Genomic DNA, 144,179 nt, shown 5'->3' on the forward strand with positions numbered 1-144,179 from the left:
TAAAAATCCTACAAGATCCTATTAAAATCCTAAAGGTCTGTTTTGGCCTTGCTTGTTCCTTGGAAAAAAACCCTGTAAAATCAAGTTCTGTCATGGAGCCTATAGTCATTTGTGAGGGACTGTACAATCTTTCCTAATGTTTCTAAGGGCTGAACACAGTGTACCTTGTGCTAATACCCACCATGTTCTACAGAAAGCTCCCTGTCATCAGCTGGTTGACCAGAAATAAGAGATCTAGAAGCAAAAGCAAAATGCATAGTCCCACCTAAATTTTTAGACAAACAAATTTTGATCAGTAAAGTTTCTGAGATGCCAGGGAAGCTGGCGTTCCCTGTGTGTGCTTTCACGCTGCCAGGGCTGAGTGCCTAGAAACATTCCCTAAAAGGGAGGCAGTGGTATTCCCCAGTTCATCTTCCCTGAGGCCACTTGATAGCTATGCTTTGAGCAGGCTGCTGGGAATGAATCAACATGACACACAGCAGCCTTGGGTGCTTACATTTAAAAATACAGCCAGTGAGGGAGGCAGTAATGATGTTTGTTCCTTATTTAATCTCCTTGTATTTAGAGTACTCTGCCAGGAGATGGAAGATATGGGTGCCGTGTCCTCCATCACAGCCATCAGGGGTTTGGTGTCAACATTCTCCTCATTCCAGAGGAGCAGCCAGAAGAGGATGAGGCTGTAGACCATGCTGTGATAAGGGAGTGGCGTGGTTGGATGTGAGCAAGAATCATTAAGCTTCAGTTGTGAAACATGAAGCTAAAGCAGCTTCCCACCTATTCCAAAGGAAGCTTCCCAGTCCACAGTAGGGTTAGGACATTAGCCACATGCATATTTCAGCAATTTAGCAAGTCGTAGATTGCTGGATATTGTGGATCCCAGCTTGCAGCATCCAAATCCCTTCCACACCTAGGGCAGGAAACTTAGGTAACTAACTGAGGGGTTTTAATATTACCCTACGAACTGAATGCCTGAAGCCTGTGTGAAATCATGCACTGCAGTGGTCGAGGTCCTTTCAATTCTCTGCCTTTGAGTAGCAGATTATGGGTGACTAGTGTTGTGGTTTTGCGCCAGCTGGGAGCCGAGCACCATGCAGTCACTTGTTCTTTAACAGGAAGGGAGTGGGGGGGAGGGGGGGGAAGGGGGGACATTGGGAGAGGGGAAAGGGAAGGGAAAGGAAAAAACCAAAACCAAGAAACCAAAACCCCGCAGGCTAGGATAAGGACAGTTTACTAGAATAGCAGAAAGATAAATATAACAATGATAACAGGACTTGATAGCAAAAAATACATGAAACTGGTGATACACAATGCAGTTTCTCACCAAACCACACAGCTTGCAACCCAGAGCCATCCCAAAACCTGACCATCCCCAAAAACCGCGTATCCTGGAGCCACCTGCTCCTCCTCCCACCAGCCCTGTTTTATGCTGAGCATGACGTAATTGGCATGGAATACCCCCTTTGGCCAGTTTGGGTCACCTGTCCTGGCTGCGTCCCCTCTTTTCTCGTTAGTGGGGAAACATCAGGGTGCTATGGGCACTGCTCTCATCCTAACTCCCAAACGTGGCATTCAGTCCGCTGCTAGAAAGGAAATTAACTCCATCCCAGCCGAAACCAGGACACTAGACAGGCATTAACAAATGACGGAAGCAAAAAAAGCGAGTTCTGTACCAGTCCCATCAGCTTTGCCTTCTAGTTTTCTCTGTGGATTATAGGACCTGGATGGAGAGCCACCTTGTTTATTCACACAGACCCTCAGATGTAAGGTCATTGGCTAACAAAGCAATTGTTCATCATTAACTAATGAAGAGGGCATGTGTGTACAGAACTGCACATATGGGAAACTTGTCCAGGAGATGTGATAAGCTCTTATCACATCCACTGAGCATCTGCTTAAACAGAAAGCAAGAAATGACTGAGACAATGCATGGAAGACAGGAATGTGACTTTCTCCTTACAGAAAGTGTTGCCACTTGAAAAATGTATTTCAAGTAAAAATGAAAAAAGAAAAAAAAATCTGCAGAACTGGCTTAATTACTTTGTAATTTGTTGTTTAGACTTCCAATATCAGAGTGTCATGCATTTGTAATGCTGAAAACTACAAATGTTTCAGCCAAAATAGTTCCAAAATAAACACTAGGAATAATCAGTAGGTGAAGTCTAAAATGGGAAGTATTTATGATTCATCCTAAAAAGAAATTCAGTAGAGACAGGGATCTGTTGTGAAACATGCTCCTTTAAATGAGTTACCTTTTCAATGACAGAAGTGCTTTGGGGAAAAGTTCTCAAACTTTCTATCACTTGATAAACGGTGGCTAATACCTATCAAAAAAGCTAACATTCATTGCTGAGCTCTAAATTACCTTCAGCCAAGCTGTGGCTGCCCTCGCCCTGGTGGTGTTCAAGGCCAGGTTGGATGGGGCTTTGGGTGACCTGGACTATTGGAGGTTGTCCCTGCCCATGGCAGGGGGGTTGGAACTATATGGTCTTTGAGGTACCTTCCAACCCAAACCAGCCTGTGATTCTGTTATTCTATAAATGTAGCATCTGACTTTTAGAAGGCACATGAATAGGCATCTACTGTAGGAAAGCAACTGGAAGCTGAGGGACTTTCAATTTAAGATACATAAATTATGGAATAAAAAGTTGTGTTTTATACAGAAACAAAACCAACATTCACATAACTTTTGTTTTACTTTTAGAATTTCAAAACACCTTCAGAGGATGATTGCTCTCTTTCCTGAGCTGAAACTTTGCTTAATTTTTGTTTTGGCTTCCTTGGGGAATAACCAACATAAGATTTGCAAGCACAGAGGCAGGGTTTGCATGGTGACCAGTGTGGTGGTTTGACCCTGGCTTAGAGGCCAGACACCCACCAAAGTCACTCTATCACTCCCCTTTTCAGCTGGACAGGGGAGAATATATATTGAGAGGCTTAGGAGTTGAGATAAGGACAGGGAGAGATCATTCCGCAATCAGTGTCACTTTAAAAACAGACCCAACATGGACTTAGAAGAGAAAAAAAAAGCATCTAATTTATGACACTGCACTACACAGCCTGTGGCACCAGAGTCAGGTAATGAGAAATGTGACCAGATCTTAAAGCATCTCCCCCCACCCCTCCCTTCTTAGCAGACTTCACTTTAGTCATGATTTCTCTCCCTTCCTCCCCCCACAGGGTGACATGGGGAGGAACAGGGTGCATGTGTCTGTGTGCGTGTGAATGAGGGTTTCAGTCAGTTCCTCAGGAGTTGTTTCCCTTCTTAGAGAAGGGGGGGTGCATTCCTTACACCCTTCCCCTGCTCCATCATGGGGTCCCACCCACAGAAGACAGTCCTCCACTACCTTCTCCAATGTGAGTCCTTTCCCACAGGGCTTCAGCTCTTCACCAGCTGCCCCAATGTGTGTCACTGCTATGGGGTGCAGTCATAAGTCACAGAATGTCTCTCAGTCTCTCAGGCACAGACTGCTCCAGCCCGGTCCTCCATGGGGTCACAAGCCTCCCTCCGCCCCAGCAAACCTGCTCTGGTGTGGGCCTGTCTGTCTGTCTCTCTCCGTGGGCTGCAAGTGCTGGCAGGGAATTGCTCCAATGTGGGTCACAATGTCTTCTGTATGTCTCCACCTGCTGCAGCGTGGGGCCTCTCCATGGGCTGCAGGTGGGGTCTCGGCCTTTTCCATGGGCTGTGGGGGGACACCCGCTCCACCATGGGTTTCTCCACAGGCTGCAGAGGCATCTTTCTCTCCGGAACCTGGGGTGCCACCTCCCCCCCTTCTTCCCTGGCCTTGGTGCCTGCACAGTTCCTTAAATCTCACTCCCTTCACTGGTGGCAAAAAGCATCTGCTTGAGGGGCTTTTTTCTCCTAAATGTGATTCCCAGAGGCGCTGTGACTGTTGCTGATGGGCTCCGCCTTGGTCAGCTGCAGGTCCGGCCTTGAGCCGGCTGGTGTTTTGCTCTGTGGGGCCTGCAGAGAGCTTCTGGCTGCTGCTTGCAGAAGCCACCCCTGCAGACCCTTTCTCCACCAGAACCCCGCCATGCAAAACTACAACAACCAGTGACACAGAAAGTAATTTTCAAATGATGATTTAAAAGGTGTCTTCCATGACTAAATAGCTTCTTCAGTGTCAGTTTTTTAGTTTTCAGTTGGCTGAACTAGTTATGGCAAAGCAAAAAGGCCAAAGTGAATGTGCTCCAACATGGGTTTTATAAACGTGAATCTAGAGAAACTCATTCTAGGGTTAACTGCAGAATCGACGTGTTTGTAGTGTTCACAGCATGTTTAAAAAGCAGTGCTGCCTCATGGCCAGCACAGCAGGTTACACATTGGGGAAAAGAAAACCAAGAAGTTCTGACTTGTGCTTCCCCAGCTGTAACCAATGCAGCCACTGTATAATTAAAGCCCTAAATAAATGATGCACATAATTAAAGACAAAAACCAAGCCTATTGAAAATTGAGGGAAATAATGAGCTATTTCTTGTTGTACATGGTCTTTGTATATCATAGAACATGTGTTGAAGTGTTTTGTGGTTGGCTGGCGTTTTCTTGGCCCTTTGCAGAGATGGGAAGACAAGAAGCCTAGTGGGATCGACCATGTTTTGCATCCAGCTGGCTGTGTGCATATCAGAAAGACACCATCACTTGCTGATTTAAGAAATAGGTGAAATGAAACTCAAGGGGTACCGTTGCTGAGCCTGCGTCACTCTCTGGGGCAGGCACAGCTGTTCATACAGCCAGTCAGTGAATAATTTTGGGGAAGTGATCTAGCAGAAGAAAACAACTGGTTTAGGGGGGAGGGGAGGCTGTGGTTATGTTTTGGGTGGATCTCTTCCCCAGCACTGCTGGCGAGGAGGATGACATGCAAGCAGGGGCAGCCTTGCCGTGGGGACCAAGCAGCTGGAGGCAGAGGTTGTGCAATGCATCACCAAAGGTTTAACAACCAAACCCTGTAATACTGTTAACAGGTGAGGAGCAGTGAAGTGGAAATATGATAAACTTTTAGGAAAAATAGCTATACCTTATACTAATTAAGATATTAAAGGTACATTAAGGTACGTTGCCCAACTTATAACCAGCAATAAGGGAAAGGAGAAACAGGAGGGGATAAAAGAAGAAACAAGAAGAAAAGAGAAATAAACCTCAGCTCTGAAGACTCATAAGCAAATGTCATCATGCTGCCTCTGATCACTTTTCTTTCTGTGCACTGGCACCATCAATGAGTAGCAAGAAAATGCTTGCGGCTGTGGAAGTGTGACAGCTAAGTGATCGCTGCAGACTAGCAACAGGAGCTCAGAAATTTAAGACTGTGGGCCCTTTGTTAAGGTAGCACATCTCAGAAACAATACTTACAGGTACTGCTCTGTAGATTAGCTGACATTGCATCAGTGAAAGAAAGCAAGTCCCCTGTATGATTCTTTTTGTCCTGTACCAGTGGAGGTGTGACACCTTTTTGAACCTTAGGTTAACATGGTGAATTCTCTGCTAGGGTCACCCAAAATTCATCCAGGCTTCAGTCAAGGGTATTTGAAGGCAGTAAAGGAAGAAGTGGTGAAACCAAGCAATCTACTATTTTTAATTTCCTCTGAAACAATAGTTCCTTAATATATTATAGACACTAAAGAATACTTTCTAAACTGTGGCCCTGACAAAATCATTCGTGTTTGCTGATGAGGTACAAATTCAAGTCTTGTGCACAATGTACTTCGTATAGAGCTTGTGCCACAAATGGAACATGAAACTGTTCCGTCTGGTTTCCACCAACACCATATGTACAACAGAATCCTGATTTGCATAGCTCAGATTATGTCAGTATTTCAATGATAAATCCCTGTCTCAGGAGTGGATTGCTCATCCTTGCTTTATTTTAAAGAAAGTGTGGAAGGGGAGGAGCCTTTGAATTGTATCTTTCTTTGGAGGAAGCAAAGGAATTTAATGGAACATAATACTTTGTCATCCTATCCTAATTTGAGGCAAATTGGACAATAAGTAAAATTTCTTTCCAACACTTTCTTTTTGGTCAGATTCTGTATGTCCATTGAGTTAAGTAAAACAGAGAAAAGACCTGAAAAAATCATTGCAAGAGAAGTGTATTTTTAAATGCTGCATTAAAGCTAATATTTTCAAATAATATAAACAATAAATAGCTTTGATGAAAATTAACTGAACACAAATAGTGCAGCCTATGTCAAAAACACAGTGTAGAAGCTGTAAAACTATTAAAAAAAAAGCAGGACTATATGTTAGAAGAGAAGGAATAGATGTAGCACTCCAGCACGTCAGTGCAACAGAAAACTTTTCCTCAAAAAACCCCAGACTATTACTGTTACCTTTCTTACAGTAGCCATTGGTCTGAGCAGAGAATTTCCACTCTTATGCCCAGAAAAGTAATTTGCAAGCCATTTCTGATCTCATTTCTTGCCTTCGACACAATAAATTCTTTGGGGACATTAATTTTATAAATCGCCTTCTAAATTGCAGCATAAAGGGCAATAACATTAAACCCGATACAATCTACGAGCAACAAACCTTAGAAGACCAAATATTGATCAGATTGCAACATCTCTCGCACAGCAGCTACAGCGAAACAAGGCAGCATTTGCAGGTTGTTGTGAGCTGTGCAAAACCCAGCGGTTTTAGCTCAAATCCGAGATCCTCCAGTGACGCTGTTACCTGGTAATCTCAGTTTTGAAAAGACTAGTTCTCTACTGTGGGGAGAGGGTGGGATTGATTTAGTCGCAAACGCCAAGGCTCTGGGCGACTGAGGAGCGGTAGCCACAGTTCACTTCACTGCTTTAGGCTCCCAGTTTACCGTGTTAAGATACTTGGGGCTGTCAGAACCGTGCTGCTCTCCACAGCTCTTCCTACGGACCAAGCTTCATCAGCTTGAGAAACCTAACCCAGACACAGCTACCATTTATTGTGCGGGGATCCAAAACGGGGGGCGGGTCCCTCTGTTCCCCCTCACCCGCTTCTGTTCAAACGCATTATGGACGGCCCAGGGCCCCCGGGACTTTGCAAGGCCGGCTCTCCCCTCCTTGTGCTGATGCCCAAAGGTGACCCCTTTCCCTCCCTTCCCTTGACTCCACAGAGGGACAACCTCTTCCCTAGCCACGTTTATCTGCGGTGCCAAAATTCACTGTGGCTTGCCGAGACCTGAAGCCTTCCCCCGTACTTTTAAACAGCACTGAAATAGTTAAGGACGTTCCCCTTTAATGTGATCGCCGAACACCATCACCTCACGGCTCGCCCTGCTAAACCTAAGCAGGGAGAGGAAGATCTGCAACTTTAAGTGCCATTCGGCGACAAGGTTCGCTGTGGATGCGAGCGGCCAGCGCCGGAATTGGTCAGAGACTCCCTACAAAACCCCTGGAAAGCGCCGGGTTCTCGAAGCCGAAACACGCTGACGACTGTCAGAGCCCGCTGGCTGCGGGGCAGCCCTGGGAGAAGCCCGCAGCCGGCCCACGCAGCCCCAGGGCGGGGTGCCGCTTCTCTGTGGGAGCGGGGCGCTCTGGGTTTCGCTGCGGCCGGACCGCGGTTCTCCCGGCCGGCTGCTGCGGAACGGAGGAAACTTCGCTTTCCCTCGGGACGGGGCGCGGCGGGGCTGCCCCTGCGAGCGGCTGAGGGAAGTCTGCGCCCGCCAGAGGATGCGGGATCCTCCCCGGCGGGGCAGCCCGGGCCGCCCAGGGGCTCGGCTGGGCTGCTCCCTCCGGGGCCAAGGCCAGGCCGGTGCCGTCTTGCGGGGGCGGGCGCCGCCACCAAGATGGAGGCGGCCGGTGTAAATACCGCGGGGAAGGGCAGCAGCGCCAAGCGAGAGAGGTCGGGGGCTGCCGCGGCGGTGCCCGGCGGCGGGGAGGGCTCCGCCCGGGGCAGGTGCGCAGGGCGGCGCTGCCGGGGAGCTGCCGCCGGGCGGTGGCGGAGCGGGCCGAGCCGAGGGCGGGGCCGGCGGAGCGCTCGGCGCTCCGGCCACGCTGGGCGGTGGCGGGGGCGGCCGCGCTGGGAGTGACAGCGGGGCCTGAGCAGATCCGCGCTGCCCCATGGCGGCCGCCCGCCTCGGCGGCCCGCCCGCCTGGCGGTGAGTCGGGCTCCCCCTCCCACCTCCCCTGCTCCTCCTCCTCCTCCGCCACCGCCTCCTGCTCCGCTCGCCCAGCCCGGGCCCGGCCCAGCCGCTGCCGCACGGCGCTGCCGCCGCCCGCCGAGCCCGGGGCGCAGCCGGGAGCCGCGCGGGGGCCATGACGGTGGAGCAGAACGTGCTGCAGCCCGGCGGCGCCGCCAAGGTGAGACACCGGCCCGGCCCTGCGCCGCGGAAGCCCGCCCGCTGCGCCAGGGCCCGGCCTGGGAGCCGGCTGCGCGCCCCTCGCCGCGTCCCTGCCCGCCGGCCTCGCCCGGGCCTGGCCCCCACCCCCTTCCGCGGTCGCTCCTCTCCTGCGCGCCTCCGGCGGCTGCCCCCGCACCCGGCCCCCGCCCCGCCGGCAACTTTTCCCCCCTGCAACGGGGGCGCAGCTTCCCCACCCCCCTGCCACCTCCCGGGCCCGTGGGAAGCTTTCCCCGACCGAGGCGGGGGGCTGGCCTTCCCTGTGCCGCGGCCTCTCCCTGCCCCCCGTCGCTTCAGCCCCGGGCTGGGGCCGGGACGACCGCGAAGCTGCCGAGGGGGCGCGGCGGGGCCGGTCGCAAGCGCTGAGTCGCGGCGGGCAGCGTGGGCTGGAGGTGGGGGTGGCCGGTCGTCGTCGCCCCGGGTCAGCCCCACTCCGGGATGGGTCTTTCCCCTAATGTCCCTTGGTTCATGGGGAAGACCCGCCGCTCCCCGGGCTGGGACGGCGCCGGGGCCCCGGGCGGGCCTGTTGCACTTGCAGAGCAGCGGGACGGGGAGCAGCGTGCCGGTGAGGACCTCGAGGTCCTGCCCGGCCCCCCGGTGAGCGCCGTGGGCCGGGAGGGAGATGCTGCACATGCACGGCGTGACCCCGCTGCGCCGGCATCCATGCCTGCTAAAGGTGAACGCTATTTCCAGCGTGTGACACACGGCTCGCCGTGACGCGCTCTTGCCGGAGTAAAAAAGTGGTGGATTCAGGGACCGGTATTAACTAACGCGCATCATGAAATGGGGCTCAGCGAATAGCAGCTCTTAGGAGTCTTTTACTGCCTGCTAGGAGTTGATAGGAAATGTTTCTCTGTCAAAAAAAGCAAGGAGACCTTCTACAGCTTCTCTTCCCTTGAAGTGAACTGAACTGGTGAAAGAGAAAGAGCCCAACAATTAAATCTCAGTGCTTTTAAAATTAATTTTTAGTTTTTAAAGGTTACTGTTGCTGGTTAATGCAGCTGCTATGGTTAGTGATGTGGCTTCCTCCTCTTGTCTGATTATTTTAACGGCATGCGCTGGTTTTATGAGGATAAAGGTATATTTGCTTTGGTATAGTCACTGTAGAAGTTTAATAGCTCCAGTCGTGACAGTGGGCAGTGGGAATGTGTTTGCAATGGTATAATTGCTTAAAATGATGCAACTTAAATTCAAGAAGCTCGTTTGGAGGGAGAGGCATGCCTCGCCAAAGACGGCTATCGTAGTTGGAAGTAGTCAGCACTGATTTTGGCTGCTTGAGCTGGAAGGCAAGGGCTGAACAGACTAATTTTGTCTCATCGTTCTTCAAGTCCAGTAGTGTTGTAAATTGAGGCGTGCTAGCAGGCTAATGTGGCAGGGTGTTACTGCCGGGTCCCGTGCTATCTGTGGGTCTTCTGTGCTTAACAGCTTCCTTTGGTGCTGCAGTGCACCTGATGACTTTTGTGAGCGAGGTTATCTTTTATAAAACTGGTTGTTGATTGTTTACTTAAATATCCCTTAATTGTTGTATCAGATACACTGTTATGTGATACCTTGTTGGCACTGGTCAGAGCTGCTTGTTTTCACTTTCTGTGAGTAGTATCGAAGGAGAAATGTTAGTGTTCAGCTGAGCGACTGCTTGCAGGTCAGTAGTTCGGGATTACTTCAGTTTCAAATAAAGAGTAAGTTTAAAAGGTGGTTCGAGGTTGATTGTGATAGATCACCTGATAACCCATACTGCAGTAAAAAATGAAACTAGCAATAATTCTGAAGATGTAAGGAGCATCTATGAATGATGCCTACTTGCCTAAGTAGGTAGAGAAACCGAGTAAAATAACAAGGGGGGTTGTGACAGAGATTGTTTTATTTTTGTTGAATCATCTGATTATTATTATATTACGTTAATTTTCTTGTTACCTACTTCATTCCTTGCTGCATGCTGGGGTGGGGGGGAGGCCAATCTTTAGGGTATTTTGCAAAAAAAAAAAAAAAAAGTTGACTCCAAAGTTTAAGTATCTCATTTCTTAGGGAGGCTAATGAATAAGCTAATTGTGTGACAGACTTCAGTAGTGTTCAACTTGTTTGCATGTAAGAAGGAAAACTGTGAAGCTGATGTGTAGTTTAAAGGTGATCTAAAGGTGGAGAGGCAACCATACCACAAAGTCATCGTTTTTCCTCAAAAGAAGAAAATCCGATGCTCTACAAGTAATGAGAGTGCGTTCTGGAGACCTCGAAGTTTGTCATGATTGTTTTCTGTTAGTGTTAGAAACCACATACAAGCAGAAATATATTGACTTTCCAAGAGACGTCTGAGTCATCAGCATACCTTATTCAGAACTGTGGTTCCCAACATTGTTCATCAGATGTTTTTTTACTGTCATACAGGAAGTGTGTGTCAAACTTCAGCGGTACTTGGAGATGTAGGTTTGTATTAATAAAATGCTCTAAGTACAAACAGCCCATTTCCCACTGGAGCTATCTTTAGTTTATTGTGTTGTTAAAGCATCTGGAATGGGTCAGAAAGAAACTTTGTCTTTCATGTCTCCCGAGGAGTCAGGATGACCAGTAAGACTTGTAATTTATCTCCTGAAGCAAATAATTAATCACATTGTTCTTCTTGCTCACAGCTCTTCTGTGCATCTCTAACATTGTTAGGTGTCTGTAGGTTATCTGTGTTATTCATATTAAGGCTAAAGCATGTGAATAAAGGTAAATGGCCTGGGAAGTTAAAATCCTTTCTTATTTTGTCCTGTCTGTGTTTCTCTCCAGTAAAATCCTTTTTGTCAGGCGTTCTAGTGCTGAAGAGCGATTCCCCGTACTCCAGCCAGTCCTGCACCCCTGCCATGGGGGCACCTTGTGCTGGGGGTGCATGTGTATGTTGACTTCCCTCACAGAGGAAGACCCTCACAGGCTGTTCCTTAGCACTGTGCAGGCCTGTCCCTGGGCCAGTGTCCCTTACACAGTGGGTACAGCCATGGCAGGGGGGATAATGGAGATTTTTCTGGTAACTTGAAGACATGCCGTGGAGACAGGTCCTGTGTGCTTTGTTAGTGTGTGAGCTCTAACTAGTAATTACTGCGATGGTCATCTCTGAACAGCAGACTGAAGAAGTTGGGTTTTAAAGGGTGACACTTAGCTGGCCTCTGTGTATTATCAAGCTGCATGGCTTCTGGAGGGAGACCAAGTGTTGGTTGATAAATGGATTTAGCGTCTGTTTTATCTGTCCTTTGGTTTCCCACACTCGCTGTTATTTCAGACCTGTGATTCAACAGCCAATTGGCAGGATAATCATAGGAGTAGTAGAATAAAGTTAGGTGTGTCAGCTCATCTTGGGTTTTTTTTTGTTTCTTTTAAAAGAAGCACAAACATTGAAGGATATTTACCACTTGAAATAATGCATGGCATTAAGCTAGGTCTAATACTACTTCCCCTCTCTTGCTCTTTTTGGGGGTACTGAGGAGAAAATTCTGCTAGCTCGTGTGTGCTGCTGCTCTGCTTATCCAGTGTATTTGATGTACTTATTATTGAGAGTTTGAGTTGTTAATATGGTGCTGTCTGCTTTGCTCTTCTGAAAGCAATAGCCACTGACTTCTTAGAGCAGCAGTAGTTCTCCATACAGAAGATGATAGTCTTGCGTTCCCTGCAATCTTAATAGGGATGTTGAAGCGCCCTGAATGGCGGGAGGTGGTCAGAAAGACTGACTCTTCATTGAGGGCTTGGTACGCAGGAGTAGTATTTGGGAGTTGTGCTTGTGGTGTGGTTGCTTGGGGGGGGTTGTGTGTTTTATTTTAATCTCAGTGGGTGGCAACCTTCCAAAGATAGAACCTTTAAAATCTCTGTTTTGATCAGTTGAGTTTGGGGTTTCCTCACCAACCATTTGCTTGATCAACCTGAGAGGCCACAGGCTGCCACTCTCATCCTGCGGCCAGAGCCACTTTTGCCTGTGACCAACATACAGCTGCCCTCCATCATCGGCACCCTGGCTCATGCCATGAGGATGGCTGGCTGTATTTGGACTGTGGAACAGGCAGGTTCCATGCACTGTGGGCTTGAATATGGAGGGACTTATACCTACTACTGCTGTTAATGCTAGTTTTATGACCCATTCTGGCCAGGATGAGCAGAAACACCAGTTTGCTTTAAGTGTTTGCATCAATTACAAAGTAATTTCTGTATTATTTGAAGTGCTATGGAGTCACATTTTTAGATGTACACATCTTGGTATGTACTTTTTTTAAAAAAAGTTCATTGGAAAATTGGTGCTGTGTGTAGTCACACATACTGCATAGCCTCCTGTTTGTACTTCCTGAAGGCTGTAGCAGTGTTTAAAGATCAGTGATTCAAAGTACCTTTGAAAGCTCTTGTCAGACTGGTACGCTGAATGGCTTCTGGTTTTGTAAATGTTCTCATGGTGTTTGGTGTGAGGGGTGTGTGCTTATGTGGTTAGTTAGATGTTGGGGCTTTTCTTGGTAGCCATGTAGAATTGCTTTTTCTGGTATGTGCTATGAATCTGCACGTTTCTGAAATGTTTAACAGTAGTTTAAAACCCACTGCACTCTAGAAAATCTTCCATAAAAGTTAAGCAATGATTTCAATTGTGGTAGCATGAGTTTACAGTTATAGTAATAGTATTATTAGCGTCTGTCCTAAATAATGTCTTTAGGTCTTGGTCCACACCTTGAAAAACACAAACAAAAAAACCACCAAACCTGCTTCAAAATACTAAAACATAAGGTTTATATGTTTTTCTGTTAATATTTTGTAGTATTATTAAAAATAACTTTAGCACCTCCTAAAAATATTCATTTTTAGACTGTCATGTATCGACAATTACAGGAACAGCAGCTACAGAAGATGACAAAACCCATCAGCTTATACGAAAAGGTCAAAAAACAAATTACCCATGTCTCAAAATAGAAAAATATTTCGCATTTTTAAGTGTAAGGATAAGTGGGAGGATAATTGAACAGTTGCTTTTCTTGCACTCTTATGCCTGAAAGGATACGTCAAGGCAGGAAGTAGCATCTCTATTCCTCTGAATTAAGTTGGTGTGCATGGACTTATCTTTCATTCATCTTCAGTCTGATATAATTTCTATTCTGCATTTGGCTAAATCTTCTCTTCTTCCTGGCTGAAGAATGCAGACAAGTGTGAACAGTGCGATGATTCAGTCTACAAGAGGCTGGCTCCATAACTTCAGTGATGTGAGTGTTTGGCTGGAGGAACAATCCTGGACACTGGGGACCGGTGCAGTGGCCGAGCTGTTGAATCGACTTGACTTGGAGGCTGCCTTTTCAGGCTGTGCCAAAAGTCTCTGCAGAACTATCTGGGAGGTGTCTAATCCTCGCACATCACCTCCACCAGGAATTGTTCTGGGGTGCTGCATCAGTCACCCCTGTACAGCTGTTGCTAGTAGTGCCAGTGATGGGGTTGTTATCCAGGTGCCCAGAGGTGCTTCCAGGGCTCTTTCAAGTTTCATTGCTCTTCACTTTGTGTGGCGAAGGTGCTGATTTGCAGTTCCCAGCTGGTCACCTGGCAAAAGTTAAGAGCCAAATGTGCCATTCCTGATACTCCTTGGCAGAAAAAGTAAACAGAAAGGATAACATCAGTGTCTCTACTTTCAGGTTTTCATGTAGGAATAAATTCCTTTAAAAGCCTGACTCTTTGCATTGGTTTATTTGTTTTGTAATTTGCTTCTTGCACTTATGATGGAATAGAGCTCTTAAAAATCTGAGAAGGAGGGTGTGTTGCCAGGACCTGGACTGAGATAGGCAAGTCTTTTCTAGTTTCACTGGGTAGGAGAGCCACGTGTGTGGGAGCATCTTTTCTAGGAAATGAAAGTATCCTGAGTACTTTCACTTTCTTGTTCTTTTGTGATGACCAGCATGATTATGTAAGGGTGGGGAAGGTCACAAGTCACAATAAAGCATTATGTGTGCATCAGGTTTTTGTTTGGTTTTTGGGGCTTTTTGTTGTGTTTTCTTGGGTTTTTTTTTTTGGGGGGGGGGGGGAGTTGTTTGGATGTGTGGTTTTAGGGTGTTTTTGGTTTGTTTTTTTTAATGAATGTGTTAAAATTTGCCTATCAAAACCCAGTGACTAAGGTATGGATGGAGTGGTCTTTAGTCAGCAGAGACGCACCTGTAATCTGAGAGTATTCAGTTTCCTACTGGGGGCTGTTGACTCGTGCCTGGGGTAGCAGCGTAGCATCACAATGCAAATAGGAAGCCAGAGTATTAGATGAGTAATATAATAGAGGCTGTTTTGACAACGTTTCAAAATGGTTTTATGAATTCAGGGTAGGTTTCAGTCTTTTTTTCCCATTAAAAAATAAAGACTGCTTCTGTTAGCTGGTGATTACGCTTCATTGGCTGGGGTACTGGTAAAAGTGTCAAGGGTGCTCTGCCAAGAGTAGAAAATACTTGACTGGAGTGTAACTGAACTAACATTCACTAGTTCAGTGAAACTTCTGTCACTTGCTTGTGGCTTGCACCGGAGCACTAAGGGTGCATTTGTTGGAGTGGTAATTCCTTCCATTCACTTTGCGTCTGCGATGTGCTCAAAGATCTGGTTAATTGGTGATCAAATGTACTGTGAATCTCAACTGTTCTTGTATGTAAAACTAAGTGTAGTGGTTTGACCCTGGCTGGAGGCCAGACGCCCACCAAAGCTCCTCTGTCACTCCCCTTTTCAGCTTGACAGAGGAGAAAATATATATTAAAAGGCTTAGGAGTTGAGATAAGGATGGGGAGATGATTCTGCAATCAGTGTCATGGGCACAACAGATTCAACACAGAAGAAAGGAAAGAAAACTCTAATTTATGACACTGACTGCATACCCAGTGACACCAGAGTCAGGTAACGAGAAGCACAACCAGATCTTAAAGCACCTTCTCCCACACCTCCTTTCTTAGCAGACCTAACTTTAGCCATAATTTCGCTCCCTTCTTCCCCCACAAGGTGGTATGGGGAGGGGCAGGGTGTGTGTGTGTTTGTGAATGGGGGTCTCCGTCAGTTCCTCAAGAGTTGTTTCCCTTCTTAGCAGGTGGGGGGTGGTGTTCCCCTGCTGTACCGTGGGGTCCCACCCATGTAAGACAGTCCTCCGCTACCTTCTCCAATGTGAGTCCTTTTCCCCGGGGGTTCAGCTCCTCACCAGCTGCATCAGCAGGTGTCACTGCTATGGAGCGCAGTCATAAATCATAGAATGTCTCGGTCTCTAAGGCCTGGACTGCTCCAGCCTGGTCCTCCAGGGGTCACAAATCTCACTAGCAAACCTACTCCAGCGTGGGTGTCTCTCTCCATGGGCTGCAAGTGCTGGCAGGGACTTGCTTCAGTGCAGGTCACAGTGTCTTCCATGTCTCCACCTGTTCCAGTGTGGGGCCTCTCCACAGGCTTCAGGGGAATCTGTCTCTGGATCCTGGAGTGCATCCTCCCCTTCCCTCTTCACTCAACTTGGTGTCTGCAGTTTTTTACATCTTCTCATTCCTTTCTCTGGTGGCAAAAAGCAGCTGCTTGTGGGTTTTTTTCCTCCTAAATGTGATTCCCAGAGGCGCTGTGACCGTTGCTGATGGGCTCGGCCTAGGTCAGTGGCGATTCCGGCCTTGAGCCCAGCTGGGCTCTGTGTCAGGCCTGCAGAGAGCTTCTGGCTGCTGCTTGCAGAAGCCACCCCTGCAGCTCCCCTTCTCCACCAGAACCCCGCCATGCAAAGCCCCAACGCTAAGTAAAGTTGACAGTTTTCTGATAAATTATGAATTACTTCACCACTATATATCCTTATCATTTTTAAGTAATCTGAAGCTGTGAGGTTGAAGTAAGGATGAGGTGGCGAGGTGCTTTGCTGCTGAACAGGGTAGCAGAGGCAGGCCTTGCGTACTGGGATGTACTCGGGCACCTTTTATGCCAAGTAAGAGGAAATACTTTTTCCTGTTTCCTGCATCAGGCTAGTAAATGGCACGGCTTGTTTTCTGTGAACGCTTTCAACTTTTGATTTGGCAACAGAGCATTCTGAAAAGCGCATGTCAGGGTTTTTTTTGCGTTACCTTACATTAATGCTGTGCCAGATGGAATTGTTTGCCATAAGCTGCATCATGCCAGCACACCTCAGCCGAACTTGCTCGTCGAATGGGGAGCAGCCGTGTTGAGCACAGTCACAGTCTACACGTTGCTTTCTTACAGCTTTAAAACTTACACCCTCTTGTTGTATTTCAGGCGTTAGATCCCCTATCACTATGTTGCTTTAGCACTTCAGAACATGTAGTATATACTAAGGACTCTACAGACCTTCAGTGGAAAATCTTCATGAAACTTCTTTTTGCATAGTCCTGTCCATACTGCCAACTTGTCTGTTTCCATTCCGGTTTTCAGAAGTGAATAAGGGGAGTGTAAGTCTGTCTGTGCTGCTGCTCTGGATGTTCAGGGCGAGCATACTAATCTGTGATCTGGAGCAGCAGAGGTCTTGTGCTGTTTTCTGCTGATAGCTGTGGGGCTGGAGCTTCTGGTAGCGGGTGGTTTTAACTTGCAGAATCTGGGGTTTGAGGCTTTAACAGGAATACAATGTTAAGCAACATTTTCAGTCAATATTGAGATACCCATGAAGTGCTATGAAGGAAGACTTGAATCCTAAAATGGTGTGAAGGGCAGCCTGATGCAGTAGGTTCAGAGTAGGACATGGATAACTTCAGTCACCTGTGGCCTGCGTTGTGAATTCTTGTTTGTTCAATTATGGACTGGTGTATTTAGTAATGTCATTAATTCCAATCATTTGAAATCACAATGAAGATATTTAATTTGTTTAGATGTAAATGCTTGCAATTTAAGAAGGCCACTGAGCCCCTCCCTTAGTTTTTGTAACTTTCATGCTTTTGAAAATGTCATTAGGTACATACTTTTGCTTTTCTTTGACATAATAGATGAAATTCAGGTGCATATTGAAAGCCATCAGTCTGAGAATTTTCCTGAAATCTGCTGTTACCTGGTGATGGGATTTTAACAGGACCAGCACTGTTCTGAGAGTTGCAACACTGATTTAACATAGCTCTCTGAAGTAAGGGTGTTGGAGAGGTGGACTCCAAAGACCATACAGTGTGGAACAGCTTGAAGCCTGGAGTGCAACTAGGTTAACTTTGAAAACATCACCTGACACAGATTTGTGTATGTAAAACATGTCCTTTTTTTTTTTTTTTAAGACAGCAGAAATATTGGTATGCAAACTCTTACAGTTTTCATTCTAAGACGTACAGCTTTGACTTGATGCTTTTGTTTAGAGTAGGTTTATGAATTATTTTAAGTGGTGGATTCTAGCTGAAAAAAGATTTAGTCTGCACGGTGTTTCCTTTAAAATGTTTATAGTATCAACTAATTGGCAAAAGTCAAGCTTATCAAAGTTTAGGTTTGTAATATTATTGACTAAAGCTTTTTTAGCTGTCAGATGAAAGCATATTTTTAAGGTTTACAGTAAGCATATATAGACAGAATAATGTATTTAAAAAAACCTTTTCAGAGGGGCATTAGTGTTTTGAGGGCATGATCCATAGCTATTTACATTTAATTGACCCTGGTATCTTACCGTAGTCTAGACGGAATTCATGGAGATTAATGCATGTGATAAAATGGCATTGTATGCTTCTTGGCTCCTTCCTACCAACTGATGTGTCATCATTTCCCTTATGGTGTAGCCTGTATTCCAGAGGACTCCCTCTAATTAAAAAAGGATGTTCTTTTGACATTGTGGTCTGAGACATAAAAGCTTTGGATTGTGCATTGTGTAGCTTTATTTTAATGCCTTCTGTTACTTTTGGTGAATAGTCATCATTAGGCTTGAGCTTGTGCATGGTTTCTATGATAACTGGTTTCTCACAGCTGTGTGACTTCAAGAGAAGTCAGATACCTGTATGAAAATTTCTTATTGTCAGACGAAAAATAGCTCTTCCTGAATTTCAGGAACATTTCAAGTAAAACCCCATCGTTTTGAGAAGTGGAATTTAGCTGTGGTTTTGCTGGTATTAAGCCAGAAAATAAAAAGTGCTGTGTGGAAGTTAAAAATAGTTTTCATTTACGTTCAGGTGTATGCTTTGAATGTGCTTTAAAGTAAGCACAGTATGCACTCAGTAAGGCTCAGTAAGCACAGGCATGTGCCGCTCTTCCTTCTTTTCAGGAGAGGAGGTGTGTTGTCTTAAATCTTTTTGTGGGGCTGATTTAAAGATGACTAGTAAATGTGAGGTGCTGGTGCTAAGGGGGGCTGTGTGCGCAGCCTGCGAACTCTGCTGTGGTGGTGGACACCAGGGAAGGAGATGGCAGCTGCCTGCTATCCCCAGCCAACATACCCCATACCCCTTCTACTCAAGTCAGCCCATAAAGTTTCAGCTAAGAGGGCAGTGGAAAAGGATGGCAGAAAGTCACTGTTCCTGACATTGCCACACAACCCCTGAGGCAGGGAAGACTGAATTGTCACAAATAGCAATTACAAACAAAAGTTGTTGTAAGTTTCTGGAGACTGTGTCCTAAGGTATTGAATATAACATGTTCAGCTCTCTGTGGGATGTCAAGTGAGTGCGTGTTTCAATATAAGGTACTTCATTAAAAGACTAAAATCAACCAAAAAATGGACCTAAAGACTTAAAAGATTGTTGTCTTTTTTTTTTTTTCCCCCCTCCTTGAAAGAAAACAGCCTAGAAGATTTCAGTTGCCCTCTGTGGAGTCTGCCGCTGTATTTAGTGTTTCTTTAATTGGGAGATAGCAAAATTAGGTACTAATCCTTGATACGAATCTCAACAGATATTTAAATAGTATAGCGTCTCCATTGTGTTTGAGGTTCATTTGAGTTCTAATATCCTCATCAGTTGAACTTATTACCCAGTGATAACACAAGCTGCTCCCTGACTTTCAGAGGCCAACAGTCCGTGGTGCTGCAGTGGCCGTTCCTCAGGGATGCAGCCTGTGCAGCTGCTTCTTGCTGGTTGACCCAGGAAAGGCTGTCTCGCTGAACAAGGTGGAACTGCTGTCAGAAACCCATCACCTTGCAGGCAGCCTGTTAAATACTGACATGTTTTTTGGGTGACTTGATATCTGTAGTTTTTAAATTAGTAGGGGGCAGGATAAGCTATTAAATAAGTTTTACTGGGTGCCACAAATGATACTGCGTGACTTTGCTGATGGAATTTCATCTTGTAATGCACTTTGGGTGATCAACTGAGTCTGCGGGATGGCTTCACCTCTGGAAGACCTCAGTGCAGTGGGGTGGAGGTGATCCCCTCTGCTCTTCTTCCCAGGCCCCCAGTGTTGTCTCGCCTCGTTTCTCATGGCCTGGGAAGTGAGCAGCAGCGGGCAGCTTGGGAGGTGCTGTCTGGCCAGGCTCCATGGAGGGAGAGGGTGCTGCTGAGGGTGTTGGAGAGCACTGGGGTCAGGCTGAGCTGCTAGGGGGTGGCCTTGGGCTGCTGGGGCTGCTGCTCTTGAGAGTCACAAGGCCCATTCCTTTAGGAAATCAGGTTTAGTTTGGTTTGGTTTGGGTTTTTTTTTTTTTTTTGTAAACCAGACTAAATGGAAAGGGCTTTATTGAAAGGCTTTCTGTTGTTTGTTTTTTTTTTTTTCTCTTAGGTCAAAACAGACAGCAGACCTCTGCCCACGTGTGTTCCTGCTGTTGAATACTGTGGACTCCTTGTAATACAGACCAGTTTAACTTCTATTTAGGGTTTCCATGCTGTACCATACTGAATTTTGCATGAAAAAGCTGTTTGTGAAATCTTCCCTGGTATCACTTACCTAGGGCCCATACAGACCCTATTGAGGTGAGGTGGCGTCTTTGATACTTCTGCCATTAGCAATTGCAGTAAATGAAACAATTTTGGATGTGAAGACCTGAACCAGGGAGCAGAGAACAGAGTACAGGGTTTCAGCCTATGCCAGAGTGAACCTGGGTGTGTGCATTGGTTTGTGGTGCACAGCACTGACCATTGAGATGCAGCAAGAACGCCAGATCCCTCTTCCTGGATGAGTTTTATGTTCGTCTCTTGTTGGAGTAAGTTTTCCACAGTAATGCTTCCATAGGACGAGGACTGCGGGAATCCGCCTTCTCCTTCAGTTTCACTGGATAAAAATAGGATTAAAATAAAGGCAGAGAAACAATTTGTTCTCATAAGGCTGCTGCTCCGCAACAGTGCAGTCCAGTGGAAATGAGCACAGCCTTGGTCTTGTCCTCTCCCTTGTCCTACCACTGGTCCTCACTAAGTCAGCAGGAAATTAATTAACAGCAACGAGTGGCTTTCTGGTGGTGTAATTGAGATCCGGAGTTGGTTTGCTGGAGGTTCAGGCTAGTGGCAGTGATGGCTCAGAAGGAGGAGTGACTTGTGGCCGCTGGCATCTGGCAACACCAGCCTAGGCTGGCCAGTGCTGGCAGGAGCTACAGCCTGGAAGGACAGACAGCTGACTCTGCAGACACAGTTTGTGGTCTGACAGTCGCTGTAAACTTTTTTATTTGAAGTATTGCAGAGACTCGGATGCTTGCAGCTTCCAAAGCTGATCTGTTCACTCCTGAAGTTGTTCTCAAGCAAGGAGAACGAGGGGGCTAGCGCAGTGTTTTCTTGGGAGCTATTCTTTATTGTGCAGAGCAGGGTGAGATTATCTTGATGGATATTTGGAAGGGAAAAAACCAAAAAGGAAACCATAAGAAAGCTAAACACTTGAGTAGGCTAGCGGGACTACCCTCTTGAGTTGAGAGGTAGGTCTTAGCCTTTCCGTGACAGATAATAAGTAGGTGATGAAAGGACTGTGAAGAGCCTCAAACGTGAGTCGGAACAGCTTGTGTTTGGTGGGATAGGTTAAACTGATTGGGATGCAAGGGAAAGTATTTCCAAGCAGGAAGTTTTAAGTGTAGATCCTTGCAGCATTATTTTAGACCTCAGCAAAACAAGATTTCATTCACTGTTTGAAAGGCCTGTAAAAGGACATTTTTCATGTCTGCTGCGGTAAAATTGTGATACCTTGGGCGGTATTTTTTCCTGTGAGGAGAAAGCTTGGGTCTTGGTGATACTGCATGGGGAGACACTGAAAAGTTTAGTGTTTTGGCATCATGGTAAATGTTTATGAACAGAGGGGAAAAAAAACTAAGGATGAAAATTTTATGACAGAAAGGAGTGACTGGAAAATATCTGTGTATATGTATATTTATATACAAAGCACAGCTGTAGATCTGTCATCCTCCAGAAGCCTCTTCCTTTCTGTCTGTATAACGTCACCTATCACTGAGCCTGTTGGCTTCTGTTTGCTGCGGCTTGTGCCTGCTGCTGGCAGCTCTCTTGATGCTGGGGTCTGAATGCGTTGAGGTGGGACTGGGACATGAACTGGGGCAGGGCTGTGCTGCCAGGATGTGGCACTGCCCGGTTGTTGCCCACGGGTGGGCTCTTGGGGGAATCTTACTGGATTTTACATGTAGTTTGCCAATAACATGTGATGGTGCTTTGAATGACCCACCCCCTGCTGCTACCAGTCACTCCGGTCACCCATCAGGTTTGGATTGGAGCAGAGGTATTTTTGCTGATGATTGTCACAGTTGTTGGAGCTTGTAAGAATCAAAAGGGGGTTTTGTGAAGCAGACTTTCCTGTGGCTGTCCCACTGTATACAACCTGAAGTTTGACCTGCATCTAGTTAAAGATTTCATTGGTTTTATGGCAGCTAATCAATTTTTAGAGCTTTTGTCATTACTATTGGGCGTGAGAAACCACGATGGTGGTTCAAACACAGAGACTTCAAAACTCTTGATAATTTTACATTTCTGACCCCTTTTGTGTATTCAGTAGGTACTAAGGCTCTCTTGATTACAATCCTGTCACTGAACCTCTTCTAGGAGTAGCTACCAATAAGAGCTAGAAACGCGAAGCTAAGCAGTTTTTTGCCTGCTGTTTCACTCCAGCAGCATTGTTGATTATTCAGTTCACAGACTAGTTTTAAGACAGAACTGCAGTTATGTGTCTGCTGTTTGTCCCTCTTTGGATTTGAAGGGTTGTTTTTAAGCCTTGTTGCTTTGATGGAAATGACAAGTTTCTTGAGGCAGTCTCTGCTTCTCTTGTGGTAGATCACACCATTTTTTATTGTGTTCTTGTAAGTTAGTTTAAATGGCTTTGATGCCTTGCTAGTGTTTGCTCTTTCTTTGTCCTTATAATATCTACTGGCGTTGCCTTCAGCCACTGTTTTCTTTATTTTTTTGTTGTTCTCAGTTTTGTTCTTTCCAGCGGGGAAACCCAAATCTTGACAATAAAAACTGGGTATGGGGTAGTTGTAATCCAGGCAGTAGACCTGTGGGGACATCTAGTAGAAGTCCAGGGTGGAGTTCTAGTACTTCTGTCGTTGGAAAGGGAGAGACAAAATCCATGAAGTGCGTTGAAGGAGGTGTGTTTCTGTTGCTTTCCATGTTACTGTATTTATGTACTGAGTGGTGCCTTTTCCAGCTGTTGTGCCAGCTCTTTAGCACCCCAAAATTTGCCTGTGGAGATCCATATAGTAGGGTGATGCTTGCCCCTTGCTTTTTCTCTTCTGCCCCCTGAGCTGTGTAAGAAATCTGGCTTTAGGGTTTCACTCCTTCCCTGTGCAGCCCGCGTGAATGTGGAAGAAAGGCTGCGATGCCGCTGCTCCTGCCTATGGGTTCCAATGGTTGAGAGAGTTGCAGACTCTTCCTCTGTGAAGTGACAGGGCTTTCTGCTCATTGCAGGAGTGTTCTGCATGTTGATGATGGTACGGCTCACACTTAACATCTGGTTTTGGCTTTGTTTTTTGCTTTGTTTTTTCTTTGTAAATATGTGTAATGGTCAGAGGTGAGTTTGCCTTATGTTCAGTGTCACTAAATACAAACCAAACTCCTCAAGCCTCCCTTTAAAACCTCATTTCAAAAAGTTCAAATGTTAGTTTGAATGAAAATGAAGTGTTATGTGTTCAAAGAGACTTTTTTTGGCCCCATCTGTGAAATGCAGTGAGCGTTTACATTAATGTGTTCTCGTGTTGTGTAGAAACCTTAATACCAAACCTTGAAATTCATTGAAAAGTCACTTGTTAAAATAATTTCAATTGAAGTAGCACAGCTCTGTTACTCATGGAAACCATAGAAATGAGATGAGAGTATTCTAAGTGTTGTTTTATGATTAATACAGGTTATATAACACTATGATTAAGCAGGATCCTTCCTTTAATTTTTCAGGGAGGACTTGTATGCATGTAAGCAATGCATTCAAGCGCTTTCCCTGTTAAACTTTTATTGGGTCCAGGCTGTCCTTGGCTGAAGGTTACTGCCGTAGAGTGTGTCCTTTGGCTTCCTTGAAGTAAGTTTGCTCTCAGCCAGCTGCAGGTGGGTCATTGTGCAAAGGCTGCTGCTGTAACTGGCACGCTCTGGCAGCCTGCGCAGAGCGGCCCCGGCTGAAAATCCGCAGTCTCTGTGCGTGTCCTTTGCTCTCCCTGGGTGATTTCATCCAAGCCAAAGCTCAGGTGCGTTTTGCATTTATGTGTGTTTAAAAATACATCGTTACCTACTTTTCTTAGAGGGTACAATGTCATGTAAGAGGTTTCTCTTTTCATGGCTGAACAAAGGGAAACCCCAGTTAACCAACAGCGGCCAAGGGAACCTAATTCTGCCGTGCGTTAGGAGGTACTGCAAGAATGAAGCTGAAGCCAGTGCAGAGATTTAACTCGGTCTTGGTACTTCCAAAATACTGCTTTAAAAGTATCTATATGTATACATCTATCCAGTTTTTAATTTACATATTTATGTAAATAAAATCTCGGTCTGTGATGGTAAGAGCATAGACATGCAACAAAGGGTTCTGGGGTTGACTGTGTTTTCCCTGTGTTTCAACTTAGTATCTCCATGGAAGGAGTTAGTTTTTATTTGCCTATTTGGAACTTGACCAAGAGTTTATTTAGAAGATGGTTAATGTATCCGTGTTGCTGGAAGCCATAATGCTCAGCAGTGTATGTGGGCCTTTTAACCATTCCTGGGAGATATGATTAATGTGGCAGAAAATGACATTCACAGTAGTAATTGAGGGTCTTTAGTATGCTCGTGCTTTGTACATTAACTATTTTTTTTCTGTTTATTTGTTTGTAGCAGAAACTTAAAGCCTTTTTACAGAGGATTACATTCCTCTAATCTCGCTGTTCTTATTACAGCGACATCATACGAGGAAACTGGCTTATTAGCTACTCGACTGCAAATGTTACTGTTAGGAGGTCCTCTGCACCTCAGGTTAAGTTACAACTGTCTCTAATATAAAATACTTTGTGCAGTGTCATTTGGGTTTTCCTCCAGCAAACAGCACTTAGAAATCGGTGTTGCACCAGAAAGCAAAGTACGCAGCTTTTGTGTAGAGGGACTGAGTCAGGATGCTCTTCTTGGCATTTGCATTTTTCCCCCTCTTTCTTTGTCTCTAGTACAAGTATTCATCCCCTGAGAAGGAAGGGATTCCCATAGTTCATTTTCATTATGTACTATTTAAATGAACTGCACAGTGAGGCAGTAGGCCCTGTTTTCTCCTGGTAATGGTTGAACTATCTCATTTATTACTAAGCATACAACTCTGTGTGTGCTTGGAAACGGAAGAGGGTTGTTGTATCTTCCAACTTTCAAAGTGCTTGTGTTGCAAATACAAATATTTGGATGTTGCCATGAATAAATCCAAAGGTTGCATGCACTAATTCAGAAGCTTGAGAGATGAGAAGATAAACAGATGAAAAGGTGGCTAACTATTTTTCCCAATTTAATCAGCAGTATTAACTCAGAACTAGTGGACTTAACGAGATTTACTTACTTAAAATGGCCAAAAAAAGCCATTTGTGTAACTTGTCTTTTTGCTCTGATTTTGATAAGTTATCAGAGTTTGCAGTACTGTCATGGAACTAACTTGCGAAGAGTATCTCCCTGAGCAGATAATTGTGCAGATCCTTTTCTGCTTCACTAGCACTGGCACAGCTATTGAATATACTATTGTGTGAGGTTATAAACCAGATAATCTTAATTGGGCATTTCCTGAGAGGAAGGGAGGGATGGCTGAAAAAGGAAAGAATTGGAAATAAGGGCATGCATTCCTAATACAAATTTGGCTTCCATCCAGGAAAATAGGAGAATTTCCTGTTAGTTAAAATCTTCCAAGAGCTGAAAGCCCGGAGATACATACCACATACCTCGGGGAGCCAGAGGAAGAGGGGAGGCTGGGAATAGCTCATGCGTGAAAGCCCTGGGGAACCGAGTGCTGTGTGATGTGGTGGGAGTGAGGGGTGTGAGCAGCTGCATCTCAGGGCAGCTCTAGCATCAGCAGGCCCCCTCCTTCTCCTGGCCAGGGACGTGGGTTGCCCTGCAGTGCCTGCACCAGCAGAGCCTGGTGTCATAGGCCAGAAACTTTTCGGAGTGGAGTCAAACTGAGTTCAGGCTCCATGGGTTCTGTGTGTGTGTGTGTGTGTGTGATGTATACATGCACGTGTGTAATGGGACGCGTTTGGGGGTGCCTGTACGCTGCAGGTACACATGGAGTATGGGCTCGGTAAAATGGAGGATCTCTGCTCTAGGTTAACTGTGGAATGTCATGTAAATCTGAGGAAAGGGTAGCGAAAAGAAGCAGGTATGGGCAAACTGAAGTGGGTATGTTTGAACCAGTAGTTGCACCAGGGTCTGTTGGAATAATCTCTCTGGACCTATGTTTGAAGAGAGAGGTTGCTTATTAGACTGAATTAATGTGCAGTGAGTTATAATTCAGAATTTGAACATTACATCAAGGTGGGGAGAAAACAGGGAATCAGGGAAGAGTTACGTTGAGAAAAGGAAACGGCTTGTTTGTTAGGAGTGCCAGTGTGTTCTGAATCTCCCTCACTGAGCTGATTTAATTTATGTACACTAGATGCTTCACACATTTGTAAATACTTCTGTCTGCTTTCTTAAATTTTTAGCTTTCCTTTAGCAACGTGTGAGATTTTTTGGGGCATTTTTGGTAAGCCTTTAAGTGAATTTTGATCGTAATTGTCTAGAATAACCACATTAATGTTCATGGACATTTGAGGGTCACTTCAGCTCCAGATAGCCCTAGCTCCATGAAGAGTAAAGCTTCTGGGGTGGAGCATCGATAGCATTAATGAGGGTGGCTTGCTTTGTGTGTGTAAGTCTGTCCTAAGTATACTATAAATATCAGTTACAGTGCAGAAGAGAATCGTTCAGTGATTGTGTTAGAAACTTCAGTCATGGGTGAGAGTAAAAAATAATATTTTTTTTTTTTTAAATCACCCTATGTGCCACAATAGCATGTACTGAAGAAATATAATTCAGAGCAAATTAACTCCACCTGGTTTTGACTGATAGTCTAGTGCAGATGCACTAAATTGCTTCATTCTTTATGCAACTCCAGTCTTGGGTCTCTGAAAATGGGTATGATTGTGTTTCTTAAACTTCAGTGAGAAGAAAAACAGAACAAAAATTTGATCTCAGCCCTCTTGATTGACAAATGAGGAAAGGGTTTGGTAGTAACTGGCTGCACTGTCAGTTGTAATGAAAAGAAATAGAATTACCTGTGTTAATCGGATTTCAGGAGTGATAACTTACTGTCAGTGTAACAGTGAAGGAGAACGGCAGAGTTAAACGTGCCGTTGCAAGAAAGGTCTGTGCAGAGTACGGATGATGCCGTTCTATCAGGCGTGAAAGGATGAGGGGAGAGCAGTGAGTGCATGGAAGAGGCCACCGGTCTAATGCCACATTAAGGAGTTTCAGCTGCCTTATGCAATGTCAAAATTGTTTCTGAAGACCTGTTAGACTATTAGCAGGTATTAAGAGAACACACTGATCAGGTAGAAAAAAAACCCGACTTTTTTTTTGTTGCTTTGTTTTTCTTTTTCCTGCTCCTCCTAGGATGGGAGGTGTATTGTTATTCTTGGACTTGTGTGAGACGAAATAGTTCAATTGGAGATTAATGGTGGCTTGTCCACATGTACTTGACAAGCCAGTAATGTCTAAATCAGGTGTGTGTGTGGCCCTGAAGCAGTTTAGCTTCATTTGAGTTATTCAGGATAAGTCCTTAATTTTCCTCTTAATTTCTGTCCCTTGTAACTAGGATGCTTATGGATTCGCTGTGGTGTTCATCTAATTACCAGTTAGAAACTTTGGAGCCAAGTACCTTAAACTCTTGGCCGTAAAGTGCAACCTCTTGATGAGCAAGGAACATCTCTGGGTCTGGTTCTGACATGCTAAATGTGTATGTCTTTGGGAAAGGGGCTGCGAACTAGAGTTTTACACTGCAGTATTGCAATCTGGATATAAACTACAGACGTCCAGGTTTATAAGTCACAGCTGTGCTCATAAATTAACAGTCAATATTGGAGCTGTGAAGAGATTGTTTGTTGGTAAACTATGTCTCTTCTGTCTTTTCCTGTTCTCTGCAAACAACGAATATCCTCCAGCCAGTCTTTCCAAGTGTTGTGTATATTGTGGAAGATACAGAAATCTGTTATATCTTGTTATAATAATACGTAGTGAAACTATGTTCCATTTTATTAACCATCACATTGGTAGCAAATGCAAAAAGAAATCCATTTCGCTGCTGTGTGCTGCCCTTGAATTGTGCCTGCCAGTTTTAATGCTGGCGTAATTACTTTTCCCAAATACCCTTTCGCTTTGCTGTGCTTCTTGCCAGAGCCAGGGGCAGGAAAGCAACTTTACAGGGGAAACAAGTCCTGCCTTTGTACAGTGCTGTGAAATGCACAGAGTAAACAAGCGAGGGGGCGAGGAGAGGGGGTAAAGTGGGAGTTTGTTTTCCTGCATCGCTTCACTTTTCTTGTGCCAATAGCAGGGTTTTTAAAAAGAAAAGGGGAAAAAAAACCCCAAACCAGCAAATTGGATTGTTAACAGTATCCCTTAGGATCATAAATGAAGGGAAGATTGTGTACGTAATTCATAAACATCCTGAACTATACGCCTTCTATTTCAACTTATTAGGGCATGAAGTAGTGCCTGCCAGGTTAATTTCACACTGGGGAGTTCGGCATTCATGCAGCTCTTAATTTCCTCCTCTATACAAAGCTGTGATAAGGAGAGAATAAGGGTATTTGAATATTTGATTCCAAATAATTCCTTTTAAAGAAAAGTATTTTAGAAGTAGCCCCAAGACAATTATAGTTCAGGGGTTTTTTTAATTGAATTTGGAGACTAATACAAGAATGTTTCTTTGCTACTTATAGGAAATACACTTTTTGTCTAGCAAGCAAAACCCTGTGCTTTACAAAATCTTCGCTTTTGTAGATGAAATTATTGGTTTGAGGTCAGGATGTGGTGGGCAAACAATAAAACCAAAAAAACCCCCACTTGTAAATACCACCAAACTCCTCGCCTTTTTCCATCTGCCAAAGGAAGACTGGAATTGGTTAGTGTGGAACAATAGTCAGTCTTTTAAATAGTTTTAGTGGTCAACTGGAGTTCAAGGATTGTTCCATCCTAGTGCCTGTTTTTCCTTCTGTGATGTGTTACCTGAGCATGAATGCAGGGAATAATGTGTTTGCTCTGAACAGGAATGGGACTAGGATTTTTGTGTGTGTGTGTGTTTTTTTTCTTAGGCCTCACAAATTACGTTAATTGCGTATTTTAGAGACACAAAACCTGTTGCTCTTTTGAACTCCCAAGTGTTACTTCAAAATCCGTCATGGATGCTGACTGATGTTGTGATTTGAGAGAGTTTGATTCGACTGGTCTGGGAGGGTGGTTAAGATGGATTCCTAAGGTTTTGCTTTAGTCTTGAGAAACTCTTGTTCATGTGGGTATTTTCATAGTATTTCTCTTAAAACACCTAAATGATCAGTAAAGAGCAGTTTCTTAGTTTTGAGGTTGGAATGGATGGGAATTGTGTATGTTAAGGAAATAATGGGATCAAGAAGGGAGCTGGTTTTGATGGGAGTTGGCTCAATTATTTCCCATACTGCTTTTGAAGATCAAGCTAGGAAGTTTTATTTGTGTAGGAGGACCAATTGTGGCTTTATATAGACTCCTCAAACCCATATTGCATAAGCTCACCCATCATAGTTTTTTTTTTTTTTTTTTTTTTGGTAAAACACCAAACCCAACCAACCAAAACCATTTGGGAATTAAAAGTGCCCACGCTGCAGAAACTAAGACAGACTTGAGTGATGAAAGCTCTGCTCCTCTGTGGTCCACAAAGTTTATATGGAGATACTTTTAATGTTTGTAGAGAGGCATACTCTCTTATGTAATTGCTTTTGCTGGTATTTGGCACTTACCTTATTTTGGTGATCTGTTTTTTCTTTTTAGCACCAGCAAACATTTTTAAATCAGCTGAGGGAGATCACTGGTATCAATGACATCCAGGTACTACAACAGGCGCTGAAGGTAAGAGGGATGAGTGTGCCATGTAGCTGAATGCATACATCTTAACTGCCTGTGAAAGCCATAAACCCCACCCTTTGTTCCTCCCTCCCCAATCCTTTTCAGATTTATTTTAGGGGGAAAAAGCTGCTAATGATGGCTTTATCACTTTAGAAGGTGTCTTGATCTGTTTTGGTGCTGGCATAAAAATTAATCTGACGTTCAAAAATGGAAAGGCAGGAATGGCCTGACTTGCCCCTAACCTCTGGCCCAACTGTTTTGTGGTACCTTGGTGCTGCTAGAGCTGGCCAGCTGCTGGTTAATTAGTTAACTGTTGCTTTCCTGTCAAGATGTAGTTACGTTTTCTATCAAGGACGGTTCTTGCTCAGTGTGTAGAATGAAGAACTTGCTGCCCTTTGCTAATTTGCTATTATGCCACTGTTTTGTTTGGGGTTTTTTGTTGTTGATTGTTTTGTTTTGTTATGTTGTTTTATCATTATAAATTCTTTAAAAGCGTGGAAGAGCTGCAAGTAAAGAATAGCAGGTCTCTCACTTGTGTTTCCCAATACATATATATATTTATATATATGAATTAAAAAATAATTGAAAAGTCTTCCCTCCATTGCCATTTATAAAGAGTAATTGAGGAGTTAGTGTATTTAAATTGTGTATGTATACAAGTTGTTGCTTCAGATTTTATACTGAATCATGTATACACAACTGCCTCTCAAAAGCCTGTATTTCTGGCTTTAAAAATGAAATGGTAGATTTCTGGAAGAATTTAACTGATGGCTGTTGAAGTCTGTGAGTGTGCTTATTATGCTTGTTGAGGGATTCACCAGCCCTACGAGACCTTTAATCGCTATTTTTTTTAAAAAAAGTGGAATTCTACCAAAGAAGAAATTATTATAAAGTGTTTTATCTTTCCTTTAGTTCAAAGTAGTGAAGTATGTGGAATGTGTTAAATTTGGAGACTTTCTTTTCTGATCAGTATTTCACCTGAAAAGACAGTGTGTGATGGATCTTACAAGTTGCTTGTAATGTTGTCTTCTGCTGTTAAGAAAAATGAGAAGCAGGTGAGGGGACTCTCACTTCTCTTTCATTGATGCTTGAAGGACAGCAATGGTAATCTGGAGCTGGCTGTGGCTTTCCTCACCGCGAAGAATGCCAAGGTTCCCCAGCTAGAGGAGGCAACGTACTATCAAACAGCCCTTCCTGGAAATGACAGATACATCAGCGTGGGCAGCCAGGCAGACACCAGTAGGTATTTTTTCTTTTTGTAAACTTAGTTTAAAGGCAAGGAAGCTGAAAACTTAACCTGTAAAATGATAATCTGCTGATAATTCTCACTTAACGTTTTTTAGGTTATTACTTAGTCTGTCTTTCCTTATTTCAAGTGTTATGGGGATTTTATTTTTTTTAAAATCTGTTTCAACTATTCTTAAGCATTTACCTTTACATGTTGTATGGGACTGATGAGAGGGGGAATAACTGGGTTTTCAGTCTCTTTTCTCTTTTTTTTTTTTTCCTTTTCTTCCCTACTGCAGGATTTATTTGGGGTCCATGTGCTAAATAATTGAATGCAAAAGCTGGGTTCTCTTCCATAAAATAAAATTGGAGAGAGTCTGTGAATGTCTGACTTAAGCACATTAAGAACAGCTTTTGCCTGACAGGGATGACTTTCCCAAAGGGAGAAGTGAGAAGTTAAGAGTGCATTTTGTAGTAAAAGAGTAGGTATTTCATTTGTGAAATAGACTTAATTTTTAACAACTTTATTTGATACAAGAGATCCCACAGCTTGTATATCCTGGAGCCTTGTAGGTTCTATTCCTTTGCTTAAAGTGCATAGCTATTTTTATGAGGGGGAAAAATGTGTTAAATGCATTCTGCAAATAAATATTGGAAATAACATGAAAGAAAAAAATATCAAAGGAAGTTCTGTACTGGGGTTGACGTCCGTGAAATCTGAGCTTCTTTATATTGCATTTACTTTCCAAAATTCTAAAATGTAGAATGTTTTAATTATGTGTTGATCCCTTGACCATAAATGTATCATTTCTATGTAGTTAAAGGAGTAGAATTACTTAGCTTCAAACATAGTATGAATTTCCCCCCCCCACCACCTTTGTTTCACTAATACTGGGGTGGCGCCTGTGGCACCATTGTACAGTTTAGGTTAGATCTCCTTGTCAGTTGTACAGTTGTCTTTTTGTCTCTGGTACCTTGACACAAACATCTTGTTTTAAACTTTTTTTTTTTTAATTAGAGATGAGTTTATTCTCAACATCTCAGATCTGCAAACTGCATTTTAATCATTGGTATTACTTAGCAACCCTGTGTAAAATGCCCCGAGTGGATTAATAGGTAGATGTATTACCTCCTCATGATGTTGTGTGGGGTGGCTTGTTGATTTTTTTTGTTGTTATGGGTTTTCTTTTTCTTTTCTTTTACTTTTCTCTCCTTTGGAATGAAAACACACACAACCCCCTCATATGTGTTTAATTTTCAATATTAGAAAGTTGACACTGAGGAAATGGAGAGTATTTTCAACAAACTGACCCCTGTTGTTGTAGTCTACACTACTGAAGATACACTATGCCAGTGGAATAGTAAACTGGATTGCCTTGCAGTCTCTGTTAATTAGATTATTCAGCAATCCCATTAATAAAGTGGTTAGTTTTGTTGTCACTTACTGTGCTGTGTAACCCTATTGAAGGGGTATGAGAGGAAGAGTCAAGCCTGCAGAAGAGTCTACATTACCTGTGACTGGTGGTTAAACTGATGAGAGTAAGTCTCAAGTTGCATATTCTGAGCTGAATATCAAGGTTCTGCCCTCTTCTCTGGAAGGCTGAAGGCAGACCTAGGTTTCTTACAGCACTACAAGTCAGGAGTCAAGAATCACCGGCTGCTATGGAGAAAGCAGACACACCTTGTGTTTGTTTTATTGTTAACACTTTCAGTGTCTGATCTAGTCCTCACTGGCAGCACTGAGAGCCCTTTTCTTTCCCCTTTGCTGTTTTAGTTAGACTGAAAGCATGGGATGACATAAAGGCATCTTGGCCAACTTCACATTAGAGGGCTTGTGGGGCAAGAGCTAAGCACCTGCAGAAGAAAAGTCTTAACCAGCCTAATCATAGACCCCTTCTGTAGCAAAAGCTTCTTGCAGAAACCTCTGGTTCTTCTGTTGTGATCTGCTTTCCTGTCATTATTTTGATTGGGAATTAATAAAACTGCAGTGTACTTAAAGTGGGCAGGTTTCAGGGACCTGTGTTAGCGAGTCCTGTCATGTAAGGGAGTGTGGTGAAAGACAGCGGATGCCTTGGGAGAAGAGGATGGAAGTGCAGGCATAGATGGAAAACACATCCAGCAATGACAGCTCCAACCATCAACACTCCTTTCTGCAAAGAACACTATTAGCACTTCTCAGTAACTGTGCTGAGTTGCTGACAGTATCTTGCCTTTCAAACTTGACTCCCTGTTACTATCCCACGTAGGTATAATTACATGCAGATAATTATAACTCACCCTTACTGCTTCACTACACGTATGAGCGTTATGAGTCACCGAGCTTCGCAGTCCTTCCAAGCTAAATCGCCCAAACAGGGGATGAGAGGGAGTTGCCAATAAGTATCTGAACCTCTTCTATGCAGCAGAAAACCTCCAGCCACTTATGAAGACATTTTTAAATGTGTACCTTGCATAAAGGTGAATCAGACGTGTTCTGTGAGCTTGAGTGGCTGTCTTTCTTTGAAATGGTTACTTAGTTAAGGAGTAAAAATAAAAAAGGTAGATGCAGTTAGCCTGGATTGTGCCCTGGCTCTTCCAGAGGTGACGGCGGTCATTCAGCTGTTTGAGACTTGCATTCTGTGTGGTAATAGGCATAAGGAAACTGCATTTCTGTTACTAGCAAATGCAACATTACAGCAGCTGCAAAAATATTAATACCCTTGCATAAAATTCACTCCATCTTTAAAAGCAAAGGCTGACTTGCACAATCTTGTTATTCAAGATGTTTGCCTTTTTGCCTTTTCAAAATGGCATGTGCAAGAGCCTGCCTCTGATCCTTACGGGTTCCTTCCAGCTTCAGGATATTCTGTGTCAAAAGTGATGCACGCAAAGTGATCTCTTTGCAAGGTGTTACTCTCTGGGATATGTGTGTGTTTGGGTTTTTTTATTAATTCCTGCAGTTTGTGAGCAGAAGGTGCTTAAGCATTAGGGCTGCAATGAGCAAATGAACACCTTTTAATCCAAGATAGCTTAAAGTGTTCTGCTTAGTAGCAGAAATCGTAGGCACTGCACTTGAAACAACTTTAGGAGTACTTTCCAGCAATTTTTTTTTTTTTTTCCAACAATTCAGTGTATTTTCACCTCTGGCTGCGCAACAGAACTGTTGCATTGCTATGTACATATCCATTCCCCTCGTATTTGAGGAAGCTTGCAGAGCTCAGGCTTAAAGGAAGCATCAGAATGAAGAGAAAGACATGTATTTTAGAAGCTGGATTGCCTTCAAATGAAATAGCTGACAAGACAAATTCTCTTCCTCCCTTCTTTTGATAGCTCAAAATTCTTTTTTACAAAAACTGAATTATTAGTCTTTACAACAGCACATTTCACAGCTGAAACAAAAGTATTCAAACCTTTTTCTAAGGACATAGTACAATATAAGATGTCACACACACAAGCGTGGGGATTGTAGACTTTGTTGCTTCTGATGACCTGGCTTTTTACCCCTTCCTGTTTTAGAGCTTGAGCCTTTGTATAGGTTTCAAAAGGAATTCAGTCAACCTTGTCCAGTGAGGTAGACTTAAGAGCACCTAAAACCTCCTGAAGTGATATTTGTCACACTTCTTTAAAACCCTTACATTTTAGAGGCTCTGAAAAGTTTAGAGTAATATGTTTTGATGCTTCACTGTCCTTTCTTGTAGACTCCTAATGTCTTGCCTAAATCCCTCTTCCTTCAGGTTAAGTTCTTTATTCTTTGTGCTATCCCCTGTGGAGGCTATAGTATGCTTCATTCCTTTTATCTCAGTTGATGGAAGCATTGCATGCTTGAAGATTGCATATCACGACGACCCCTCAGACTCTTCAGAGATCTAAACATCTTTTCCAAGTCATTTTTTGATGCAATTCCTAGGCCTGTTGTCAATTTCTTTTAGACCTTCTCTAATGGTTCTGTGTTTTTAGTGAGCCATGGCTCTCAAAACAATAACCACACTCAGATGATTTCTTAAGAAGAACTTGGGTGGATCTCTCTAAATGTCCATGTAGTATTCTTACAGTACACCTCAGTGTAACACTTTGTATTTTCTTCAGCACTGTGAATTGCAGGTTGAACATGAATCAGTAGTAGTTCCTAGATCCTTCTTGGCACAAGTCTTAGTCCTCATGCTATAGCTGTGCATTTTATTGTTTCTGTAAGTAGAATTTGACACTAGTTTCCTCTGTCACCTTACCTAACTCGATATTGCTATGTGTCTTCATGACATTTCCTTCTATTTCAGGTTCCTGGGAGTATCTCCAGTTTCATATGGCAGGGTTTGTGCTTCAGAATGTCAGGAGTCTTGTACCATGTGGCCCTTTATCTCACAGATGTGATTCCTCTTTTGTTCCATAACTACCTCTCTCCTTCGTATCCTGGCCAGTGTGAGAACTGTCAGTTTAAGGTGTTACCATAGGACAGTGTAAATGCAGCTGAGGAAGTTCTTGTGAGATAGTTGTGGCTGACATTTTGCTACCTCTTTCATCAGTAGATCTGTTTGGGTTGGCTAAGCAGCTGCTGGGATGCTGTGTATTCTTTCTTCATCTAGTTTTAATCAAAATTACCTTATACAGTCAATTAAATGTCTTTAGATCTTCATGTAGGAAACCAAGACCATCGTGACATTTAACATCACAGAATAGATCATAGAATCATAGAATGTGTTGGGTTGGAAGGGATCTTTAAAGGTCATATAGTCCAACCCCCCTGTAGTAAGCAGGGACATCTTCACTAGATGATGTTGCTCAGAGCCCCGTCAAGCCTGACCTTGAATATCTCCAGGGATGGGGCCTCTACTACCTCCCTGGGTAACCTGTTCCAGCGATCTACCACCCTTACAGATCATGTGGATGGTAGAATATAGGATTTTGCTTGGCTCTGCTTGTCGTAAAACGTTTATTCTCAATTTTTATTTTCTTTTTCCTTATTTTCACACTGTTGGGGTGTTACAGTTGGAGTCTTTCTGCTAGATTTCCATACTTGGCACCTGTCCATTGAACCCATCAGGCATACCCCTTCGTTTTCCTCTCCCAGTGCCAGTGGTTGCATCATTATGGTTGCTTATCGCGGGTCCCTGGGTTCAATTGCTACTCCAGATCTGTCCCTCATGCTGAGTTTCCCAGCCTACTCAAGTTTGAAGTTCCTACTCTCTGCCTCCTCCTCATATAAGTAACAAGTCAATAGCACAGTAATTATTTTAATGACCTAGGCAATTACCAAGTAGCAACCATTTATTTAAAAGAGGATAGAAACTTTTTAAGTAAACAGATTGATAAGAAGTTGTTTTAGAAAAGGAAGAAGATATGTGGGGATAGATAGTGTGAGCATTTACTGTATACACACTAGCGTATTTGTCACAAATTTCAATATACAACTTGAAATGGCTTTGTAGAATTACGAACAATGTCAAACTCTCTGGATTTTATGTACTAGAAACAAGCATTATTATATAATAATGTTGTAAGCCAAAAATACATGTCTTAGTAAAACACTTGATTAATTCTGCATTTTAATATAAATTGAATAAACACCATGAGTGCAGTAAGCCAGACTATTTTGATGAGCAGCTTCTTCACAAAGAATTTTTTCAGAAAAAAAATTTTGTTTGCTTTAACAACATTTTCATTTCCTAATGGTATGTGATATACAATAATTACCTTTATAAGGATGTGCCACACAGAACTGAAGTGTTCCGTGGCCTAAATGAGAGGAGTATGACAACATCAGCACATGCAAATTAAAGTCAGGTAACTATAGTGGACTATAGTGGCATTATTTGCAGTACCTTTATGAAATGCATCCTTCAGGCTGTCACAAGAAACTGTGATTCCAAAGATACTTTGGCAAAAAGTCAGCTGCCTCTTTTTTTACCCTTGAACTCAGACCTTTAATGCAGAAATCAGTTGGACACATAGGAAACTGCAGTAGATCAGTTCCATGAATGAATTCCACCACTAATTGCCATAAAGTAAACAGTCATAGGTTTTATTAATGCTGTATTAAGTGAAATAAGTATTTTAAAACTTGATTAAAGTTAAATTGATTAATGATTGTGAGAGAAGGCAAAAGTGATTGTACTTGGAGAAGAAATGCTTGAAAAATTGACATCTTTTCACTTAAAGAGAAAACCCATGTAAGAATTAAAAAAAAAAAAAAGATTTTAAAACAAACACCACTTCCCCTCTTTCCACCCCCCTCCCCCTGCATAAATTTGATGTAGCGTATATACCTTTATATAATTTATAATCGACTGGCAGGAATGCAAACTGTGCAGGCAAGGTGGGGGGGTTACTTTTATTTTCAGAGGAGTTTAGACTCAGACTTTTCCCCTTCTCTTATGACTCCTGTTGAGATATCCTCTTTACAATCCTGTGATTTAGGAGTCAAGCCATATGTGAGCTGTGGCAGCTTAATGAGTTACCATGTCAGCTGAGGTGTTGGAAAAGAGCTCGGACCTGCTCCAAGTACAGCAAACGTGAGCTAAAATACATCAGCCAAAAATCTCCCAAACATTTTTGTTTTGCTTTTACTGCAAACTAAAAGCTTGCATGGAGTAGGTTACCATGGATCAGCTGACAATGAGGAGTCTATTTTACTGACATAAGTAATGCTAGGTAAACCATCTGTGACACAAATCGATTGTACCACTGGTGGTGATAGTGTCTGGCAGCAGGGCTTCACTGTATTGTCTTTTTATCTTTCTTTTTTTTTTTAAAGCAGATCAGGAGCAATGTCTATGTGAAAGCAACATTTCTAAAGAGAATCCTGTACTGTCTGCTGCAACCCCTTGCATGCCAAAGGAAGCTGTAGCGTTGATCTGCTTTCTGAAAAGAGGCAGAAGTCAAGGATTATGGGCTTTTTAATATTAAAGTGATGTAATCACTAGAAGTATGAATGATGATAAAGTTCTGAGTACATAGGGTGGTGGTATAGATTAATAAAGGTCGGGGAGCTAGGGAGGTGCATCAAAGTTGAAGAATGTAATGAAAGAGTGAGCTGAAGTTGACCTTGATAGAGGATTTATTTATTTATTTATTTATTTATTTATTTAGTATAACGGTGTGAGATTTTGTTGACCACATAATTTTTAGCTAGGTTGTGAGTTCTTTTCTGGAAAATATTCTGCATATAAAGGAATTTACATTTTAGTCTCACTTTTTTCTTTATTGTTATATAAGAATTTCATCACTCTTACCTCACTAGAAACTGGCTAAAGGAATATTCCCCCTCTGAGTCAGCGATAGGAGTAATTCCATACTTCTCCATCAGTATGTGTAGCTGCTGGATTGAGGATTACTCCGTCTTTAGTTGTGACCACTGTTACTACCTCCAGATAAAATGCTTGTCTCCAGTGGAGATGAGGTACTTGTGCATGACCACTTGCAAATGGGTAGAAAACATAACATAAGCACCCCATTTTAGAGTGTAATAGGTACTGTGTGTGGCCATGGGATCCTCTCATTGCTGCTGACCTTTCCAGCCTTTCTCTTGCTGTCAGGTTGTAGATCAGAGCCGTGCTTGTGCATGACCCAGGCTGAGTTAGCCTGAATTCCATTGATTGTTCTTACCGTTGCAGCTCATATATCAAAACTCCTCTGGGTGAGACTTGTGCTGGTGGTTCTTGTAGCTGCTTTAGTACTTCCTAAGGAGAATTTCAGGCATCTGATTTGAAGTATCTTTCTCATACACTGGAAGATCTGAGCTGACTATAAAACACGTGAGAGTAAAATTAGGAAGGGCTGCTTTTCTGGTTGTTGTGTTTTTCCATACTTCCAGATCATGACAGATTGGCCACTTTTAAGGTGAGATTGCTTCTTTTAAAGACTCACTAAATAAAACAGAAATTCAACCTTTTGTATTGAGAGAAAGAAAGGGCTACATTGAAAGCTATTTTCTGAAGATACTGGTGTTAACAGGAAAGTTCTTTTAAAACTTCTCTTCAGTTTCAGCTCCATGTGAGGACAGGTCACCCCATTTTCTGTTCAAATGCAGCTGTGGCTCTGACTTTGGTATCACTCGTTCAGCACTTTATTTCAATCCAGTGAGAAGTGTCACAGACAAGTGAGCCCAGGTGAACGGGGGAAGCTGCACAGTGAGTCACCCTGTTCAGCAGAAATGCCAGAAGCTAGATGGAGAAGCTCTTTGGGTGTGAGTAATTGAGCTGGCCTACAGAAGGAGAAATGCAGACAAGCTACATGTATCTCTGTATGAGCAATTATCAGGTTCAAACCTCTGTCTCTTTCTCCCATAGTCTTTTAGCTTCTGTTGTCCAAACCCCAGGCGGGAGTCTCTTTCGTAGCTCTTTGAGTAATCTTTGGCCCTGGATGAGGGAGACTGAAGCCAGCCAGTGCTCTGTGTGTGTCTGTCTAATACTGCACATAAAAATCTCTTTTGCACGTCCCCTCTATCTCTGACTTGCAAAATGTGACTTCTGGCCCTTAAAATCATGAAGACCAAGAACCGTGGCTTTTCTGAAGGTTTTATGAAGTTGGTGGGTGTTCCTGTTGCCCCTGGCTGCTCTGAAAACGTGGCTGTGCCAAATGTGAGGGAGTTCATTGATGTTGTGGTGTCATGAGAGCAACAAAATCCCTCCTTACTCAGGAGGGGAGTGGTGTTGGTACCCCTGGGAAACAGGGAGTTTTATGGGGGATGTCAGTATCTGATTCTTTAGGTAATGGGAGCTGGAGAGGAAGGCAGACGTTGGGTTGTTTTCATCTTCACTAGCCAGTCAGTAGCCCATCTAGCATTCCCCACGTGTCCAAGTATGGATCTTCATTTTGACTGCAGTATTTGCTTTCTTAATTCTCCTGTTGAGATGGGATGCTTCCAGTAGTCAGAAATAGGATTCCTCTTTAGAAGAGGAATGCACAGACAGGACAGAGGATTAAACTAAGTAAGGAACTCTCCCACGTGTTATGAAACTGTGTGAAAGTGTTTGGCTCACCAGTGCACAAAAGTACTTGCAGAATTTGGTCTGTTCTGGGAAAACTCCACACGTGTGTCTTCATGAGGAGGGAAAAACAACTAAGCTTGGTTAAGGTATGCTTTTTAAGAGATGGCTGTCTTCATCATGTGTTACCTGGAAGCAACTGATTGTGGTAGCTGAAGTAATACGTTTAAGTGTGTTAAAAGGGCTTTCAGAAACCATGGATTCCTAGATTTGTCCCATAGCTTTGTGCAACTTAAGGTCACTAGGAGGAAGGAAGACTGTTGCCCATCATATCTTAGCAAGTGCAAGCTGCTGAGGTTTTTATCTGGCTTAGAGGCAGAAGGGAGCCGTTAGCAGGGTTAGTGGTTGGAAGAGCAGAGGGCACAAGAGGGATGGACTGGAATGGCACTAAGCAACCCACGTGGGCTCTCTCTCCTCTACAGTAAGACTTGCTTTCATTCTGTTTCACTTTTAATTTTGAGAAAGATAGTTTTGCTTTTCAGATGTGATTGATCTCACTGGAGATGATAAAGATGATCTTCAGAGGGCAATTGCCTTGAGTTTGGAGGAATCAAACAGGGCATTCAGGGAGACTGGAATAACAGATGAGGAACAAGCCATTAGCAGGTAAACAAACAACTTATATAAAGCAGAAATTAAATTAAAGAGTTGGAGATTGGCCTGTATTGCTTTTTTTTTTTAACTTAAAGAATAACTTGTTTACTTTCACTTGTGCTACTGATATGCCTGGCTTCAGGATGTTGCTTTAATGTATTGTATGTTCTACATTGGAAAATAGTCTGTTATGTGTGGGCTAGAATTTAATAGTATATTTCATGTTGATGTATTTTTTTTTAAATACTGAGGAAGTGGATGAAGATAGAGGATATATGCTCATATTTAAATAGGACCTAAAATGAAAAGTTTATCATGTCTATGAAGTAAAAAGCAATTAAAACAAAATATAATTAAGAAGCTAATATTTTTTTTTCCTGTTCTTTGTAGTGTGCACTTTACAATAACATTTTCTTACCTCTGTGCTGAGGCTGAGATTGAGGGAGCGGGTAGTAATGCTATAATTGAGTATGCTAAGAGCAGCTGCTGTATTTCAGCTGATAAAGTATGCCATTAACATATTTAACAAATAGGATTTATAAGCTTTGAGTGAAATTAACTTCTTGGTTTAAAGTTTTATGAACTTAACTGCCTCAACTCGGGTGTGATAAGTGTCTGTAAGTTAACTTTTGATCAGATTTTGCAGTAACATTTTGTACAGTGTGTGTTTATATGTAAATGTAGCTATAATTATGAAATATATGGGCCTTGAACTAAGCCCAACTATAGGGTTGTGTGGGAGGAATGTTGGTGTTTCTCATCTGTGGCTGGCCTTGGGATGGATGTTGGATTTCTTCATGTGTGACTGGCCTTGTTCTAGGGAAAAAGCGCAACGATTTGATCCTTGTGTTATAAGGTTAAGTACTGCCTCCTTGTAAAAGTCTTATTTTATAAAAAATTAATTTAGATGGAGGAGATTGACCACAATAATTCTTTTCCTCAGTTCACTGTATTTATCAGGCTAAATGGATTGTCAGAAAACTCCAACTTGGACAGTATGGAGGATGTGATTTTATCCACAGTAATTTTATTTTTCTTTTTGAAAAATGAACTTACAAATCATGAGAACATATCCCTCCACCCATTTGTGATAAAAGACATGTTGTTATGAGTTTAAGATACATATTTTAAGACAGGAGAACTGAGATTTTACACTCTCAGCCATTAGAAGACAATTTTATGGGGTTGCTTCTCCCCCGCCCCCCAAAGACCTCAGTAGGTGTAGAAGCTGATTGTGGGAAGTCTTGTCCAGTTCTGATTCAGAAGTTGAGTTCTTGCATGTTCTTTTTGGAAGGATACAATTGTAGTAATTACTGAGTTGTGGTGCAGGCAGACACACAGAAAGATGCATCTATTTCTGGATTTGAAATCTTTTTTTCCCTCATTTCTCTTCCTCAAACTTTGACTGCTTCTGCTGTGCTTAGTTCTTGGGAGCCTTGAAGCTTTAGAGGTTTTTTTCATGTAGACTTAGTTTTTTCACTTCTCAGACTAAAAAGCCCTTTTTGGTCTTATCTGCTTAGCCTATAACTAAGTATTATAATTACATTTACTTCAATTATGGGGGGTTTCTTTGGTTGCAGAAAATAACAAAGTATGCCATTTTTCCCCCCATACATGCAAAGACATATAGGCAATCTGTTCAGTTATATGCAGAGAAAAATGGGTGTCTGGTGAAACAGAGATGTGTAATTGATGGAAAAACTGCACGTGCAAATAGCACGTGCCAGATGAAGCACTTGTTGCTGTGAAGGGGGATATGGTCTGCACACCCTACTTCTCTTTCTGTACTTGCTGTAGTACGCTGTGGAGTGTTTGTTGCATGAATTCATCCCCCAAAGCCATACAGAGGTCTTGACTAAAAGATCCAGAGTGTATTACGGCACAAGAAAGGGAAATGGGACTTTGCTTGTGAATGGAGGTGGAGAAGAGTGAGTATCTTGAGTGTTTTGGCAGCACTGGGGCATTGGATCAACTTGGTTGTGTACCAAGATACACCCTGAGTTGATGGCAAATTATTTTAGTTTTAGAAACAAAGGAAGTTCAGATTTCTTGAGTTCTTGATCCAAACTGTTCAGTCAGTTTCTTAAGGACAGGACTTAATTTTCTATTTATTTTTGTATTTTTAAATTAAAACACTTCATAGTTGACACCCCACAGAAGAATGTTGGCATTCCAATAGAAAGCATATTATCTGTGCAGGATGTCTCAAAACAAAAAGAAGAACGCTGTGGTTGTAAACAAGTTAAGCTGCAGTCATTTACTTGTGTTTTTCTGAGTTAAGTGAGAAGTAAAAATCAAATAGGAAGTCAATAATAAGCAAATTAAGCTATGGAAGCACTTTTTAATAAAATAGCATGTGTGCATATTTAAGTAACCTTTGGGGTGGAGGATATGGTTTTTTTTTTCCCAAAGGTATTCATAGTGCTAGGGACCTAATTCACAGTGATTTTGTTAAGGTTTCCAAGGGAGCATTAATGGAATTTCTTGACTTGCATAATTATGTTGTAATGCACGTAGAATTTGTCTTCCCGAGTGTAATTGCCTTGTGCTACTTAATGAGGACAGATCTGATTACTGTGTAGGTGTTGAGAGGAGTGCAGCTGGAATGTCCAGCGTCCAGGCTGAACATCTTGTACCTGGCATGCTTAACGTTGTGGGGTTTTTCTTACTGTTCTCTCCTCGAGTCTCCCAGGGAAATGGGCATGATCAGTGCATTTCCTAAGGAGAAGAAGCTTCTCCTGCTCAGGTTACTTTGCATGGATTGAAGGTGAATGAGGCTGACCAGATAGGGCTTGGCTGGGGAAGCTAGGAAGGTGGGGCTGGGAGGAGGAACAAGCTGGTCAGGTTGTTCCCCTGGCAGCCCATGCTGTAAGTGCATAATAAGGACGAGCACAACCCCTACACTTTTTGGGTTTTTTCTTTTTAAACACAGTCATTCAGACAGCTGGAGACCGTGCCGTGGCGAAGCATCGTGTGTATAGGTCAGTGCTGAGACCTAGGAGAGATGTTGGGTTGGGCATGTTCGTGACCTCCCCTCCTCCTTTTGCCGAGCAGCCCGGCAGGGCGGGGCGTTCAGCAGCCCCTTCGGCGGGCTGCGGCAGAGCGGTTTGGCCGAGCTCTTGTGCTGTGGGCTGGCTTCGCCCGAGGCTGATTGCATTGTCTGGCTAGCCCCAGGAAAGCGGCTCTGGAAGGCTGCTCCCCCATGCCCAGCTTGCTGCGGAGAGAAGTACAACACTGCTTTCAAGTCCTGTGCCGAGCCTGGCGTTAAATGACCCTCCTTGCTCCAGAGTTTTCCCTTCAAATCAGCTTCCAGCTCCTGGAGCTGGGGAAGTACCCTGCACGTAGCTTGTGGTTCTGATGCTGGTGACTGCTGCTGTGGTCTCCGAGGGTCACAAAGAAGGTGTTTGAGCTGCATAACCAGAATTGCTAAAGCCTTGTACTAACTTTCTGGAAGGATGCAAATTTTGTTGAGAGCAATGTGTGAGTAAGAGTCGTTGCCAAGATAATCTCCCTAGTCAGGACCGCATGAATATAATATAGTGAGCGCTGTAGCGTGACAGTTTACTCACTATGCTGGTAAATACATTTATTTATGTCGTTTTTAGCTGACCATTAGGTTCCTGTTTACTGTGCTTACTTTTATTTCAGTTTGCATCACACTATGGTTGTGGCTGAAAACGAAATTGGCATATAGGGTGTGCAGCTTCTGTGTGTGCTGAGGAGCAGTGTCGTGAAGCTTTGAGAATCAAACGCTTTAAGACACAGAAACAGATTTCAGATGCTGGAGGTGAGAAAATACCTCACCCGGTGAAGACACAAAACAAATGCAGGAAGACATTTTACTAAGTAATTAAGTTGCTAAATGGTAGTACCCTTGTGGCCAGTGAACTCTTTCACTTTGAGAATATATATGTTTCTGCAATGAATCTTGAAATGTTCTTGAGCTTGAGGGAGGTGCAAAAGAATTTCGTTCTTTCCCTGAAACAATAACGTGGTGTGGAGTAAGTATTGTAGTCCTGTTACAGCATCATTCTAAACTTACTCCACTCTGTCAGAGTCTTCCTGTCATTTTAAAGGCCCCTCCAGTTGAGTTTAAAGAGAACTTTAGGTAATTCTTGCTGAATGAGCAGTTATTTGAAAGATAGATGATGTTTGTTTTGAATTAATTTTTAATGTCAACCATCAAAGAACTTATACTCTCAAAGCAGATACAGACTGGTCACCTAACACTTGTGATTGTATCAGTGAGAAAGGAAATTAATTTGATTGTTTCTTCACATTTTGGAGTTTGCTTGGGGGAGATACTATCATTGCTAATGTAAGACTTTTACTGCTGAAGAGTCAGGTTCCATCCCTGTGTATTGTTTGAAGAGATGTCAGAGCTGAAAGTCTGAAGAGGATTGTGTATATGTCCTTTCACTGTCTTTTGAAACAAGATGTACTCTTTACAAGGTTATATGTCAAAAACTAAATTTCAGAAATTGATTAATTCTTAGGAAATTACAAGTTTTACATTCTTCCTGAGATGCCTTGATATAGTAGTGGTATCTATACCAAACTGCCTCTGAAATTCAGAGTGCTTCTGTTTTGTTTCTGGGTTGGTTTTGCTTTGTTGTTTTTTCAAAATAAGTAGCAATCCAAATTAGTATGTCCCCCAAAGCAATTATCTATAGTAAATTAATACTTTGTGGTTCTTGTATACCTTGAGATAGCTTAAGAGGCTAGCTTGAAACAAAAAGTTAGGAAGCTGAGGGATTAAATCATGTGTTTGTGGTGGGGATTTTTTGTTGTTAATTTTTTTTTTTCTTCTCAGGGTTGGTTTGTTGGGGTTTTTTTTCCTCTTTTTTTGTTTTGTTTTGGGTTTTTTTGAGTTGATCGAACTTTGCCCTTTAGTAACTCCACTTACAGAGCTGTCTAGATCTGCCTTTCTTTGATGTTCAGTGAGTCTAGAGCCAAAGGGGGCAACCCTTCGGGCTGCACAAACTACCTCGATGCTTGTCATGCAGCTTGTGGAACCATTTGCTGGGCAAATGTAGTAGTTCTACAGCACATCAGCCTTTTCTATGATACTCAGGCTAGATAGTTGGGAGTAGTAACTGTGTCAGTAACTACCGATGCCAGGCAACTTTATTAGGTAGAGTTGCTGTATGACCTGAATGTATCCATCTCCATCTTTCTCTTTAGAATGCGTGGCTACCACATTTGAGGTGTTCTTTGTCACTAGGTTAAGAACATGTGCTGGTAAAGAAATGCTGTGTTGAGTGAAGCTTGAGTTTGGGGGCACAACACACATGAGGTCTTACTGTCATGTGAAATACGGACATTGAGCATGAACCACACTAGAACAGCTTCCTGCAGATTGTGGTCGTTGAAGCATACAATTAACTTGGCTGACTGTTGAAAAATTGTGGGGAGATGTCTCTCTGTGGCTCAAAAAGTAACTACTGCTACGTAAAGCCATAAATACTGTTGTAAAAGTTGGAAAAATGGAAACTAAAAAAGCCTCTTCCATTTTTGAAAGTTGCCTAGCTAGCTTTGGTTTCCTGTCAGTAAAGTATGTATTAGTGACTTAGTGCTTTGCATACCAATAAAAGTACTTGTAGATGGAAGCACTACGCTAATAGTGCTGCCAAAAATTTCTTATCCATCCTATTTTAATCTGGCTCTTAAATAATTGATGACTTAAAGACATAGCTCTTGTATCTAGAGCTCTCACAGAAGATGGCTCCCTCTCTGATACCATTTTCCAAAAGGTGCTGGAATTACTGTAGCATATGTAAAAGTAAAACAACATCTTGCTTTTGAAGATCTGTTACCACGTATGAATTTAAACCCCAAGTTCAACAGCAATTAATTAGAAAATTATGTAATTAAGATGTCTGTATTAGTAACTGGAGGTGTTCTACTATGTCTTTTTTTTTCTTGCTTTTTCTCACATTTTTCCCTCCCTTCTGTTCCTGAAGAGTTCTAGAAGCCAGTATTGCAGAAAATAAAGCAAGTTTAAAGAGGACACATCCAGAGGTATGGAGTGACTCTCCAAACCCTTATGATCGAAAGCGGCAAGACAACTGTCCAGTGGGATTAAAGAATGTTGGCAACACATGCTGGTTTAGCGCTGTCATTCAGGTAAGCACCCCTTCAATTAGCTGTGTATACTCTTAATTTAATGTGAGGTGAATTATTTTAAGTGGATAACTTAAGATGTCTGTTTTCCTGGGAAGCTGAGGCCACTGCATGAGATGTTCTTGAGTATTACTTATTTATTGCATCTTTTAATGTGTTCATCCGTAAGTCTGATTGAAGAGAAGAAAGTACTGTATCATAACTAAGTGAAGCTTCAAAATTCTTCTTATTAAAAAGTTGTTGAAGACAAGGAGATGAGTCTTTGAAGATCCTGGATGTCTGCAGCTCATGCTGACATCGGTGACAGTTGTGGATGCCTAAAAACATGTGAAAATTGGATTATAGATGAGGATCAGACAATTTTGTATTAAAAGGGATGCATGCAGATGACTGAAAGGGGCTGCCTGACAGTGGAGGTAGGTGGAGGAAATGAGACACTATCAATCATGGAATGCTTTACTAGAATAGCTACAAGGAAATAGCTCAGTAGGGTAAAAGGGAGGAATAACTAATAGAGGAGGAAACTTGAGAATGAGGAAAGTGAAGGTCTGGTATGGGTGCAATCATATCTGGTTTGATTTGTTTTACCAAATACAGCCAATAAGTGTGCTCTTTGGTTTTGTGTATACATAGATGCATTAAAAGCTAACTTTTTAAAAGATTTTAAAGATAGGGTCAATAGAGAAATGAATGCAGATACCACATCTTACTTAACTAGTGAAATACAACGTTCCTGGATTAGTAATTCATTGTACATAAACTTAATGAGCCTGTCTCTTTAGAGTGTTTGGGTTTTTTTGGAAGGGATTGCTAAATCTGTGTAAGGTTTTGTAAATAAGCTGTAGATATATTCAAAAGCATCCAAACCCACAGAAAACTATGAGTGAAACTGGAATACAATAGGGGAAAACTTATTTTTACTTTACAAGAAGGAAATTCAACATTCCATAACTTTTCAGTCTGATGTTTTGAGAGGAAGTAGATAAAGTATTTAGTACCCCTTTTACTCAAATTACGATCAGGCAGAAGCACTTCAGATAAACTAATACAGTTACTTTCATAGCAATGGCTGCTGTAATTGGCTGAGTCTATTTAGATCAGTGTTCTGCCCAGCAATTTCAGCAAGGGGATGCTTCCAGAAGAGTGCAAACAGTTTGCATGGTGCTGCTGTGGTAAAGCACTCCCAAGTCTCCAACTGCTTTCATCTTGGGGGAGTTTCTTTATCTTTTGCAGCTTGTTGGTAATCTTCAGTGGACTTCTCTTTTAGGTACTTGTCTCCCTTGAGCCTTGCAAACACCTTGCACACCCTTTGGGTATGAACCCCATAGCTGTGCTCTCTATTTGAGCTCTCCATTGCATGAAAAAGCACCTTGGTTTTGTTTGGTTTTTTGAATCTGGCACTGACTAGCTTCTTATGGTGGCTTCCATGTCTCCTGGTGGACAAGGCAGTTAAAAGTTGATTGCTGTTAGCTTTTTGGACTGCTGTCATACAGGTTGATGGTCTCCCTTTCCAATCTGCCTGCCAAGCTGTGGCCTGTGTAGGATCTTTTCTCACCACTGATCTGCCTTGTTGCTGTTCTCCAGATCCTTTCTAGCTCTAGCACTATTTTAGTTGGGGGACCAGGAAAGTTGTCAATGTGTGATTAGTATGTTGGACACAGATAACAGGCTCTTCAGGAAGGACAGGGAGGAATGAGAAAGGAGGATGTTGCATTCCTCTTGAAGGAGCAGCTCAAATGTATGTGGAACTTGCGTGGGACAAGAGGAGAGTATGTCAGTCAGGACTGAAAGAGGCTGGTAAAGACACCACCCTGGTTAGTCTATTACAAACCACTATCCTCAGGATGAGGATGTGGACAAAGCTTTCTTTAAAGGCAGGGAAATCTCTGGATCACACAGCTCATGGTTCCCATAGGGAACTTGATTAAACGTCCTGACACCTACTGGAAGTTGAACACAGCAGGAAACAAAGAGGATTCCTGCAGAGTACCAGGGACAATTTATTGATACTTGTTGTGATACAGTTGATACTTGTTGTGATACAGTTGATACTTGTTGTGATACAGTTGACCAACTGGTTGTGGTGCACAGCTGGATCTGCTGTTCCCTAAAGTGAAAGAACTGCTTGGAGATACAGTAATGTGGGTGCTCTTGACTTCAGTAACTGTGAAATAGTGGGGTTTGAGATCCTGGTGGGAGGTGAGGAGGGAGTAGCAGGGTACAGACCCTAGAATTCGGGAGAGCAGGCTTTGGCTTTTTCAGAAAGTTGCTATCTGGGATCTCCTAGGAGGCAGCTCTGAAGGGCAGAGGAGCTCAGGAAAGCTGGCAGAAGCCACTAATTGCAAGAAGGGTCTGTTCTTCTGCATTTTTCCCCATGAGGACAGGCAGGCAGTGGAGGTTGCCAAGAGAGATTGTGCAGGCTCTATTGAACCTTGAAAGCTTGAGATGTGCTTGGAAAAGGCTTTGAGTAGCCTGGTATGATCTCACAGGTGAGCTTCTCATTTGAGCAGAAGGTTCAACAAGATACTTCAATCAGTCCCTTTTGAGCTGAATTACCCTATAATTCTGTAGTAAGATTTTCTGTTTCATTCTGTCTTCATTTCTTACTTACTTTATTCTGCTTTTAACTACTTCATGTATTGCACTGATACTTTCACGGAACTATCTGTCATAAAGTCAAAGTTTTGAATAATACAACTTAGCTTGATGCCTGTCACTTTCTGTAACATTTTAGGGTTGCTTTCCACCATGTATGTCACTGTACTTACCTGTGTGGAATTTAGCCACCTTATTACATAGTCTCTCAGTTTCACATGATTGTTTACTATATTGCTTATCTCTGTAGTGAGCAAACCTGGTCATCTTGCCAGTTGCTCTCTTTCCTTGGTCACTTCTGAATTTTGCTTTCCAGAAGAGATTTTGTGAATTGGCAGTAACATCGCTTCGGGCTGGAACAGATGGTTTGCTCCTACCCTCTGTTTCTTTTTGATTGTCTGTTTGTCTGTGCCTGGACCTTCCACTTTGCATCATTCCTGCTTAGTTGAACACCTTTGTTGAATGACTTCTTCAGAAATTACTCTGAAATCCTGGTAGACTACATAAACTGGATTGCTGTTATCTAGTTTTCATGACTTGATATTGAGTGAGTGGGTTTGGGTTTTTTTGTTTGTTTGTTTGTGGCAGAGTTTCTTAGTTTTGATTTGGTTTGGGGTGGGGTTTTTTTATGGGTAGGATTTACTTACCTGCTAGTAGTACTTAGGTAATGCTGCAGATAATGAAGCAGGAAGAACTCTTATTTTGTTCTACCACTTACCACCAAAGTTTTTGTGTTCTTAGGCTTCTTTCCTTTCAGCATCTAGTAATCAATCAGGTGTTTGAATCTTCTGTTTTCTTGAGATCTTCTGATGCTTCCTTTGTTTATCCTTCTCCTTCCCTTATGCCTTCACATGCATAGCTCATTCCAATAGCAGAAACATTGTCTTGGTGCTAATAGAGAAACATTTTATTTCAATAAAGCTCTCTGTGAAGCCAATATGTCTTGGCATTTTACCTTCTCTGTTGTGTAATCAAATTTTACATTCCATAGTAGTCCCAAATCTCAGTGTGACTGATTTTGTGTGTATGTGCATTTCTGTAAAAGATGATAAATACACAGGAAACTGCATATGTGTAAGTAATGTTTTCAAGGAAACTTGAGTTTTAATTCATTAATCACAGAGATACAAACAGAGGTTAGGGAACGTAAAAACCTATGATCTCATGTTGTTTATACCTGATGTGCAACTTTATATCTTGAAAATTGATTATGAAGAGAGATAGCTAGTTCTTATGGTCACCACCAATATTATTTTAAAAAATCTGTGGTGTTTGGAATGATAATACTTTGATCCTAAAAGAGAGTTAAACTTCTGTGTTTAGGTCTATAGAATGAAATACAAATAAACTATTGAAAGATTTATAACTTCAGCTGGTTGAAAATTTAGGTTATTAATATTGTCTGCCAGCCGGGAAGACTTAGGTTTCCAACAACCATCCCAGGAAATTCAATGCATGTTAACTTGGAGCATTAGCTAATACCATATTTATTTATCCACAGGGCAGATTGACTCCTTGGGTTGCATTGACTATGTCGAAGTATTTTCAAGCTTTCTTAAGAAGGCTTGAAATCTGACACATCACATAGGTCAACAATATCTAAATGTTACATACTGTCAGTCACAATAATACAGTGTGAAATACAATCTAAAACTAAATTGCAAAGAAAGAAAATTCTTCTTTTCATTCTATTTAAAAGGTGCTTGTTAAGGGAGGGGGGGAAAAAAAGCTCTTGACATTTTGACTACTTCCTTATGCAACGTGTGCTGGTTTTTATGGCCATCAATTATCTGACTTGTTCAAATGCAGTTGTCAACTGTTTGTTGTATATGCATTAAGAGCAAGAAATTCCTTAAGATATGTTTACAGTGAGTGACAGGAAACCCTAACAAGCTTCAAACATTGCTAGAAATACTGCCTTTTAGTCTGTATTTATTTGTGCCTTAGAGGAATACACACATGTTGAAGACTTCCTCTTCTGTAGGGTAAGAGGGGAGTCCGTCTCTTTAGATAGCTCCAAAACAAAGTTTTTTGCTTCCAGCAGTTTCGTTCAGCATCTTGAGAATGAAGAGTAATGTTTTTTCTGCAGCATAACTTCTAAAAATCTATCCTGCTCTTGGAGACTTCTGACTTGATAATACCTTGAATTTAAAACTGAGCCGCCAAGAAAACATGTCAGAGCAAAACTGTATTAAAGAATGCTCAGGTCTTCCTTACCTGCCAAGAAAGGGATCAAAGTCCCCTGGTGATTTTCTTGCCTCCTTGAACCTGTAATAAACCTCATTTTTGACAGGAGCTCACCCATATGTGCTTTTGATACTGGTTAGTAAGATTAAATTTTATAGAACAATTCCTAAATCTTGAGGTTTTAGAATATCTCTAGGAGTTTGTTTGTGTGGGTTTTTAAAAATTCTCATTATTGTAACTGTATCTACCTCCTCTTGAAATAGAACTGAAGATACTGAGTTTTTTAAAGAAACAGAACACAAATATGCTACTGCGTGCTTTCACTTGTTTTGCAGTAGATTTCAGTGGGTCCCTTGTAAAAAGGTAACTTTGCTCTTTCCTTGGTTTTAAAGAGTTTATAGTGTGAAAATGGTGTATATAATATATCCATTGAGCCTGTTAAGCAACTCCTTTGAATCACGTGAACGTGAGTTCTGAAGTGTTTGCAGGATGCAAGGCAGAGAAGGTGGGTCACTCAGGACATGGATGCGCTGCTGGAGTTGTGTCTGGAGGTTTGCTGCCTCTGCAGGTTGTGTCCCAGATGTTTTGCTTTAAGGCGTTGCACAAGAGAGAGTTTATCTTTTGGAGTTCCAAATAGGATTTTGGTTGTGTATGAGAAGTAATCCCCCTGGCAGCTCTTGCCCCTTGAAAAAGGTGCTGTGGGAGAGACCAAGTAGCTGAATGTTTTGTGAATGTCACCACTCAGTGCAGCAAGATAAATTTCTGATGCAGGAAAGAAGGTGTGTGGGGCATGACATGAAAAGTGTACTACAAGTGATGCTCTGTTTTCTCTCCCTGCCCAGGCCAATACTTAAAGTACTAGGGGCAGCATTTTCTTGAGTCTCATGACTTCCTGAGGGCCTGTCTGGATTTTATCTCCTCCCTTTACCAAACAAGTTATCCTAACAGGACAGCTGAGGTTTGGCATCTCCACACTCTTTCTCCGCCCCCCCACCGGAGTTGTCAGAGTCTGGTTAGTCATTAAAAAGAGACGTTTTCAATATTTTCCTTCCCCAAAAACGCATAGCTTACAGAACAAAAAGTTGACAAGGTACCATCTTAAAAGCATAAATCTCCATGGCTGCTCTTTAACTTTTGTTTTCAGGGTCCCCAACACCACTTCTGGCATTTAATTGTCTTGCTTTGTGTTTAGGAGAAGCCTTCTTCCTTTCCTGATGTCGGTATATTTGGGGTTAGGATCTCATTTGATCCTAAGCTTCTAGTTGTGGGAGGAAGCACGCCAGCTTGAAGGGTGAGAATCAAGCAAGCATTTTCTTCCCAGTTGGTGGCTTGGCTGTTGTTCTTACCATCTCTGAAGCAGCCTGCCACAAGTATCTAACTTCTCATTGTTTTGTGTTTCCTATTTGGCACGTTCAATGGGAAGGATTGTGATGGATGCTGTGGTAGTGCATTCATACCAAAAACCCTAGTGTTATACAGTGAGTTGCATACATGTACATTGTACACGACTCCCATGCTTCCCTGGGCGTGCAATGGAAGGCTGCATGCTGAAGAACACTCAGTGAGCAATCCCTGTTTGAGTTAAAGTAGTCATTGATGGAATATTCTCTTCCTGCTGTTTTCTCAGTGGAACAGCCTGAGGTAGGGGTGGGAGGGGGAATATGAGATAAACTGTTCTGTCGAGTTTCATGGGCAGAGGCGTAATGATGCTGGAAATCGAGTTTCTTGCTTTCCCTCCCTCCATCACTCCCTCTGTTCCCCTGTTGAGTAAAGATCAACCTGTCACTTCCAAGTTCAGTCAGCAAATACCACAGGATGACAGGATGTTAATTTCCCTGCTTTTTGTTCTTCTCTGTGGTCTCCAGTTCCCCTGGGTTGCTTGTGTGATTTATTTCAAGCTCTTACCTCGTATTCAGTGGTACATAATATTGCAGAATTTCTGCTGTGAAGGGTTGGAAAGCTTCAACAGATGATGGCTTTAGCTTTTGACTCGTAAAATAGTTGTTCATTTAATTAAAATAAAGGGTACAGAGGGTTTTTGACCCTCTGTGCAGTTGGGAGGCTTGGAAGGGCGCAGAGCTGTTGTGGCACTGTTGAGGTGTGGTGGTTGAAGTTACACCGCGAGCCTGCTCAGTGCTGCTGGGCGTTTAGGCAAGAAGCTGAAAACAGTAACCATGTAAGGGAATGTTGGCTGTTATTTTATGTCCTGACAGAATTATTGTTTTTCTTCTTGCTTTGAACACATAATGGAGGAGTGGTTGAATGGCATTTTTTTAGTATGTGCCAAGACACAAGTATAAAGAGAATTCTTCTGGACACGTCTCATATCATACTTATCTGTCTTCTGAATTGCAGTAATGTTCGGGGTTTGTTGCTATAAACAAGTAAATGTTCTCTAAATGCAGGCTGGTAGTACCGTGGTGAGCTGTTTGTTTAAAATGTTGACTTAACCCAAGTCTGTTAGAGGTCTTCAGTTAGTTTGACTTTCTAGATCAAACAAGTATGAAAGCTGCTTTCCATCTTCTTTTGTGTTACACCTCAGCCTTTTAGAAAAGAAAAACACGACAGCTTAAAACTGCATTTATACCTTGGTTTTCAGCAGTTTGGAATGCTGATTGGTGGTCTGCTTATAAATAAAAATGTCCTCTGCGACGCTTTTTAAGATCTGTGACTTTGAAAATACTAAATGTTTTTCTGACTGCTACCACTGTACACGTGGGGTTGTTCTGCTGAAGTTGTCCATGAGACAGTGTCGTATCTGCCTGTAGGAGCTTTGTGTGGGATATGGAAAGGGGAAAAAAGCCTCATCTGCCTATGCTTTCACAGATAAGTTTGAACAGGAACCTGCTCAAGTCTCAGCTGAGAAGCTCTTTTCCTCTCTTCCTTTCCTTCTTCCTTACATGCAGTTTTCTAAAGAATTTGCCTGTGCCAAATTCTCAGTATATGGCAAGAAGCAGTATCAGGAGCATGTTTTGGATGACTTTTTAAGTTTGAGGGTTTTCTCTTTAAATGCTAGAAGACAATACACAGGGATACTAACGTATTTAAGAGAAAATATATTTTAAATCGTCTGTTAGAATAATTATTTTCTACCTTTTAAGTAAAATGTGTTTAAACTAGTTTGCATATATGTATAGCCATCAGTTTCATTTTAGTTTAAGCGTTACAAGAAGTCTTGTATTTCTGCTTGTTGTCTTTTACTGCTGTGAAATGCATGCATAAGCTCAAATATAGGTCTGATAACCACATTCAATGCCTGTCATTAGCCTCTATCCTGAAAACAGGATTTGCCACTTAATAAGCCATGCAGAAGCAGAGGATGGGGGAGGCAGCCCCGGTGTGAGTTACAAGGTAGAAGGTAGATCTGGTCTCTGCTTTGTGGCTTTAAAATCTGAATAAATGTGAAGTTGGAAATGCGGAACAAGCCCAGGATGACTAAGTGAGGCAAATGGGTGTTAATGCATATATAAGCTTTTAACTGAACAAGATCATGTTTAAGCTAAATGCCAGTACCTGAGGCGATTTGGTTTAGAGCTCTCTAGGAATGCATACGTTTTCTTTCCCCCTGCTGAAGAGGTGCTTTTCAGCTGTACTAATACAATACATTTAGTGTTTGGTTACTAGCCAAATGAAGCCCTTCCTAAATTTTCTTTGCTAAAATTCAAGCTAGTCTTTGTATTTTTTTTTTCATCTTGTTAAATCTCAAGCTGTGACACTAATTTGGACAAATTCCTAGCCAGTATTTGCTGCTGGCATGTAGGTATTGACACGCACACCTGTAGCAGTTGTGGTATCCTTGCCTGTTGTTAGTCCCCTTCACTTTGGTAAAAGGGACCCTACAAACTGGCCTGCCACAAGAACAGAAATTGCACAGCTTTTCTCAGGGCTGCACTAAGAAACCTGAATGATGACCACATTTAATGGCAGGCTGGTGGACTTCCAGCTGTCTGCTGGTAGGTGTATCATGTTTTGTTTGCTAGGCTTCTGCCATGGTTTTAGCCCTGGCCAACAGCTAAGCAGCACCCAGCCACTTGCTCACTTCCCCTGACCAGTCAGTGAAAGTGGGAGAACTCATGAGCTGAGATAAAGGCAATTTAACAAGTAAAGCAAAGCCACTTGCATGAGCAAAGCAGAACAAGGAATTCATTCCCTATTCCCCATGGGCAGGTGTTCTATCCCCAGGAAAGCAGGGCCCCAGCATGCATAACAGTTACTGGGGAAGACAAACATCATCACTCCTAACGTCCCCCTTCTTCCTCCCCCAGCTTTTTATGCCAAGAATGATGTCTCATGGAATGGAATATCCCTTTAGTCAGTTGGGGTCAACTGTCCTGGCTGTGCCCCCTCCCAGCTTGTTGTGCACCCCCAGCCCACTGGCTGGAGGGGTGGTGTGAGAAGCAGCAAAGCCCTTGGTGCTGTGTGTAAGGGCTGCTCAACAACAGAACCACCTCCATATAAAACAGAAACATCTCTATAATATCAAACACCATTTCCAGCACAAGTCCAAAACACAGCCCCGTGCTAACTGGTATGAAGATAATTAACTCTGTCAGCTGAAACCAGGACAACTTCATGGTTTTTCTTTTTTTTACTTGGCACTGTAAATTCAGGTTTTCTGCAGCCATTACAGCATTGATGAAATGTATTCATTCTACTTGAGCACCCTAGATGCTCTTCTGCCAAATGAGAATGTTTTTGGCATCTTGCTGACTGGTTTAGAGTTCGTACACCAAATCGCTTTAATTCTCTCGTACTCTGAATCTTGTTTCACAGAACAATTTCAGTGTCCTTCCTTCCAAGCCTTAACCTTTATGAATTGAATGGGAAGGTGGCTGTGTTCATAGTATTAAGAAGCTACAGTTTTCATGTAAACTTCTATTAAGGTGATTGATATTAAAAATTACCCAGTTCTTGGGCAGTTTTTTCTTTTTTTTTTTTTTGTTCTTAATGTTGCAAACAAATGATACAAAACTTCTAGTTAGAAGGTGCAAGAATCCATCAGGCAGAGCCTCTCTAAAGCTCTGCATGGCAATTTGATGGGTCATCTTTTATCTAGGCACAGAAGTACTGATTTCCTAGTCTCCAAGTATTGTTGATGTCAGTACCTTTTGCTATTTTAGGACTCTGCTGACAGCTTTTAATGATGCGTGGCATGCCAAGTTTTTCTGGATTTAATATGCTGACTTAATTTGTAGTCTTGCAGTATTAATGCAGCATCACAGTTCTTGAATTTGAAGAATTAATCCTGTACTTGGGCAGCCTACATTCTGCCAGGGTCCTTATGTTGGATAATCCTTATCAAAACTAAGACTGGTTGGAAGGGATGAGCAGGGTGTTGTAGGTGAAGTCAAGGCAGCTCACATTCTGAAGTGGCGACTGGTGTCTATACAGTGTGGACAGGCATTACTCAGAGAAGTGAATGTTTTTTATATCTTACAATCTTGAAGCTACAACTCTACCTTTCTCTGTCTGGCATGACAGAAATCATGTCTTTACCAGCACAAAATAGGGGAAAGCCACAGTATGGCGGTTGTCCTTTGGCACAGTTAGAGTGCCCTAAACTGACACTGGGTTTTTATTGTGGTTTTTTTATTGGTGTTTTCTTTTACTCTCTTGTTCAGCTCCCCAACTGACGTAGTTTGAAGCATGTATTCTAAAAATATGTTGAGATTTTGTGATTATTTGAATTAACATAACTTGTCTTAGGCAAGTAAAGTTTCCAGATGATAGCCTTGAAATAGGTTTAAATACACTGGGAACCTCACATACACCTTTTACAGAATTTTTCTTGCATGCCTAAGTTTTGCATAGTTTACATTGGTAAAGTATGAAAATACTTGACTAAGGCCAGTAAGATATGAAGTATCCACCTTTTAAATCCAGCCTGTTTTCTTCCACTGGGGCTGCTGACACCTTTCTGTAAGTGAAGCCAAGTGGGTGAGAGATGAAGCACTGCCCCATGCAGTGTGTTTGGAAGGCCAGTGCTTTGGCCTTGGGCCAGCAGGTGCCACTCAGGACAGGGACAGTCTCTGCTGTCTCTCAGTGGCTGCAGAAGAACATCCTGCCCTGGGTGTAGGAAGCCTAGTCAACAGATGGCTAGGAAAACTGGGAGTTGTTTTGCTTAGTCCCTTTTTGAAGCACTGGGGTGGTTGGGCATGGGATAACTCCTTTCTATCTCCTTATCTCATGAAGAACTGTAGGTTTTTCTTTCAGGTCGTTCAGGTATAAAAATTGGTTGGTCTCAGGCACACTTGCTGTATACTTGTTTACACTTACACCAGTGTGGTGGGTAAAACCTGACTGGAGGCCAGGTGCCCACCAAAGCCACTCTATCACCCCTCCTCAACTAGACAGGGGGAGGCTTGTGAGTCAAGATAAGGACAGGGAGAGGTCATTCACTAATTACTGTCATGGGCAAAACAGACTCGACTTGAGGAAAATTAATGTAATTTATCACCAGCCAAAATAGGATTGAGTCATGAGAAATAAAATCAAATATTAAAATGCCTCCCCCCACCCCACCCTTCTTTCCCAAGCTGAATTTTATTCCCCAGTTCTCTCCCTCTCAGCTGCATGGAGGGACAGGGAATGGAGGTTGTGGTTAGTTCATCACACGTTGTCTCTGCTGCTCATTTCTCCTCAGGGGAGGCCTTCTCACATTCTTCACCTGCTCCAGTGTGGGGTCCCTCCCATGGGATACAGTCCTCCACAAACTTTTCCAACATGAAATTGTCTCCCATCTTAACCACATTATCCCAGAGGTGCTACCACTGTTGCTGATGGACTTAGGCTTGGGCAGCGGTGGGTCCGTCTTGGAGCCTGCTGGTATTGGCACAGTCAGATATAGGGGACCTAGAGGAAGTTTCTAGCAGCTTTTGCAGAGGCCACCCCCGTAGCTCCTCTGCTACTAAAATTTTGCCATGCAAACCCAAAACAACTGGGAAATTACTACTTTTTAATGATGGTACAAGTTTACTGAACTTGATTTAGCTCAATATGGAAGAGCCACGCTGTGATACTGTCCTGCTGGCATTAGTGGTGTTGTAGTAGGTGAACTGTGAGCCTTCTGCTGTATTTCAGTACAACCATTGACACTGTAAGCTCTTTTGAAGAAAAGCTTAATAACTAAATATCTTGCATGTTAAATTTGGAGTCGAACAAAGCCAAAGAAGAAGTAAGTGTATTGGGCAATCTTCTTAATTATTCTCAGCAGCTTGAAAACCTAGGTTTGTTCTGCTTAATAAAGCATGGAGTTAAATGCTCACAGTTTAGAGTTCTGGATTAAAACAATACATTTTTTTTCATGAAAAACTTGGGGATTGAATGCCAGGCAAAAATGCTAAACTTTAGTACAGTTTTCTGTACCTAATTCATGTGTGTGTATTACGAAATTGGCCAGCTCAGCTGCTTGGCACTTTGATGGCACTTGGATTAGTCATGGAGAGAAGTCAGTCTTTGGACATTATATTTCAGCAGCTGGTTTATTTTGTATGTAAGACATTGCTATGTTTTGCTTGATGAAGAGCCCACCGGTGGAATGCTGTTACATCAGAAAACATAACTTCAATTAGTATGAACTTCTAGAATGACACTTGAATTAAATATTAGCATTTTCTGTGTGTGAGTAAGTAAACAAAGGACTCTGTTTTAATCTCCCTTCTCTGCAAGGAGAAATAGAAGGGGAACCTGTATTTAAAACTGTAAAATGGGGGGTGGAAGCTTGACTGTTCAGTTTTCTGTGCTGATTTGGCAAGATCAGAAAGGCTTGTAGGTTTGTTTTGTGGGGTTTTTTTTTGGGGGGGGTTGAAAGCTGTTATGATTTTATTTTTAAATCTAATAGTTAGGAAAGACATTAGCCTTTTATTTTTTCTGGGGTATGGGAGGAGGTTAAACTCAGTACAGGCTCTTTCACAAGGAGAGTTGGTAATGCAGTAACTTTTTGCAAACTTGTCTCTCTCTTTCAATGCTTTCTAAATTTTTGGAATAAATGCAGTGCCTCCTCACAACTTGAGTTTCACTTTCACTGTGGGGTTGAAATTCAACTACATTTGCTGTATTCTGAGATTTACGTCTTCACCTGTGTAAGACAGGTTGTGGTATCAAAGCCTATTGCTGGGGTAGGCGAGCTCTGCCCTTCCCAAATAAATAGCAGTATGGGATTGGGGGGGGAAATATAGGTTATAAAGCAAAAAGGGATGAATAGGAGGCCAAATCTTTCCTGTGCTTCTGATATGCATGTTTGAAATACTTTAGACCTTTTCTGCTACCCTTTCTTCATCAAAATGCTTGTGTCTGGTAGAGAATTGAGCTTTGAAGTGCTTTCTGCCCGCACAGAAAAGCAGCGATGCAGTCGCGCAAGTGCTGAGGACTTCGGTTCTCGGCCGCTGCTTCGGACATTGAGTTTTACACCCGGGAGTTGCCTTGTTCTCGTGGCTCCACAGTGTTGCACTGTGGGTTTCTTCCCAAATGTGCCTGTAGACACCCATTCTTGTGTCTGGCTGTTCATAAAATGGGAATGTTGTCAGTTACTTACCTGCAGAGGTGTGTAACCCAGTGTCCTTTATGCTGATGTGTGGCATTCAGATCTGGTAATAACGGGAGGAGTGGACACAATGCAAAAAGTCTGGATAATTGCAAGTGAATTTCAGTTGCAGGTACAAAGATGTACTTCCTCTGCAGTGAGGAGGTAGATGGTGGTGGGTCTACAAGATTAATTTTACATGGCTAAGCAAGCTCAAATTTGATTTGAAAACTGACAGTTATACAATTAATAAAACTTGTATTGTAAAAAGTTATTTACTGATCATCTAAAATTACTGTTCCACTTATGTGATCAAATATAAAGAAGCTTATTGGATGATGTGGTTTCTTGGCAAAAAAGAATTGTCATCTGTTGAAAATATGTTTAGCAAAGTTAAGGAGAATAATGCAGCTTCTGAAATGAACCTTTAGCATTTCATATGTTTGACGCTTCATTTAGTTTGCTAAGACACATTTGGAAGAGTTTTGTGTTGTTTACAGAGGTGCTTAAATGTTTCTTAACTATCTTTTTTTTTTTCTTTTCCCTTTTCAGTCATTATTTAACCTACTGGAGTTTCGAAGACTAGTTTTAAATTTCAATCCTCCTGCAAATGCCCAAGACTTGCCCCGAAACCAAAAGGTAAAATTAGAAGCTGAGTTCCACTGGTGGCTGATAAGGATGTTTCTCTCCTGTAATGGAATTTTGCACTGTTCTGCACATTAGATGAGCACAGGTTTTATAGGGCTGTGCTTACTATTACAGATCTTCCATAAAATATATCAGCTTGACAGAGTATGGGGACAGGGTGTTGAGAGAGGTGACACTTGCTCCGTGTGCTGCTGCTTAGACCAGGTTTGGTGGAAGGGCTTGGCTGATACAGCTGTAGCAGCACTGCCACAAGCAGGAAAGCATTTCTCAGGTGAATGGAGCTAGTGTTAGCAAACATGTTTTATTGTGGACCCCTCATGCTGCGTGGCTGGGGGCATGCTTTTTGGTTACACGCATGGGTTTGATCTGTGTAGCTTTACCAGCAGCACTGTTGGTGCTGACCTGGCCACTTCATTGCTTTTTTCAGGCCTGTTAATTACTTGTAACTCATGATCTGAGCTTAAGCTTTCAGATGGTAGCATGTCTCTTCTGGCCCTCTCACAAGGTGACTGTTTAGCATAAATTTTCCAATGTTTATTCTGGTACTCACATGGGATTGGGAAGCAGGGAGGGGCTCATGTTTCTTGTGACCTCAGTCTAGCGAGGTCATGGGCTGAGGACAAACCGGACCAATTTTTCTTCTTCATGGGTGCCCTCTGAGGATACATGTAAGGGGGCACCCTGGTTTCTATGTCACAAAATAGAAAGGAAGAAATGGGAAGGGGAAGTGACTGTATGAAGCATGAAGGCGTTTGATGCCCAATTTCTTAGCAACTTTTTTAGTGATTTTTTTTTTGCATAACCGGAAATGAGACTACTGTCTTTAGCCCCTTACTTTCAGGTTTTACAGAGAGGTGTGTGTTGTCAGCCTTTTTTTAGTTGTTTGGTACTTTAGGCTTGTCTGGAATGTTGGCTAGCAAAAGTAAGAGCTGCAATTCAAAAAGCAAGATAAAACAAACATAGAGAAGATAGCGTCCATTTTCTAAACCTTTAGGTATGTACCATAAAAGGGATGTTGCTTGTTCAGTAAGAGCTGTATTTCTTCTGTTTCCACCACCCTATTCAAAGAGCAAGTTGTCACTTATATGGTTGGTTCGTTTTTTGGGTATTTTAGGAAAAATGTTTCTATTAAGTCATGGGATGGTGTATAAATAAAAAAAGGATACTTTTGGGATCAAAGGGACAGTGTATTTTACTGAGACACACAGGATAAAGTCATGCTTTACCAAAGAAAAGAATTACTGTACAGAAATTACTGTACAGAAATTACTGTACAGAAATACTGATTTTTCTGATTTTTAGATTGATTTTTCTGCCAGGTATTTCATTCTTAGTCATATAATTTGTATTAGTAATATCCTTCAGTATTCAGAGTTCTTTACCTTCGCTTCAGGGTGTAAAAAGGAGATGGCATCTAAGGGGTGACATAAAAAAATAGATAATAGCAAGCTGTAGTCTTTTGAAAAAGTCTTGCCCAAGCACTGGCACTGTCAGCCAAATGCCTTTAGCAATTCCAAAGAGCTATTTAGAAATTCTGACCATAGCAGGCAATATTAAGGCTGCGTGAAGTAGTGTGAAACCAGGCGAGTGCATGGCTTTGTGCACAGACTTTGCTTGCTGCAAGCCTGCTTGTGAGAACCTCTGGCAGTAGGTTGTATCCTCTCCTTCGTTAATTTAAATTCCAGAATGAAACAACTTTACTAATCGATGTATTCCTCTGTCTTACCTGCAGCTGAGTAAAGATCAGCTTAGTGCTGAAATATGGTTTGGGGAGTATTTAGGAAAAGATGGAATTTACTTCCATGTGGTTACTTGTTTTAAAACGATCTCAACTTGGTTTTGTTTTGGTTTTTATTTTTAATCTAGTAATAAGTATGGTATGTGACTGACATTCCCTAGGATCAAATTTCCTTGCTAATAAAGACCAAGTTTTAATAAACCCAGATTTTCAAGAATCTGTTTTACATCCTGTTGTTTGCCCAGTTGGTGGAAAGTACAGTTTAATGCTAGGCTCATGAAAATATCTTGATTTAGAATAAAAGCATGTGGTTGTACTTAAGGGAGTATTGCACAGTGGGATGCTTTTGTTCTTTCCTATCAATATATTGAATCCAAATGCTACTATTAATCATTTGCCATGTAAAATTTTTAATCCAGAAGTCATCAGTACACATCTTGACTTAAAAAAAAAATCCTGAAACCGAACAACAACCCCACCCTGATGCCTCAGCTAAATAGATGTTGTTTTTCTGGATTTTTAAACTTGGGCCTATGCTTAAGATCTTCAATCTGTTTGTTTTTTTTGTTTGTTTGAAATTAATTTTTCTTCTTTGGTGTGTTCTTCAGCTTCTGTAGAACAGACATGATTCTCTGTAGCTCTTTGCTGTCCCAGTTCTCTTACCTCTTGCTGTCATATGAACAGATCTTTTCTTGGTGTACACAGTGAGGCCAGCTAAATATTTGGCCTCAACAGTATTGTTAGGAAATATTTTATTATCAGAGGAAGTGGGTTACTGTGCTACAGGTTAGCACACCCTTCCCCCTGTTTCAAAATTATCACTATGCCTGTGTCCCGGCACACAGATTGACAAGGATGAATGTTTGCTATGTATTAAACGTGCAGACTGCTTGGGAAGCATTTCTTAATCATAAATTGTTCCAACATTAGTGTATTAAGAAATTATTTGTGCAGGCAAGATAGGTGATAAAATGTTCAATGCTTTAGATGGAACTTTACATTCAATTTTTATTTTAAAGCGGATTTTAATTGCATTTTTTGATGGTTGATGCACTTACAAAGTTGTGTGGTATTGAAGCATCCTGGTAAAATATATCTGTATGTAAAACTTGAAATTCTTTTATTTTTAATAGGTCACTTCATGAAAATAGTTAGAAAATAACTTTCAAAATTTGTTTTCCTGTTTTGTTGTTTTACAGTGAGTTGACTCTGAAATAAGGAGGTTGCTTTTATAGTTAAATTTTCATTTAATGCTAAATTAGGGTAACATCTGAAGTCTTCAGATTTGCTGTGAACTTTGTTTATAATTGGCAGGTGTTTTGCAAGGTGGACTAGAAGAGCAAGTAGAACTGGGAAATTTGCATGGCTGGAAATACTTTATTAGTTATTATGTAGAACACATTCCCATTCACCATGTATAATTTCTAAAGCTAAAATAAAACATAAGTCCAAAAAGCTTTATCCATGCTGGATTGACATAGGAGTAACTAAACAAGTCTGCTTTTTGAGCATATGAAATAGTTTGTTTTCAAGTATTTCCAGTTTGACCGGCATCTGACATCTGTGCTGCCTTTCAATGACACTTTGTCCTAAATACAAGTGGATATTACATGGGTTTTAATTTCACAAGTATTTGTTGACTATCTACTCCAGACTATGAGTGATACCCAATCTCCACAGCATTTGTAGCCTGTAGCTTAATCTCTGGTTTGATGGAGTTGTGTTTGGGTTTACTTGCTTTTCATTATGCAGGCAGGAAAGTGTTTCTTCTGCTGCTTTCCTGGAAACCAGAAAAAGAACTCCATATTCCCCATTTCTCTTACTTCTGTCAAGAGAAATAATAATGATTTGTGTACACCCTATAAATTTAAATGTCAATAAACAAAGCTTAAAAATGTACTAGGCAGTGTGTAAGCTCACAAGAAGTTATGCTAGAGGAATACTAATTGCAGTAAAATCAATGCTGCTTATAAAATTAGTGTGTATTGTTGCAGCTATTACTTCAGGCTTTGTAAGTCTTGAAAAAGAACAGTTCTGTCTTAAATGCAACTCAACTCATCCACTTGCCCATCCAGCCACAGCAAGTTGGGGTTTCAGGGAGCTTTCTGAAAGGTACTTTTCTTCCCAGAGAACTATATGATTTTGTAAATCGAAGTAAAAGGCGTGCAACACTACTGTGTAGAACTACAAGTAAGCTCATGTGTTGTTACGATCTTTGGCTGGATATATACTGAATTCATTGGGTAACACTTCTGTAAAGTAGACTTTTGTCACCCCTTTGTTTAAACATTTTTAATTCTTTTGCAAATACAGGAACATAGGAATCTGCCTTTTATGCGTGAATTGAGGTACCTGTTTGCACTTCTAGTTGGTTCAAAGAGGAAATATGTTGACCCATCGAGAGCAGTTGAAATCCTTAAAGATGCTTTTAAATCAAATGATTCCCAACAGGTAATGCCTCTCTGTTTGCATCAGGCTTATGCATGTTTTCATATGGTTAGTTTGCAATAGGGAACACTTGAAATGGACAATAAAAATGCAAAAGTCCATAGAAAAGAAACATCTCATTTGTCACAGTCTTGATTTTTTTCCCTAATGTTATGTGATCTCCAGTCACTTTTATTTAAAACAAAACAAAATCCCAAACAACCAAAACACCCCCAACAGCAACAGACAACTCTGGACAGCATGACTACTTTATTCAGCATGCTTTCTTCCTGTTATTTTAGAAATTAACATAGTTCCATGTTCTTGCTACTAGGGTTTTAGTTTAGCTTCTAAGTCTCTGTCTTTTTGAAAAAGCTTTACTCTTCTGATCTAACAGTACATCCAGGACTAGTACAGTCCCAGTATGCTATTTGTTAGTGTAGATACTGGTTTGGAGGATCCTCATATTCAGGATTCTTGCCTAAGTCCTGGTGTGTATATTCTGCTTTTCTGAGAAGCACTTTCTTTGGCTACTTTATTTCTCCCATGTGAGGTTATGTGGCGAAGGTATTTAATTACAAACAGCATTCTGAATTTAGTGGTTGATGAAAGTAATATTAGTCACCACTTGTTTAGATACCAGAGGGTTTGAACAATGGGATTCATAAGATGCCTTTGGAGTAGCATGGTTTGAAAGCTGAGCCAAAGTAATAAGGGTCACAGGACAGTGTAATGACTGAGGAACACTAGACCCTTAGTGTGCTCTAAAAGCCACCCATAAAAAACCCAACCATACTCTTAGACATAGGGTGGTTTTGGAGCTCTTGGGTGAGGGAACGCTGCCATACTGACACTTGTGAAGTGAGACTTTGCATTCTGTTACATATGTGAACATACACTAATCATATTGCCTTTTTCAACAGCAAGATGTTAGTGAATTTACACACAAATTATTAGATTGGCTAGAAGATGCCTTCCAAATTAAAGCTGAAGAAGAGAGGTAAGATTTTTTTTTTTCTTTCCTAGCTCTGTATATTGAACATGTTGATGAGAAAAAGCAAACCAAACCACCAAAAATCCACTTCTCACTTTATGGCAAAAAAAGATCCAACTCCTGCAGCTTATTTTAGTTCAACTGTGTTTTTTCCATACATGCTAATACCTTTGATTTTCCATAAATTACCTTTTTTTTCACCTTCTTTCATGTTAGAAACCTTGCTGAGTGAAGTCCTAAGTATACAAACAGTAAAGATGTTTTGTACGTAATCAGTTAGGCTTTTGCATTTGAATGCAGTTTGGCTCTTCATTCTTGTATCTTACATGCTTCAAAACCTTGCTCCAATTTCTCTTCTCAGAAGTAAATACTAAGCATTTGTATAAATGAATCTGTAAACTGTCTTTTGAATGCATAATAGTTTCTAGAATGTTGTAGGAAACAGTTTTTACAAGGGTTCTGTGCAGTTTGACCCCTCATGAATTGAATCCGATTCACATAAATTTTCTTAGAATGAAGCACTTCTGAAACTTAATTTTCAGAATATTCTTACCATTACAGATCACAGAATCACAAGGTTGGAAGAGACCTTTGAAGATCATCAAGTCCAATCGTTCCCATCTTAAGCTAAACCATATCCCTAAGTACCTCATCCACCCTTTTTTTTTGAACACATCCAGGGAAGGTGACTCAACCACCTCCCTGGGCAGCCTGTTCCAGGCCCTGACAACTCTTTCAGTAAAAAGATTTTTTTTCTAATACCCAATCTAAACCTGCCCTGGCACAGCTTCATGCCATTACCCCTTGTTCTATCTTCTGTCACCTGGCTGAAGAGACCATCGCCCAGCTCTCTACAACCTCCCTTCAGCTAGTTGTAGGTGGTGATAAGGTCTCCCGTCAGCCTCCTCTTCTCCAGGCTAAACATCCCCAGCTGCATCAACCGTTCCTCATATCATTTGCCCTCCAGCCCCTTCTCCAGCCTGGTTGCCCTTCTCTGCACTTGCTCGAGGACCTCAATGTCCTTCTTACGGTGGGGAGCCCAGAACTGCACACAGTACTCAAGGTTTGGCCTCACCAATGCTGAGTACAGGGGCACAATTGTCTCCCAACACCTACTGGCCACACTGTTTTTGATACAAGCCAGGATGCCATTGTCCTTCTTGGCTGCCTGGGCACACTGCTGGCTCATATTCAACCTTCAGTCACCCAACACCCCCAGGTCCTTCTCTTCCTGACAGCTCTCCAGCCAGTCTCCCCCAGGCCTGTAGCACTGCATGGGGTTGTTAGGGAATTGTTGTTGTTGTTAGAGGAAAGTACAAAACTTTAAGAACAGGAACTGAAAATACAGTAGGTGGCACTTCCATGATGCATCCAGACTATTCCACTCCTGGTTGTATAAGAGTTCATAGCTTTGTCTTTGATTTTTTTTTTTTTTTTTTTCACTAACATGCCCTCTCTTTTCAGGGAGGGAGAGAAACCAAAGAACCCAATGGTGGAGTTGTTTTATGGACGATTTCTAGCAGTAGGTGTCCTTGAAGGTAGGCATCTGAAATTACGTGGACTGGTGCGCTCACGTCTGTTTAGTGCTTCTTGACATTCACAGGTGAACGATGCAGTTGTGGCATTTTAGCTACTTCTGCAGAGGTGTACTTGGGCAATATGCATTTGGTTTGACAAATTTGTCCTGAGAATGTGAAACTGAAAGTAAATGTAGTGAGCTGTAGTGGTCCAGAAAGACTGCTGATAACTTCCAGGAGGTGAGCGTATGTACTGAAGTGCAGTAGAAGTTAGGCTTGAGATGCTGGGCAAGAATGCTTGCAAGAAATAATTTGCCACTTACTAATAGTACACAGAAAGCAAGTTACTGTATTTCATTAAGCTCCTTTCTCATGCTCTGCTTCAATTAATGCAGTTCAAAATTTCAATTGTTGCATTTTCTCCTGCACAATTTCTGGCATGGATAGCTCACCCTCTTCACAGTACAGTTTGTTGAAAACAAGTCAGTGGAAACCTGCTCGAGGGCAGAGTTGGAGAGAGTATTGAAGAGGTATGACAAGGTTCCCTTTATTTTATCTGCATATAGCAAGTAGATAGCAGAATTCAGCATTCTCTATTTCCAGGAGGCCAGCAGTTCTGGAAGTATTTTTAATTTTCGGTATTCTGCCCCCAACCCAAGAGTGAATGACTCCTGAGCTGCATTTGAATGAAGCAGCTGTAATCTTTAAAGTGGCTTCCTGTTTTTATCTCTGCTTGGAACAGTGTATCAAATGATTCGCTGTCAGATGTCAACCATTCTGCAGATTTCTTGGTCCTCGGTATTTGGCTACTTTCATCCCTTACGTCCTCACCTTAACTGAGGAGATCTGTAAAAAACAAACCAATGATAAGAAGCTGGCAGATGTAAGACTTTAGGATGAAATCAATTGAAATTGTACATCGAAATCACTTGTCACCTGTATTTCTTCTCATGTTTGAACTCTTTATTCACTGTTACCAAATTATGGTCTTGTTTTCAGGACAGAAGTGACTGTTCTCTTCTGTGCTTTTATTTTTTGCTAAATGTACTTGCACAGAGGGCTGTTTCATACCAGCAGTTCCGTTGACTTTGCTGAAACCTTATACAGTTGGGTTACTAAACTGCTGTTTGCAGGAGCAGGACTTTGATTTGTACGTGTAGAACTTCCCATCCAACTGTGGCACCATGTCATTTTGAGTTTTGTTTTTGAACACACTGATAATAAACAATATAAAAAAGGGAGGAAAATGAACTTTTCATTTTTCACAATTGAAGTGCCTTTTTTGAGTAATTATATTTCAAACATATAATTGTTCATTGAGAAAGTGTGGGTACTGTTGTGTAGATTAGGTCAGGTGACCTGGGATTGTTAGGGTTATTTAAAGGTAAATGTTTGTTCCTAAAAACCTTAACTATTAATTTCTTGTGTGAAGGTAAAAAGTTTGAGAACACGGAAATGTTTGGGCAGTATCCACTCCAGGTTAATGGCTTTAAAGATCTGCATGAGTGCCTAGAAGCTGCAATGATTGAAGGGGAAATTGAATCTCTCCATTCAGAGAACTCTGCAAAGTCTGGACAGGAGGTGAGTTAAGTGCTTCTGTGGGCTTTTCTGAGCATGATGTTGTAGTGCTCTTCATTTTTCTTTGAGGTTCTTGGGAGTTTTTGTGACCTGCAGCTGTGCAGGTTCTCACTGGGGGATTGTATCTCTTCTGGAGTATCCAGAGTATTGTCTTTTTGTATTTTTTGTAAGGGATACAGCCTGTGCTTATTCAAAGTTGGCAGAATTAAGTGCTTAGAGTGCTTTGGCACAGCCTGGTTTCCACCTGTTGCTGATACTTGATCTCCACAGGGGTTGTGGGCGTAATGTCCTATGTTAGCTGGCCACTGCGCTGCCTGACTCGCTGCCCTGTGCCAATGCTGCAAACAGTGACCGCGAGCTGTGGGTTTGACCCACAGTGCATTGTTGTTATTCCTCCATGCTTTGCCTTGTAATTCCTCAGCACCCTTCCCCTCTCCCCTTTTCACTGGCTTGTCCCAGTGTTGTCCTCTTTGCCCCCTCTGGTGAGCAGTTCCCCTCTCCCTGCTCGCAGTGCTTGCCAGACCGCTCTGGCTCTGTGGGCTGCTCTTCCTTTCAGTGAGTGCTTGCTGAGCAGGGGGCTGCCATGTGTCCGAGTGTGCTGGAGGCGTGGGTGGCAGAGGGGTTCAGATGGAGCCTCCAAAGAAGTGGGGTATGCGTAGCGGGCTGTAGGGGTGAGGTAGCAAATGGGATCTCTTATGCGGAGGTCACAGGTTAGGGGAAAAAGATAGTTGGAGCAGTGGTGTCTGTCGACCAAGAGGGTGTGCTCTGCAGTGTCCCCTCTCACTGCTGGCATGCAGATGCACACTCAGCGTTTTTGCCTGGCAGAGCTGCTCTGACAACTGGTGGGTTATTGATGTGGAAATATGGGAATCCCCATTGCCTGTAAAGGCTGAGCCACTTTACCTTTTACATAGCTGTTCATGTTTCACCACAGTTACTTTAAAGATGTCACAGGAGGTTTTAATTACTAAAAGAAAAAGTTTGGGTACAGTTTCTTCCTTGTTGTCAATGTTTTGCACTAATGAAATTTTCCTTCCTTTAATCATATCAATGCACACATGGGGTTTAATTACTAAGCCTAGTAACATAACCTGAAATCATCCTCCAGTCTAAAGTTTTATTTCCAATTTTGGGGTTTCAACAAAAGTTTTACAGCATTCCTTTTGCAGTGCCTTTCCTTGATCAGCTGTTGTTGATCAAATATTGATCAACCAAATCAGATGTTAACATGCATTTTCAAACAAATTTGCACACCTTACTGGATATGTTGGTCTTTCACAGGGTGGTTTGTTTTTTGTTTTTTGTTTTGTTTTTTTTATTCCAGCACTTGTAGAAATTAATTATTAAAAGGAACATGTTTCCTGAACTATAACAGAAAGGAAAAAAAACCTCATAAATCTTGGTAAAGTCCAAAGTTCAATTTCTTTATGCAAAGTGAAATCTTGTATGTAGCTACTGCAAGAGCACGATTGTTCATCTTATGGACTGAAGGTTGTCCTGCAGTTAAAACCTGTGTGCATTCATGCATAAAGTGCCAGTTCAGTTATAAATGCTTGACTAGAAATGTCAGATTTGGGGGTGGAGGGGTGTGTACTCGTTTTGGTTTTGAGGGGGTTTTTAACGTGTAATGTCAGGAAACTGGGAACAGAAGGATAGTCATGCACCGGTCTAGAGTGTTAAGCTCTGAGTTGTGTGAAACTGTCAGGGTTTTAATCAGCTTGGCTTCTTAGCATGTGGAAATGGAAGTGGAATGTGACAGATTGACAACAGTGGCAAAACAAGAAAGGTAGTGTTTGAAGTCCTAATCTAGAACATTTACTCCGTTCTTACTGGAGCTAAGTAAATTGGTTACCTTTCCCTGAAGTATGTGATTTATGGTGTTAGTAGTTACGCTTGAACATAATGCCTCAAAGATGTTACGGTACGTTGGACGGTCTGGATGTACTGAAGGAAGCTGAATTTCTTCTAGTTTTAACAAAGACTGACTCAGCTGAATGCAGAGTTCAAGTGGCATTTTTCTGAGCTGGTAGACAAGGCTTACAGGGTAGTTGCACATATTTTATCCTGAAAGTAAAATTCTAACTTTTCCTTGTTCCCATCATTGCCTTTAATGGGGCGTTTAACTTGTTTATTATCTTCATCATCATGATGCCTGAAAGCCTCAGCCTTGGAGTTAGGGTGTCATCAAACCAGCCAAAGTATGAACAGAGAGAGAGACATTCCCTATCCCAAGGAGCTTAAATCCAGATCTAAGAGAAGCTGGAGGTCAGTGCACATACTTGGAGTTAGAAGTGTGGGGAAAATGAGATAATGTTTGTCAGCATCATGGCTGATGAAGTTCAGCACATCAGCAGCTTAGTCATCATTAAGTGGTTTGGAGGCCATGCAACATAAGGGTTTTAGTGAGGAGGGTTGTGGTGTGGCTTTGCTGACTTTAGCATTGAAATTTACTGCTGTGTGAAGTTGCTACAAGAGAGAAGTCATGATTCTGTCCTTTAAAACTGAAAAAGTGGTTAGTGGAGGCTGACGTAGGCAAGAAAAGGGAAGGCAGCTCGTTTTGCTTGTAAACAGATGTGAGGAGTGATGCTGAAGGCAATGGACTATGAAAAATCAGCAGCACCCTGGAAATCTGTTGGTGTGACAAGACTATGTGGGCTTAGGCTGGGCAAGGGGAGAGGAGAGGAAACATCACACTGAGATGTGGAGTGGTGAGAACCTGGACCTGAATTGTAGCAGTGAGCAGAGAATGAAAAGGCTGTTTTGGAGGTGTTGCATGAAAGGACTACTCAAGACATTTGTCTGGATAGAAGTTGGAGTGGGCCCTAAGTGAAATGCTACATCTGGGCTGTAGGCACTGACATCAGAAGTGTGTGGCAACCGTGTCTGCAGCAGTCAGGGAAACTTGAGCTGATGGTTAGACATCCAAATGTATTAAATGGATAGACTGTGGGTTTTGTGTTGCAGAGTGGGGAGGGATAAAGGGACTCTCCTGCTGGAATTAGAGCTGTATTTGTCTTATAGTTAAGAAATGAAGTATGTAAGGAAGGGAGGACTGAGGGCAGGTCTCTACTGAATATTCAAAGCTGGGATAAGGTGATGATAACACAGATTGGATGAATTAGCAGTGATTAGAGGCAGGAGTAGAAACTTCAGGAGTGGTTGTTAGCACTGAGGAGATTTCAAGAAGCAGCTTTGCAGTGCTGAAAGAGCTTGTCTGACCCAGCCCAGAGTACTCACTGATCCTGCCTAAGAAGACATCATTAGGAACTTTGAGTGATACCAGGTGAATGAAAGGGTCAGAAACTTGAGTCTGAGGGTGTTAACAGGAAGAGCACTTGATACAGTATAAATGACTCCCTCAGTGTGGCCCTTGTGAGTTAAAGGAGCACAGGACACTTGGCAAGGCAGGTAGGTTCAAGTGTAGGCTGCTTTTAGCATGAGCAAGGTGAATGGTAAAGGAAGAAGCCTTCCTGCACACCCTGCTTTAACAAAGATCCCAATAGATGAGTTGGAAAGCTCTGATGTAGCATGGGTGACAAATGGTCTGTGGTTAAGGTCAAGGTGAAAGATGGGAACTTGGAAAAGCTTACACCGATCCACCCTCTAAACCCAATTCCTCCCACAGCTGTTTCAGTCTTCAGGTATTGTACCATTATTGCTGAAGTTCTGCTACTGGAAGGCATTTATTGTGGGGTTTTCTGTTTTTCTTTTGTTCAGCACTGGTTCACTGAGCTTCCTCCTGTCTTAACTTTTGAGCTATCAAGATTTGAGTTTAATCAGGCTTTGGGGAGACCAGAGAAGATACACAACAAATTAGAATTTCCTCCAATTTTGTATCTGGACAGGTACAGTATAATATTATCAACGAAGTCCTAGTATAAATATAGACTGAATCTCATGAGTTTTAAATGTTGCTGGTGCATCTTATACTCGTTTATATCACAGTAAATTCCTCTTCTAACTAGACAAGTTGTAATTTTCATGGTTTTCATCTGTTTCAGAAAATATACATAGATAACAATTAGAGACATTCTGCTACCTTGCCCCTGCTTGCATTTCAGTCTTTGTTGTTAGGTAGTTGTGTATATAGGAAAGATACATTGAAAAATCACACTGAGCCCAATTGGGAAAGAGGATGAAAAGTCAGGTATCAGTTCCAGATAGACTGCATTGTTTAAAGAGTATTCTTAGCATCAGTGTTTCTGTGTAGATGTGAAATGCCAACTTCAGTTAGATGCTGAATGTTATTTATGAGGCTAAATAATCAAATAGGAGCGTTGCTATGTGGTTGCTGTTTAAAACAGTTAATTTAGAAGCTCTCTGATACATGTTTGTCATTCATGGTATGAACAGAGCTTTTGACACTGGGGAAAAATCATCTCTCAAAGTTGTGGGAGGGAAGGCTTAATAGGTTTACCATCTTCTTCTCAGTTTGTTTTACTGCCTCATATTTTGTAAGTACTAGAGAGCGTGAGTGTTTTTATTAGCACTAAACAGGGTGGCTGATGTGCGTAGACTTCAATTTCAGTGTTGGGGTGCTGAGGGCTGACACATCTTTCTAAATTTCATGTTTTACAGGTATATGCACAAAAACAGGGAAATAACAAGAATTAAACGGGATGAAATCAAGAGACTCAAAGAGTACCTCACAGTTTTACAACAGAGATTAGAACGGTACTATAGATAACTGTGTGATTGCAAATAATGTGGGCTGTATAGAATAACTGTATGCGTTATGTGTAGTTATTTCCAGATTTCCCTTCTGGATCTCTTTTCTTTTACTGCTTTTTCTTGGAAGCTGTGTAATTATGGTAATTCTGGTGCATGAAACGTGCTAGGAAAGAAAGGCCTGCTTTATTTAATTGCAGTCAGCCAGAAAAATAAAAGCCTTATTATTATTTATTTACTTATTTATTTGTATCTGTGAGTCATGGCATTAATACGTTTTATGGTTAACAGATATTTAAGCTATGGTTCTGGTCCTAAACGATTCCCCTTGGTAGATGTCCTGCAGTATGCCTTGGAGTTTGCCTCCAGCAAGCCGGTTTGCACCTCTCCCGTCGACGACCTGGGTGCTAGTGCCCCTGCCGGCGGCACGCTGCTGGCCCAGACCTCACCCAGGTAAGGGCTGCCTCACGCTCTCCCAAGGCCAGACGCCAGTCACACCCTCCGCATGCACACCTGCCTGCCGAGAGAGGGTTCCTTCTTTCTTCACCAGATCAGTACAGCTAGGCATCTCCTTCTAAGGAGTATGGCTTAAAGCTCACTTCATCTCGTCCTGCTCTCATCCGGGAAGTGTTTTTCAGTGTGACAGGCTTAAATAAACCAAGATGTTAATAATCTGGGTTTGTTTCATGTGTTTACAAAAGGTCTTTAGATGCAGAATTACCTACAGTTCCAAATAGACACAATATCTGGTGAGGTCACTTCTTCCCAAGTGTATTGTTTAAGAATGTGAATTTAGGCAGCATATCTATGCTGCAGAGCTTCAAGGGTTTTGGTGTACAGTTTATCTGTTAAATCTGCTTTGCAGCTTGTTTGTCATCAAGATTGTCAGGAACCTAGTGGTCAGAGTTTTTAAATACAGAGTAGCCAAATTATCTGTGAGATAAAGGTCCAGTGAAGTTATTTTTCTCATTACTGAAGCTAGTAACTATTAGTTAATAGAGTATAACTTAGTCCAGAGCTTGGCTGGGTGGATACTAACACTTTATAGCAGAGATTTTATGTTGCATTTAGAAAGTGGGGTTCTAGGTTTGATCCAGTCAAGATAGCTCACTGTAGTTCAGAAAAGTGAAGTAAATGAATCTAAAAACCCTTAAAAAGATTTCAAATCTCTTACTGTGTTATAATGCCAGTAGAAATTGCAGTGGCTGATAAGAGAAGACAAACTTTTAAAAGCTACCATTATTTGCATGAAATACAGTATCAAAAGTGATACATTTTGTTCAAACTCAATATAAGAAGTTTCTTCTGTACAAAGTAAGTATTACAACTTTTTGTCAATCTGTAGAAAGGCAACAACATGTTGTGTGGAGCAATACTGTCAGCTGTTAATGTTCTCAGAGCTTTTTAAACTACTGAAGGATCCAGGTTATTCACACTGTGTTGCGGTGCTGTAAGCAAAGTAAAGTCAGTTGCTTGCTTAGTTCTATTGTCCAAGTTCCCATTATAGGGGGTTGGACCCAATGATCTCTCGAGGTCCCTTCCAACCCCTACAATTCTGTGATTATGCCTCTGGTTACATATAGGTAGTCCTTTTGCTGGGGAGCTGGCCTCTTTACTGCTTGAGTTACAAGACTTGTTTGGAGCAAGTTTAGATAGTTTGGTGCAAAATTCCCAGTGTGCTGTAGGTACTGGAGATCGCTTCATTGTTGCTGTCAACAGAAAGTGTAAGCAGGCAGTTGGAAAAAGAAAGTCTGCTAGGCAAAAGATGTGAAGAAGGTATTAAATGGAGAACTTCTCTGTATTGGATTTTATATCAGTGAGCCACAGGACAAGCCACTGACATTTTTATTATTTTTATTTTTTCTCCACAGTTTGCCACTAAATGCTTCAAATCCCAGGGCTTACTTGTGTGACATTACTTGAAAATGTTGACTAGCTTTTCAAGTAAAGCAAACTGGCTTGAGCAATGCAGTTAAGGTTCCTCTATCTTTGGTAATGGCAGCCAGAGTTATTGTGATACCATGTCGTACACCTCAAAGTTTTCAGAATTTACATTGTAATTCCACATTGGTAGTGTAGGTAACTTTTCTGGATTGTACTGTATGAATAATTGCTTTTAAAAATCTCTGTTTTCAGATGGAGATCTTGCTTTTATCATGTATCTGTTAGTTCATATACATGATGATTCAATTTTTGTGTTTTGTTTTAAACGAATGCAGCACAGTAGAGCAGCAGGGGCCTTCATCTTCAGATGTTCCAAGCACATCTCCTGTACAAAGATCAGTAATACATAAACCATTCACGCAGTCACGAATTCCTCCTGACCTGCCAATGCACCCGGCACCAAGGCACATCACTGAGGAAGAGCTGTCTGTCCTAGAGGGGTGTTTACATCGCTGGAGGACTGAAGTAGAGAATGACACTAGAGGTAACGCCACAAGCTGGAGAGTGCATTTGCTCTTGGACAGGATTTGTGGAAACGGGGGTAAAATTGCCTGAGTGTCCATGTGCATGCTGAGTTGCTTGTTTCATACTTGCAAGTGCATGTCCAGCACACAGGAAAGGAAGTCAGAGGTTGTAGTAGACTGGAGGTGTGTAAACTGAAGGTGTAACCTGGGCATTGAATGAAGCGTACATGGGTGTTTCAGTGCGGGTTTCTGAGTGTGTGTGTGGTGTTGGAGTCAAATGAAACAGAGATGGGTTCCGCATCCAAGAACATCTCTAACACGTGTGAGTCGTCAGTGTGATGGTGGCTGGGCCCGTGCTGTGACTTGGTGCTCTGTGAGGGACTTAGGGTAGAGTGGCCTCTTCCCTGAGGAGGAAATTCATCCAACCTCTGAGCAGAGGCTTTCTGGTCTGAGCTTGTCGCCTGTTCCCTTGCTGTGAGGGAAACAAGGGGAGTGGTTGTCCCAGCAGGGGTGGGCTGGGGTGAGCTCTAGGAAATGAGCAGTGCTGTATGACGAATCACGCTGTCTGCTTTATCGTCTGAGAAGATCTGGTGTTTGGCATGTAGGGAGATAAACAGATGCACCAAATGCGAAATGTACCCTTGCTTGAGCCTTTAATGAGAAAAATGAAAGATGTGGCCATGTGCAATTACACAGCTTCATTGAAGAGAGCTGCTGCTTTTTTTCCTCTTTTAGATTTACAAGAGAGTATATCTAGAATACATCGGACAATTGAATTGATGTACTCTGACAAAACAATGGTCCAAGTAAGTACAATTTCTGCACAAGATAATTCAAAATTGATCCTTTTTGTCACTTGTATTCAAGTTCTTAGATGCTTGAAAATAGGGCCAGTGTACAACAGTTAGATACAATAGTTCGAGAAATCTGATTGGAAAGTCATAATAGGTTTTAATTTTGTGTACAGTCAGATATAGGACAGCATTACTATATTTCACAGGTGACATGAGACAGGTATATAATGCATGACACACTTAAGTTTTAGCAATGTTGTGATGAAAAGCCCAAATACATTCTATCTCTGATCCACTTTTTTCACTCGAATGCAGAACTTAGTTTTGTATAACACAATAAAATTTTCGTACCCCAATTTTGACTGTATTGCTAGGTAGCCTTATGGCGTTAAGGAGGCAAAGCATTAGACACAAGAAACTTGCTTTTATATTTCAGTGCTTACAGCCGTTGTATACTGCAACTTATATACTAATACTTGAGAATTTAAGGCTCTTCATTTTATTTTTAGTTAATAATGCCAGTGGGGTGTTATGTTGTTTTGTTTTTTCTTGGGTTTTATGGAACTCTGTCTAGATATAGCATCAGTCAAAACCTTGACTGTTAGTATAAACTGCCTTTTAGGGAGATTCTCATGCCCTGTAATCCGAACAGCATTTTTAGAATGCTTTACTATGGAGTCCTGGCTTCTCTGGTATTTGTTATGTTCACATACTCATGCTTGCTCCCTTTAACGAGTTTTAAGGTTAAGGATTACTTCCTCTGTTACTTTCTGTTAGTAAAAAGAATTATTTTTCCTTCCAAGGAAGCTTCTGTTCAGCTTATAGTTTTCCTTAAGATATGTTTTCATGTTGTACAAGATCTCTAATAGTTCCTGGCAGCCGAGCTCTGATGTTAAGTACTTCAGGCAGACCTGCCTAGATGGCTTTAAGCTGCCTCCTGGCAGCCGTTTTTTCCTTAATATTTGTGTTCTAACAGGAAGGCTACAGGCTGCTATCCACATAGCCTACCTTTGTTGTCTTGTGTGTTACTGGAGGAAATACATCTGAACAGTGAAGATGTTAGTGAGCAATCATTACAATGGAAAAGAGGAGGTTACTTAATAAATTAACACTTTCTCCTAGTACAGATTGGCATAAAGTAGACCAGATTTGTTTGTTCGTTTGCTTGTGGCTTTGTTTTGAAACACAATTCCAGAAACGGGGTCCCTGTGCCATGCCTGAAAGTAGTTGTGTGTGTGTTAAGTGATTGTTAGGGAGCAGATAGGTACTGAACCTGTCTGAAATCCCAGGCTGGAAGTGAAGGCTCTCCTCCTGCAGTTCAGCTGGCTTTGTCCCTGGGGGTGTTTTGGTGCAAGAGGGAGCAGACAGGTGCTTATAGTGGTTTGTTTGTCCACTGCCCAGCTCTGCATCTGTCAGGGTGATTGGATAGCTTAGTGTTGCCCCATTCTCTGGGAGCAGTTTGACAGTATTGATCTTTTCCTCTGAATGACACAGTTGTAGGACTATTTGAGCAGGTCTTCATTTTCTCCCTGTGTCCCCTTTGATTCTAAGGAAGCTATGGTTGTCCCTTGTCAAATTGTCATGAAATATATCCCCAAAATTCTTATTTTGCCTGATCCTCCCAAATGAGTAGTTTTCATCAGCTGCTCATTTGATTATTTCCCTCCTTCCATGAACTTGTTGTGGGGAAATTAAACACTCCTGGTTTTCCTGTGGGGAGTTCGTCTTTGATGTATGAGCGTTGATATATCTGTTCTGTAGCTACTTGTGACCAGGTTGGTGAGGCTCAATTTCTGTTTCATGAGTAATAAGCCAAAGCTAAGAAGTTTAATGCCAACTATTTACTTGTGTTGCTCTGTACTGTTATCCGCAGTTGATATAGTAGCTTATGGCAAGAGGTGCCTGTAAACACTGAACTCGCCTGTCCCCTAGTCACAGACCCCTGTGGGGAACCCTTTTGGAGGCTCAGCGTGGGTGACTGACAGCTGGTCTTCCAGGGTTGGACAGAGGGGTAGGGGCCCTCAAGCTGACCCAGTTAACATGGTTTTAAGTAGTATGATTTAAATTAATTCACTTGGAGTTTTATTGCTCTATTTTAGGGCGAGGAAAATGGTAGCAGTGAAGTCTAAAGAGACCTCACTTCTTTTTTTCTTTAAATCAGGATCTGCATATATTTATGTGCATACGCATGGGCTTGGAATCTTTTAAGAAGGCTTTCACGCTGGTTTGGTAACAGATGTTAAAAAACCCAGAGCATTCAGGTTGAAGGACTTGCTAGGATTTCTTCTGTGTGTATTTCTTGTATTTGGGAGATTTACTGTGCAGTTCGGTCTTTGGGATGGCAGACTTGGATTGCTGACTGCTGTGCAGTCCGTCAGCTTTACAGTTCAAGGCAGGCTGCAAAATCTCCAGCGCTTACGTATTGCCTGGACGAGAATGATCAGGTTAAAAATAACTTCAGGGTGTTTCTCATTGATAGTTACATATGTATTTATGGTTACTGATTATTGAGGTGCTTAAATGATACTTACAACAAATATGTACTACACCTTGTGTTCAATAGACCCTTTATCTACAGGTCAGACTGCGGCAGCAGAAGGTGGTTTTGTTTTTTCATCCCAGCTGAGCTGTGGTCATACAGGCGCATAGCAGGGAAGATCAGTGTTCCCTTTTATGTTGCACGTGTTGTTTCCGCAGGCTAAAATGAGCTGATCACTAAGATACTTTTAAAAGACTTGTATGGAAGCACTGGTTCATTCTGCCCCCATCTCTCTCTCTCCCTCTCTCCACTTCAGATTTCCAGCTTACTAGGTAGAAGTTAAGTTTCCCATTCTTCTTAATTGTCAGTGAACGAATGTCACACAGGATACCTTTGTACATTGATCCTAGAAACTGGTATCTTCCTTCTCTGCTTCAGGAGGAGGGAGAGAATCTCCTTATGTGTTCCATGCTTCTCTTAGCAATGCTTTTACAATACTGGAAAATGATTGTATTCTTATTGTACTGTAAGAATTTTTCCTTTGAGTAAATGAGAAGTATTCAGGTCCCACATATTCCTTTAAATAAACTCTCTTACCAGTACACAGAAAGCACAGAGTTTACTACCCTGAATTTGCATATGCCTTTCCAGACTTCAGGACAAGTTTACAAGGTCAGAACTGGAGCCAAATCATAGTCTCTCAAAGCAGAAATATTTGAAGGGATTTTTTGTAGATGCAAGCAAAGTAGGGATTTTAAGGAATTATGAAAAGAGGGTGCCTGTCAGTAAAGGCAGCGAAGTAGATGTTTATGCCATAGACTTACTGAAGTTTCTAAGATCTCTTGTGACTAGGAGTGGTAAGTGAAATAGTTCCAAGTCCTTCCATTTAGTAGATGGTTAGTTTTACCTCTTTGTTTTCACTTTGTGTCATTCTTTGATCCTGTTTAACTTAATTTCTGTTGCTTTTATTTAATGTAGCTATTACTGCTAAATGCTGGCACGGACAGTTTGACATTTTGGGCGCTCTGTTCTGTTTGGTTTTTTTTTGTTTAAGGTTCCTTATAGGTTGCATGCTGTGCTAGTTCATGAAGGTCAAGCTAATGCAGGACACTACTGGGCATATATTTATGACCACCACCAGAGCAGATGGATGAAATACAACGATATTTCTGTGACAAAGTCAACTTGGGAGGAGTTGGAACGGGACTCTTTTGGCGGCTACCGGAATGCCAGCGCATATTGTTTAATGTATATCAATGATAAGGAGCAATTCTTGATACAAGGTAATGTTAATGGATATGTTTCCTGCTTGGAACAGAATAGCTGAATATATTGATAAAGCAAGCTTCTTTCAGATGGATTTCCAGACTTTTGAAATGCTTGTGATAATTATTGAAAGTTTTGGGGGGTTTTCAATGCTCATAACTGTTAAATGGTTTTTGTGTGTGGAACAATCACTCTTCAACTTTCATATTAATGAAGAGTGCTAGTATTTCAGCACTAATAAGAGCGAGATACGAAGTAAGTTTGCTAACTTGTAAGCATGTTAACCAAGTGACTGCATGTTCAGACTTGGAGAGGATATCTCACTGAAGATTAGAGCAGAAATGCGGAAGTGCAGAGATGAACCTCTTGATACCAAAATATTTGTATAGTTTTTTTTTGTAAGCTTCGGAACTCTGAACTTAACTGGAGTGTGGAAACTTGAAGCTTTATGTGGTATATTGAATGAATGACTTAACCCTACCAACAACACATTAAACCAAAGTAACACATGGATTTGGATTCTTTTTTTTTTTTATTTTGGGTGGGGGCCAGGTAGTAGCATCTAACTGTGAGCTTTGTATGAAAGTGTTTGGATGGAGGGTAGAGACCCCTTAGCATGAGTTTTTTTGGGCCTGATAATGGCAGATAGGCAGCTGACTGTGAAAATTGTCAGAGATTCAATAGCAGGTGGCAGAAAATTTTCGTGCTCCTGTCTTTTCATAGGGCAGAAAGCTAGAGTGTGCCTTTGTTCGGTTTTTAAATGAGAACAGAGATTAACCTTGACATTTCTAGATTGCCACATTTAGCAGTGGACTTGCAGTCATAGGGTTTATGGGCCCTGTAGGATGGCAGTGTCAGGCCTGCTTGCTGGGGAAAAATTACATCTGGTTGATCTAGAATCTGGATATTCTTGTACAGGCCATTCAAAGCAGAATGGAAGGTTACTCAAAGTAGCTGGTGTTCTTATCTGTTGACTTGCCAAATCCCTATAGGCCTGCTCTCCTTACCTTTTTCTGCTGGGAAGTTGAGTTGCATCCAGCCCCATGTGCCAGTAATGCAGTCAAGCTATGGAGTCATTTTGTGACTTTTTTGTGACCTTCCACCCCCACCCCCCCCCACCTTGAATGTTCACAGTCACAGAGTGCTTCTGGCCCAAAAGGCTCATCTTTCCAAATGGTGATGACTGGATAGTGCCCAAGCACATAGGATACAAAGGTCCCAAGAACTGTAGCCATACACTTCAGTAGCAGATGAGTTGCCTAATAGATAAAAAAAACCCAAACCAAAAACCAGTTAGAAATAATATAGATTTAGGGACTTGGTGCTGTACTGTATGTTTCCAGTAATTCACTTGAGAAAACTTGTTGAACATACTTTCATTTCCCCTATTCTTTGTTTTTCTGAACTTTATATTTCATGTTACCCCAGAGGAGTTTAACAAAGAAACAGGACAGCTCCTTGTTGGGATGGACACGCTACCTTCTGATCTAAGGGATTATGTCAAAGAAGACAATAAACGTTTTGAAAAAGAACTCGAAGAGTGGGATGCAGAACTAGCTCAGAAAGCACAGCAGGAAAAGTTGTTATCTCAGATACCAAGGGCACCAGCACCCTCACCTGCTCCAGGTTAGCTCCTTCTACATGTTTACAAAAGGGGCAGACCCAAAACTCACTGGGGTTTGTATGCATTGTTTTGAAACTTTAGAAAGGAAGAAAAAGTTAATTTGTGTAATCTTGAATTATAGCTATTTACTTGGCCAGGGTAAGTGTACTTGCAGTTTAGTTTGCATTTATTTTTTTATTTAAAGGAAAAAAAAAAATTGCTTCTGACTTGTCCCTTCCAGTTGTGCTTAGCTTTTATGGTTTGGGTTTTTCTTTTTTTCCTTGTAGAAACTTTGGCCTTTTAACTTAGTAACTGTTAGCAGCTCTCACCAGTCTCTGAGAATTTGTCTGTAAGTGGTGTATAGTCTTCTATGCAGAATGAATGAGTAGAAGACCTACCTTATTTTAAATTGGGACAGAATTTAGATCTTGAGAATCATTCTTGTATGGAATACTGTTCCATAGGGTAAAAGTAAGGGTGTTAAAACTGGGGAAAAGGCTCTGAACAGCAAGGCCAGTGCTGTTATGAGCCCAGCTAATAAAGTCTGACCATAAAACATATGCCTGCTTGCACAGAGAAAAACCTGCCAGGTTTTAGGTTCCCTGTTTGCTGTGTTGTAGGCGGCTGCATGTACACTATGTGAAAGTTCACTATTGATTTGTGTATTGAGACTTCTGTCCAGGTGTTCTCATAGATTTCTTATAACTTACTGGTGACTACAAACAACATAAAATGTGCAGTGATTACATGACACTTCTCTGTGTGCAAACTCTGTGGAGAGTGGCTTCATCTTCTACATGTTTTGTCTTTGTAAATACTTTGAGACTGGTTTTAGTTCTTTTGTTGCTAATGGAAAGTACTAAATGAATGTTTTACTAGTCTGCCAAAATTTCCTTTCGTTGTGTAAGGAATATAAGACACTATTTATGCTATCAGTTTTGATGCCCTCAAGTGGGGGAGACCTTGCAATTTCCATTAAGTCAGAAGAATATAATGTGTTGATTATTTTGTGAAGTAAAAATGCATCTGGCACTCAAGTGTGTGTAGGTCATTCCATATACTGGGTCTGTATCCCACAGAAGGTCCAGGTACAATCTCATCTTTCTTTGTAGTTGTCCCCTATGTGGTTGCCCCCGACTCAAAAACTTTACTGGTTCGAATACAAATGATACTTTATAAAGACTTTATGTGTGGGTTACTGCATCTGAGAGACAGTGACCCAAATAAAACTAATCAATAATAAATCCATGCTTGTATTAACACACAGAATTGTTATCTTATTTCTGTCACTAAGTTCAAGCAGGAGAACCAGAGTACTTAGAGCAGCCATCAAGAACTGATATTTCGAAGCACTTAAAAGAAGATTCCGTACAAGCAATCAATAAAGCTTTAGCTGAACAAGAAGATAGAGGTCCAGAAGCTATAATGGATACGGTGAGGATATTTTGAAGCTTGAAATACTTCTCTCTTATTTTACAAGTGGAAATGATGTAAAAATGTGTCTGTATATTTTGTAGAAACAGCGGTTTACATTTCAGGGACTGACCAACACTAAACTCCATCCAGACAGCAAGTACTGCAGTAACAAGCCTAGTAGGAAAAAAGTGCTAAGATAGATGTCCTCTTAGGCAATTAAAGTACTTGCTAAGAGAACAGCATGTTGTTCAAATGACAGTCATGTTTGTGCCAACCATCTTACCAGAATGTTAGATGGTTCATTTATTTTTGCTTATGTTCCATGTAAAAGACTTGAAAAACACTGCTTTAAACATTCAGGTTTTTATCTCAGAGATGGAAGACTACAGTCGCATTTCCTTGAAGGATTTATGGAAGCTAAAATAGCTTTCAAAAACAAGTGTTGGGTTTTCTTAAACAGTATTCTGTAGCTTTAATGCAAATCCACAAGTTGATTACAGTTTTTAGTTCATCAGATGCTTATATTAACTTAAAATAGTTACAAGAATTATTGTTGAGTAATTGTTTTCACTTCATACGACAAATGCTAAGAAGACTTGGAAATTAATTACTTTTGAGTTATTAATGAAACTAGTATGTAAGTGTTTTCTTTCAGCAATTGGTTTTTTTCTTCACCATAAATACATATGTATAAAAATGACCAATGCATTTGCCAATAAAGCAAGTAAGGATAAAACATACAAAAAGTACACTATAACTTCTGTAGGCACCTCTAGTAGCCACCAGAGATATGAACAATTCAGATCTAGCTAAAATCTTAAGCAAGCTTCCTAAGTTCACATATGAATCCTCATTAGATGAAAGCAATCTAGCCCCAGCTAGTTGGGGCCAACACGAAAGTCCTCCGAAAGCATTTGAAAATGATCTGACAGCTTGTTGACTCTTACACCTCATGTGTTTTTCATCCCTCTTTTCTGTGGTGGAGAGAAGCACACTGTCTTAAACTGAAATCAAATCCAACTGGGAAACTAATGTAACTCTGGATGAAAAGATGCTTTACCAGTACTACTTCAGGCTACAGCATATCTGACTCTATTTTTGAGCTTTCGGAACACAGAAAAAGTTGAGGGAAGCCTGTTTAATACGAGTTCCCTCCAGCTGAAGGGATAGCTATGAAGATACCAAACCCATACTAACATGTCCTGCAGGATGCTGTCCTCTGTGGGCATCTGTCCTGGTGGAATGTGGAAGAATCTTACAGACTTGATTCCTTGGATCAAGTGATTTGGTTTAGGCTGATGACACTTCGCACAGTGATCAGCCTTAGGACTTTTGTCCACAAGACTGTGGTTGAGGAACCACATGGGGAACACCATGATAGGCTTAATGAGGTACATCCAATATTTTCATTGTGTTGTTTTTCAACAATGTGCATGTCTCTCAAAGCAAAAGCTCCCAAACCATGCAGATTCTTTTATATAGAAACAAATATATGTCAGCTGTTAGAATGTAAAGCCAATTTCTAGCTAATCAGAAATTACTCATTGTTTAAAGGCTGCTCTCTGCATACCCAAGTTTAAGTTGGGCAGAATTGTGCTTCCTTCTCAATGTATCAGCTTTCATTCCAATTTCATTCCAATCTACTTCCATATGCATTCTGACATGCAGGGATTTGTTCCTTCCATCCATTTTTTTGTTTGTCCACTTTAAAAGAAGGAAAGCCAACATCCACCTAACAAACAAGGTAGTAGGTTAGTCACCAGGTGATCATTTGTGTCCATTCTTCCGCCCTCTGATTGCTCAGTCCTCCTTTGTATTTCTGCAGCGCTGGATGTAAATAGGTACTATGTGTGTTTTGGGAATCTATTCTAAAAGAAGCTGTTGTAACAGTTGCAGAATGCTTAACATGGCCCTAGCTCTGTGTTTAGTCAGATTAGAGCCTATGTTTAAGTTCTGTGAATGTTGTAAACTGGCTGTTTGTGTACCAGTCGACCATATGAGCAGAGTTTTTGTCTAAAAAACCAAACTTGTTTAAATGTAATGCACCTTTACATATTCTTTCAGATATCTGATTGCTAGTGGCTTTTTTATATCTTCCCTTCCTGCCAGAGCATCAGGAAGTGTCACTAGGCCTTTGCCTAGTGTGAAAGAATCAGGTAGTTTGGGTGTGTTCAGTAATTTTTTGGTGCAATGTATGAAAAGAAGTGGTGGTTCCCGGACTCATCCTTTCACAACTTCCTTAAATTTGAGGTGGACGTTAGAGTTGCAAGACTGGCATAGTAACCTGTAAAGATGTAATTAGCAAATAAAGAACAAGTTAAATGTTTTAATAATTATGGCTTAATTTTAAAATGTACTGCTTAAAAATAAAGAAACTGTAAGTAATTAGAGAATATAAGTGATGCTTACAATCTTCCTCCGAACTTCAGCAGTGCACATGGTTTTACTTAATTGATTAGCCTGTCAGTTTGAGTCTCTTAATTTTCTCTATTTACTGTTTGTGTTTGTTTTCCCCCCACACACGTGCTGATAACAGTTTTCTTCTGCAGAGCTCTGATAATGCCCCAGCTCAACCAGCTCCTAACCAGCGAGTTGTAGAGGTGGCGATTCCCGATGTAGGGACTTTTGTGATTGAGTCAGAGGAGGGGGGTTATGACGATGAGGTACATCTGACTGCAGTCGTGTGCACCACTCCTCAGTGCTTTCTTGTGCTGCCTGATGAGAACTTCTGGCATGTTTGCACACCGTGACACCTAACGGGTCTCTGCCAAACTAAGCGCTTAGCGATTTGTAACCTTAACCATGTCTGAATTTGTAACAAAATACGAAAGGAAAGCACTGGCTACTCTAATTGGGCACGCTTTGCATGGTACCATTGACACTGGAGGTATATTTGTCTCTTTAGTTGTGAAAGTGGAATGTTTGTGTTAGGTCAGATAGGCTCTGAGAGACTGGGGGCCACTACTTTGTATAAAAAGTGCCAGGATAGTGCGCGCAATGTTCTTAATGTTCGTGCTTTCTTGTCAGTCCAGTAAAGCTGATGTTCTAGTCTGATCCTTTACTTGCCAAGGTTAAACTTTTCAGGCTGCAAGGATTACATTATCCGTGGAAACAACCCGAAACTGATACAGCTGATGGAGTTGACTCTTCCAAAGCTTAAGACAACAAAATGTAAAAAAAAACCCTCGTTTTTCTCAGTTCAGATCTAGTGTGCTGGGTGTACCTGGTACTACATGAGGAACAGAAGAGAAGCTAGTGTTCTCATCAGAGATGTTATTTTCTGGTGCCCTCTTTTAGCATCAGAAAGCAACACTGTACCAGGTCATCACACTCTCCTGCATTGGCACTGCTTACTCCAGGTTTGGTTTGGTTGGGCTTAGCGTTGCCACAGCCCCTGTTCTCAGCCCACCAAGGACACATTCTCAGACACCTATGGGAAACTTTAGCTTTCCTACACAAATGGATACTTCAGGTCATTGTGCCCTGTAATTGTTGTAACTGGGAATACAGGATAGGGAATAAAATTACGTAGTTTGTGTCATTATGCTGTTTGACTACTCACAGATGAGTAGTCTCCACCTTTTAAAGACACAAGGACTTAATGACCTGCTTTCTGGGGATTTTTGTCGCTTTTTCCACTAGTCTCCACATGCTGTTGTCTTTTCAGAGGGTGAAAACTTTCTTCCCTGCTCCCTTGTTCTTAATAATAAATGTGTTCACTTTCTTTTTAATGTTGTTCTTAGGCATGCAAAAACTCTTCTGGGAAGTTCAGGGTTTCTTCATCTTCTGTTCTTAAGGGCCAGCTTTAGTTGCTGTGCCAGCTATACCTTGGGCAGGGAGAGAGGGAGTGTTTTTCTTTGTGCACAGATGACGAAGGAGAAAGGTGTTTCTGAATAACCAGATGTATCAGATTGTGTGTAGCTGATGTGAATAGCTGTGAAATGTGTGTCTCAGTGTTTGGCTTTGTGTTCGTTAAAGGTTTTGGGTTTGATTCTTAAGTATTTTTCCACAAACGCTTCAGGGACCAACTGCATTTGCAGCAATGGGTCACTTAATCTGAGTGAATGTGTGTAAGATACAAGCAGTGTAGTTTACTATGCTTTTAATATAGTGTGCATAAAGTGTGATTGGGGTGATTTTTTTCTATTTGAAATCTTTTTTTATTTTAATCCATTGGTGGCCACGGGTAGCACTCATTCAGTATGCAGTTTCTGATGGATACTAATGCTGAACGATGCATGTTGCCTTTCCTGGGAAATTTTGATCATGTAACTGTTAAATAGTGTTTGACACAGTTTTTGAGTATTTTGGTTTTGTAAACTTCCTTTAATCATCTGTTGTTCTAGTAAAAATGTACACACCTGCCATGACTGATTTGCAGAACATGCACACCAGATCTGTATTGAGACGTGCCATTTCAATGTATGCATGCATTAAGGTTTTTGTGTGGGTTTTTTTTTTTATCTTGCATGAGACTAAAAGCATATTGAATTTGGTCATTAAAATATTAATCATTCAAAACTTTTACCTTAAATCCCCTGTGGCAGGTCATGCTGACCCCGAACATGCAAGGTATTATCATGGCTATAGGTAAAGCCAGGAATGTTTATGACAGGTGTGGGCCAGAAGCAGGGTTCTTTAAGGTACAACTAACATTTTTGACTTTCTCCTCTGACATTTCTTGTTATATACGCCTTCCTCCTCCACCCTTTGATGCATATAAAGACTGTTGCAGCGTTTATACATACTCCTCTGTGGTACCAGCCCTCCACTTAGATATTTCTGCCTTGAAAAGTAGACAGCTATTTCCCTTTTGATTCAGCAGAGAACATTGCCTTCGTATCAGTAGCTTATGTACCTCTCTGCATTTTAGCTTTCTAATAATAGTAGCAAGTAACATGAAACCTGGACATGTAATCAGTGAGAATGAGGGGGGTATTCCCCACTAGTAACTTAAAACATGCCTTTGCTAGGCTGTTTGGAACATCAGTTGTTTTCACGTAGGGACATCAATGTTCTGTCATTTGTTGTTCATTTCAGAGAGATGTTCTTGGTTTGTATGTCTCAAAAGATTTATAGTAAATCTAAATCACTTTCTTTTGTGTAGCTGCATGGATGTCAGTAATACTTATGCAGTGGTTTATTACTGGGAATTAGACATTAGGCTTCTTGTGGTTATTACTCTTCACAGTGATACCAGATTTAAAACCGAGTTAGTCGTCTTAACTACAGAAACTTCTGAAGATTTTTAGCTCATGAGCTTTTGAGTTTTCAGCGTGTTAGAAAGGGGGTTACTCTGACGTGATGTAAAATCCTCTCAAGTGTGATTTGGTGGGAGGGAAGAAGTTTCTTCTTTGTTGTTGAGTAGCAGTCTGTTTTCTTCTTAATTATTACGGTATAGTTACACCAAAAGAAACAAAACCCCCCTAAACAGCAACCGAACAACACCCCCCTTCCTCCCCCCAAATTCTCAACCCCCTATGTAAGAAAACAGAAGCCTTGTGGGTTGCTTTCTCTGTGTGGATTTTTGCAAAGGATACTTACAGAAGTGTTGTGACAATAGCACTTGTTTGCAGGGCTCTTTCTATTTCCATGCCTGCTCTCAGGGGATGGAGATAATCCTGCCATAGCCAACATTTAGTGAAATGATTTTTGGAGTGATTCAGTGCAGAATTCAGTTTGTGGGTTCCCCCCCTGCCCTCCCCTCCAAATTTACTACTTAAAATAAAAAAGATTACATCTTTTCGTTAAGATGAAAAAAATAGTCATTTGATGAAATTGTACTCTTTACCAGGAAGTTTAGTAACACCAGATTATTTTTTTAATAGAAAAGGTGTGGGGTTTATAAAATGCAGTTAAAAAGTAAATCATATTTAGTGCTTTGGGGTAATCAGAACGATGCTCAATTGAAAAGTTTTTGGGTGTTGAATAATTAACCATTTATTTTCACTCCATGGGGGACAGAATTTTTCTTTGAGTGAGAAAATGTTCTGATACATAAGCTGTTGAGAGTAGAAAATTTCCTTACTCATTTTATGCTGCATCATATTTGCAGTAGCTTAGAAGAGGTGGAACATGCTTATTTTTTGAGGAATACATTAGTAAGAACCTATGCAGATGACATGGGCCAACTTTGTAACAAAATTTGTATTTTGAAACATCAGAAAAAATCTCACATTACTCCATAAGCTTATTGTAGAAGCTTCTGTGAATTTTTAAATACTGTTGAAGCCTGGGTTTCTTTGTGTTGTAAGGGTTTTATAAAATGAATGGCTACAGAAAATGATGGGATTTACCTGGGGTGGTTTTTTTTAAGTGTAACCCAGGTAAAACCTGTTTTCATGTGGGTCATTTTTACTGGCTAGATTTCGCTCCCCTTCTAGATCTTAGGCCAGAGACATGGCTGATACAAACCCAGTAAGATACCCCTTGATCAGAGACCTCTTCAAATCACCCTTCTTTAAGCTTTATAGACAGTTCCTTGTAGAATGTTTACCCTAAGATCTTCATGGAACATTCTCAGTGGGAAAATGAAAAGATCTAGCACTCTTTTTCAACCCTCCAACTTTTACTGTTTTCAGTGTTACCCTGTAATTTTTCATTGTACATGGGATTTTTGAATCTGTAGCATACCATTTTAGCTTGTTTAAACATGCATATTAAAATTACAGGGCTTGTGTTACATTTTTTTTTTCCTACTTCTAAGTAATTCTCTGAAAAAGTAAATGTCTGATAGGAATTCCTTTTTTGCTTCTGGCCTCCCTAGCCCAATAAACTGGGTTTAATTGCATAGTTATTCTTGTTTAGTTTCCAATGGCAGAACTCCTGGTGTAAGATAGAAACTCTGTCTGTGGCTTTTCATATTTATAATTGGTTCTCCCACACCTCTGGGTTTTATGATAACACGTGTGATTTAGTATTTAAAAATACTGATGCAGAGCATCCTCAGGTTTTGAAGTTCTCTGTATACTTTGTGCTTAGGCCTTTATGAACAGTATCCAACCCATGTGCTTAGTTCTGAAATAAAATCTGCATTAGTAGAGGATGGGTGCCCAAATTTCTGATAGTTAAGATTAGTCAGGAAGTTACCTGCTATGTCTGCCAGGTATCTTACCATAAAAGAATTTGAAACGCTTCCTGGGATAATTTTCTGCCTGCTTTGGAGCCTTATTTTGAGTGTATGTTGTACTGAAACTTTGCTACTGTGTGAAGCTGCTGCATTAAGTCATCTGTTCCAAGTTGACATTTAGTGTTAGCAAACAATCTGATACCTCCCTATTTTGAGAGATAAATTACAGGACACATTAATATTTGTTACCATTTTTTCTTAATTATTTTTTTTGTTACTCTTCTTCATGCTGTGTAGTTTCAGTGAATAAAATCTAATGAACATAACAGACGAGGTTCATTAAAATGAATGCGGTGGCAAAGCTGGAAATGCAAACACTTCTGAGGGCCTCTAAAGTCGATCTAAAATATTCAGTGAGGACCCTGTCCTGCCCTATAGGAGACTAACTATTTGTTTTGCTGTATTGTTGTCTTCAGAAACCCTACAATTTCATTTTTGTTGAAAGAAATTTTCCATTCTCACTTCTAAATTCATACGTGTTCATTAAACTTCCTGCAAAACTGATTTTATTCATGTATTTGCATTTTAACCATTTATTAGAGGTACCTATCTTATCTTACTTAAAATTTTCTTCTAAAATCATGTATCTGGAATCTTACCCTGCTTGTGGGCTGTAAATGCTTAAAGAAACTTCTGTAGGGATTGGATAAACCATCTCTCACGGAGATAGAGAACCTGCTTGGGACTGCTTTTGAAGTGAATGTCTACCTGGTATTTTGGCAGGCTTAGTTGAGGAGAGGTCGGAATAGCTTTACCATTTGTTGGTTTTGTGGGTTTGTGTTTGGTTTTGGTTGATTTTTTTGTTTGTTTGTTTTGTTTTGTTTTTTAAAATTAGTTCAGACTTGTTAGAAGGGTGGAGTATTCAATTGTTAAGAAATGATTTTGTAGGCAAAGGGCCATGGGATGTGAAATATCCTGTTAGTGTCTGTGGAGTTTGAGTTAAAAGCCAGAAAGAATAATGTGTATTTTTTTAAACTTACTTAGGCAATTAAATTGGAATACACACGCCTGCTGAAATTAGCCCAGGAAGATCCACCACCTGAATGCGATTACCGTTTGCGTCACGCAATTGTTTACTTCATCCAAAACCAGGCACCAAAGAAGATAATTGAGAGAACATTGCTGGAACAGTTTGGAGATCACAATCTTAGCTTTGATGAAAGGTAATAAGGTCTGAGCGTCTCATTTCCTGTGCTCAGCAGCGTTCTCTGATGGGTGGAGAACACCCATTTGTATTCCCATGGTGCATGTAGTAGAGGAAGTGCAATGTGTTTGGCTTCATTTCTAGTTAATAGCTTGCCACTGGCTTTTGTAAAAAAATATTTTTATAAAAATCTCTGAAGAAGAGTAAACGAGAAGTTGGGCTTCTGTCATTATGTAATTGGGAGAAATATTCAGTGTTGCTTGTATTATTGCACGTGGATTCCTGTACTGTCTTTCAGAATAACTGTGCAAGGCTGTGTCGCTTGCATTCTTCACTCCCCTGCAAAGCCTTGCAAGCTAGGTGGGCAACTTGAATGCAAGACAATGTCTCTTTTCCACTTGAAATTCCAAAAATATACTTAGGTAAATAAGTACATTGTAAGGTAGAGAACATCAGTCTGATTTCTATGTAGTTAATAATGCTCCAGTGTTACTTTTGCCAAGTAAATATTGGGGAACTTCAAGCAATCTGAGCTGTAAGCAGAAAGACTGAGCCATGTGGCAATTTAGCAAAATAAAACAAGTAGTAATTCTTAAATAGCACGGACCTCCATCACATGTACTTCTTCTACTGGTTATATATGATAAGAAGCACATTTGCCATAGTGTTTTCATGATGTTTTGTGTGGGGCTGTAGCTTCTACTGTTTGAGGCTGCTGTCTTTGTTTGGATTGTACCCTTTGTGACGTTCCAGCAATACTCCATGATTTCTTGTTGGTTTTTTGTAAGGTGCCGTAACATCATGAAGGTTGCTCAAGCTAAACTTGAAATGATAAAGCCAGATGAAGTAAACATGGAGGAGTATGAGGTCAGTATTTTTTTATGCTTTAAATTAAATTGCTATGGGAAATAGTTACCAGTAAGCTGAAATTTTATCTTCACAACTTTCTTCTTGTCTTACACTGAGAAGCTAAAGCCCATTATTGAAAGGCCTTTTATTTGTAGGCAGACCTCTCTCATCAGTTGATGAAAAGTTGGGTTTTTTCCCCCCACAAGTGAAATACCAATGGCTTGAGCCATAAATAAGTGTCAAGTGTGAGTTTGTCCTTACTGCTTAGCGTGTCTCAGTGTCACTGACAGCATTTTGTAATTTATCACCATAAGAGCTTACTGACTGGCTTTCTCTAGTCAGAAACAGCTAGCAGTGCAGGAGTGAGAGTGGTCAAAGCCCAGACTTGTACATCTTGAGAACTGGGTCACAGGCAGAGTCACATTTGTGCTTTTCCTCCAGCTGTCTCTGCAGGCATTCCCAGTTTTTTATGAGCACTGGCTCCGTTTGTTTGCCGAGACCATACGTAACCAGTTCATGCATTTAATTCCTCCTTCTGTGCCATTTAGAAAAAGAAAGCAAACCTCAGACATCAAATAATCGTGACTAATATTGGCCAAAATAATTGCTCTCATATTTAAAGCTAAGTCTGTAGCTGGTTTTACAGCATCAGTTTCAACTGTGCATGAGCACTGTTCATTAAGGTCTCTTAACAGTGGACAGCTTACACCTCATTTTGCTATTAGGGCCAAACAGCTTGTTCAGCAGCATTATGGGAGTAATTTTTCCCTCAACAAACCAAACAAAAAATATTTACTTGTCATTTCTCATTACTGGGTTCAAGACCTGCAACAGATGCTACTACTTCACAGCCTGCCCTCCCCAGCCTGTGAGGGGGCCTTTTTGTTTGTGTTTTCTAGGCTGTGCAAGGCTCAGGACTGTACTGCTTTCTCAATGGCGCTGCACAGGTAGAATAAGCAGTGCTGGAAATAGCTTTAGGAGTGAGGGAGTGCGTTGGCTTCTGTTCCCCAGCAGATACGTGCCGCGTGGTAGTTCCTGAGACAGATAGTTGGTGATTTCTCTAAAGAATTTATCAGCTTTTGTCCTGTATAGTGAGTTGGTGCTTCATTACCCCATTCTCATGCTCTTTGTGTTGACTTTCTTAAGTGGCTATGTATTACGCTGTGCTGTCCCCTATTAAATTTTTAATCTATAGAATCATAGAATGGTTTGGGTTAGAAGGAACCTTAAAGATCACCTAGTTCCAGCCCCCCTGCCATTGGCAGGGACGCCCTCCACTAACCCACGTGCCCAAAGCCCCAGCCTGGCCTTGAACACTGCCAGAGAGGGGTAATTGAAAGTTGGCTACTAACAGCACTAAAAGTGCCTTTCCTACTTACTTACATGTTATGTGTACCAGTATGTATGGATGGTAATGCAAGAAGATAAATGTTTTGTTCCAGTGTAAATGTCTCCACAGTCTGAATTGCGTTTGGCTTTTTTGTCACTTCCCATGTGAAGTGTTTGGGCTTTTCCTGTATCATTCTTACATTGAAAGTTAAGATTACTATTTAGTATATGAAGCAGCTTTCTAACACTTTCTGAATAAATAACTGCGTGTAATGTAGGGAAGATACAAAAAGACTACTAGTTTCTCAACACATTTTTGAGAAGAAAAAGGTATCTCATGGGGTTCTGAGTCTTGTTTCTTCAAAAGTGCTGCTTTTTGAGGATATTTAAGAATTTTCTTTTTATTGGGGATAGGGGGGAGAGGCGGGAAATTCAGGCAGTCTTCACATGTGCAAGCTCACTGAGAGTCCTTAGCACTTACTGTGAGGATTCAGCACGGAGTGAAGCGTATTATGAAAATGAAAGAAAAAATGTATTTCATGTTTGTGGATGAAATTCCATATACCCTTTCTTATATACAGAGATGGCATCAAGACTACAGAAATTTCAGAGAAACAACCATGTTTCTCATGGTAGGATTGGAGTTCTTCCAGAAAAAGAGGTAAGTGGTAGTATAGAACTCAAACATAGTAGAGCAATTTGAAGACAGAATGCAATATTGATAAGCAAAGCTATTTTTTAAAATTACTAATTGTTTGACGTGTTCTTCACTGTAGTTAAGCATTTATTCTGTTCATTAACGTCTTCGGTCACGTATCTACCTCTGAGCTTCCTGCAACTTCCTATTCTTGATTTCCATTTCCAATCTTTCATCAAGCCATGGATTCTTAAGAGCAGCATCCACTGTACTCGTCCTACTCTTAATTGCTCTGGGTATCCCATAGACGTGAAAAACCTTTCCTCTCTGGCCCCACACATACACAATAGATTTATCTCCTTTCACCAGCAATCACAAATAGTCAGGTCCCCATCTTGTCTTTTTATTGGGTCTCCTGACAGAAGCAAAGTTTTGCCTTCTGCATTTGTCTGAGCCAGAATTCCACCTGTGATGGGCTTTAAAGGTCAGGAAAAAAGAACATACTGGAGGAAAACTAGCATGTGTAACTATCATAGTTGTAGCTGATTCTTCTCAGCTCCGTGAGGCAGTGGTGATTCATTCCCTTTTCTTTTTGAAGCAAGTCAGTGATTGTGGCTATATAAAAATTGGTGACATTTATGTACTTAATGCTAAATTTATTCTCTGATCTACTGCATGCAACAAGGATGGTGATTACAGTATAAATGCCTCAGAGCATTCTGCAAAAGAGCCTTTGAAACAGAATTGTTCCAAAGTACCTATTCCTCCCGTGCCCAGCCAAAGGAATGAAGCGATTAGCTGCAGAATACCCTGTGGCTGTTGTCTGTGGCATAAAAATTGAGCTATCACATGATGCAAATTTTTGATTGTGGAAACAGTTCTGTAGTCAGTCACTGATTATTCATATGTAACACAATAGGTAGGGGGAATTACACTGCAAATCAAACTTAATTTCTTTTCTGTAGGTTATGTAGTAAATTGCTTCATATTTCTCTTTCTTGTCTTGTGTGCTCTCAGAAAAAAAAAAAGAGACAGGCACCAAACAAAATGGGAAGAATGATTGGGAAAGGCATGGCATTGTCTTTGTGACAAGCAGTGTCTTTTGTTCAGTGGCCAATACCATGACCCCATAGTCTTGGTTTGTCTTCTGGTTGGCAGCATGTAATAAATAATTCATGCATTAATAATCAAAATTGCAATATGCCACTCTTTCAGTCTTCACAGCTTATGTATGAAGGTTGGTCAGAAGATTGCCTGGCTTATTTGAATAGTAAACACTCTGGTATTGCTTGATCCCTTAAGGAGACAAAAATGTCATGGGTGTGGTATATTGGAGCCCTCCTTGTAACCCCTAGACTTCATGTGTGCTCTGAGCGTGCTGGCAGGAAGGGAAGGTGCTCAAGTTCCTTGGTGCTGGGACTCCAGAACAGCACCTTCAGGTGTAAAAAAAAAAAAAAGGGTTTTCACTATTTTGCTTCTTACCATAATATATTCTGATTATGCCAGGGGAAGGGAGGGAAGCAGAGGTTTCTGCAACAGTGTTTTTGTATAGTTTTCCTTTATTTACATTAATTTGTAAAATTAAGGGGAGGCATTTGTTACCAGACATGTTTGTAATTTAGAAAACAAGGCTATAATGACCAGCCTTGTGTGCTGATATGGGTCAGAAGTGAAAAAATACTCTTGCCAGACTGGTCTGACATCCAAAGACGGGTAGCATTTATTCCCTTTGGCAAGAAAATGCAATTTCACAAATTCTTCAAGAGGCATGTAATACAAAGACAGTAAGATTAGAGTTAAACATGCTTAGAGGATGGGTGAGGATCTGGGTATCCACTGACCCGCTCTAGAGGCACCTATTGGCAGTTACTCATGTCTCAGCTGTGGGTTCCCATAGGGCTGGTATTTACTGAGGCTCACATCTCGTACGCTCCAGAGGGCAGTACCATCATCCTCACCCTGCAAATGATACTAAATTGATGAAAACATAGACCTTCATAATTGAAACACAACTTTCATTAGCAGGACTGTTTTGAGACTTTTTTTTATTCAGAAACCCATTTCCCTCAGTCAACCAACTCTCCTTAGTTTTAATAACACTAATTGATAGCTGGCAGCACTCAGTCTCTAGATGGAGCCACAATCGGCCTTTATCCAGGCGGCCTCTGATTTCCTTTTTGTACTGTGTTGAGCAAACACAAAATCAACATTAAGGAAGTGCTTTGGTGTATCTTTTTCATGTCTACTTTCAGTGATCCCTTATGGTGGTTGACAAGGCCCTCTTTTCACTGCAGGTGGAGAATTGAATCTTTCAGGTGTGTCATCTCTGACCCTATATAGAGCAGGAACCTGCAGTGGATGAGATGAACGCAGCCAGCTAAGGAACATTGGCGGGGGCTTTCTTGCAGCTCACTCTTCTTGTCATAACTGAAAAGTGAGCAAACTGTAGACCTTGGCAGTTGCCTTTTAAGTTTCTTGGAAAGCCAGTATGAAGCCTGTGAAGCCTATGCACTTCAGGTGTGAAAAGGCGGAATCTGTTGCTCATTTACACTGTAGTCATATTCCTCAGAGTCCCTTTAGTGCTGACCCATGAGCTTGCGGTCAGCTCCTCATCCATCCCCAGATGGAGTTCCATGTGCTGCAGGTACCTTCAGCTCCTTGTTTGTGCCCCATGCTACATGGGTTTGCACAGAGACATTTAAGCTGGGCCTCCAATGAAGCTGGCTTACTGACATAACTTCACAGTAGATGCTGAATCTTTGATACTTGGCTTCATCCTGCTCTTCTGAACAGAGAGATTGGATGATAAAACTTGGAAGAACCATTGCTGTTTCAAGTAGCTTTTTCTGTCCTTTTTATGTTGTCTCCTTGGGAGGTGTTACTGTAATTCTTGGGTTTGTCTGCTTTGGAAAATTCTAACATATATTTTTAGTTATGGTCTTGGGGTGTGCACGCATAATTAGCCTTTTTTAGTAGTTTGGTGGTTTGATTTTGGTAATTTAAACCTTAACCATGACCTCCTGTTGTTACAGGAGTGAGCAAGTGCACAACATACTGATCCTCTATCAGTCCGTTAGAAAATTTCTCTTCATAGATGTTTTTTTTCCCCCAGTTTGGTTTATAAATGAGCTGTCTAACTGTTTGGTTTTAGGATATCTGGCTGAGGTGCTTTCAGGCACTGTCTGTCGTAACGGGGTTTCTCTCAGTCAGAGAATTATCAATTTAAGCTGTTTGCTGAGAGTGGTTTGCGGCAGCGTAAGGAGAGATTATTAGTATGTGTGTGCAGGGATATATGTTGATTACTAACTGCTGGGTTCTTAGGTCTTCTTACTCATCCGTTACCAATTAGACTTGTATTTATCTTCTGCATTTAAAGATAGAAACCTCAACAGTCTTACCGACATTTCAGCTTTTGAAATGCTGCTGTTGTGGCTTCTTCCATCACTTTATACTTGAATAGTTTTGGAAGAACTTAGTGAGGCTAAACGTTCACAGTTTATTCTTTAGGAATAAACTTAAATTAACAGCTTGAACTCCTGTTTGCTGAGGTGGTGAATGCTCTCAAGATCTATCTGGCAATGGAAGATCGAACCTAAGGTGACACAAACACACAGAGGAAAAATGAACTTTTCCTGTATGCTCAAGGCCAACCCAAAGCTGGTTTTGAAGTGAGGGGGATGATAACCATTGGTTTCAGTGAGCTTTGGATCAGACTTGACGTGACAGTGACCTAACCTGATAGCAGAATAAGTTGGTTTAATGTGCATGAAAGACGAAATCACGTGGTAGAAGAAATGGCGTTACAAAGAGGTTGGTGGGGACTGGTGGACTTGGCCATACAAGCAGGTGAAGTTACCTGCCTTGTGACAGGCACAGTGGTTAGCTTGGAACAAGCAGGTGGTACCCAGATGCTGCATCTAATGCGTGTGTTTCTTTACTGCAGCTATATGGAAGCCTTGCTGTACCTGATCTATGCTTACCAGAATAACAAAGAGCTCCTGTCCAAAGGCCCGTACAGGGGGCATGATGAGGAGCTGATCTCTCACTACAGACGAGAATGTTTGCTTGTAAGTGAAGGGTGAAGCATGTTTCAAAAGGTTGAGCTTGCTGCACAGCTGGAACAAAATAAATCAGTAGAAAAGTGTTGCCATCATGTAAAATGAAATGAACAAAAAACCCTTTTCATTAACAGGTTAATACTTAGACTGGGACAGGGTGGGTGGGGGGCAGTTGGGAGGAGAAAAATAAGGAGGAAAACTTTATCCCCATTTTTTTCAATAATTAATCATAATCTTTATTATTGTAAATAATGTGCTCATTGCCATCGTGCCTGGGCTAGGTAGGAGCAACAGTTGACAGTGCTGGTGAGCAGACTTGTCCTGTTGCCACAGTTTGTCAGAGAGACAAATGCTGGAAAATGCATCAGCAGAAAACAATTTGTTTTTTCCCTGATTATATTACTATTGGTAGTAGTGAGAAAACAAAAGCAGGTGATAGGACCTCAGTCTTTAAAAAGAGTAGCTGCAAAGGTGGAGCTGGCAAAATGAGGTGGCTTTGAGGAACAGCACAAGAACAGGTGGTTTAATAGATGCCTCACTGCTATGAACAGTAAAGCACAGCTGTGATTAATACAAACGACCAGGTAGCTTCCTAGGAACACCCTGCTTTAAATCAAGCAAGCTGATGCATGTCAGAATGTGAAATGCTGTGTACTTAAAAGCTTTCCTTTTTTGTGGTGGTTTACGAAGAAACTAAATGAACATGCTGCAGCACTGTTTGAATCGGGAGATGATCAGGAAGTAAATAATGGCCTGATCATTATGAATGAGCTTATTGTCCCGTGTTTGCCATTACTACTGGTGGATGAAATGGAAGAAAAAGATATTGTTGCTGTGGAAGATATGAGAAACCGATGGTGTTCCTATCTCGGACAAGAAATGGAACGTAAGTCATTTATTTGTTAAGGGAAAAGGCCCTTGCACATCCCTTGGGTGTTGTTTGGTGGGTTGGGGTTTTTTTGTTTCTTTTAGGGTTGTTTGTTTGTTTTTTTTTAATAAATTTGATGCTTTTCATAAATTGAGCCTAAATCTATTCTGCCTTGGTAATGTATTTTGGTCTACCCCAACTCATGAATCATCCTGCACACATTTAAATAAACAGCTTTTCCATGTACTGCTTGGGGTGTTAGGCCTTAAAGGAAACCTACATTTTGAATGGAGAGCATTCTTGGCGTTAGCCAGTCTGAAGGGGGGGTTAATACTAACATCTTACTAGGAATTGGTGTGTCCTAGTAGATATTGCTGGCAGACCTGAAGAAAGTGGATTATTCCAAGTGATACTCTTCCTATCCACCAATAAAAAACACACCTCAGTGCTGGGCAGAGAAAAGAGGATCCCACCTGCAGAATAAATGCTTATGATTGTTCTTCTTGTTTCATTTGCAGCTAACTTGCAAGAAAAGCTGACAGACTTCCTGCCAAAACTGCTAGATTGTTCTACAGAGATCAAAGGTTTCAACGACCCGCCAAAGTTGCCCTCCTATTCCACCCATGAACTGTGTGAGAGATACGCCCGGATCATGTTGTCCCTCAGTCGAACTCCAGCTGACGGAAGATAAATTCTGCCACCTTCCTAAGCACATTGTATAAACTTTTTTAGTTCTTAAACCTTGCCTTCCTGTCACAGGGTTTGCTTGTTGCTGCTATAGTTTTTAACTTTTTTTTTTTTAATTTTAATAACTGCAAAAGAGAAATGACTGTACAAACTTTAGCCAGACTGCAAACAGTTAAAGCTGAGAATCGCATGGCGCTCAGTCGTTTCAACCAGAATTGATGCAACATGCAAGTCTGATCATTATGGCAAAACTGCTTTTTTGCCACTTATCTGTTACAGTATTACTTTGCTTTTATCTTAAGATCCTTTACTTTATCAACAGCTGTCTGGATCATTTTGTGACTGCAACTACTTTAAGTGTCCAGTGCTGTGTAAATACATGGTACTTGGTAGCTTGTAAATGAAATGAAAGAATAAAGTTTTATTTATGGCTACTTTCTGTGTTTGCAAGCAGATACCTTGTATATTAGTGTAAAATACGGGTATTTTTAGAAGAGATGCAGTATATTGGCGGGTTACTCAATTTTATAAACAAGGTTCTTCAGGATTTATGGCCAGCTTAGTTACAGAGAGTTGGATATTACTGTATATGAACATATCAAAAAACTGTCACACTATTTTACACTGTGTTATCCTGTATATTCTTTACTGATCTGTATGATACTGCAGCAGAGCACTTCCGTGTGTGTGTATGTGGCCATGCCAGTCTATCCTGAGAGTAGGAACTGGCTTCTGAGGCAAAAAAGAAAAAAAATAAATTGGCACCTTCCTTCTGTTCTTAAAAAGAAAACTAGAAGAAAAAAAAAAAAGAGTATTTTTCATTAGAAATCTGTTATACCCTCTGAGCAAGATTCCTAGAAATTGATCTAAGTAGAGGAAATAAAGGATTTTAAAAAGTGGAATTTGTGAAGCTTAAGAATTAATTTTTTATATATATATATAATTGGTATTTTAGTCATACAGATGACCAGAGATAAAACTTTACATCAATTCCTTACATAAATTGGGTTACTGTTGTTGCAACAAAATATCTCAGAAATCTTTTATTTGTCATCATTAAATTTCTATTGGAAGTAAAAAAGATCTATAGGGAGTGTTTTGTTGACCTGAAGTACTGTCTGGTTTTAATGAAGAAATGTAATTATCTTGTGGGAGAAGAAATGTCCTGTGTCCTTAGGTAATCCTGTTACTGGCCACTACTTTGATTGCCGCTCTTCATAGAGAGTGTTTTGTGTTAGAACAGTAAAACACATGACTATTTCTTTGCTTGCTTTCCTTGGGGTGGCAATGGGCTTTTCCTTACAGGCTTTCTTTCCAGTGGTGGTTATCTGAGTACCAGCTGATGAAGGAACACAGGGAGGAGGGAGGAGTGGTTGAGCTCAGACGGCCCAGAAATGCCGTGGGCATGAACGCAGGCATCTCGCCTGCAAAAAGAGTCAGAGTTCGGTCTTAGCACCGATCAGTCGTCAAAGTTTTTCACTCTTGAGGGAGGCTGGGTCACAATATACAGTAAATAGAGTGTGGCCTCCAATCAAAAATCTTTCAAGGGATGTTTTCCTCTTCTGTTTTCACTTAAATGTTTCTGTAATTCTGAACTTTGTCAAACTCTACATTTATTTTATCGGGGTTTTTTTCCTTAAAAAAAGAATATTGAGCTCTTATGCATGCAGTACTACCCAGGAGCCCTTTTTTAGGTCTGAAACTACTCATGTGGGAAATGCCACCTCTTAAGGAAAAGGAGTTGCGTATTACAAAAAGGGTGAAGATGGATTTTACAGGATTTCATATTTTGCATCTGTTGCTCTTTGATCTGAACCTCAGCAAGAAGCCTGCTTAGCCCTGTGTATTTTTAAGCAAGGTTTTGGACAGGTTAGACTTCTCCTTTGCCTTTTTCAGTAATGGTAAAACCAACCCAAAGTGAAAGAGCAATTCTACTTCATCTCTATAACAGGTCTTAAACTGGAATGCTTTGAAAAGTTTTTAAGGAAGGCTACCCTCTACCCCTGCAGGAGCCTCATCATCTTCATCTGTGTCGTCTTCCATGACAAGCACGGGGGGAAGGCACTCTTTTGAAGGTAAAAAGAGGAAGAAGTTTTTTCACTTGAGGAACATATATTTAAATTAAAAGGAAGCAAACAAAGATGAGATTATTTTCTTCTCCTTAAGTTGTTGTTTTGGGGATTTTTTTTTCCAGTTTCTTAATGTATGAAAACAATCTATTGTAGTTCGTAGTACTGAGGGTAAATGTGTGTCTGTTTGCAATGACTGGAATTCTTTTAGTTGAATTGAGGTCTGTCTGAGAGAACAGAAGCAAATACATATGTGCATTAATATTTTAATATCTGTTAAATACCTTGCCTAAATTTAAATCTTCAGCTAAATTGTTAAGGCACTGTTTTGTCTTAGAAACCTTACTCTTGGTGCCGCAGTAAGATAGGCGGTAGACGCAAAACCTGTGCAAGTAGCTGTGCAAAGCAGTAAAGCAGCAGTTCATTTGGCTCCCCAGTAATCTGTGACTGAGTGATGGAAGGAAGGAAGCATTCCTCATCAGTGTGGGAATTGTGAGGCTTTTGCCAGGGTTGGTTTTTTTTCAGTTTATAGAATGCAAAGATTAAGGGAATTTAACTCAAATTCCCTTTACTAAATTACTGGCAAGGGTGGGGTTTTTTTCCCCAGATTTTGCTTCATGCTCTGGAGGACCCTAACAGCAACTGCAGTCTTTATGTGCTCCTTCTGAACCCTCCCCCCACACGTTGCCTTTTCAGCTGACCTGTCATATTGCTCCACTTGAACTGATCTTCTGCTGGCATCGACAACCCTGTTGTTTCTAGGTGAAGCTGCTGCTGCAGGTCTGTTGGTTCCCGCCTAGCAGAAGACCATGAGCAGCAGCGTTCATCTGAACAAGTGATGAGGATTGATGGAGCCAATTTGTACTTCTGAGATGTGGTATTTGAAATCTTGTCAGATGCAAGGGCATACATTTGACCTTCATTACTGAGTCACTGGTGCTTTTTGAGTGATCTGTACATTAACCACAGTGAAAAACTGGCCATAGAATCATAGAATGTCATGGTTTGGAAGGGACCCCCAGGATCATAGAGTTCCAACCCCCCATGCCACAGGCAGGGCTACCAACCTCCAGGCCTGGATCTACACAAGGCTGCCCAGGGCCCCATCCAACCTGGCCTTGAACACCTCCAGGGACGGAGCATCCACCACCTCTCTGGGCAGCCTGTTCCAGCACCTCACCACTCTTTCTGTAAAGAGCTTCCCTCTAACATCTCATCTAAACCTTCCTTCCTTTAGTTTTAATCCATTCCCCCTTGTCCTGCCATTGTCTGCCCTTTTCCAAAGTCGATTCCCCTCCTGTTTATAAGCTCCCTTCAGGGACTGGAAGGCTGCAATGAGGTCCCCCCGCAGCCTTCTCTAGGCTGAACAAGCCCAGCTCCCTCAGCCTCTCTTCATAGGGGAGGTGCTCCAGCCCTCTAATCACCTTTGTGGCCTCCTTTGAACCCTCTCCAACAGTTCCACATCCTTCTTGTATTGAGGGCCCCAGATCTGGACACAGGACTCCAGATGGCGCCTCACAAGGGCAGAGTAGAGAGGGACAATCACCTCCCTGTCCCTGCTGGCCATTCCTCTTCTGATGGAGCCCAGGATACCACTGGCCTTGCAAGCTGCAAGAGCACACTGCTGGCTCATGTCAAGCTTCTCATCCACCATGACACCCAGGTCCTTCTCACCAGGGCTACTCTCAAGGAGTTGTTCTTCTCCCAGTCTGTGTCTGGGATTCCTCCAGCCCAAGTGCAACACCTCACATGTGAACACATCTCCTCTAGAAAATGTTGAGTATGGGCGTAGTCAAAAGCATGTGCTTCATGTTCAAGCTTTAAAATCCCTAAAATCTGACAGTGTCTGTATTAAATATCTTTCAGATTAATTTTTGGTAACTCCAGTGTGCATGTGAAGACTGAAGCTCCAGAAATGTACCCAACATCGACAGGCTGTTCCTGTGTGTTACTGTCCAACAAACATGAAGGTCCATAAAGAGCAAGAGCGGTGGTTGGTTTTACTCTTCAATCTGTGCCATTGCTTTTTCTCACTACCCAGTGTGTCCAAGTGTCCATGGGAGGCCTTGCACAGGCACAGGGATGTTCATGAAAACATGCACCGCTCTAAGTGCGTGATAAATCACATCATCTATCCAGCATTTTCAATGTGAATACGGGCATGGACATTTTAAAGGATGTATCCTGGTTTTGTGTCTAGAACTCTGCAAGAAAAGTGTGTATCAGTCATGGTGCGGGGAGGAGAGCAGTCACATCTTTCCAGTCCGTGCTTCTGGAGAGGGTGTTAATGCAGATGATAAAAGCTCTTGTCCAAAGAGTCTTTTTACAAAATGCAGTAGGTAGAATTCAAAAGGGGAGTGATTCCTTCAAGTGGAATGGAACCCAGATTTCCTTTACTTACCGTGTCCTTGAAGATCTTCTGAAATCCTGGGCTTGATGGGTAAGCTACTAACTGAGAACACTCTTAATTCCTAAGGAGTGTCTGTCTTTGCAGGCAAGCCAGCAGTGTTGGTATTCACCTGGTTGAAATTCCCTTAGCAGAAACTGCTTGTTTCAACTCTCTATTTCAGTTTTCATCTTTGTGGGAGCAAAGCCACAAAACTTTTGCAGGCACCTGTATTTCCTATAGCTCTGGCCATTGTTACTGTATATGTGTGTGCTCCAACTTTATGGTCACACCTGTAAGATCGTGGACTTGGCTATGAACTCTTCTTCATGAATTGCAGATCTTCTTCACTATACTGAGGAGGAGACGCACACTTGCTCAGGAACAGCTTCTTCAGTCAGCACTTCTCAAAGTGACTTGCTTTCTGATGGTTAGGGTCAACCCAAATCCCCCTCTCACAGGCTGCGAAAGGTCTGATGTGAAAGGTTTATTTTCAGAATGTCATTCATTGAGTGGATTAACCCTAACTGCTGGGGCTGTGGGTATTTGTCATCTATCCCTCCATACCTTAATTGAAATATAAAGGGTTTTGCTCCAGGATTCTTTTCTTCTCTTTTTATTTTGCATTTTTCCCCTCTCCCTGTTGCTCCCCACTGAAGGCACTGGATTTTGCAGGCTTTCTAGCAGGTTTCTTCTGCTTGCAGCTGATCAGCGTGGGCTTCAGCTTTCACCTTGGTGGGCTCCGGAGTGCTTTTCTGGGAACCGCTCTGGTGCGTGTGCCTGGGCAGGATCTCTGGGTCTGGTAACACCGTCCACACACATGCTGTCTGCCACCTCACTCTGCAAACCCCGAGTAGGAGAAGTATGGAAAGTTCATTCAAGCTGCAAACTTTTTCTGTGTTGTCTCTTGGCGTGTTTTAAAGCCAAAATAAAAATAATAACGTGTTGGAGGCTGGCTTAACTGAAGGCTTCGGAAGCACGAGGGGTGCCTTGTGCTCTCTGCCTGGGCACTATCCCTCCAGGTTACCGAAGGCTGCGGAGGCTGTCCCTGATGCTGAATATTCCTCACTGCATCCTGATCCTCGTGCTTTGCCTGGAATTACTCAAGCAGCAGTCAAAGGCAGACCTTGGCAAAAGGCAGCCGTGTCTCGCTGTGCTGGAACCTTCAGTTACCTGCGCGCTCCCTACCTGTGCCTGTGTTCTGTGTCTAGGTGCTTCCTGTCACTTCCCGGGACTGCATTTTCTTCACTGAAGAAGCTCTCTGACCCTCACTGTAGATTTCCTTCAAGGAAGAGAGCCTCTATTTTGTCTGGGACCTTAAATCTGTGGCAGGGGCACTTTGAATTTAATTGTGAATTAAGGACTCTGAAAAACTCTGGGAGTTTGGGGAGTGTGAGGGTTTGGGTATTTTTTAATTATAAATAATATAGAACTATAAGGTAGAGGGAATTACTACATAAATAGAAAAAAAATTATATGGATTAGGAAAAATAAGAAAAAGTGTTAATGCACTTTGAAAACAAGCACCTTGTGGTTTCCTCAGGGAAGAGATGGGAGAGTTGAGCTTTTGAGAGAAAGCTTGATCTCTGGAACTGTAAATTGTGTGGCTTTTAAACAGATCGAGGTAATACGTTCTCGTGATCGGCTTGTGAAGCTCTTTTGTTTGGAAAGTTTCCTTAAGCTTTGCATCTCCTGAAGCCGATTTTTTTCTTAAAACAAAATACTGGTCCTCACAAAATTGAGTAACAAACCCCAAATTCCTTGAGGAAAATAGTGCTGTTCCGAGAAGTTCAAGTTGAGTTTGGATGGTCAAAAGATTTCTTCTCTCTTCCATGCTCACAGTCTATTTGAAACAAGTAAATTCTGGTTTGGGGTTTCCCTTTGGCTTTCTGATGGAAAGTTTGTTATCTCCAATACCTTCGACCGAGAGATTTAAGATCTGTCACTGCAGTTGGCAGAGATGCTTGTTCTGCTCTGAGGTGATGACGATTTTAGTTCTGTGGTTGTTGCAAGGAGCCTGAACAAATAATTTCTCACAGGATGGAGGCCTCAATATACCTGGCATACAAAGACTTTACACCGCTGTGTTTTAAGAATCAATTCCCCTTCCTCCTTTTCTTGGTCCGATTTAATCCTGCGCTGGGCAAGTAAAACAGTACTGATAGTTTGCAATCGCTTTTGTTTTTTCCTCTGAAGACAGTGATATCTCTGTGTTACCTGGGCTGCTTTGTAGGGCTTTCTGCTATGACGTCGTTTAACTGGAAGGGAAAGTGATGGAGTTGCTTACTTGCTGATTGTAGCTGGCAGTGAAGTGCTGTAATGATGTTTTCTAATTAGTAACAAAGTAAAATTAATTAATAATTTCTTCCTTGACACAGCACCCCACAAGATTTGGAAAGCTGAGTTATCTACTAAGAATTAAAAGCCACTGAGTAAAATAAAGCAAGTCTTAAAACTGGCTATAATGCCTTTGCGGGGGGTAGGGGTGGGAGGGGCACATGAGTGTTTATTCTCCTGTCTTTGTTTTTGGGGTAGGCATACAGGTAAAATACTGACTCGATTTTATGATGGATTTTTATCTGCTCTGTAATAATTTTATTGGTACTGTGCTTTATACATGTTTGCTTTGAAGAGGTTTGTTTTGTAAATGCGTTATGTTGGGTGTTGGTGATAGGAAAGTACAGTGAGTTCAGGTGGCTGCTTTCTGTCAGAAGTTGGGTGAAGCTGTGAAGCTTTACACTTGTCCCGTTATCGCTGGCCTGTCAGCTGGCTGGCTAATTTCCTCTCCCCCAATCAAAACACTTCTGAAACTGAGGAGTGGACTTAGGGCAGACTATAATGTTCCCCTTTTTTTAAGGGATAAATCAGTTTATTGGCAAAGAAGGTTACAAGAGGCCTGAGTTGGCTACTAAATAAGGATAAGGTCTAACTACAAGAAGCTTGTAATACAAACAGTTTTAAATGGACCTAGTTTATGCCTTGTTTGTGCCATTAAGACCAAATAGCTTAGTTTCAAGTGCTGTGCTAGGTGTTGTAAATGCTGTTTACAAGCCCTCTATAAAAAGGTGATGTATGAAGAAAGTCTAAAGGGAAGTGCTGGACTATGAGTAGAAGTTGAGGGCTTCCAAGCCCTGTGGTCTTCACACCTCTTCCTAGAGCGAGACTGCTGTGCGGTTTGATCCCAGCAGGGATCAGAAGAGACAGGAGAGGTGTCACCACCTGCGGGAACACCGGGAGGTTGGAAGGCACACGGATGCCCCTTCAGGATTACTGCAGAGCGGGAAAGTAAAGGCTGCTGCATCCCCTCGCCTTGCCTTTGATCAGCCCCAGGCTCTTTGCCCAGAGAAGGCACAATGCATCTCAGTGATGGAGGCAAAGCTGGATTTGGCCATGAGAGGCGGGGTACAGGGCTCCATTCTGCGGTAGAAGTAGGAGAGGAAACGGGGGCGTTTCGGACAGGAGCCCTGGGGATCCAGGCTTGCCATTTCTAGAAGCAGGAAGGATGGCAGCAGTTGGGATGAACTCCCTCTCCTCCACAGCAGTCGCTGTCTGTGCAACAGCCTTTTCCCTCCTTCCCCGTGTCATCAGCAGGACTGCCACTGGGCTGGTGCGTGGGCTGAGCGGGCGCAGAGCTGACACGTCTGTCCACGGGCAGCCTGCTTTGCTGGCTTTGGTGCTCTGCTCCTTCCTGCCACGCCTGCAAGTCCCTTCTGAGCCCTCCTTTCTAGGGTACCAGCCCTCCTGGGTAAGAGAAGCTGTACCCTTGCTTCCTAAGTACTGAAGTGGAGGATCCTGTGTTAAACCTGTGCTCGGCTGAATCCAGCTCCCTGAGGAATCTCAGCTACGCTGCAACTGACTGGCTGACTCATGGCAACGTGTATCCTCCTGTCCAATTTTACCATGTTTTCCGTTTTCAGATTTCAGCAGCTATTGCTCCTGTTTCAGCTCACTGTTTCAGCTTTGTGGGACCTGACCCCTTCCTCGCCCTTCCCTATTAATGCTTCCTCTGGGAAGCAGGTCCCAGTAACAAGAAACCTGTAGGTATTGACTCCACAAAAACTTCTTGGGAATAAAATGTCCAGAGAAGGGCTACAAAGATGATTAAGGGCCTGGAGCATCTCCCCTATGAGGAAAGGCTGAGTGAGCTGGGACTCTTCACCCTAGAGAAAAGAAGACTAAAGGGGGACCTTATTAATGTTTATAAATATCTGAAGTATGGGATGCAGGGGGAAATGGCCAGCCCCTTTTCAGTGCTCTGTGGGGACAGGACAAGGGGCAATGGCTGCAAGTTGGAGCACAGGAAGTTCTGCACCAACATGCGGAAGAACTTTTTCACAGTGAGGGTGACAGAGCCCTGGGACAGGCTGCCCAGAGAGGTGGTGGAGTCTCCTTCTCTGGAGATATTCAGGACCTGTCTGGATGCCTGTCTGTGCAATATGAGCTAGGGAGCTGCTTTGGCAGGGGTGTTGGACCTGATGATCTCTTGAGGTCCCTTCCAACCCCTATGATTCCATGAAACTGTCAGTCTTGATGTGATCTCCAGCAGCATCGAGGCCTGTGAGACCGTAGCGGGATAGCTGCTGTGCTGGTTGTCTGCAGTCTCTCCCCGTAGGTACCATGGAGCTCCCTCTGCCACCTGGCACTAGGCATTGATACCAGCACGACGCATTGTCACAGAACAGTTTTCATGGTTCTCCAGAGGAATAACGGGTGTCCCAGCAGTGTGCAGCAGGGTTGTGTGGGAGATGGTTGGGATGAGTACGGGAAGCTCTATCTATGTGTTCAGTCCCCAAGTCAGAAATTTTGGCATTAGTAGTAGGCCTCCTACACCAGAGAAAGGTAAACATGCAGGTTGAAATGACATCAGACAGACTGCAAATGAGCACAGGCATGCTGAAACAGGAAGCTTTTTTTTTTCTGAAAAATATTAGGTGGCGACAGCCTAGCACAGAAGAATGTAGTCCATGTACTTGGACGTTTCCAATTTGTTCAATTTTGGCCAAGTCGTTACTTACTGCATTGTTTAAAGTTTCCATTTCTTACCTTAAATGGCCCATCTCTCTACACAGGGCACCTGAAACTTTTCACTGGAGCACTCAGTGATGATCTCTTCTTATTTTTCTTTTTTTTGGTTGTTTTAAACCTTGCTGATGAGCTCTTCAGCTGACCTGCACATTGAAAACGAATGCATTCGTTTGGACAGCCTTTCGTTGAGTGCACAGAACACATGTATTATTGACAGTGCTTTTATCCTGCAGATTTTTACAGTGCCTGTGGGGTTTGCCTGGGCTGGGCTTGGTTTGGTTTTGTGTCTGTTAACGCTTCTTATGTTTTCTAGAGTGTGTAATGGTGTAAGTGATCCCTTCAGCATCCCTGACGACGTGCTCTCTCAGCGAACAGGGTTCGCTAAGGCCTGAAGTGTGTATATATCACTGCTGTTCCCTGTTGAAAACGCGGACGCTTTCTGCAGCTATGGAGACAGATGCCTATCTGGGAAGGCCGCGGGGTTTTAATCTCCAGGGGAAAAAAGGCTTCTGGAATATTTTTAATTTCTTCCGTCTGCACAGATTCGCTGTAAGTATCGAAGTCTGGCTCTAGGTGAGGAGCAACCGCAGAACAAGAGCCGGGGGAGGCTGCTCGCCCTCGGGGGCAGGTTCTGCAGGAGCTCAGGCTGCTCTCTGCCCCGAGGCAAACGCTGTCCTGTCCCAGGCAGCCAGAACATCCCGCTCCCAGCACTTCGTCTCTACCCCACGATGCCAAGCCCGGCCCCGCCAGGGAACGGCGCGGGCAGCCTCTCGGAGCCGTGGCCCAGGCAGGCGGACGCTCCCGCCGCCTGACGCGGGCGGGGGATGAGGGGCGGGGGAGCGAGTGAGGCCCGCGGGGCCGGGGACGCGGGGCCGACCATCCCTTGCACGGCGCTGGAGGGACCTCTGCCGGTCACGGGCCTGCGCCGAGCCCGCTCGCTGCGGCTCGGCACGGCCTGCGCTTCGCCCGGCCTCGGTAGGGCCGAGAGGAGCTGCGCCGGCGGCAGCTGCTCGCCGCTGGGAGCTCCCGGCGCCGCGCTTTGCCCTGCCCGGCAGAGGGGCGCGCCGGGGGCTCCGCGGCCGGGCTGGGGCTTGCACAGCACCGCAGGGCGTTAGGGGCTGGAAGGGACCTCGAAAGATCACCTAGTCCAACCCCCTGCCAGGGCAGGATCACCCAGACTGAATCACACAGGAACGCATCCAGGCGCGGTTTGGATGTCTCCAGAGAAGGAGACTCCACAGCCTCTCTGGGCAGCCTGTGCCAGGGCTCTGTCACCCTCACAGTGAAAAGGTTCCTCCTTTCATTCTTATGGAACTTCCTGTGCTCCAGCTTGTACCTGTTGCTGTTTGTCCTGTCATTGGCCATCACTGAGAAGAACCTGGTTCCATCCTCCTGACTCTCACCCTTTACACATCTATAGACATTATTAAGGTCACCCCTCAGTCTCCTCCAAGTTAAGGAGGCCCAGCTCCCTCAGCCTTTCCTCCTAAGGAAGGTGTTCCACTCCCTTAATCATCTTGGCAGCCCTGTGCTGGACTCGATTTCAAGTAGTTCTATGTGCTTCTTGAACTGAGGGGCCCAGAACTGGACACAACATTCCAGCTGTGGTCTCACCAGGGCAGAGTAGAGGGGGAGAAGGACCTCTCCTGACCTACTAACCAGACCCCTACTAATACACCCCAGGATGCCATCGGTCTCCTTAGCCACGAGGGCACATTTCTGGCTCATGGTCATCCTGCTGTCCACCAGGACCCCCTTTCTTGCGATGCTTCATGCCTGCATCTGACTGCATCAAGGGAAAAGAATTTTACAGTTTTTTGCAGAGGAGTCAGAACAGTTTCTTTCTTTCCTTGAGCTGAAAATAATGGTTCGATGTTATCCAATCACTTTAGGCTTTCTGTAGTGTCTTGCTAGGGTGGGCAGCTCCTTGCTGGTGATGCCTTGTTTCTGACTTAGTGTCGCTGTTCATACTTAGCAGCTCTCTGATTTTAAAGTGGTCCATGATTGGTGGTGCTGCACTGCTAGTGACTTGGCCTTCTGCTCTCTGATTCACTTCTTGATCAGTCCAGATCCCATGGCTTTGGCAGGGTGTACTGCCTTCCAGGTAGCTTTCCTGGGAACCTGGGGGGGGTGGAAGTGGGGGGGGGGGGGTGGAGGGGGGGGCTTGCCAAGCCTCTGGGGTGCTTGTGAGTAAGAGAATCAGAGACAGTTCATTAGAAGCTGTTTAGAAATAATCTGACCTGTTGTGAATTTAATCTTTCTGTCTTGCAGTTGCGGGCTAATGACAGATTCAGGATAGCCACATGCTGGAAGTTTTCAGGAGCTTTTGTTGGCTTTTTTTGGGTTGTTTTCAAGCTCTAGGAAAATAGTTATTTCTGTTATTATTTTTTTAAATGGCTGCTATTGATGCCTAGCAGAGAACAGAAACAATAGCCTATGAAACGATGGAACAGTATTTCAGTGGATGCCTAGAGACAGTTGCTAACTCACTTAGTGGGTTAGTTGCCAACTACCAGGTTTCTTCCATGTTTGGACATGTGTACGTCTGAAGAAGCAATAGTGAAAACAGGATGATCTGACTTGGTCTAAGTCCCAAAGGAAAATTCCACAGGGATACCTGAGTGAAGAAAAAAAATCACTGTCTCTAACTCTGGGCACCATATTTAACTGCTACTGTTCCTAGCCATCCAGATCAGTTCAGACCAACGTGTCGTAGCTGCTCCAAAAATGGTGGGTTTGTATCTCTTCCAGCATATATGGCAATGTCCTCTACCCCCTTGTCAGGCTTGAAGTATCAGCATCACGATGCTTCAGTCGTGTCAGTGGTGCAGAGGTCCATGATTCCAGCTTTTCTGAGACCCTTGAATTTGATAAAGAAGGTGTCATCGTGGTGCCTGCCTGGACACAGAGGTGATCGTCAGTCCCCAGCATCCTACTTGCTGCCTAAGAAACAAAATGAAGAAGAGATTAATCTTTATTGCGTTCACCTAGTTTGAGATTTAGTAGGCAGACCAAAAATTACTTTGGCTAATTAGACTCTCTAATTGGATTTTAAAAAGTTATTAACCTTTTAAATAGGCTCTCCAGAGCGGTATGTCAGCAGGTACTGAGCTAATTTTCAGCTAGCTGTTGGTTTCACTCACTGGGCTGACAAGCGGAGGGCAGGCAAGGGTCGGGTGACTCCTTGGAGAAGGGAGGGCAGGACAACATCTGCGGCCTTGCTCTGCCGTGAACGGGGCTGCAGGAGTGGAGGCCGTGGGCCCACAAGTGGAGGGTCTTGTGTGTGACGCCAGGCTGGGTGCATGCCCACACAGCTCTGCACCTGCCCTTCTGCATCACTTACCTCTCAGAAACCAGCTGGGGTTTTACCAGGAGGCCGAATGAAGAAAGAAAGCTCTCCTCAAAAAGAGGTCTCCCCAGAGAGAACCTTCTCTGTTATGGTTGTTCATGCCACAGGCAGTGCCTGTTCCTCCTGTGCAAAACCCTGAGATACAGATTGCTGAGTACTGAAAACAGCTGGCTGAAGGTGCAGTGGGGACAAAAGGTACCTAGCAGGATAATATTATTTTCTGGACATGTGGGAAGGTATGATTAGACATTTACTTACAGCTTTTGAACCAGGACTGTTGGTGACTTTTTTTCACACTTGATGGATTTAAGCAGTGCTCAGTGTTTGCTTCCCTGTGCCACTCAGTGCCCCAAATGCAAGGCCCAAATGGCACTATATGAAAATGCCAGAGCTAGGAACTGGGTCGGCTGTAGCATATCTACAAGGTTTCCTGCAAGTATTTTTTTCCTCACCTGATGTGCCGTAGGACTTAACAGGATATGAAGTCACATGGGGAGGAAAGAAGTTACACATTTATTTACCCAAACCTGCCCTATTACGTAGAAGCCAAATTTACACCATAAAATCTGTCAGCTATTCAGTTTTCACATGCTAACAAGAAGTTCAAAGCCCCCCAACTCTAAAGATCTGTTGCATTTTTCCTCCTTGCCGTAATAGAGACTTCCTCACTGCCTGTACGTTACATTGCCCTGTGAGAGATGGGGGCCTGAGGCTGCTAGTAGGCCATTTGCTGTGTCCACGCTAAAGAGATGCTCTTAGATGGATTTCATTAACGCAGCAGCTGCTCTGAGCTTGGTTCTTTCCTTCCTGCTTTCTTGCCCAAAGACGACGTACTTGCTACGTGGAGCTCAGCCTTACCATGTCACACTGGATTGCCGGCAGCACGTCATTCATCTGTCAGCCCAGTGATGATGGACTTGTGTCACTTTGTGAAGGGAAGGCTTGAGGGCTGACAGCAGTTCTCAGCTGCCAGGGTGCTCTACCAGATTCCTGGCACTGAATGGAAGGAAATACATCACGCTTCTGGTGCTGAGCTTCTTCCATAGTTCCACTTTCAAATGCTTTGCTGAAAAGCAGCAGTAGCTTCCTTCCTGCTCATTACAAAATACTCAGGTGGTTTGCCAAAAGTCGAGGATGGAGTTAGTGCATGCAGAAATATCACCTGGTCCTTTTGTCCCATGGGTCTTTGATAGTTTTATGCAAATTTGCTGCATTCAGCTTGGAGTGAGCAACCTGCAGCAGTGGAATGCCAGGCTGACAGACACGACTTTTTCTTTCAGGAGTACCTACAGCAGTGGGAGAAGTAAAATAAAACCCAGCCTTTTTAAAATGTATTAATTGATAAAATCAAACCACATAGTACTTTACCTTCCCATACATTATCACTAGATACATGTGTGCCTTGTTGCAGAAAGTAAGTGAAGTATTTTCTGTTGTTATCGTAGTCGTCATTGTAGTCTTTGTTTCTGCTGCTCTTAAGCTCTTTCCAGACTATCCTGGGGGATTTCTGAACTAATTGAGTGTCCTGTGTCTTACAACTATGACAGGGCAGCACTATCCCCTCTTTAGGTATCAAGGCTTGTGGGTCCTCTGCATGGTTCATTCAGCAAAGTTTATCCTGTAATGGAGATATTTGGTGGGGATGTGTAGTTGTAACCTGTCTGGTCTGAAGTGGCACATACTTGGAAAAACCTTACCATGATAGGTTGTAATGAGGGGTTATAAAAGTATGAAAAATAGATTCCTGCCCTATTCCTCCTCTGAAAAGACTGATAATGTGCTGCTTAGAAACTTGCTTTCAATTTTGGAGAGCCGAGTATTGCCTCTCGTGGTTTATGAGCAGGTATCCATGAGCAAATAGAGCCCTTGGGAACTTGCACCTGACGCTCGCTTGTGGCGGAGGGAGGAACAGAAAATGCAGAGGTGTCCAGTGTCATCACCACCTCCTGGTTTGTGTTAAGACCATGTGCTTGAGATCCCAGCTGAAAGGGAAGGTCTGCTGTTGGTGGACTAAAATTATTAACAGTGACTACAGTGAATAACTGTTCTGAACATCTTTTACGTGTTCTGGATGGCTGTAGGCTGCCACACAAGCAGATTTGCTTGCAAGGTCTTGCTGGTTCCATCTTGAAAGCTGATAGTATTTTTCAAAGCTGCTCAGAGCTCTGTAAATACAGGCCTTAAAAATGATAGATTTTGGGGGTTTGTTTCAATTTTTAAAAAATTAGTAACTGTAGTGAAGCACATGAAAAGTATAAACAAAACTGTGAGAAATCTATAGAGATAATAGGTCAAATACATGAGCTGGGGAGCATGATGTGGAGCTAAACCACTTTGCAGAATGTTAGTTAGTCTGGAACATATGATGTATTCACAGTCCAAGTGTGATTTTGTCGTGGACAACTGTATCACTTTATACATAATATGAAGGAAAATGTTATTTGAAATATGGTTGGAAGCAGAATAACACTCATTTTAGAATAACTCTAATGTCAAAGGCAATTAAAATTCAGTGTAGTTATGCTGGTATTGAAACTACTGGAGTGTGTGTGCCACAGGGAATTACTTGGCTCTTTCTGTGCTAAATGGAAACTTAAGCCAAGCTGTTTTTTGGGGTGAATACAGAAGATAAAAGTGGACTTAAACTATCATGTTCAACTGCTAGTTTGCATGTATTTGTGGGTTTTGGTTTTTTTTTTCCCCCTTCCATCTGTTAAATCCTTTGTGTCCCAAGTGAACTGTAAGATTCCAGAAGCCAGCAGTGTTCTGCATGTGACTTTCTGCATGGCTGCCATGGATCGCTGTTTGCATAAACAGCACCAGCAACTTGGATACCAGTGTAAAGCAACCTGGCTTAAATGGCCATTTAGCGTGGCAGTTGGTCCCAGGACCCAGCTTCTACTCCTTATTTAGTTGTACTTCTCTCCTCCTGAAGGAGGGAAAAGGTTTGGGGTTTGGTTTTGTTTTTTTTTTTTAAATAAAAAAGAAAATAAGAGAAACAAAAGGGTTTGCTGTCATCACTCATGTCAGAATTAGCGCCTCCTCAGTCCAAACCACTGCAGAAATTCCTCTTGGGAGTAAGTGGCATAAATGTGCCGAGACATCTGCTTCTCCACGATCCCTGAATTTGGAGAGACATCGTCACCACTACCGTACTGATGGGGCTGTAGAAACCTGACAGGCTCCCAGGAGTTGTTTTCATGTAGTTGACACTTCCTTGCAAAAGCCTTTGGCAGTGGGCTGTGCGATCACTGGGCAGCGCCTGATGCTCTCTGCCTTACCAGGATGCCTACTGGGGGACGGGCATATAAGGAAGACGGGTTTTAGCTGTCTTTAGTGCTTTTTAAATATCAACAATATTCCTGGTGCTTTTTTAATAACAACAATAACAACTATATTTTCCATCATCTCTGTCAATATTCAGCCTGAAAAACTAGTGCTGAATGTACCCCTGAACTTTCCTCCCTCCAGTTTCAAAGTGGAGGAGAAGCACAGCTTGGAATCCCAGTTTTGGAACCCCATTGTCTCTACGATCATGGAAGGCAGACAGCAACGTTAGACATACATAAAAAAATGATATTCTTTTCCTTTCTCTACTGAAGCCCCAACTGCTTTTCCTAAAAGCCTATCTGGCAATTTCAGGAAAAGCTTTAAGGTTTGGAACAGTTCAAATACAATTGAAAAAGTGTTTATAAACAGGGTGCCAAAACTAGGAAAACATATGGCAGCAGCAATATGAAGCTTTTAATAGGTTTATGCTGTTTCCCCCCTATCTGGTATTCTGCTACTGGTTGCGTATTGTATAAGCTATAGTGCAATTTATTTTAAGAAAATAACATTAGAAAAGGAAAATTACTATTCTGACATCAGAAGTGAGTGAAGCACTGGGGTCTCTAAATCTCATCACTGCAAAAGACTCTGAGGTGCCCAAGTCACGTTGGCTTTTGGGGTGGGGTTTTTTTGTTGTTGTTTAGTTTTGTTCGTTGTTTAAAGATTGTCTCCTATGAAATCCTACTTGATCAGGGGGCTTTTGTTTGGCTTTGGTATATAAGTACTGTGAAAACAACTGGGGAAGCACGGCGCAAGAGAGAATACTAATGATTAATACATCTGTGTCTATGCCTTTTACATTTTCTTTTTAATTTAGGGTGAGTTTTCAGAAGAGACACTGCTATGCTAAACACCTTAGGGGTGTTGACATTAGGGGACAGCACTGAGTTTCCTTAAACCTTTGAAAATCCAAATCCTTCCTAGCAGATGAGGAAATGTTTAAGCAATAGGCTATGTGAGAGCTGTCTACATTTCCTTCAGACATCAGAACGTGAACTATTAGTACTTTCGCAAATTTGTTCCCCTTATGTAGGTCTGTGAGTTTTGAGGGTACTTTAGCAATGTATATGCACTGTTTGGCAATAGCCACCTGAATTTACCCATCTTCCTAGCAATGATGAAGTGAAGAAGAGCTGTAGCTGTGCTGTTGTAAATACTACTTTTTTTTTTTTTTAATAAATATTTGGTTGTCTGAAAGTCAGACTTGATGTGCATTATTCAATATTGACTTTTCAGAGTCTCAGTCAGTCTTTTAAGATGTCGAGGAATTTTATCACATAGGCTTGGGAAGCACTGTACTCTTAACACAACTACAATACTGTGTTTTACTGTTAGTTCAATCCTACTCCTTAAAGGTTATCTTTTATTTGTGTGTTTTCAGTGGATTGAGGGCACACTCTACGAATAATGAAATTGTTCTGATGGAAGAAAATTTGCTCATCTCGGATGAAACAAGTGAGTTTGAAACATCTCATATGAAACAGTGTAAGCAGCCAGCTTGTCTTCTCGTGAACTTCAGGTAAAATATCTTATGGGGATTTAAGATTATATAATGGTGTAGCAATACACTTTAATTGTCACTTCCTCCCCCAAACTGTTTCATATGGTGTCACATACTTTGAGGCAGTTTCTAGAGTAGGACTCTCCTTTTTTGTGTGGTGATGCAATTATCCAATTTACTCTCTTCAGTTCTCCCTTTCAGCTGAAGTCTTTCCTCTATGAAGGATGTTTCTGTCGTTCAGGTAGGGCTAAATGAGCCCTACAGATGTGGGGGGGTGCTTTGGCATGGGTGAGGAGCAAGCCTGTGTGCTGCCGCTAGCCTTGGCAAGAAACACATGCTGGTTCTCTAAGCCTCAGGGTTGCAAGGTGTCACTGAAGCTGGGAGCATGTACCACAGGGAAAAATCAGCACGTCCTTGCCTCAGTCTTTCTCCTAGGATTCATTGCTGGATAGCATCGAGGGTAGGATGTGGGACTAGGGGAGCTGTAGGCTCTGGCCAGGACTATGTTTTTGTTACCTGGTGTGCCTGATCTTTCCTGCCAGCCTCATCCCGCGACATGGGCCGTGGTGGCAGGCCCTTTGCCACACCTCAGGGTCCACCCAGGAGGGCTGGGCTGGGCTGGGAGGCCACCCCACACCTTCTGTGCCCCTTTGCTGCCCACTTCTGCCAGAGCAGGTGCGGCTGTGTTCAGTCAGTCCTTTGTGCTGTTTGCTCACCCTCCATCAGCAGGCGACAAACGTTCCCCACGAGGTGCTTGGGCAGGGAGAGAAGGGAAAGTAGTTACACTGAGAGACTTCTCTGTCCAGCTGAGCTGTGCCGTGCCTCTCAGGAGAAGGCATCTGTCGCCTTTCTCCTGTCTAAACCAAGGCTGAAATTTAATTTAAATGTCCTCTAGCCATGCAGTACCCCTGGGAATGAATCCTGCAAACCGGCCTGCATCGGGTCTGTACCAACGGTAGGCCTGCTCAGCCTGAGTGAGCTTTAACGTCATTATGTTAGTACAGAATAATTAGTAGAAAACCGAAGTGCAATTTTGTCTGAAGAATGGCAGTTCTGGGGCTTTACCTCACCTGCAGACTTGCAAGGCTTTTAGTGTCCTGACAAGCAATCTGTCAGAGCAGAAATGTTGAGTGCATTCATTTTTTACTTCAGTTCTTCTCTTGCAGTAGCTCAAGTGACTCCACCGAAACTCTGGCATTCATCACAGGCGAAATTAGGTCAGAAGAGAGCACAGAGGTACTGAACTGAAAAGAGATAAATTCATCCTTGGAAGAAAAAAAAAAGTCTCAAGCTGAAAACTTGGGTTTAATTTCTCTCCTCCACGAAAGGTAAGAATTTCCTAAGGGATTTTCCAGCAAAGCTAACGATGTCATTGATATAAATGTACTTTCAAGTTCTGTAAGAAGAATATGAAATATTTTTTACTGAGCTATGTAACTTCAAGTAAGTAAGGAGCAGATTCATTTCCTAAATGTAAAGGAAAGCAGCCAGGGAAGAACCTGCCTGGTTTGTTCTTTCGGTCAATGCCTGGCGGTGCAAGCTGCTGAGTATGTTCAGGTAGCAGCAAGAGCGACGGGGTTGATTTGTCAGCGTTATTTTGCAGGACCCTAGTGCTTGCATTCTGGCTACTACCAGTCTGGTGGTAAAGCTGGTAGATAAAAACTGTCTCTGTCTGTGACTGACTGCTGGTGTGGCATTTTCTAATGTGAAAAATTATCACTTACTGTCATTTAAGGAAACAAATAATGACATCTTTGCGATAGAACATATCCCTTAGTTGCATATGCCGCTACAGTTTAGAGAAGGTTTTGCATTTTTCACTGGGCACGTGCACACAGAAATAACCTGCTTTTAGGAAACAGCCTCCTGAAGAAAGGTGCCTCTGGCTTGACCTGAGTGTCTTCCAGAATGCATTGGCATATTTGCCACTTGCTCTTCATCTTATGTAAATCTGGTATTACTCAGATACTTTCTGCAGGGATTCTTCTCTTCTAAAAGCTTTTGTAAGCAGTTAATTCCTCTGTTGAGTTCAGTGCTTAAGAGCCCTAACACTGTTGCCTCCAACAATAAACTGGGTAAGTCTGGGTAACTACTCCAGATTTATTGGCTGTTTTGATGCCCTCCCCCCCACAAAAAAGAAGAAAAAAAAAAGAAAAAAGAAAAGGAAAAAAAGAACACTTAGTGAGGACTTTCTTACAAACAGCCTTTGTCCTTTCTGCAAGAGGAGAATCATCTGGTTTGCACTGAATAGCCCCGCATCTGACATCTAGTCTTTTTCAGCAGAGAAGGTATGGAGAAGAATACTAGAAAGGGCAGGCGGGACACAGGAGATACTGCTGATGATTTTTCTAGTGCTAATAATGTGTTATATCATGTACTGTGTGCTGGTCCTGTTGTTTACCTTTATGGTGCAACTGAATTCCTGGAGGCTACTCATCCGTTCCACCTTAAGCACGTGTGGGCGCGCAGGCTCAGTACCTTCGTCCACTGGTTGTGTGATCAGCATGTAGTCCTCTAAGAAAGAGCGATTGGGTACTGTGGTGCAAGCTCCTGCAAGCGGGAGGGTGAGGCAAGAAAGCTGCTCAGCCCTTTCCTCATGGGGAGAAAGAACTTGCAAGAGAGCTCTGGCCACCAGGCTGCAGCTCCGACAGTGAGCAGCAGAGGTGACCAGTGACCCCTAAAACATTTAAATTCAGCACGAAGCAAGTCAGAAAAACACACGTGGTTCCAGATGTTCTGTGGTTTGTGTCAAGTCAAGGCTATAAATAGAGTCCACATAGTCCAAGCGGAAAATATCTGAATAGAAGCACCTCCAAATTTTGGCATCTGCACCTTAACACTGAATATTGTAGCTGAAGCTAAGTTGAGCAGCACCAGGAAAAAAACTAGTCTTATTTGAATGCAGAGTGCATATGAGCTAAAAAAAATAAATAAATTAGGTCTAGCTGAATGAAGATCTTGTTTTCCCTCATCTCTTGACAAAACTGCTTGTGGGAGTGTATTGCAGCTATGCAAAATGTATTTGACAAAACTGTAGGTGTTTGTTTAAGAGCATCTCTTAACACCGAGTCATTTCGAATGGCAGCTTAACTTTTGAGACTTCTGATGTTACAAAATATTTTTTGTAATTTTTTTTTTAAATTCTCAAATATTTATGTACAAGCATTTGCTGTATTTGCAGCCATATTGTGGGATATTGGACACTGACTTTTTAAGCTACTTTATTTCAAGAATTATTATTCTAATTTAGCACATCCCGTAGTAAAATCCGATTCTGAGAGGTAAAGGCAGACTTTTTATAAGGTTATTAAATCAAAGTTATTCTGTCAAGATCCTACTGTTATTGCTAGAACGTATAATTAACCAGCTCCTAAAGAATTACCACATCTGCACATGGGAAGAATAAATCACTGAGGTAGAAAGAACAGGACCTTCTTAATGTCCTTGTAAATAACGTGGAAAACCTGAAGATTTGCCTGCGAGCCGATGTAAAAGGAAAATCTAGTTTAATGTGCTGACCTGATTCTGTTCCTCTTGGTAACCTTGCTGTAAGGTTTTAAATCAGACAGAGCATATTTGAGACGCTAATGGAAAGCAGTGTGGGTAATGAAGTGTTTTAAATGAAATGCAGAAAAAAATATTGGTAACTCTGGGTTGTGGTTTGTTCTGGTTATTTTTTTAAATTTATTTTCTTTCAAACATGTCACATGGTTTTAGAGCTCACGTTTATGTACACCAATTTGTGTGTGTGTTTTGACATGGTCTCACTTCAGTTTAAGAATGAGAAACCTGTGTCTGCCTACACACACATTGTATCTCATTGAGATGAAAGATAATTACTGTTTTCTTCGGAGTAACAGACTACGTTTTAACACAAACTTTACCACCTTGATGCTTTCCAGCTATTTCTACCCCACATGGCTGCCGCTGTTACTGTCTGTAGGTCTGATGAGAAGAAACGTATCGAAACACCTTGTCTGCATCTTAATGGTTGGCCCTGTTAGGTACCATAGCTTAAAAACAGGGCTGTGACAATCAGGCCATACGTCTTGCTAGGCAGCAGTATGTTTGCAAAGCTGATGTGATGGAAATTCCAGCAGCTCAGGCTAGCTGCTTTCTCTGATACCAGACAAACACGGTGCTGGAGCATTTCTCTTTGAAATGCTCCCAAAGCCTCAGTTGCTCAAGGACTGTAAGGGGCAATCATTTGAGACAAGGACAAGTCAAACGTCTTTGTTTTTTTAAGTGCAAAATTGTATTTTTTCAAGCCGTGTTCTCCAAGTGGAAGGTAAAGTTCAGAGTCTTATGCAGGAGAGCTTCAGTGCGATCTGCACTGTGCAGGAAAGTCACTGTGGCTTCGGAGAGAGTGATAAGGGCTCTTGTGGTAGTAAATGAGAAAGTGCAGGACTTCAAAGTTCAGTGTTTGCCTTACAACAGTTTCTGGCTTCTGATACCTAGGCTCTGAAGCGAGGTTGATCTTTGCTCTCAAAATTGCTAATGTTGTCTCTGAGTTTGAAATTGTCAGGGAGAAACCAGACCTCCCTAAAACTGAATTCTAGTTTTCATTTTGACAGGTTGCTTTTAGGTAAGGGTTGTCAGGGTGACTGCTTGGTTTTTCCTTGGCCCTGTGTCTGCCTCATAGGAATGGAGCTGATTGGGAATTTTCTAGTAAAAGCATTCTGATCTAATTTGCATTAATGAGGAATCTTCCTTGACCCCCGTTCATGGTGCGTGGAAGAGAAAAGAGAAAGGTCCTGCTGTCAGATAGCAAGTAACACTTACGGAACCTGAGGGTCAGTCTGAGATTGCTGTCTCTCCTGAATGTCCAGAGGGTGTCCTCCAGCCACCAGCTGTCCAGCCAGGGCCTTTCACTCTGCTTATACAAAAGGGAATAGCTCTGACAGAGCTGGAGGTACTTTCTTCAAAATAGCCAGTGATCAGGTCACAGCTTTGGGATTTTGGAGACCAAGGTTCAAAACCCCTTCCTGAATTGCTGAGAAGAATTAATTTTTGTAACAGCTTGAACACAAAGGATTCTCTGCCATGTAAAATCCCACATCGAGTGAATCAGACGTGTGAGCCTGTATCCCAGATGGCGAGGAGATGTGCCCCGAGAGCTAGGATATTCCAAAGTGAGTCTGGGTCCATTAGCAGGAATGAATGACAGCATTTGAAAACCCTCAGTTTCTATCAATTTGTTGTTTAAATCTTGATGCCCCATCCCTGGAAACATTCAAGGTCAGGTTAGACAGGACTCTGAGCAAAATGATCTAGTTGGAGATGTCACTGCTTATTGCAGGGAGGTTGGACTAGGTGATCTTTAAAGGTCCCTTCCAGCCCAAACCATTCTATGATTCTTCTGTTCCTTTGTAGGGCAGTCTGTAATAATACCACATGGGCATTACGGAGGGGGTCATATGGGCACATGGGCCCATGTTCCTCTCCCTTACCTTCTACCTCCTGCCAGATGCCACGTGTTGCTCGGCTCAGTGGCTAGGAGTGAATTAGGGTTGCATTGCAGGCCAGGCTGTATGTGAGATCCCAACTTTACCGTGGAAGGTATGTAGATAATGAGGGAGGGGACTGGAAAAGAAGTGTGAAAAGAAGCAAAGAATTACAGACAAGTTAAATGGTATGCCAGATACAGGATATAAATAATATGCTCCTCTGCAAAGTGAGTGTAGCCCCCCACCAAATGGGCTCCAGAATGGTTGGCTGAGGAAAGAAAGGATGACTGCTGATAGTGGATTTCTGTGACCTGATTCTTATTCCAGTGGCTTTCATTCTAGATCAATCTGTTTGTAGACATCCATGTAACTTCAGTCTCCTTCTCTTGTCTTTCATCACTGCCGCCTCCTTGCTTTATTCCCTTGCTGTCCACCCCCAGCCTTTCATCAGACTGCTGCCACTTGCTCCGTGCCTCCCTGTCTGTCTTGCCCATGCTGCTGGCTGGGAAGCAGTGGGAGACTCAGACTAAACCAGATTTGCCCATGCTGTGCCCAGGTGAGTGTTCAGAGAGCCAGTGATCTGAACGAAATTAAAGGAGTTGCCACGAACTTACAGACCAGCCAGGCTTGCCTGCCTGCTACCATAGGCTTTCTTGGAAAAGCTACCTCTAAATACTGCTAGATGTCAAAACACACAACTAGATGTCCCTTATGCTCACATGAGTGGGACTTCCAAAGCATACTGGGAAAAAACCCTGATCTGATTCCCTGAGAATAAAGGTGTTAACTGTGTTCATAGGGTTTGTGACACCAGGACCGAAACCAGTCTCAGTGTGACTCTGTGGGATTGTAACACAACTCCACGGAGCCTTGCATTACATCTCTGTCAGCTGCCGGTGGTGGATGCTTAAGGAAGAATGTGCAATATATCAGCATACAGTGATACTTTCCAAGAATATTTTCCTAACCTCCGGCAATTTGTAGTTCGGGAGCCTTATGAACCCAAGGTAGTGACTCTGCAGTGAAAAACTGAATAGTGGCCCAGTTAGTATTTGTAAGGAGGGAGTGAATGCTTTAGCAAACGCTATATGAGCACAGAAAGACTCTTGTGTTCGGTCTGTGTATACAAGTGAGGGAGATGGGGAATTAATTTCCCCATTTCCTGCCTTATGAATGTTTTACTTAACTAAAAAATAGTATAAACGTTCTTAAGTTCTGAAAACAAGGGGAGAGTCCCGTGGTAAGGAAAGATTTGATAGGGGAAATCTGATAGTGATATTTAAAATAACATTAAGCAGTGTTCTGGATGTTGTGAACAGTGTTTCTTATTGCCATTGCAGCTCTAGCCTTTAAAGGTAAACATGTTGTGACCTTGTCATTCATTTCATGGGTGAATTCTTTTAGCATTACTAGGACATTCAATCCATCATGTACGTCTATAATATGAAAGTGAGGATGGCCAATTATTTCTTTTATGTAATTTCCTGTAGGTGCTGATATACATCTCCAGAGAACATTTTCAGGTAGCATGAATAGCTGTTCCACAGAAAATTTCCTCATGTTCTGTCTCTAAGAATCTTCTGGCAAATATATACCTATTTTTAGTTCATTACTGTTCAAATGTTTTTGTAAAAATATTTGACATAGAACTATTCTTTCCTTTTGTTGATGCTGTTATTGCAGAGATGTGATAAAAAGCAATAAGCAATGATTAAGTTTCCTTATTTTGGAGAGGAGGATTTAGAAAATACATGTAATTTAATTCCAAATGCAGATCCTTCTGTATATTACAGTGCGTGATCACTTTTGATACCCAGTTTTTAGACCCTGATCCTGCAAATTCAAGCATGTAAGATCATGACATAAAAAGATTCTGGGGCTCTGGTGCCTCATACTCTGAGCAAACCCTGGAAATGCAGCCTGGGAAAGTCTGTTCAGAAAACCTTTTCCAGAGATGCCTGGAGATATCTCAAACTTTGCTTACCTCGAATCTGGGTCTTCTCTAGCAGGAAGGACATCTGTCGCAGGCCTCAGCATGGTGACTATTTTTACAGCAGTCTGTTGTCTAAAAAGTAGAACTAATATTGGAGTTCAAATGTTTTGATAAACCCTTACAGCAAGGGAATGGCATGTTCCTTCCTAGCAGCACTCCTTCCAGGTCCATCAGCTTTCATCTCGTTGTGCACTAGTGTGGCAAGTGCTCCTGATGTGCAGGGTGTTCAGTGGATTGTGAGAGTAACAGGGTGGGTTGAGAACCGTTTTTTTTCCAATGCCTGAGAAAACGGTCTGAACATCGATGGCCCTTCCCCACAAGAGAGGTCTGGTCGTCTTCTGCTTCTCCGAATTGCACAGGTAGAGTTCAGGTGCCTGTGCAGGTGTGTTCAGTTAAGCTGCTTCCTGGGTCAGCCTTTTGATCTCCTGTGCCTCAATTCTAATTCCTGAATTCTTCCCCCTTTAGGTACCTAAACTGTCGGTAGATTTGACCTCCAGTTTAGAGCGATAAGTCTTGTTCGTGGACTTCATGGCGAAGTCCCTCTCCTCTCCGGCTGCGGTGTCATCGCGTGGACTAGTGTAGATGTGACTGATTTATTTTTAATTCTTATGATTAATTTCCTTATCGCAGGAACCTCTTGGGGCTAATTTATTAGTGGCTATTCACTTTCTGTCAAAGAAAAATTTTACACTCTTTGGGAACACTTACAGGCTAGTGAAGTGATTTGGATGCTCTGAGGCTGAAGTATTCACATCGCCGCGGTTATTTGCCAATCAACTATCTTCTCTAATTGTAGTATAACAACCCTGGCCATTTATCATTAAGCTTTGCCACATCAGTCTCTGGCCTTTTCCTGAACTCTTAAGAATTGTGACTTTTCTTTGAACTCTCAGCTTTTAGTTCCACTGACCCTATTGCCCATTTATAACTGGTGTGCCATTTATCACTCCCGGGCTTAGAAATATGGTTGGGGGAAAAGGCTCAAGTGCAATCATTCACACCTATGGCCGCTTTGTATCTGGGCTTCACGGTTTCCGTGCAGTGTAACTGATAGGGAGAGATTAGTTACAAACCTGTAATTTCATTGAAGGATTGTGATGATTCCCTACCATAAACTGTATATGATGCTCGAGAGGTTTGACATCATCGGGGTTCTGCGATTAAGTTACAGCATCTGCTATTAGTCTCTGTCAGTATCAGTTCTGGAAGAGGGGGTTTGTGTAACCCTAGTGTAAAATATAGGGTACTGTGGAAGTTAGGAAGCTTGCCGTTGCATTAATCCTCTCGGAGTCACGTTAATAGTTAAACTATAGCATGACATAAACCAGGTTTGGTACAAAGAGACATAAATATTTATTTTTATACGCTGCAGAGAAATTCTCTGTACTGACTGCTGACAAGGTCTTGGCATATCAGACTGAATTGGGACTACTTTGGCGTTTTAACAGTTTTACGTCCTGAAATAAAAAAGAAAGCATGTAAATCTATCAGAAAGAGTTGCTGGTGAGCCTAGAGTATCACTCCAGGAAAAAAAAAAATCAATGTGTACTTTAAAAGGAAAGCAAACCCACTCCTTTCTCTCTCTTCCATTCCCTTTTCCCTGTATAGTTTCTGCTATTTACACACACTCACTCACTCACTCAGTCACTCATTTTGCCCCTAGGAAACTGTAGCTTTCCCTTCTTTAAGCTGTTCTTCACACCTTTCTTTTACCTCATTTTTCTTCACCTTACTCTCTCCTGCCTTTTCATGTAAATTTTTCCATCACTTAAGCAAGAAACAATTGAGTGCATTGTGCTTTAACATAATTTTGGTCAAGGAACACTTATTTTTAAATCAATTTGCCCTTCTGTAGAAGAAATAAGGAGTTGCTTCAAAACTCCATCGAAGTATGAAGTTGTTAATGTGGGCAAGAGATCTTTTCACAATTCGTGAGGAAGGCTATGTAAGGCAAGAGTGCAGAAAGCTGCATAGTTCCAGCCAAGGCTTTGGGAAGAGCTCTCTTCTTCTGAGAATGACTCTCCTGTTATGAGAAGAATAGATCAAAGCTTGGGGCTTCATGCCATGAAAATAAGAAATGTTTTCTTTGAAATTAGAATATTTTATTTTTCTTGACGACAATGTGAATCACTCAGGAAAACAATGATTAGAATAATTATTTCACTTCACACCCTCTAATCAAATGGTCCAATTTTATAATATGAGGTTCAACAAGCTCATTCACCATTCTTCCTTGTTCTTCTTGTTGCCTCCTGTGTCCAGCCTTCCCTGTTGGCTGATGTTTCCTCCCATCAGTATGAAGCTGCGGCAGGGGAGGTTTAGGTTGGATATTAGGAAGAGGATCTTTACTGAGAGGGTGGTCAAGCACAGGAACAGGCTCCCCAGGGAAGGAGTCACAGCACTGAGCTTGGCTGAGCTCAAGAAGCATCTGGACGATGCCCTCAGGCACATGCTCTGACTTGGCTGGCCCTGTGAGGAGACAGGAGTTGGACTTGATGATCTTCATGGGTCCCTTCCAACTCAGGATATCATATGATTCTATGATCCCGTACCTTCGTGGTCACAGCATTCCCGTGCTGTGCTGTGGTGTAGGTGGGAAGGCAGCAGAGGTACCTGAGCCCCTTTCCTCACGTCTGCCCTTGGGTAGAGAAACATTAAGTTCCTGTGATGAATTTAATTTGTGACTTGTTATGTAATAAAACAAAATATTTTGAGTTAGATGACAAATTCCACAGTAAAGCTTGTGCCAAAGCTTCTGACAACATTCCTTGCATTTTCAAAACCACCTTTCTCTTTACTGTGAAACACAGCCCTCTCTCTGGTGTCACTTACTCTTAGTGAGAACATTACGAACATTTACAAACTCATTAGAAGGAGGCAAGAGATAAGAGACTAGCTGTCTTAAGGACCAATTAGCCGGAAAGCCTCAAGCCACAAAAAAACCTCAGACAGGAAAAAGTGTGGGCAAAATTTTTCTTCAGAGCATATAGGCACTTCCTTGAAATTTGGATTGAAATGTTTAATGATGAGACGTAAGACTGGAGAGCTGTGGGTTTTGGTTGGGGCTTTTTTGTTTTATTTTATTTTTCTTCATTCTCAGCATTTCCTATTACCTACCTCTAAGTAAGTTTCCTGCCAGTATTCGTGGCCTCAGTACGGGGGCTGTGCTCAATCGTACACCCAAGCACCTCACCAGGGTGCGAAAGCCTTGAGTTTCAAGTACTGTTTATAGATGACCTTCTGCTTTGCAGTAATTACCATTTAGAATAAAGAGCTGTTGTGGTATCCCAATACAGCCATTGGTTTGGGTGCAGTACCGCTTAAGTTTAATTAGTGGTTAATTAGTCATTAGTAATTGTAAATGTATAAACTGCAAGCCCTTGTGACCAGCATTGTTGTCCTGAAATGGTTTCAACTTTCATTCATTCAGGGTAAGGTACTTAAGCCACTTTGTTTCTGTATTCAAAGTTAGTACTGAAGTGAAGCCCTGTAAATCTTTGTTCCCTTCAGAGGGGAAAATGTAAATGACACGAACCAGCCACCATTAGATCTTTTAATGCTGGCCTGTTCAAGATGATGTAGTTTAAACAGTGTTTCATAAATCAGGTGTGTTTTAGTGTTGTTTACAGTTCTCCATGTGGTTTTAAAACTGGGGCTATAACTGAAGCGGATGCATGTCAGAAAGGGAAGGTTATTCTGGTTTAAATGTAGACGAACTGGTTAAATGTTCCCTGGCATACCCTTGCTCCCTAACATGTTGCTCAGCAGTTTTAAATTATTATTTTGAATTACTGTCTCACAAAGATTAAGACAAGCATTTCAGTGCAGGCTTCAGTAGATTTATTTTGGAGCTTTTGTATTATGAGTAAAATGGGGTTAGAGTTACTCCCCATTTCCACAGAAAAAGACACTGTGGACTATTGTAAAAACAAAAAATGAAGAAAATGACAATGCTACTTCTAGAGATTGGAAGGCATCTTGGGTCTCTTGTGGATGATTGTCCTGGTTCTAGCCAGGATTTGATTTAGCTATGTAAAAGAAGCATGTTCACAAGAAAGCTGATTTCATAACTCTGCCTCTGTAGCAATGTCGTGGTTTAGCCCTGGCTGGAGGCAGATGCCCACCAAAGTCAGTCTATTACTCCCCTTCTTAGTTGGACAGGGGAGAAAATATATATTAAAGAGGCTCAGGAGTCAAAATAAGGACAGGGAGAGATCACTTTCTTAATGACGTGGGCAAAACAGACTCAACACAAAGTGAAGAAGAGAGAAACTACTTTATTACACTACACTACAAAGAACAGTGAAGAAAAAAAACGGATTTGGGAGTGTGACCAGATCTTAAAACAAGTGTAACCAGAACTTAAATCACTTTCCCCCCACCACTCCCTTCTTAGCAGACTTGAGTCAGGATTTTGCTCCCTTCTTCCCCCCCACTCGCAGTACAGGAGGGGCAGGGACTGGGGAAGTTGGGGTTCTCGGTAGCACCTTCCCCCCACCCCTCCATTCTACGCAGACTTCCCTTTAGCCGTGACCTTGTTCCCTTCTTCCCCCTGCTCACAGCACAGGGGGGCAGGGACTGGGAAAAAAATGGGGTTCTCGGTTACTTCTTCATGAGCTGTTTTCCTTTTCCAGATCTTAAGACACCTCTACCTCTACTTCACTCTAGCCATGATTTCACTCTCTTCTTCCCCCTGCTCGCAGTACAGGGGGTCAGGGACTGGGAGATGGGGGCTTCAGTCAGTCCCTTGCAAGTTAGTTTCCCTTTCAGCTGGTGGGGGGGGGGGCATTCATTCCATACCCTCCCCCTGCTGCACGGTGGGGTCTCACCCACAGGAGACAGTCCTCCATGAACTTCTCCAACATGAATCCTTTCCCTAAGGGCTTTATCTATTCACCAGCTGCCCTGGCGTGGGTCACTGCTATGGCGGGCAGTCATAAATCACAATGTCTCTCAGTCCCAGTCCTCTGTGGGGTCACCAGCCTCCCCCAGCAAACCTGTTCTGGTGCAAATCTCTCTCACTCATCTCTGTGTCTCTGTTCCTCTTTATGGCTGCAAGTGCTGGCAGCAAATTGTTCCAACATAAGGTCACAGCATCTCCTCTGTGTCTCCACCTGCTCCATCCAGCATCGAGCCCCTCCACAGGCTGCAGGTGGGGTCTCGGCCTTTTCCATGGGTTTCTCCATGGGCTGCACGGGCATCTTTCTCTCCAGCACCTGGGCCGCCTCCTCCCCTGCCCTTTCCAGGCCTTGGTGTCTGCACAGCTCGTTACATCTTCTTGCTCCCTTCTCCAGTGGCAAAATGCAGCTGCTTCCAGGTTGTTTTCTCCTGTATGTGATTCTCAGAGGCGCTTGACTATCTTTCTGGCCACGACTTTGGCCTTGAACTGCTCGTTGTTTATAGTTGAGGCTGGCAGAAAACTCCAACTGCTGCTTAAAGAAACCGTCTCAGCAGCACAGCCTCACAAAACTGCAACAAGCAACAAATTATTCCCTTTTTAAAAAGTTTGTGAACGTATTTTAGAGTTACCTGGATGAAATGAGTTTTGATTTTTCCTTCACAATTCAAAGAGCATGGAGATGCAGCCTGTGTCTTGCAGGGATGTAACATCCTAGTCTTAAGACAGCCTCTTTGCAGGCTCTTCTGTTTGGTGGTAGCACTAGCTTTTTTTTTTTTTTCTTGAGATGGTAAAGCCCAGGGAATTTCACCCCTGAGCGTGCAGTAGGAAAAACTGGGACAATTAAGTTGCTTGTCTTTTTAGTTAATTTTTTTTCTCCATGGGTTATGAAAAAATAAATAATTAAAATTGGACTATAAATAACATACTGAACTTGCTCTGCTGCAAGGTACAATGTTGTCCTTCTCAGCAGGAGGACAATTTATACTGTAAATAAAATGAGTTCATTCTGTTGTCCAGGGACCAAAGGGGCAAGTGGGAGAGTAGGGACTAGTGCAAGCTGCACAGCAGTAAGATCCAACTTTAATTTATCAAAACTATCTTTGCTTCTGCGGCTCCACACAATTTAAAGATGACTTTCTCTCAACACGTACACGTGAATTTTATTGAATAAACTCCCTATCTGGTGATATGCTGTTTTTATATGGTTTATGTGATCTGTAATAGACACTCTTAGCCCTTCCCTCAGATTTGAAAAAGATCGTAGTGGCTGCTGACGCTGTTTTCTAATGTGTTTTTTTAACATTGTGCTCTTCAAATTTGAAGTTCAGGAAAAAATCCTGTATTTTAGTGACAGCAAAATGCCTGCAGCTTAGATTCTTTGAAAAAGTGAAAATGCTTTGTGACATGAATGCAATTTACCCTCTTAACATTCTCGGTACAGTGCTCTCTGATCTGTTTGCTTCCTATGTACTTTCAACCCCACTGAAAATGCCTTAAGGTCCCACTTGATAACACTTGTGAGCCAAAGTGTGCTGAATCTCTGAAAGATGATCAGAGTGGTCTGCAAATTGATGCACATGAGTGTTCAAAAACGACCTGGGAAAGATTGTTTCTTCTAGAGGTTGCTTGTAATTTCAGATTTGATGGTAGTTTTGCTGCTTGGAATTATGTGTACATAATGAGGATTCATTTTTGGCAGATCTTTATTTCTGAGCATTATAGAACATGCAAAATCTGACCTGGAAATTTGCTTTAAAAGGTGGTATCTTGATTGATAATTACTTGAGTAAAACTAATGTAGAAGAAGTAAAGGAAGAATGACAATGATGAAGCAAAAATTAATCTACTGCTTTTATGGGATTTGTGTGGGAAGTTGTTAGAAGAAGGTACAGCTTTAAGGGGAGGGGGGAATCACAGAAAAAAACCAAACAACCTAGCAGTGGTGCACCTGATGGTTGACTTTGGGTTGTTTGTTTTTTTTTTTTTAACTTGAGGTAAGGTATGACTATGACTTGCCTTTTTGATTTTTGTGGAAAGCTTAGAGAGTTGGACAATTTTCCTTTAGTCAAGTTTTATAATTAGAACTGCATTTCATTAGAAGCCTGCTGTCCTAACTCCTCCTGAGGAGGAAACAGTTGATCTACATAAAATAACGCAGGTGTAAACATTATACACCAAGAAAGAGTGGCTAATATGTGTGTGTTAGCATTACATAGAAATAATAGCCAAGTCTGTCCACTTGAAACTGTAAGCATTGTCAGCGTTGCTGCCCACAGGTTTGCTCTTCGGACCATTTTACGCTTACCCTGGATGCCCGTAGAGCTAATTATAGGCTCTTCCTGTGATCTGTACTGAAGTTCACACTGATTTCATGATTGACCCTATTGACCTCGAGTGTTTAAATTAGCGCTACAAAAGTGCTCTAAACCAGCTTGCTAAGTCAACGGCTTTGAAAGCCTCTCATCATTTCAAGACTAGCCTGAAATGTGTTAGCAGGCTGGAGGTCTGTATTTGCTCATGTATACCCTCTGGCCAGGTAACACTGTGCAAACTCACAGGCTGTTTTTTTCTAGTCTCAACAAAATAGATGGTCATCAACATGTGACTTTTTTGTCACCCAGTCATAACTGCCAAATAGTATAACATTTGTACTTTATGCATGCTTCTTCTGAAAGAATATATAGCTGTATTTAGAAGGCCTTTTGTTCCCCTCTAAAATGCAGTTAAATGTATGGAGAACTTTTTTGTCTGTAGAATATATTCTGTAGCCAGTTCAGAATTAGTCATCTTTTGTGCTGAGATTGAAAGAATTTATCAATTCCCACTGTCAAAACATTCTGGATTTTTATATGGCTTACATAATTTCCTTCATATCTAGTAACTGTCTGTTAAGAAAGAGAAATATATAGAAAGGAGTGGAGAGTTATTTTTATTGTAGCTCTGCCTAAAATCTCTGGTCAGAATTATGGTTCTACTGTCTCACTTTCTGTATGTGTGAAAAGAGACAAAATGTGAGTCTCTTTATAATATAGTTACATAAGATTTTATTTGAGAAAAGAAAGTGGTATTGCTTGTTTTGCAGAGACAGTATGGTGGAAGTACACAAAAAAAGAAAAAAAAAAAAAGGTGATCAGGTTTTTGTGACCTCAACACAAGGAAGGTAGATGTTTAAAAGTTCACAATTTCAGGTGCTGAACAATCAGGCCTCGAGTGTCTCCGTGGCAGTAGGCTACCTATGGATCTCTACCCTCTACTTCACCAAATGGATAATCAACAATTTCAAAGATATAGGCTCATGATTTTGAGTTCTGAATATTGGGAAACAAGCTCCTGGTTGATTTAACAAAAAATAACCAAAGAAATCTTTTGTAGAGATGGTAAGAACCTCATTGACTTTCAGTGCAGAGTTTAAGGCATCCCTGCTCTTTTCCCTGGATTTTACATATAGCGTAAATCTGTAGCATGATCAATGAATTAGTGAGAAAATATCTGTTAAACTTGGGAGTCCTACCAGTAGCGGATCACTCTAGGACATAACTCTTATCTTATTTTAGCAAGCTAATGCATAAAGAACTGTGGTTTGGCTTCCAACTTTGGATCTCATTGTTTTAACTTGAGAGAAACTTTTCATTTATATATACTTTGCCCATATCTTACTGTTACAAAGGACAAAAACCACCACTACCCCCAAAAAACAACCAAAACAAATAAAAAGCCACACCCCAGCACCGTTGGAAATGAAAGGCATGACTTTGCTGAAATGCTTGTTAGGCCTCAACATCATGTCAACATCGTAATTAGTAGCAGGAATTTTATTGTGTTCTGTATAGATGAATAAACACATTACCTCCTGATAATCTTTTCCTTGTATGTTCTCTCTTATTCCCTTTGCTTCTATAAAAATTTTATCTTGCAGACCATGAGACTCGTCTTTACAATACCCTTGTGTAGGCAAGTTGCTGTATCACATGTATAAATAGTGACTGATGAAGCACAGTTTCTATGTCTCTTAAGCTTCTGTCCAGTAATGTGACCCTTGGCCATCATTTCTCTTCCTTCTTATGAGCTGCTACTTATAAAACACTTCCACTGGGTTTGTCAATTTTCAGAAATGAAATTAAGCAATTTTGAAGATTAGAATAGTTCTAAACCAAATCAAATTCCATAGTATAACAGATTGTTGTCATCATTCCATGCTTTTCTCTCACCTTAAATATCAGTAGCCTAAAATATGTACAGATTAAATGCACTGTTGGTCAAGCATCTTTCAAACTACCAGTTAACTTTAGCTTCTTGTTAACAGGCAGCATACATGTCCATATGAAACTTTTTGCCTATAAGTAATAGTACTTGGCAGGACAACTAATCATCCTCTTTGGATTGCTGTTCTGCAGTGGAGAAACTGTTTCAGCTCAAGAAATAGTTGGGGATTTTTTAGTGGAAGATTTGCTCGAGATTATGCGGGTTTATTAAACTTGTTAAAATGTTTCACGTTATAGTCATAGAGCGGGAAAAAGAGTCAAAACCAAAGATATGGAACATGTGCTTGCTTCAGCTTTTTCTGTATTCCAAAGTTGTTCTAATTTCCTTATTAAAATTGGATGTTGTAGTTTATGCTACAACTTCTGAATCTAGATGGCAGCCATGCTTTCTCTCTATGCCTGCTCTGAAGTATTAATAGCATTTAGTTGAAGAGAACTTGCAGCTGTTGAAACTTAAAATCTTCACTTATTCTACTAGGGCACTTCTAATTTATGTCACCAAGGTTTTGGGGAAATACATCTACTATCTAGGTGGCAGCTAAACAGCTAGTATCATACATGCTGCAGCAAGAACAAGGCCTCTTTAGAAAGTCTGAGCCTTCCTTCCTTCTCTAGTCCAGGAAATGTGACTGAAGTGTCATTAAGTATAAAAATTAATGAGGAAGGAAGGAGGGGGAGAAGGGATTTTATTTTCCAAAATGTCAGTACTACAAATTTGGTCCGAAACTTGAAAATTAAACTTTATTTTCCCCCTTTCTTCTTCTTTTGTGCTGCATGCAGTAAAATGTCACTGTAAGCAGCTTCTGGAGATTCTTTGACTCACAAAGCCTGAAAATTGCATGAGTGCTGTGCTGTGAGAGGTAGTTCCTCCTTTATGGAGATACTGGAATGTCAGTCATGGGCCTACTTGGATAGACTTCAGATAATAAAGTGTGAAAGGCACCACCATAAACATGTTTGTTTATTGAAAACATACAGACTTAGCACATGCTTATTCCCCATTGGAAATCATGTGCCCAAGCAAAGCTTGTGTGGTCAGCTCAGGCTGTCCTCACCTCCCAGATCTCCCAGTTGAAAGGTGTGTCCCTTAGCGCCTCACGACACAAGGCCTTTGAGAAGTCATGCTTTGCTCCTAGTCACCTTGTACTTAGCAAAGGGTGAAAAGCCTCCTCTTCTCACCTGGATGGGCAGCAGATTCAGAGAAGAGTGTGACTGAGCCAGTGCTTGTGGTTTTGCCCTGAGGCCTTATGGGGCTCATATACGCCACAGGGATGCTGGCTGTGGGTCCGTGGATGCATATGGCCTGTACATCAGGGGTCTCTTGCTAGAGCCGACGGTGAGGTGCACATAGGTGATCCCAGGTATATCCTCCTCCCCATGGCATGGATGGAGGATAATAATATAATACTAATACCTGTTCAGTGTGGCCTCTGGAGTGGCCTGTGGTTCTGCAGACTCAGTGTTACTGTGACTTTGCTTTCAGGCAAGTATTTCACCTTGTTGTTTCCCAAAGGGTTCCTGCAGGAATTGCTCCTTCTGGAGTACAGGGGGGAGAAGCATGCAGACTAAGCTGCATCCTTGGCAGTACTGAATTGTCTGCAGATTGCTGAAGGCACATTTTGGTGCAAGAAAAAAACTTGGGGACGAAACAGAAATAGAAAGAATCAAGGGTGACTGTTGCTTACGATTTAGGGAATTGTTTGTTTTTCTCCCCTTGTTAAAGACCGTGGATCAAAGAAAGATGGATCTCTTTGACCCTTCCTTTCTGATGTTCTTCTAATAACTCTTCAAGACTGAAATTGTATTATTGTAATGTAGTAATTACTTTTCTAATAGTCATTATTTTTCTATTTCATATCTATTCCTATGCTTTCTTTTCAATTAAATCTAAATTCTTTTAGATTTAGATTACAGATCCTGTAGGGTAGGAGTTTATTAAATGCAACACAGAAGGACTGTATACCTTCTCCCAAGGCCATTATGAGGTAACCAAATACTATAATCCCTGGTTATGTGGTGGAGAAATGGAGTCACAGACTTGTCCAAAACTGTAAAGTATTTGGCATGCTACGGAGTTGGAACACAGAAGCTTTCTTGGCCTTATGCCCCAACCACCAATAAATAAGGCTGCTTCTCATTAGGGCTTAAATATAACTCAAGCTTTTGATCCTGTACTGAGGGAGAACCCTGTCCTTGATTTAAAGATGCATTTAGTAAGCTTGTGTTCTTCCATAACTTATTTATGTCAAGCAGATTTATCACCTTATGTTATGTAAGAAGGAAGTGGGCATGTGAGATGCTCCATAACTTGTAATGGCAGGAAGGATGTGCCCCCACCCCCCTGGTTCACCATTCATAGTGTTAGATTTGCCTTTGGAGGAAAATGTGGTGTTTGGGCATGCACCAACATGAGCTCTCCCAAGTGTGTGCTGTTGAAATATTAGGTTACTTCCAGTCATTCTGTTCTGTAAAAATAATGCTGTTTTGAATGCTGTTCTTGCCAAACACTCCTATTCTGAAAGGTTCTTGCTCCCGCTGAAGCTTTGGTTTCTGCAGTTTCAGTACAGCAGGACAACTCTCGCTTCTTCTGACAACTCCATGTGCTGAGCTGTAGCAAGACTATGTTGTTGCAAGTTGGCTTTGTTGAATATTGTGTGGAGTAGACACTTCCCTGTGGTGTTTGGGCACTGGTTTCAGCTGCTCAGTGCGTGCTTCAGTCCTACTAAATCTTCCCTTTGCTGCTGCTCACATTCATCTACCTTTACTTTTGCCTGTGTGCTGGGAAAAGATTTCAACACAGGTACTGTGTGGGAAGCCATTGTAAGTGGTCCCAATAAGAGTAATGTCTTAAGCAACTCTTACTAAATAAGGTAGTTTTTATCTACTTATCAAAAAAAAGTGATGTGAATTCAGCAAAGACAGTTGCTGAATGCAACACTGTAAGATCTAGATATGGAGGAGCATATATCTTCTCACCCACGTCCCTGCAGCTACAGTGGGTCTCACCAGCTGAGATCCCACCTAGCAGGTACTGCTTTTGCACAAGTAGTCCAGGTGGTTAGGGAATGCTCTGGTCTTCCCTGTATCTGATCCAAGCAGAGTAAAACAATTCTGAGTTCGGACCATTTTTAGCAATTGCAGTAGCAAACACTGACATTCCTCAAAAAGGAGAGTGGTTTTCTGAGCCTCTCACAGGCTTATTGTATAGCTCTTAGATATTGAGATAAGAAGTAAGCCTAAATACAACCATTGCAGGATGTTTGATGTCACTTCTGATATGTTTGCAAATTGTATGATTGGGTTGAAATGCTTAACTACGTTTCAATCGCAGTTTCCAGGCTATAGCTTTCTGACCTCTTCCAGGATTTTTCATAGCTGAATTGTGCAGCATTTGTGATTTCTGTTATGGACCTTTCCTGTGTAAGTATCTGAGTTTTTAGCAGAAGAAAATTTTCCTGCAACTTGCTTTGAATTTCAGAATAATCTTCTAAATACAAAGGACTTGAGGAGTTCATGATGCCATATAAATGTTTATACCTGTTGTGACTCTAAACTCCTAGTCCATATGTGTCCATTATCTTAATGGACATGCAAAAATTAATATGGATAAATTAAAAGGAAGTGAATCTACTGATGTATGGATGTAGAAGACACAGCCCTGTACATAACCATAGAAGTGAGTATATTGGAACACTGCAAAGTATTTCTTAGGTCCTCTTTAGCGGCTGATAGTATTGCAGCTCTCCACTATTATTCCCTGTAGTGTCTCGTAATAAATGTTGAAAAGATACTTAGTAATACTTGTGAACATCTGTAAATGATGTGTTGCTCTGGGTTTACTGATGTTCCAGGATTTCAGGCTGCAAATACGAAGGTTTCCAGCAGAGGTCAGGATGATATTGTTAGATATTTTGTAAACGTGTTGACCTGGATAAGATCCTTCCAACACCTTATTCTCACAGACAAAACGTTTGGGTGGTGGTTTGGGTTTTTTTGTTTGTTTGTTTCAGTTTTTAATATGCAGATAAAGCATTATATAATTGTGGGGGTTTCCTCCCCCCCCCGGATTTCATCAGCAACTTTACAAAGTTTGACAAATGTGTCCAGTTTCTTGAGAAACTGTGAAGGTTGGGAATTGAGGAAAAACAGTGGGAAGGAGATGACCCTGAAGGATTAATGCTGCTGTTGAGGTAAAGGTCTGTTACACTGCATATGTTAGGATGAGAGGGCCTGGGAAATGGATTTAGAATTGTTATAATTCTTTATAAAGAGTGTGTGTATCTAAGTGTACCCATACATACAGACATGTATATATATACACACATGTGTGTATGCATAGCGCACATACCTACGCACAGGCATACGTATATACACGTGCGTGCATATATTTTTATCTGAGACTGCGGTATGCATACACAGCAGCAATACTCCAGCAGTCTTTGCTTTGGCCACTTGTTTCTGCTTTGTCATCGTAGCTGCTGTGTTTTGGCTTAAGTAAAAGAGCAGATCTGGCTGACAAGGTAACCCTATGCAAGCAGGGAAATAAGAAATTTTATATTTTATTTTTTTAAAGCCACAGCAATGACTCAATCAGCTTTGCAGCATAACCATGCAAATAAAGGTATCAGCACAAGGCACTGGGCTGCTCAGGGGATAAGGACTGCCTAAGCTGCCACGGTGATGGAAAAGGGGTAGGGAACACACTATTTATTTTTAAAAATTAAATCTTCTTCTAGACTGCATGACATAGTTTTCTGACTGGAGTAGATTTGCGGCGGACCCACAGATAGTGCAGACCCACAGAGTAGGGGTGTGTGCTGGTGCTCTCAGCTAACGCTGTGGGTATGCTCACACACATATGCAGGCAGGTCGCTGAACGCCTCGCCTCATTTATTTTGCATGGTCCAGTGGTGGCTGACGCTGGAGTGCATGTTTCTATTTTCAGGCTTACTTTGGGTTAAGATCTCTCAAATATGCACAGACACGTGCTCACACACATGCTACACACAAGAAGTTAGCCGTGGTGTATATACGTGCCTTCTTGTAACCACAAAGTAGCGGCACTCAGCCTCCACGCTCTCACTGGCAACCACTTTGCGGCACAGCAGCAATTTACACGTGTGCACACACAAGGCTCATTTGCAGCAATGTGTGTTTGGTTCTTCTCTGGGCCTGTGTATGACTCAGCTCTTCCAAGCAGGCTTTCAGTGGGCATCAACTGCAGGCACACTCATGTTCAAAAAGAGCTAATGCAGCCTGTTGTTTACCACCCCTCAGACTAGCTAGAAAAGGCATGTAAAATTCAGCCCCCAAAGTGCAAGCTGGGTAGTGTCTTGATTTTGTCCAGGATAGAGTTAATTTTCTTTCCTGCTAGCTGGTACAGTGCTGTGTTGTGGCTTTGGGATGAGAATGATGTTATTAACACACTGATGTTATGGTTGTTGCTAAGCAGTGCTTATCAAGTGAAGGAATTCTCCCTTCAAGAGGAAGCAGGGAGGAGTCATGGCCAAGACAGCTGACCTAAAGCAGTCAAAGAGATATTTCATACCATATGATGTCATGACGAGGATATAAACCTGGGGGAAGCTGGCTGGTGTGTGATGACTGCTCAGGGGGACAGGCTGGGCATTGGTCAACAGCTGGTGAGAAACTGCATTGTGCCTCACTCATTTCTTTAGTATTCTTTTGTTATTATCATCATCATTATTATTTCCTTTGTTGTCCTATTGAACTGTCTCTGTCTCAACCCATGAGTTTTACATTTTTTCCAATTCTCCTTCCCATCCCACTGAAGGGGAGAGGAGGAGTGAGCGAGCAAGCAGCTCTGTGGTGCTTAGTTGCTGGCTGGGGTTAAACATTGATGGTTACCTAAATGGAGGAGATGACATTCGCCATCTCTGAGTACATAATGTTGTAGAGGAAGATAAATAACTGAGGGTGAGGTGCAATAAGATGAAAATGAATTAAAATCTCCTTTTCCTCATATCTATTCTAAGTTTTCTTGACAATAAAGCTTTTATCAGACCATGTTATGCTTTCTAAGGTGGAAGTGGTGAAAATTCATATTGCCAGTGATATTAATAGCCAGACTGGAAAAAATACTCTGCATGTAGGGAGTGAATCAAGAAGTTCAGTGAAACATATACAGTTGCTTAGTTGGTCCTTTTTGATCTATTTATTGTGAAAAAATAAAATTAAATATCACGCTTTATCTCTCTTGTTCATCCACATAGATGTTTCCTCTTTTCATGGAAGGTAAGAATACCATGAAATTGAGCAGTTCTGGACCAAGAGGGCTGCAAATGAAATAAAGTAATACTCTCTCACATTATGTGCTCCAAAATGTATCATAGTAAGCAAAGATAATTTGGAAATGACAAGGTCATCTTCCATTTTGGCAAGTTAGGTTTTCTTCCCAAAAAGGGGGCTGCTCTTGTCACAGTGATTTTTATAAATTTAGAAGTCTGCCAAACTAGGATATCAATGTGTAGTAAGATGAATGTCTTACTTTCACAGAAATCTTGACAGAAGACCATCAATACATTGGCCCTGAGATACAATTATTGGGTAAAGAAAAGTGGTAATTCTCTCAAAGTCAGGGATATTCAGCCCGTTAAGATCAAGCTCCTTCTGAGCTGAGAACCACCCAGGTGCTTGAAATTTAGGTTCATCTTCACTAATCAACTATTTAAAAAGTAATTCTATAGCAGAGGTACATGCCAGACTTCACTTCGGTGCCTTTGTATTGTTTGACAGTAGCACTGAGGTTACTTGGGGTTTCTAAAGAATTCTATTTGAGTGTTTTTAGCTCAGTCTAGTTTTGCCTGTCTCTGCCTGGCCTTTGCACCCCGTGTAGCAACACAAAGCACAAGCACTACATATATGCTCAAGCTCTGTCAGCTTTATGCTGTTGGGCTGAAGCAAGCTGTGTTCCTGCAGAGGCCTTCCAGAAGTCAGTCCTACAGCTCTTCAACTTCCCCTGGTAGCCATTTTCTGTCACGGGCCTGACTTTAACTCATCTTTCCCATAAACAGTGGACTTTGAGATGATCTTGTGCAATGGGACTCATCCTGTCTCACCCCAGACCCAGCTGGATCTGAGCGAGACAGTGCTGAGTGTTACCAGGACTGTCTTAAGTTGGGTGCTGATACTGGGTCCTGCTCATGTTTGTCTTCATGACTGGCTGCATTCCGTTATGCTAGTGTGCAAAGCCTGTTGTCTAACCAGAAAGCTACCACCCCAGGCTTCATCAGTGGAAGGTCCTGGTCTCTTGCTATACTTGAGCTAAAACGTTTTCCGTTGTAACTTATAGTGTATCATAGAATCATATGATATCCTGAGTTGGAAGGCACCCATCAGGATGATTGAGTCCAACTCCTGGCTCCACACAGGGCCAGCCAAGTCACAGCATGGGACTGAGTGTGTCATCCAGACGCTTCTTGAGCTCAGCCAAGCTCGGTGCTGTGACCACTTCCCTGGGGAGCCTGTTCCAGTGCCCGACCACCCTCTCAGTAAAGAACCTCTTCCTAACATACAGCCTAAACCCCCCCTGTCACAAGTTCATGCCGTTCCCTTGGGTTCTATCACTGGTCACCAAAAAGAGGAGATTGGCACCTGCCCCTTCGCTCCCCGTTGTCAGGAAGCCACAGATTGTGATGATGTCTCCCCTCAGTCTCCTCTTCTCCAGGCTGTACTAACCAAGGGACTCCAGCCTCTCCTCATAAGACTTCCCCTCCAGACCCTTCACTATCCTCGTTGCCCTCCTCTGGACACTATCCAATATTTTTGTGTCCCTCTCATGCTGTGGTGCCCAAAACTGCACCCAGTACTCGAGGTGTGGCTGCAGCAGCACAGTGTAGGGTGGGACAATCCTCTTCCTGGACTGGCTGGCAATGCCTTGCTTGATGCACCCTAGGATGCAGTTGGTTCTCCTGGCTGCCTGGGCATCTCTGCAGCCCTATCAGACTAGTGAGAAGGAATATTCTTTTCAACTTTGCCAGCTTCTAATCTTCCTGGCCAAACTCTTCTTTCTTCTTGAGTCTTATTACATCTATTATGTCTGCTTTGTCAAAAACAGTGAGAAAGGTTGGTGAGGTTTTTTTGTTTGCTTTTTTTGTGGGGGTTTTTAGTCCTTTTATGCTGCTAAGTAGAAAACAGCAAATTCTACCTCATTGTTTAGAAGGTGTGAAAAGGATAAAGTCAAAGCATGCATCTTCCTTATTGGTCAAAGCACAAAGTTAATGCTATAAAAAGAGAATGTATTGAAGAAATAAAGCACAAAATTATTAGTAAATGCCAGCTACTTCGTCTGGAAGAAAACATCTTCTTATTTCTGCAACATATAAAGCACCTGTTTTTCAGGGTGCTGTTTCAAGAATGTGCTGCCCTGAGAAAGAGGCCTGTTGCAACTGTAGTTATTGCTGGATAATACCTCTGCACTCTTTGGCTTCCAATTTAAACGCAAAGATCTGATTAATGCTTGACTTTCATTGCATAATTAACTTTTTTTGCCTTCAGGCTTACTTCAATTTTTCTGATCCCTTTGTAGAGAGGTAAGAAACTTTACATTCTAATTAGCAGTAGTTTGTTGATTGAAATTTAAACTGAAGGTGGCACAGAGCATCAAGGGAGCAGGCTCTGCTCCTCCTTTTTGCCTGTACCTCTTACCTGTAAATCAGAACATGAACTTTTATGTTTCAGATCCACAAAGTGCTCACCTTTTTGACCTCTGATATCCAAATAGCATCTACTTAAGTATTTCCAAAGACAGGTTTTTCTCTATTGCTGTCATAATGTAGTGAATACATGTAACAATAGACTCCTTTTACATGTGGCCTGCTTTCAAATTTAATTCATTTAATACACCAAATATTTAATAACCAAAAAGTTATCAGTAGCTGTCTCAATTTTGATAGAAAGAATATAGTGTTGATGACTATTTTCAAATCATGGTTTGGACAGCAAATGCAAGCTGCACATTCTAAATCTTAAATGTTTATCTGAGTACGATTTTAGCAAATCTTATGACAACGCAAAAGATTAAATTCTGTTGTGTTTAATTCTGTGTTGATCTCTGTCCTGTTGTGTTTACTGTTGCCCCGTTCCATATGCTCCTTATTTATGTGCACCTGCCTCCCAATTAAATCTTCATTAACATGCACATCTGCAGAAGCTCTACTTGCTTTCATCCCACTTGAAGCATTAGATGTTTTACACCATATATATTTCTAGCTGACTTTGCGTTTCTTTTGGAAGTTCAGAAGAAGTGAGGTGAAAAACCTAGAAGTGAAAATCTCCCCAGTATCAGCAAAACTTTGGGACTCAAAAGTCTTGCTAAATTTTGCTCTGGCTTCTGTTTTTATTGGTATACATTTCGCATTTCTTTGTATTCACTGCAAATGTAAATGTGTATGACAATTTTCATTGTAGAGTTTGGGACTGACTGTTGTCCAGAATAGTTGATACTCTTCCCAGAAAGGTCTTATTTATTTAGTAAGAGACCTTCTTCAACGGTCTCCAAATGGTGGAACTGGTCACAATGGGAAGCAAGCCATCCACTTTGCTGCAGCACTCAAGGAAAATAAATTTACCCCTGCTGCCATTAATGCCTTAAGTAAATCATGTGCTGTACATATGTTGTGTACATGTTCAAATGAACTTGTTGAAAATCTGAGTGTGTAAGAAGATACAGCAAATGCCCACTGGTATAATGATTGGTCTCTTCTCAGTACTACAAGTGCAGAATTTATGCCTAGAATACAGAAACTGAATTGCTTTTGCCTTGCTGCTAAGGCAAAAAAAATACAAAATACAAAATATAACCATT

The 144,179-nt window shown here is 41.9% G+C and overlaps 1 protein-coding gene across 2 annotated transcripts; it reads left to right on the top strand.

Annotated features, from left to right (window-relative positions):
• Positions 1 to 8,140: 8,140 nt before the first annotated feature.
• On the top strand, positions 8,141 to 100,525 carry USP25 (ubiquitin specific peptidase 25). Of its 2 annotated transcripts, XM_084269769.1 has the most exons (26): positions 8,141 to 8,268; positions 29,573 to 29,650; positions 30,742 to 30,886; positions 40,317 to 40,440; positions 46,392 to 46,554; positions 60,407 to 60,493; positions 64,554 to 64,691; positions 65,591 to 65,667; positions 67,126 to 67,199; positions 68,611 to 68,759; positions 72,474 to 72,601; positions 73,335 to 73,430; positions 73,716 to 73,877; positions 75,644 to 75,852; positions 76,568 to 76,638; positions 80,160 to 80,388; positions 81,800 to 81,997; positions 83,269 to 83,408; positions 85,940 to 86,053; positions 87,938 to 88,033; positions 91,504 to 91,682; positions 92,452 to 92,530; positions 94,423 to 94,502; positions 98,422 to 98,545; positions 99,227 to 99,422; positions 99,923 to 100,525. In XM_084269769.1, exons 1-26 carry the CDS (start codon positions 8,224 to 8,226, stop codon positions 100,093 to 100,095), a joined length of 3,354 nt encoding a protein of 1,117 aa, XP_084125895.1. In that variant the 5' UTR covers positions 8,141 to 8,223; the 3' UTR covers positions 100,096 to 100,525. The 2 variants fall into 2 exon arrangements, with proteins under 2 accessions (XP_084125895.1, XP_084125896.1); XM_084269770.1 differs by lacking the exons at positions 85,940 to 86,053; positions 87,938 to 88,033.
• Positions 100,526 to 144,179: the final 43,654 nt, after the last annotated feature.

Source organism: Gallinula chloropus, assembly GCF_964237585.1.
Source record: "Gallinula chloropus genome assembly, chromosome: 1".
In the NCBI taxonomy this organism is placed as follows: Eukaryota; Metazoa; Chordata; class Aves; order Gruiformes; family Rallidae; genus Gallinula; species Gallinula chloropus.

Bases quoted from the DNA above. Each gene is read 5' to 3' on its own strand.
- USP25 (XM_084269769.1), top strand. From the start codon at position 8,224: ATGACGGTGGAGCAGAACGTGCTGCAGCCCGGCGGCGCCGCCAAG. The intron at 64,692-65,590 runs GTAATGCCTCTC...CTTTTTCAACAG, and splicing joins AATCAAATGATTCCCAACAG to CAAGATGTTAGTGAATTTAC. The intron at 80,389-81,799 runs GTAATGTTAATG...ATGTTACCCCAG, and splicing joins GGAGCAATTCTTGATACAAG to AGGAGTTTAACAAAGAAACA.